Source organism: Alligator mississippiensis, chromosome 1, assembly GCF_030867095.1.
Source record: "Alligator mississippiensis isolate rAllMis1 chromosome 1, rAllMis1, whole genome shotgun sequence".
Lineage (NCBI taxonomy): Eukaryota > Metazoa > Chordata > Crocodylia > Alligatoridae > Alligator > Alligator mississippiensis.
Window position 1 is genome coordinate 320,444,836 of NC_081824.1, and position 129,765 is coordinate 320,574,600.

Consider the following 129,765-nt stretch of genomic DNA (forward strand, 5'->3'; position numbering starts at 1 on the left):
TGTGTGTGTGTGTGTGTGTATCGAGTTTATGTATGTGGAGCTGGTACGTGTGTGGTGGTACGCATGTGTATGGCGGCGGTGTTCACGTGTATGTATTAAGGGTGGTGCATGTGTTACTGTGGAGCTGGGTACTCCCTGTGTATGTGTGACTAGAGAGCGGTACGTGTGGGGGGGGGGGGTTTCATGTGCCTATGTATGTGGAGCTGGTACTCGCGTGTGTGTGTGTGTGTGTGTGTGTGTGTGTGTGTGTGTGGCCCGCGTGTGTATGGCGGCGGTGCTCACGTGTATGTCTGGAGGGTGGTGTGCGTGGGTTTATGTGGGGCTGGTACCCATATATGTGTGCGTATGTGTGACTAGATAGCGGTACGCGTGTGTTTGGCAGTGGTGCTCACGTGCGTACGGAGGGCGATGCGTGTGTGCATGTGGAGCTGTTCCCCGAGTGCGTGTGTCCGTGTCCCCGCGCGGGACTCAGGCAGGCTCGGGGCCGGGCCGGGCCGGGCCGGGCCGGGCGGGGAAGGGAGGCGGCGGGCGAGCGGGCGGGCGCCCCCAGGGCCGCTGCCGGGCATGCGCGGCGCCCCGGGAACATGGCGGCGGCGGCGGCGGCGCGCAGCTTGACAGACCCCCGCCCGCTCCGGTGAGTGGCGCCTGCTCCGGCTCCAGCTCGCTCTCCGCCCGGGCCCGGTGCCGTCGCTGGTGCCCCCTGGGCGCGCCGGGCGCTGCGGGCAGCGCGGGGAAGCTCCGGGGGGGCAGCCGCGGCGCTGGGGGTGCGGCCGCCCGGGGCCGCCGGAGGTGTGTCCGTGTGCACGGCTGTTCCCGCTGCGTGTGTGCGACTGTGTGACCAGGTGTTTGCCTGTGCGTGACTGTGCCTGTGTTGTGTGCGAGACCCTGTGTCTGTCACCGTCCGATCTCGTGTGTCTGTGTTGAGCGTGTGTGCGCGTATCTGCATGTGCATGTGTTTGTGACTGACCATATGCTTGCCTGTGTGTGACTGCCTGTGTTGTGTGTGAGACTGTCTGTCACTGTCCAACCTTGTGTGTTTGTGTCTTCATGTGCGTGCGTCTGTTCTATGTGCATGTGTGTGTTGCGTGTCTGGTGCGTGTGAGTGTTTGGGACTATCTGACCATATGTTTGCCTGTGTGTGACTGTGCCTGTGTTGTGTGCAAGACCTTGTGTCTGTCACTGTCTGACCTTGTGTGTGACTGTGCGCGTGTGCGTGCATGAGACTGTTCATCTGTTGTGTGTGTTAGGGTGTTTGTTGCATGTGTGTGTAACAGTCTGTGACTGTATGACTCTGTCAGCATGTCTGTGTTGTGCCTGTGTGTATGACTGCGTCTGTGTGTTGGTGGCTGTTGTTACCTGTGTGTTTATGACCGTTACTCTGTGCCCATGTGTTGGTCTGTGTGTGACTGTGCCTGTTATGTGTGAGACCCTGTGACTTGTGACTGTGTGTGTGTGTAGCCTTCCCCCCTGGCAGGGTCCCAGCCAGCTCAGGGCTCCCTGCTCTGTCTAGGCAGGAGCTGAGGTGGAGGTCAGTTATGGCTGGGGAAAGCCCTCCCCATCCCCCTGCCTCCCCCACCCCAAGTTTGGGGTCACTTTGGTGCATATTTGATGCTGCAGGACACTGCACTGGGGCAACCCCAGGGGGTGCTGGGCTATGCACTGCCTGTTGCCTGGGCACCCACCTCTTCCCCCACAGCCCCTGCCCTCCCTCAGGGCTGTCTCTGTGCCTGCCTGGGCACAACTCCAGCCACGAGCTTTCGGTGGTGGTTGTGGCTGGGAGGGAGGGAGGAAGGGAGAGAGAGTGGGTTTCTCTCGGCAGGCAGCTCAAGCTCGGTGGATTCCCTCTTCAGCTTGGCCAGAGGAGCAGGGAATAAGGTTTCCTTGTTGCTTCCGATGTGTTTGCATAGCCAGGGGTGAGTCAATGCCCCTCTGTTCAAGAGAGGCCTTGGCCACGCCATGCTTTCTGTGGTGCTGCTCCCGAGTTTGTTGTGCAGGCAGGCAGTCGCAAGCACTTGTAGTAAAAAGCATGAGCTGTAGGAGAGCCAGTCACTCAGAAGTGCGTGAGCTGTACAAGAGTTTAGGATTGAAAGCTGCCCCTGATCAGCCCCTGGCTTGGAAGTGCCACCTGCTTTCCACTGTTGCTTTTCAGTGCCACTGAAAACCTGCCTGATTTTACTCTGGACCATAACACAAAATGAATTAATACTTGTAAATATCCCTGTCAATGTATAGGTATAGATATCTCTATTGATCTATAGAGATATTGATGATCAAGAGATTTACAAGAATTAATTTCATTTTATGATTTGGAGTAAAATGAGGTTTTTAGTGGTGCTGAACAGCAGTAGTGGAAACCAGCTGGCACTTCAAAGTCACTGGCTGATATAAATGTTATATCTGTAGTTATAATGTAATCTGGAGTGCTGTGTCTAGTTTTGGGCCCCCCACTACAAAAGGATGTGGACAAATTGGAGGGAGTCCAGCAGAGGGCAACAAAAATGGTTTGAGGGCTGCGGAACCTATCTTGTGAGGAGAGGCTCAGGAAACGTCCGTCTGGAGAAGAGAAGATGGAGAGGGGATTTAATAGCAGCCTTCAGTTACCTGAAGTGGGGTTCAAAAGAGGATGGAGCTAAAATGTTCTCTGTGGTGGCAGATGACAGACAAGGAGCAATGGTCTCAACTTGCAGCAAGGGAAGTTTAGGTTGCATATTAGGGAAAACTTTCTAACTAGGAGGGTAGTGAAGCACTGGAACCAGTTACCAAAGAGGTGGTGGAACCTCCATCCTTGGAGGTTTTTAAGATTCAAATAGACAAAGCTTTGGCTGGGATAACCTACTTGGGGATGGTCCTTTTTTGGGATGGTCCTGCTTTGAGCAGTGGGGTGAACTAGATGACCTCCTGAGGTCCCTTCCAACCCTAATTTTCTATGATTGTATGATTAATTTTCACATGCATTTATGCAATACATAAGTATGCCTCTTTACCAAACATTGAGATAAACATAAGATTACTAATGCAGCAATTTGCTTTAAGAAAATGATCACGTTGTCATACTTAGAGTTGGTCAATCGATCACTTTTCATACTGTAGTAGGAAGAGTAAAGAATAAATCACCTTTGGGACTAAAGGGAACATTTTCTATGTCTAAAAAGAATGTTATGGTAAAACACACATAAAGATGGGCTTTAAAATAATTTAAGGCATACACAAATGATTGCTGAGTGAGAGTGGATTATGGTGGATTATTCTTTAGAGCTATGTTATTTAATACCCCTTTGGATTGCTTTGTTCAAATTTGACAAAGTATGAAAAAAGCAACTGCAGCCTTCATAAAAATAATTCTCTTCACATTACTCATCAGTACTGTCTTTAGTCGTTAGGGCAAATTGCAGAACAGATTGCAGCATTGTAGTAATTAAGTGGAACCTTATTTTATTAAAGTTAAATTTCATGCTCAGTTAAACTTTAGGAATAGAAAGGCACTTCCATGTGTGTTTCTTTCCTAAGTACTTGCTTATTGCAGTTTAAAATATGTTAATACCTTTCTTCTCCCTACAGTCACTTTCTACTCATTCTGATTAATCAACTGTAAAAGGCTACAACAATAATTAAACAGCCTTAGAGCCAAAGATTATATTTTATAGGCAAGAAGTGCTTTTGTCCAGGTATGTCAGTATTTTGGTGGGATATTTCAGGTTAAAAAATCATCTTCATTTCAAAATATGCAGAGTGAATCATAACAGGTGAATCCTTCAAGTGATTCCTAACAAGTCTAGTCAGCAAAAGAATTAAAAATCCCATACATTTTTAAAATTGGATGATGGCTTTCAAAATATACTTACTTCAGATATAAACTGCTTCTCCATACAAACTTGATGTATAATCTTAACTGAATATGGGTTCTTTAATTTTTTTTTTCCTGCCAAAACATTGCAGCTTTAAATTAATTGAAGGCTTTTTAAGATTGGTCATGGTGTGGACCAAATCTTAATAGCTTGCAAATGTCAGGGGAAGCTTTCTGTGAGCCAATTGCTTCATATCACTGTAGCAACTACAGAAATTGCTTACATGGGAATGTAATGGTGAGAGAGCATTTACTGAATTTCTATTTGTGTTTTCAAGCAGTTGAGCAGCAGGAAATAAGTAGAAGAGCCAACACCATGTGGGCAGCTAGCTCTCTGTTTTACCAGCCAGTGCTCCACAGACCACCAGTAGTTTACAGATCACTGAACCCTGTGGCAGTTCATTCAGAAAACTTATTTGTACAGTCAAACTGCTTGTTTATTTTTGGAGGGGGAAAGGTAATTTTTTAAAAAAGAGTACTTAATATTTACTGTACCCTGTGGAGTTGGTATAAAGAAAAAAGATGTTAAGAGAGTAGAGCAAGTTTCTGATCTTTGTTTTCAGTATTTTATTGATTGGAAGCTTTACAGCAGTGGTAAATAATACATAATAGAACATGTCTTCTGTTTCAGAGAGTTCAGACCACAACAGGTTAGAATGTTTTTGACACTATGGGTATCTGCTTTAAATCTCTGGGCTTATCTTTTGAATCATGTGTAGGTGTTTGCACCACTAACAGTATTAAAATTGCATCGGACCCTTAGAAGGATCTCATGGCACCCTGGTTGAGAATTGCCGCTTTACAGTAATAAAAGCAAGGTGCAAAGAAGAGTATGATGTAAAACCAAGGTTAATTTTTCCGTTTCAGATTATCACTAAACTGAAGGTCTTTTAACTAATGTCTGATGAGCATTTTGAATGTTAAAATCAGCAACATTACGTCAGCTAATTCTTTGCTGCAAATCTGAAGATTTTTTGGCTGTTTTTTTATACATCTATATCAGTGTATTTGGGAATGAATACCCTGCAGTAGTTCAGTTTTTCAAAATATGCTTCTTTTCTAGTTATTTGGGGGGCAGGGGGAAGATAACTTGCTGGTACAAGAAGGAACTGTGTAAATGACCAAAGCTTGGCTCTGGCTTTGATGTCTGGAGAGATCGTCTACCTTTTAAAAACATGTTTATATGATAAATTTTCTTCTTCACTTAAAAAGATTCAGTGGAAAAAACAGCCTCAGTGTTTTAAGTTGGGTCTCTTCTGACGTGGCTCATTACAGTGAGCATGTAGATGTTTCCTGTCCTGGACTTACTGGATATAAATGCAGTGTTCAGAGTACAGTTAATGGCAAACTGCTTTTTGCTGTTGCTTAATATCAAAGGAGATGTTGGTGGTATTTTAAGTGCAAGACTGAGCATATCAACTCACCAGCATGATGTTAAATGATTCAGAGGAACCTGTTCTTTCATTTTAAAAGATGATGACCTAGTCTTCCTCCAGACAAGAGGATAAGAAAGATGGTAAAACAAAGCCATAAACATCCTGCTGTCTGCATGAGGGTCCTTGGATCCCTTGTATGCAGTTAAATCATGTCTCGTATACTGTGATGACTGCTTGTGTAACACCTCTTTTGTTTCTTACAAAGCCTGTGGAAAAGTAAAAAAAATAAGTAAATTCCAATTGATTTTTCAAGTAGGTTCCAGCATGGCTCCTACCAGAGATGCACATGCACCTTCTTCATACACGATATTTATTTTGAATAGCAGTGTCTACCATGGTCTCACATCACATTCTGTTCTGTCTCTTGCTCCCAGGGGAATGGGTATTTGGTTGGAGCGTCTGCAACACTTTATTCGCTCCCTCCATGGTTGCAAGACTGCACTTGGACTAAATTTGGGGCAAAAAAACCAATACTTCCAAATCTGAGTTTATATTAAAAAACAAAAGCTACTCCACTAATCTTCTGTCCATCTCCTTCTACAATGTTATGTACCCATCACACTGAAGACCCTAAGCTTTCAGGGTTTAAATTCTGCTCAAATTGTGACAGACTCCAATACCTCATCTATCTGGGGGAGTGCCACAACCTTCATAAAAGTCCAGTATACAGTCCTTCTTTTTGGAAATTTGTAGGTCAGGGATCATGTGGCTCCATTGTACTTGCTTGAGCAAGTGATGTGCTTCACTTGAAAGCACTTCTAAAGCATCAACTGATTGTCTTCAAGGAGTGTCTTTTTGAGCAGATACCATACACCAGTGATGAGTCATAAAACACACTCTGAGGTTTCAAATAGCTTTCAATAGCTTTTGACTTGGCTATACTTCCATATAGTTACCCAGTCCTCAAGGATTTGTTATAGATCAATAGTGTCAAAAACAGTTTGACCTGTTGTGGTCTTTCTGAGTTCTTGCAATAGAAGAATTGCTTTTGTATTTTTTCATAGTCAACAAATGAAAGTGAAGAACTAACTTTTGTGAGGATGCCTTGATTCTGATGTGCTTGGAGTAGAAAAAAGGTTGAGAATTACTGCCATGCACAGAAAGGCAGGTGAGAAAAATGCTGTTGAATGTGAGACCAGGCAACTCAGATTTTGCCCTGAAGTTTGGACTGCTATATCCCCACACTGCCAGCTCCTTCAGCACCCAGTACTGACTAATTCAGTCTGTGTGCCTTGGGCACATATAGTGTCATTAGGACTGGTCCAATGGCAGGACTAGTTGGAGTCTAAACACTGTTAAGAGCAGCAAGAAGAGAACAGTCATCAGTTCTCCAAGAATGAATCACTTAAGTCTTCCACTTAGGTGGCTCAGTGAACCAGCACTGGGCTATTTGTGGCTCTGATTATGGAATGATTGAGATTTCCTCTTGGGATGTCTGTCATTGGAGTGAGTGAGACAGAGGCACAGGATTCAGAGTTGAGACATTAACTTGCAGTACTGCAGTTTGAAGACTTTGTTAGTGCTGCTTCCATTCCGTGCTGCTCCTGAGCATTGGCAGGGATGCCTCTCCCTTATTTTTTGAGAGCTGTCCTAGACCTTACATATAGACTGTCACCTTGAAAGACATGAGGATTTGGTCCATCCCAGTGCAAATGGATAATATCCACATACCGGGCTGTGCTAGATCCTATTCTGAGAGGTCTTAAAGAGGATGCAAGTAGGAATCCTACTTTCTCATTTCTTAAATCATGAACATGGAGCCATATCAGCGCTGAAAACCTGGGAGTAATGCAAAAATAAAATCATCTCCTGCTTGCATTGAAAGAGTTGGCATCATTGTCTGACAAAGCCATAGCTGCCATTTCTGTGGCAGCTGATTTTAATTTGAAGACTCTCTGACAGCTTATTTTTTTTGGCAGTTTGACCTCAATTTGAGCAATCCTGATTGTCTCTCCAGGAATGAGGGCATACTAGATCCAACCAACGACTGACAAACTGTAGCTCACTTGTAAATGAGTGAAGTGCTATTGAGTACCCCTTGAAAACTTCAAGCATGACTGTTCTTAACCAAATTCAGGATTCTGGGTAGTCGTAGTGGTGTAGGACATCTCAAAAGTAAGAGATCTTGAAAGGCTGGATCTTTAGAGATGGAATCTTACTCATCTGTATTTTTGCAACCACATGTGGCAAACTACCAGACATTGCTTGTCAAATATAATTACCTAATATGGACATATTTCCCATTTGGGAGAATAGATATCTTCAGGACCAGGGTAGGGTCAAGTGTTCTATCTGGAGGTTGCTGCAGACTTTGACCTCTTACAGGAAGTCTTACAAATATTAGCCTCAACATTGATAGGCTCATCCTTATTCTCAGGACAGATGGCCAGAATACCTGTGCTTGAAATTAAGGCATTTCATCTGCTGCTGTCCCCACACCCCATCTTCTGCTGTCTCCTCTTAACTACCATGCTCACGTACCATAGCTGATGGGAATGTGAGGAGCCAGAAACCTTATCTTTGGGAGACCTTGTCCCACTGGGCTGTGTTTGGTATCAATGCATACAAATGGGAATTGGACATAGTTGCACATGTTTATCCCATTAACCTCCATGATTATCCCATTAACCTATTCATAGTTTCATAGTTTGTAGGGTCGGAAGGGACCTGAGTACATCATCAAGTCTGACCCCCTGCCATGGCAGGAAAGAGTACTGGGGTCAAACGACCCCGGCAAGGTGTGCATCTAGCCTCCTCTTAAAGACCCCCAGGGTAGGAGCCAGCACCACTTCTCTCGGAAGTTGGTTTCAGATCCTAGCTGCCCTGACAGTGAAGTAGTGCCTCCTGATGTCTAGTCTGAATCTACCCTCTGCTAGCTTGTGACCATTATTTCTTGTCACTCCTGGGAGTGCTTGGGGGAACAGGGACTCCCCCAATGCCTGCTGGTCCCCTCTGACTAGTTTGTAACAGGCCACTAGATCCCCCCTCAGCCTTCTCTTGTGGAGGCTTAACAGGTTCAGGTCTCTTAACTTCCATGCCCTTTCCCTCAATCCTTTCTCTCACTCCCAAAATTTACCCTCTGGGGGTCCCTTCTAGCAAGAGTCTCACAGAAAGAAATACTGTATTTGCTTGCATACCACATGCGCCTTTCTTCCCAAAAATCAGCCCTCCAAAACGGGTGTGTGTCTGTTACAGAGAAGCTAGTTTTCCTTTGTTGGAATTGAAGCAGGGTAGAATAGAGCAAGCAGACACTGACTCATTGCTCTCAAGATGGCTACAGCTTCTCTCTGGGGCTGCAAATAGGAGGGTGGAATCCAAAGTTAACTTCTCAGCTGTTGGTGAGGCAGTAGCTTTTTGTTGAAGAGCCACTGACCTGGCTGAGGGTGAGTGAGCTGCTGCGTGCAGTCTGTAGTATCTTGATGAGAGTTGTGGTGTGGAAGCAACACTTTATTATTTTCAGGAATTTATATCAAAAGATAATTACTGTAAAGAAGTAACAGTCTTGGTCCTGCCCTCACAAGGGTCTGGGGTCTAGCCTTATTGCTGTTCTGCCATACCAGGAAGTTCCTGCAGCTTCATCCAGACTGTCTCCTGAGATGTCACACTTCCTGGGCACTCTCCTGAGTCCTCAGTCACACAGTTGGCCATGGCTCTGGAAAAAATCTTTTTTTCCCGCCTATAATCTGTCTTCCAAAAATAAGGTGCATGGTTTTTTTGGGGAGTGTGTGATGTGTGAGCAGATATGGTAGTTCTGTTGCCTCATCAAGAAGAAGTTTCTCAGGAGCACAAAAGAAGAGGCTTTACTTTGAGTATTTCATTATCTGAAAGGAGATTTTCATCCCATCTTAGACCCAAACAGACTGAACAAATGCATATGTCCTGAGATTCAAGTTGGTAACTTTTTGCCTCCCATTCTGTTTTTGTAGGCTCAAGACTGTCCCATAGCTTTTGGCTTCAGAGAAGCATACCTTCACATAAATTTCCACCCCAGTCCTCAAGGTGTACTTGAAATTTGTTATGCATCAAATCATTACGATACACAGTACTTACCCTATTGTATTTCTTTGAGATATTGTAATGACTATGGCTTCCATAGCCTACCCTCGATCCCTTCTTTTAAGAATTCTTAGCTGTCATGGGCTTCAGGGGCTAAGTACAGACATTCAGAAAGCTGGAGCCTGAATTGATTCAAACTTTGCAGGTTAATCTAACCCGCATAGGTTGAACTGCCAAGCGAGTGAACTGACATTTACTTTTGATTCTAGAAATGCAGCCACATGCCTGCAGTGGCTCAGGCCAGAAGCCAGGGGCTGTGAGAGCAAGCCCTCCCTTCTCTTCCACAGTGACTGGGCTGGAGGCAAGCAGAACTGAGGGAGGGGATGCGGCCAGGCAGGCCTGAGTATGATTGGGGAGGGTTTTGAACCCCCCACCCTGTGGGGACTCCAGCCTTTTGGTGACCAGCCTGGCATGACCCATGAAGGCAAAGGGGGTGGGGGGGGTCCCTCCCCCTCCCCTTTCCTGGGACCCCAGCTGGGGTCTGCCTGGCTGGGGTACAGGAGCCCCAGTCAGGGTTCCTTGCTGCTCCAGGGGTGGGGGTGTGGCCAGATGCCTGCCTGGCATGACCCCCTGAGGTGAAGGGGGCAGGGAGGAAGTTTATTTCCCCCATCCAGTCCCTCTCCCACTGCGGGACTGCAGCTGAGGTCTGCCAGCCCTGGCCACCTCCTCCGCTGCTTGCCCCTGGCCAAGCAGACCCTGGCTGGGGTCTCTATGGGGGGGTGAGGGGAATAAAGTAGGGGTTGGGGGGCCTATGGTCACCTAAAAATTCAGCTTAGCCCCAGTAGACACCCCTCCTAGTCCCACTGCTACCACTTGTGCAGGCTGCTGGAGCTCTGCCTGCCCTGTTCCCACCTGCAGTGTAGCTCCCCTACCAGGAAGAGGCTTGTGCTGCCTGGGACACCATGACAGGTGCTGCTGCCCCTGTCAGGGTCCCTCCCCCCTTGCTGTTGCAGTGGCAGGGGCATGACCAGATGCTGGCTGGCATGGCCCCTTGAGGCAAAGGTGGGGGTTTATTCCCACCTCCCTCCCTTCTCTCTTTAGGAAAGCACAGCTGGGACCCTGACAGGGGTTGCTGTGCCTCAGCTGGGGTCCCGGGGGGGGGCGGGGAGAGAGGGAATAAACTTCTTCCTTGTTCCCTTCCCCTCAGGGGGCCATATCCCCCACCCCTGCTTTGGCTAGAGAGCAGAGGGGCAGGGCCAGCCCTGCTCTCTGGAGAAGACAGCACAGCACAGCCCAGGGCTGCAAAGCATGCTGGAGTGCTGGGGGACTCTGCTAAAACTTGAATGAGGAAGGGGTCTGGGACAAGTTCCCAGTTTGACCTCAGTTAGTTAAGTCTGATACTACATTCAACCAGGTTTATCTTAAACCAGTTTCAGCCATTTTGAAACTCGTTTACGTGCACTGAACTTTTGTTCTGTTACAGGTGTAAACCAGTTTCTTATCATTTACATTGGTTTATGTGTAACTTCTGTCCCTAGCCAGGTTGTTAGGAAAGGGAGGGTGGGATGCAGTTGCTCCACCCTTTATACACTGGCATGAGAGCACATGAAGATAAAGGACCTGATGGATACTGTTGTTCAAAAATTCCAGTCTTGGATGTACAAGTCAGTGGTACACCTATACTACATCATCTTGGGGAACTGTAGTTACTGTTGAATAGGTAACCCTGCTTTCCTAGCAAGTATAGATGAGATGAGTAGTGCTTAATGTTACTCATCTGATTCTGTCCATATTTGCTTACTCCTTCCATGTACACACAGTATCATCTTTATCTCATCACAGCTCTTTGGGGCTGTGATCTTGTGCATCTGTTCTGTGAGGTTTTGAGGTGGGATAAAAGATCTCTGTTCTTACTGAACTTGCTATTGCTAAAAAAACAAAACAAAACCTACTCTGGGATATGCAGTCCACAATTAATCACCTGGGACTTCTTAATTTTAATGTTCCATGAACAGCAGATGCTGGCACTAGAAAAGGGACACTGAATTTTTTTAATGGACTAAGATTTTTAAAGAGCTTGCTCTTTAAAATTACACTTTTTTAATGCCTAAAAACCCTCCCTTACAGTTAAATTTTGTTAGAAGGTATTTTTCTTCCCCCATATTGATGTGAGAGGCTTACTTTTCATCAAAGAAACATCTTATGACCTAAAAGGGATAAGCTTGTTTTGACACAAGATGAGGCCAGATGCACAAAGTAAACAGCCAAAGCAATAGTTCCTTTTGAATTCCTTGAAGTTAAAGTAATCTTAGGGGCCAGGTGTATCAGACACAGGCTTCTCAGAAGATTTTTCAAGTTGATGGTGTCACCATAACATACAGGCAACACTAAACCAGTTTATACAGCTCTCCACTTGTCTAATAGTGTCTTAAATAAATAAGGCAGTAGGATACAAGGCAGACTGCATAATTTTGTCCTTTCAGCTTTGAAAATTACACAGTTTTAATTACATTGAATTGATTAAAGCTGTGAAATGATAGGGAAAAGGATTTTGTGGAAAATACGAGTTATTTATTTGACTGGTTTCTTTAAATTGCTGTTTTCTTAAAGTAATGTGATATCCCTTTTAGTTTAGGCAAAGAGTGAGTAGATTGAGCTTTTGATCATTTTTAGTGTATATTAGCTCAAGGAGCATCTGACACTTGTAAAGCTCACCTAAGAGTATCACTATTTTGTGTAGGTGAGTAGATGAATTGAAGTATGTATTTTTATTTAAGCACCTTGTAGAATCTATCATGGTTAGATTGAGGGAAGCTCAATGGACTCTTGTAATCCTTGTGTAATTGTTAAAATCCATTTAGAAAAGTTTACTATATAAGTAAAGCCCATGTGTTAGAGATGAGTGGACATTTCACTGCTGTGTAGCTGAGCCAGATTTAATAATGGCAAATGTATAGATATGACTAAAAAGCAAAAACAACTGTTAGCATGTGTATTAATCTTCAGTATTTATCACTTGCCTGTGTGCCTCCTATGCACTCAAGCACTCTGAGGAGCCTTTTGGGCTGTGCTGGATCCTGCTGGCATTGGCAAGTTATCTCTTGTTCATGCTTTTTAGGTTGACTATGTACTTATAGCTCTCAGGACTGTAATTTTCCCCATACTCCCTGAAAAAAGAATGAATTAATCTGGTCTTTCTAGGCTTCTGCTAAAATCTAAATTGCACCACACTATCTATTGTTTCAGTAGTTACTTTGCATGTTAAATTTCCACTAAGTTGTTTGAATACAAAAAATGATTTTCCAGTGAAATAAGTGTTCTATTCAGCTCTACAACTTTATTAAAAATCAACTTATGGCTGATGAATTTGGACAATACTGCTATTTACTATGCTTGATATTGTGTTCAAAGGGTATTGGAGATAAACACTGTGTCTGAAGTACTGTGCTAAAATGGTAGACCTAACAATGATATTGTCTTGTTCATTTCAGAGTTAACAGTGAGATAAAAGAGGCAGTCAGCACCCGTCAGAGCCGTCATCAGTGTTACTCTGTTTATTGGAAGTCTTTCTGAGTAGCCATGAGGGTTAAAAACCTATTTTTAAATGACTTTCAATTCTGAATCACTCTACGGTGGCAAGGGGTCGATTTCATAGCTAAATAATATACAGAGTTCATGTGTTAAACCATTGCTGATTCTAGCTGCAGTCTTTCTAGGTTAGACTTTCTGGTAGCCCCAAATCCTCCACACTGTCATAGGATTTCACTGCACATTCTCTAACTGCCCCTTGTATACTACCAGTTGCTTGTCTGGCCAAATGTAGACAGCTCCATGGGGATCTCTAGTGTCTGGTTCCGTGCTAGCCTCTGGGCATTTCTTAACGTACTTCTAACAGCAATTCCTTCCTCTTCCCCTTTACCTGTTTTCTTTGCAGTTTCCTCAAAGGTATGCTGTGTGCCTCTAAGAACAAATAGAGAGCTCCTTGCTGTGGCAAATAAGGGTAAGTTAAGGAAAGAAAGGTTAAGATTGAACAGGGCGCAACAATTATGTGATGTGGAGATTCAGTACATGTAAAAAATTAGAAAATGGAGTTATTTTTAAGTTCAAGATTTTGTTTACTTCTCGGAAGAAATTGGTGATAATAATTTGAACAGGGTCAGGGTTGTTGCCTGATGAGTATAGTGGGGCTTGTTTGGGGACATGGAAAATGACATAGACGTATGAGAAAATAAATTTACCAAGTTCATGGTTTGCCCAACTTTTGTGTTATGTAACTAAGCTGTAGTAAAAATAAAATTTTGCCTAATTATTGTACTTTGACCTTTTTTAAGGATTAGAGAGAATACCTAATTTCATTTTAAACAAACATTTACCTACAATCTTAAATATTACAGAAATATTATTAGCTCTTCTAACAAATTACTGTCTACTAAGAAATCTCAGCTATGTTCATATAATTTAAAAATGGTTCAAGACATACCTTTGAGTTATTAGAATATGGAACAACTCCCCTCAAAATATCTCCTTTGGCCTCTTGTACAGCCAGATGCTAACATGAAGATTTTGGTTTTAATTGTATTTAGAGCTCTTAATGGGGCTGAGTTCCAGCTCTCTCTCTGAGCTGCTGGCACCTTACATCCCACTTCATTTTTAAGGTCTGATGATTTAGGGTTGTTAAAACCTGACAGTGGGATGGGAAAGCTTTTTTGCATCTGTAGTGCTAGGGAAGCAGTATGGCCTCCCTCCTATCCTTAAAAGTATTGTTGAACAGCTGATTTTGAATCAAGTTTCATACTTTTATATCAGAGTGGTATTAGTATAAGGATTATGTTTATTTTTTATCTGTATAACACCACCTCATGTTTCTAGAAATGAATTAATTTTGAAATCTAATTTACATTGAAATATTTATGCTTTTGGTTATTTTGAATTTTGCAGCTACATCAGCAAGCTTAATTTTTTGTAATAATGAAATCTTTATATAATAATATGTGGCTTGTTTTATATTCACAATAGAAAATTTGAAGAGTAGTGAAGAAAAGTTAATTCAAATAAAGTGTTCAGTGAAAACTGATTTTTCATTTGGTTTTGTGATATCTTCAGTCTAAATGATGTTTGAAGTGCCTTTATAACATATTCTTTTAGTTGAAAATGTATCACTATTTATGCCAATTATCTGTTGCATATTGTACAGTAAACCTTTTTATAGTCTTTTTTACAATATGCAAGTAAAGAAAACTATTTTTATTGATCTTCAAAACAACTATTAACACGGGATATTTTTGTTAAGTAATACATATAACTAATGCTTTGAATTCGGCAATTTAAGAAATACTTTGCTACATCTAATTTGTTTTTACTAACTAGCTGATCTATTATATTTACTATTTTAATAATACAATTCTCTGAAAAAGCCAATACATGCAAGAAAAATTGGCTCAGCATTTTTATCAAATAGTAAAGAAGGCTTCTGGAGCTGTTTATCAGCCTTGCATAAACCTGTGAAAACTGAATTTCTGCTTGAACTTGTCCTTCTCCTTTTAAAAAAGTATGGAATAAAAGGAATTCTCCTTTAGACCCAATTTTGTATAAAAACAGAAATAAATGCTTCTACTTATAAAGGAAGGAAAAACTATTTAACTGATGTCAGTAAGATGTTTGCCATCTTTGTGCATAGTTACTTGTGTGACAGTCTCCTTTGGAATAGTAGTAAATGGTTCTGGGACCCAGAATGTCAGATATATTGTCTCAGAGTACATAGCAAAAGTTATTTTAAAATACTTAACATTATATACATTTGTAAATCACCTGTCTTTTCTCATTCCCTTCTGGCCCCCAAGGCTTATCAACATTTTATTGAAGTTTTTCTTCTCTTAAAAATAAGAAATGGGTTTGTACTGATTGAATTCAGACGATACTTTTTCATATATTTTGAAAATCAGCTGAAAGAGGCACCATTCACTTAAAATTTACACATTTTGGAACCTTTGTACGTGGGTCTGTATTGCTGTTGTGCCTGGAATCCTGAGTCCGAATAATTACTATTGTAGTATACACTCGACAGTATTAAACTAAAATAGTTTCTGCTGTAAAAAGCTTTAAACCAGGATGCAGCCCTGGGTATAACAACCTGGAAAGAGAAGGCAAAGGGCAGATGAGGGAAAAGATTGAGAGTCAGATGATAAGGCAGATAAGGGAAAAGATTGAGAGTCAGATGATATAGACTAGCTACCTGCATCACTGAATAACCTGCACTTACGTATAATGTTATAAAGCTGCAGTGTAAAACGCTGTATGACAATGTTACAAGCAAAGTGAAGATATGTATAAATGAAGGTCAGAGAGAGAAATATTTGGGTTCTTGTCAGCTTGCCTGTGTATAGGCAAGTTTCAATGTTCAGCCTGCTAGCAGAGGTCCTATGCTGTTTGTATAGTGTTCACAGAGAATCCAAGGTAAGAGTAAATGTTAAGAAAATGTAAAGAACAGTTTTGAGGGGCAGGGAGGGGAGTAAAATTTTAGGGGAGGTATAGTATTTGAAACTACTTTTAATTAGATTTCAAGTTGACTGTCACTTTAAACACGTTAAAGTGTGAGATTGATTAAATATTCTTACATATCTGACCTGGTATTTTGTAGTTGTGTTTTATGAAAAAAAATGAAAGTGGACTGACCTGGCTGTGTGTCCCACCCAGCCAAAATTCCCCATTGACTCTCCTCTTTGTGATTGAGAACTAGAAAATTGGGTCTTTGAATTACACCATCAGCATTGATAGGACTAAAACATAACTGACATCAGGAAAGTCTCCTCTCCTTCCTCACAGTTTACCTGAGCTGAGAACAGCTGACTGGCTGGCATGAAAGGCTGCAATAAAAACAAAACAAAACAAAAAACCCTCTTACCTTCTCTGCTGGTTGTCAAACCAAGAACCAGTAGGAGCTTACTTTTCTTTGAACCTCATTGTGTTTCTCTATGTGACATGTATTTTGCTGTATTCCTGTGAGCAAGCAGAATGTTGGAATAAATAATTTGTTCCTCATAGCACAAGATTTGGTTTGGAACATTTACCTGGTGTGCTTGTTTGTGTGAGTGGCATGGATAAAGTAGAAAAGACAGTTGTGATCACTTTAAAAAATACCAGTGCTTGCCTTTCAAGTGTATTTTTTAGAATTGGAAGAGCAGTATTAAAGTAGATGGAAAATAGTTTCCAGTCTCTGACATTTTAGTGTTGCATTATAGTAATGTTGGAGGTTATGAAGCTTTAGGCTTGTCCATAGATACATTGTTAACCAAGCGTTCTCACAGTGGGAGGTGACTAGTAAGGGTGAATGAGGCCTGACAACAAAAGCCTTATCAGGAAGTTAAAGGCAGACCCAGGCTCTTCATCTGATTTAAAATTAACTGCAGTTGGGGAAGCTGAAGAGGCAAGGGACAACACTGAATTTAGTGGAGTTTGAAATCCCAGATGTAAGTAGTGTTGGTAGCGAGGATGTGGACTCCTCCATAGTTTTATTTTATTGGGTTCCATTTGTGAATATTTAACATTGAAACTAATGTTGTACTTTCTGTGTCTAGTCTTTTTGCCTTTTAATTTCCAGTTTGCCTAGCTTACTTAGTTCCAGTGATTTATTGTTGAATTGCCTTATTGATGGTAATTTTTCCAAAGCCTAACTTGACTCTTCTTGAGACATTTCTTGTCTGTGGCTGACGTGCACTGATCCTAGTTTTTATTTATTTCTTTTTCTTTGCTTTTAGCTTTTATGCCATTTCTCTTCATTCACTTTCTCTGTTGATGTCTTATCTCTGTTCCTGTACTTCTTTTGTTGCATCTGTATTTCCTTCTCTGTATCATAATCCCACTCTGCTCATTTCCTCCTTTATTTCTGTCTCTCAGCTCCTAAATTTATATTAGTCTTCTCTCTTACTTCAACACATTTCTTTTTATCATCTGCTCTGCTTGCTTTCTAAACTCACCCATTCAGAGATGTTGTAAACTTCTCCACATTCTTGCCCAGGGAACTGTGCAGGCTTTACTTTCTGTATTTGTCCTCTTTTTATTCCTTAATTTTGGGGGGGAGGGGAGTGTGCTACATTTTGTTGATCAGAAGCCCAGACATATAAATTTCATGAGAAGAGTTTGTCTGGGCTAGGGAGTTTGCAGTGGATGATGCCAATGACAAACCATCAGGAAGGCAGGTAATTAAGTGGGGCGAACTAAAGTAAGCCCTACCTCTATTCCAGAAAGTGTTTATACCCCAGCTTTGACTAACTCATGCTCTCTTGGGTGAAACTTAGTTTCCATAATGCTCTTTTGAAGCAGCCTGGTAGTTTCTAGCTGGAGGCTTAGAAGTGTAGTTTTCAAGTACAGCTTCATATATGGCTAAAAAGAATTTCTAAAAGCTCACCTAATAAGAACACTGAATAGAATAAATTAGGCTTTTAAGTAACACCTTTTCTAAATAGCAGCGTACTTTATGCCTGCTTGTTGGGTTTGCACTTTAGAACTTCCAATTGTCTTACATTTTTAACAGGCTGGTAGGCATGCTGTAAAATAGTCTATCTGGTGCTACATGAGCTAATGAAATGCTGGAATCCTTTTTATGTTTCTGACAGACACTCCAGTTGTGTTAAACTTGATGACTATCACTGCAGGGTTGGAATCTTTATTACTGCACCAAGTGCAATCTGGTGATTGGAACAAAAAAGATAAAAACCATGCACTGTTTTAAAGTAATCCACCCATAAAAGGAGTTACTTTGACTCTGCATCACCTTCCATACTTTATTACCGAAGAGGACAAGTTTTGGATTACGTTTTGTGGAATTCTGCAATAGTTTCAAACTTATTTGGATGTTTAAACGGATTGCCACCCCTAATAGTGATGGCTATTTATGCATATTAGTACGGAGCAAAAATTGTTTTACTTTTCTGTTAATATTTAATTTTAGTTAATGTAATAATTATATTTAAATGTTTTGGTGTATTGGTAGTGCTTCTGTAGCATGTCTAGCTTTGCAAATATATCTAACATGTAGAAATGTGCTTCTTGAGTCAAATTTTATTTTGGGGACCCTGTGTAAATTACAAAAATCTTAAAACATGGTTTTATTAACCATAACATAATTGGAACTGAAATAGTCTTGAAGGTAAATTGTTGAAATTGAATTGGTAATCAAAATTTGTTTAATATTTTTTTCCTGAATAAATTTGCACAGAGAACAGAAAAACAGAAAGATTTGCCAGCATTGTTGCTGCCAGACTTGCACATATGTTACTTTTGATTTCACCGGAAAGCAGGTGAAATTCAGCAGCAAAGGTACAGCTAGCAGCAAAAAATGTATATTGTTTTTGATAGCGGTGTAGTGGCTCAGCTCTTTTTTAAAATTCACAACAATACAGACTTGAGCTGTATTTGAGACTAGTGTTGCTCTAATGGGTATCTATATTCGGATATCACTTACAACATATATTAGTAGGCAGTTGTATCACACTTTATTGTGATGTGGTCCCCAACTTCAGATTATTCCTCCCTACCTTTTAAAGTGCACATTTCCCCACAAGGGTTTTTTTCAAATAGTTCATTGTTAGAGAGAGAGAGAAACTTAAAACCTATTTTTTCATGCTGAATCCATTGGTTTAGGCAACTCACTACCTGATCTTTTTCCCCCACTTTTTATGGTTTATTTTAATACAAACATTGAAGCTTCTCATTTCCCTCTTCTTTTTCTAATATTGCTTTGATCTGACTCTTGTTTACACAGCATTTCTCAACCAATAACTTATTAAACTTTTGCTTGTTTAAATTTGAGGCATAGTAGTTTTTGTATTGGGCCTATAACTAACTTGCTATATCACTGCTCTGCAGGAACCTGTTGTGCTGAAAGGAAAAATTAACTGGTCTTTCAACTTCAGCCTTTTTATTGTGAAAGGGAAGATCACAGAATTATCATGGGGAGAACAGCAGCTAAAGGTAAGGTTGGTGGCTTTCATCTAAAAGGAAAGAATATAGGGGGGGAAATAAAAACTACTTTGGAGTATTTGAGGTATGGCTTTAGCTATAAGAGAGAATTATTGTATGTTGTTAGACTGAAGAAGTAGGATACCAGTATGCATAGAACTTGGAACTAAAGCAAGAAAGAAAGACATGCTAAATTCACTCTTTAGTACTTCTGAAATTAACTGCTGTTCTCTGATAGTCTTGAAAAACAGTGTCCCATTAGAAAACTTAAATACTTATCTACATATATTGTTAAGTAAAATATCCTTTGCTGGCTTCTATAACTACTCTATGCTTTAGAAGAAGGATACTGTATAATATCAGGAATTTAAATTTTATGGCAGTGACCTGTATCAGCAGCTATCTTTGCAAGCCTTTGTAGATAAAATAAATTATTTGTTTGAAGCAGTTCAGTTATCCACAACTTGTGGCATTCCCCTAAGGCATATCTTTTCATGTTCTATATCCGCAAAAGTTAATCATGAATTAAATAATGGACCAATTTCAGGGGAGAGGCTTCAGCAGAAGAGAATACACTGCTGAACTAAAATGTGAATGAAATGAAAATACTGCTTCTTGAGGGGACCCTGGCTGCTGGAACTGAATTTCTCCTGCTTTTCAGCTTTAAAGCAAGCATATCTAATCTTATAGAAGATTGCTAAGACTTTTTTCACTTAGTTTAAGCTCTTCATCTCTCCAGAGCAATTTTTTTCTCTGCAGCTATTACCTTGAAAAAGATTGCTGGCTTTGCTGCATTAGATTTTCTGTGATGAAACAATGATGCATGCAGTAGTTGCGCTAGCTGATGTAGAGCCAGTTGAGGAAACCTATAACTTCCCTGGGTAACTTCTTGCATGTCTGTTGCCTGATACCATACAAGACTGTGACCGACTCCTTCCAGACAGGCATGAGCTCCTTCTGGTAGCATAAACCTAAAGAACAGGAAACACAGGTAGAATATGATATTCCAGATTCTGTATGCTTTAGTTTCTTGAAACTGAGTTTTTATTCTGGGGTGGCTAGAAGGGCATATACAGAGTATTTGCTATATTCATTAGCAAACCATTGCTTCTTCACACCAGCTGTCATCACAGGTCTTCAGAGAGACTGAATCATCTATGTAAGGAAATGCTGACATGTCTCAATCCTCTATTTGTTCAGATGAAATCTTGTGTGATTGAAAGAGTAATTTCTCCCCATCTGGTACCCCAGGAATGTTCAGGGGTTATGAGGATGAGAGCAAAGACTTCTTAGAGGGGGGAACTTCCTCCCATACTGTAAGACTTAGCTTGGGTTGAGGATTCCAGGTGATATCTCGGCTCTTTAGAATAAGTCCCCAACAAGTAGGTATGCAAATCTTGAGAGTGACCTTTTGTCAGCTTTCTGTCCCACAAGGACATTAAGTAAATAGTCTTGAGTCTTGAGAGAAGACAGGTGCATACTTTTCAAGTTACTATACCACATTTATTGTCTCTCCCCAAATGCTAATCCTACCCTGGGGTACATGGTCACAGTAATCATCTCATTGTTTTAAAGACCAGCTGTGCCAAAAATGGAGTGGTCTTTCTGAAGCCAGGAAACTTGAGTTCTGTATTAGCAGGAACCATAAAATAGTTAACTAAATCATTTTATTGCTTTCACAAATCTGAGCCAGTGGTTCTCAATAGGGCTGTCCTGTCCAAAGCTTTGGTAGCTGATAGGATTCAGAGGAGATTTGGCTCGATTCGGGGACCAAATCTCTGAATCGAATTCATTTGAAGCATCCAAATAGATTCAGAAAAGCTTTGGGAAAAATATTCGGCCATAGACTAAACAGGCAGCTGACACCTGCCTCCAGCTGGTAAATCTGTTGGGGTTGGGGGAGGGAGGGATTGGGGTGAGGGCTGGGACAAGCTGCCCAGCCAGGGCAGCAGGGTGCGTTACTTGGGGAGGGGCAGCGGGGCCCGGGATGCGGGCATGGTAATGCTGGGAGCGAGGGCTTTGCCTGCTGCTGCTTTCCCAGTCGGGGTCAGGGTGGGCTGGACGCGGGCATGGCTCGCTCTAGGCAGAAGCAGAAGTGGGCAGGTGGGAGCAGGGCATAGTCCCCACTCCCAGCACTGTCATGCCTGCATCCATGCCTGCCACATGAGCTGGCAAACAGCAGTGCGGCAGAGCCCCCGCTCTCAGTGTTGATGCAGGCGTGGCAGCGCTGGGAGCGGGGGCTATACCATATTGCCGCCCAGAACAAGTTGCACTTGCATCGCGCCCCCTGTGCGCTGGCTGGGTAAGCGACAGCAAGGCAGAGCGCTCGCAGCTCTCCCCGCCGGGGCAGAGGTAGGCGCAGCTGGAGGAGCTGCAGGAACAACCCCAATGGCTGTGCTGCCTGGCCCCATCCCCCATCTGGTCCCAGCCTCCTGGGAAAAAAAAAATGCCCCACACTCACCGGCTGCAGGAGCAGCGCTTGGGGCCTCTGGGTGCTCATGGCAGACCCCCCCACACACAGCGGGGGGGCAGCGGGATTCGCCCCCTGCCCCATGGCGCAGATGCAGGGTGGCTTGGTAGGGCACCGCATGCTGTCTGGGAGCTGGGGCAGCTCCACCTGTCAGCCAGTGCTTCTGGTTCCATTCTCCAGCTCTCTGATCATTCTCTTAGCAATTCCTGGAGGGGCACGGCCCCCAGATCTGCACACCGGGTTTCAGCAGGCTGCTGCTGCTGCTTGGGGAAATAGCTCAGAGCCGCTGCCATCCCGCATCATCTGGGGGCCCGCTCCCCCTGGGAAGAGCTGGAGAAAAGATCAGGGAACTGGAGGAATGTTCAGGGAACTGAACATTCCCATAGCCCCCGGTTCGATTTCCCAACTCCTGGTTTGATTCGCCTGGGAGGTGGGGCAGCTTCACGTGTCAGCCGGAGCCCAGTGGCACCCAGCCCCAGCTTGCAGACCGTGCACGGCACCCTGCTGAGCCATGCTGCACCCATGCCATGGGGCAGCTGCTGAGTGGATGGTGTTCTCCGCTGCCCTCCACTGGTCTGCACTGTGCAGGGGGGCTCTGCCATGAGTGCCCAGAGGCCCCAATCGCTGCTCCTGCATCTGGTGAGTGTGGAGCTTTTTTTTTTTTTTAAAGTGCTGGGACTAGGCTGGCGCCGGGCGGGGAATGGGGCCAGGTAGGGCAGCCATGGGGGCTTTTCCTGTGGCTCCTCCTGCTGTTCCTGCCTCTCCCCGGACGGGGGGAGCTGCAGGAGAACCTGCAGCCACCTAACTGTGTCTGCCTTTCCCCGGCCGGTCCTAACCTTCCAAAGCTGATTTGGCCAAATCGATTCAGGACAGTGATCTGAATCTCTGAATCGAATCACTGTCATCTGAACTGGCTGAATCCAAATCTGAATCAAATACTTCCCTATTCGTGCAGGCCTCTTTCTCAACCGTTTTAGGCTCAAGGTACCCATGGATAGGGTCAAGGCACCCTTCCCAGCTCTTAGTTTTCACTCATTTTTTGACTATAGAAAAACAATAGAGAGATTCTTCTGTTGCAGGGAACTCAGAGAGACCACAACAGGTCAGAAAGTTTTTGACCCAGGAATTCCTACTTGAAATCTCTGGGTTTATCTTGTGAATCATATTTACACACCTAACAATGCTAACAATGTGTGGCACCCCATGGCACCTTTGAAAGGATCTCATGGCATCCCAGGATGCCCTGGAACCCTGGTTGAGGATCGTTGCTCTAAGCTCTCAGTTCTGAGCCCCTGGTGGATCACAAGGCAATAAAAATGCTTAGGTTGGTCTCTGTTTAGTCTTTGATTTCTTGCATGATGGATGTGGTTGCTCTAGCCTCTTTTTAACTAGTAATTTTGTCAGCAGAAGCTTGTGACTAGAGGTAGGACAGATCAAATTAAAGCAGCAAACAGAAAATCTTGTTTAAAAGATTTTCCTTTTTAATATTGTATTGCATTTGTAGTATTTATTTTTCTGTAAAAATGTTGATCCACATTAGTTGGCAATGGTTAAAACATTGATTTGTATTTAAATATAGTATTTACTGTAAATTCGACACTACTTTTTTGCTAATTAGGAGGAAACTATATCTGTAAACATTTATTAATTCATATGGTTTAACATACATCTGTTCAGATTCTTAATTTACTTTTATAATGGTGAATGAAACATTCTTTTGCTCAGGTGATTATTAGTTTTTAAAATTATGGTTGTTCCAATTTCTGCTTGGAGGAGAACTGAAGTATTAAAAATGCACCAAAACATCGTTTTAATTAAAAAAAAAAAAAAAAATTTAAACAGAGTTACTTTAAATTTAGTGGATACATAGGATTTCCTATGAAGAATTTCCAAAGAAGAAGTTCAGCAAAACATTTTTGCATGATATTGTTAGACAAAAGTATGTTCTGTGGTTAATACTTTAAATGATTTATTTTGGGTCACTTCAGAGTTTTAAAATCGATAGGACTTCTCTGAGTGTGCCTAGCTTTCATTCATAAATTGGAAGTGGGAGCCAAGCTCTTCTGCTTTTTTTTTAAACTTCTAGTTAGCTTCTCAACTTTGAAGGTATAAGTAACTGAATAAACTGAATTCATTGAAATGAAGAAAACCTTTTTTTTTCACATGTGCAGAAGAAACTATTGCTATGAAAAGCTGATTTAAAATGTCAGCAAAGTATGGGCACCTATACACGTACCAGACATCTGCTCCAATGTGTGGTAATTAGGATTATTAATTAACATGGCAGTTTCCATGTCATGTGTATTGAGTGTTCCCATAGCATTTTGAAGCAGGGGAGGCTGAATACAGGCAACGATCTCAGAGCTGCTGTAATTAAAGTGCCTGCCCCAACACGCACGCACGCACGCACGCACGCACGCACACACACACACACACACACACACACACACACACACACGAACTGGTTTATCTTTCTGAAAACTTTGGCAACTACCATACAGTGCTTAACATTTTTATTGAAATAATTTCAAGTTACAGTGAGTTTACAGTTGCGTAGACTGTCATAATTTTAAATTTAATTTTAAATAGGCTTATTTTTAAAACAGAAAAAAGTGTGATTGATGTAAATCAAAACAATCTGATTTTGATTTAAAATCAGATTTTTAAAATTTTTTTTAAATCATCAATTTTTATCTACCCTGGCTGCAGACATGGGGAGAGGCACTCCAGACCAAGACACCATAGCATCTGTAAAGTGTAGACAGGGGGAAACTTTTCTGAGTGGTGGGAAGTATGGTGGATGCAGACTGTCTCACTTGAAGACAGTCAGGTAAGTAATTCTTCCTGTTAATGGTTTGCATCTACTTGGGTAAAATAGTTCAATTCTGTAGCAGTCTCCCTGACACTGATGGTTGGAGTGAGAAGAGTTAAAGGGCCCTCTTTTTCCTGAGTTCAGTCATACATAGTGATAGATATTCTGAATATTTTGGGTAATTATCAGCCATGTTCAAGAATAACTGGTCAATCAAAAATAAGTAGAGATGCTTTGAGTATATTGTTTGCTGGGGAGGCTGCTTAACCTTCTGAAACAAGTGATTTGCTTAGACTCCTGTTCAGGAAGCAGTCTCTCTTTATGACAATTCTTACCTGCTCTTGCTTCCTTACACTGAGAGTGTTGAATTGAACCAACCTCAGTGACGCCTACATTTTTCTCATTTCTGGGATTATTGTTCATTTTGGCTTTAGACATAACAACTAAATGGATTTCCCTCTTCCTCTTCTGAAATGGAGACAGATCTTGTGTTCAGACTGATTTTTTTGTCATTTGTCCTTGATCTGGTCAACAAAGAAGATCTGGCTTGACTTGGTGACCAGCAAATGATAGGTGGAGTTGTTCACCATAAGTTAATTTTTTTCAAAACATTGTTTCTTCTTAGGAAGCAGTGGTCAAATTTTAAGAAGTAGGTAAGCTCAGTATTGTAATTGGGAGTGGGTGACTGGGGCAGCAGTGCTGAATATTTGTGGGATTGCACAAAAGCAGCTGCCATGGGAGTGGCAGTTTACTGCACTGCATCAATCTGCACAGTAAATGCTATGTGTTGGCAACTGTCTCGGGCCTGTACCTGCCCTGGTGTGCCTCTGGTTAAGCTGCTTGGGAAGTTTTATTTATTTCAAGATTTCACAAAAGGACCCAGCACTTAAAGAACTGGATTAAAAAAAACAACCCAAAGATACCTGCATACATGTTCCTGTACTTAAGCTCACCTTCTCTGCCTGTAGTGCAGGAGGGTCCACATTACTCCCCATTTCTGATTTGAGGGGGATGGGATGTGCTATCACAGCCTGTCATTTTCTATACAACAGTATCCTTTTCTAACTTAACTTGTCCAAAGTCTCTCTCCTTTTTCTAGGTCTGTGAATGCCTATGCCTTCTTTATTTCAAGGTTAATCTAAGGAAAAACGAAATACCCTAGCCTAGATGGAACCAGCTATATAGCTTTAAATTGGAGCAGTCTAATTCCAAAGTAGTTGGTGGCCATGCACCCTATGGGCTCCACCACACTGTTTCACCATGTTAACACATGGGCAGACACTCCTTGGCATGTTGTGGCACCCTGCCTTACCTTCAACTCCCTGTGGGCTCCCCCATGGCATTGTACTGTATGAGTGCTTCGGGCTGCTCCACGCCCCCAGAGTGGGAGCATGCAGCACAAGCCAGAGGAGGGAGAGGGAGTCCTGAGACCAACTGCTGCTGCAGCTGGATAGGGGCAAGTGATTGCCAAGTGGTAGCCTGGGGACTGAAAGTTAACCCTTCATGGGCCACCAGTTAAACAGCTATTCTATAAACCTGCTATTCTATAAAAACAGCTATTCTATAAAAGTGGCTTAGCTTTGGAGCTGAACACTTGCTGTCTTATTTGTCACTGTGTTACCTTGCCAGCTGGTTTTGTAACCATCTCTTCTAGAGCTGCCTTTAACTTAATAGGGCTTTTGGGCAGAATGATGCTGTTAAATGAGAAAGCAGAGCTAGCAAATGTACAGCCTTCGTAGAAGTTAATTCAGGTCACAGAACTTAGTCACGGATGCATCACTTCAAGTTTACCATCTTGAGATCTTAGTGAAATCTACAGCGGTCATCTTCCTTGGAGTTGGTATTGTATGCATATGCCTTGCCATTCTTGTTTAGACATCTGTTACTTATAATTGATAAGACAATAGAAAAATGACTGAAAAGGGGAAAGATGCAGGAACAGCAGAGGCACAGTCATGTTCTAGAGTTCTTTTCCTGATTAATTTTATAATTGGAGTGGTAAGATTTTTATATAGGCCTCCATTCCATGAATTAATGACACAGTAGGAACCTTAATTAAAAAATACGTTGGTAATGTGTCCTCCCCAACCCCACCAAATTTATAGGGACCAGGGCCAAGATTCTCAACTACTATCTCAACTATCCACTTAACTAGAGATCTGGGTATCCTTAATTTTTGTGTGGCCAATGTTAGAAACCTGAAAGGAGCTTGATTGTTGGGCAGTCAGTATGCAGCAATGTGTGAGCAGAACCTTTTCAGGTGTTTCAAATTGAACATTGTGTTTGCAAATCTTGGCTCAGAGGTCCAAGATCCTTTGACTGATAATCCTATTTATTTAGCAAAAATAAAGAGTGTTGAAAATAAAGGTAGGGAAGTTTTTTGTGCAGCCAAGAGAAGTTATTTTTAGTGGGGTTTTGTGGCTTTATTAATAATGTAGTAAAGTAATGAGCATTGCATGATTTTCTATAGTATACCTTTATTTTAACACTACTTCTATTATAAACTATAAGTATAATAAAATTTAATCTTTGATTGCAGACTGAAATGTACAGCCAGATATGCATACTTAAGTCTCAAGAACATCATATTTTGCTGTGTTTGAATGTGTTTCATATCAAGTCTTATTGTTACCCTGGATTGTTTTTGTAATGTAAATGTTAAATTTGTTATGTGACATCTTATTTTTCTCTTTAGATTCAAAGAATTCTAAGAAGGATAAACATGGGAAAAGTCAACAGTCAAACCACCCATCTTTAAAAAATGGTATGTCTTAAAATAGTCCGGTTATTAGTCAAAGTAACTTTTAAGTAATGTAAATATTTGAATTGAGCTGTCTTTTGTGTTATATTTTATCACTTCTGTAGCTGTTACTTATGAATGTCTGCAAAATAAATGAATATGATTATCTTGGTTAATTTCATTAGGCTTTATTTTGGTATAGTATGTAATGCAGTGCTTGGAAAAGTAAAAGCCACCTTAAGCGTTGTAGCTCTGCTGGATCATCCAGGGTGAGAGAGCAATTTGTTTTGGACTATTATTTTATGTTGCATCCTTTAACCTAATCTATCCTTTTTCTCTGCCTCTTTTTAACAGTCACTGTTTTTTTTCTTCTCTTTATCATGATGATAAAGAGGAGAGGATTTTCAGTATATTGGTCTGAATCTTCACTGGTAGGTGAAACAGTTGTATCCACTTGCTCATTTGTTGTAAAAACTTAAAAAAGTGGATTGTCTTTGTTTTCTGAAAATTGTTTCCCATAATTTATAATAAATAGTTTATTCTTGTTAGAAATACCAGAATTTTTTAATCAGGTGCTACCAATCTGTCATTTGGAAGTGCTGACTAGGGAGATCACCTGCCATTGTGATATGCTGATGTTTTTTGGAGCGTTGCCTGTTCAGGGCCACATTAAACAGAGTACACCATCAAATTCTTAGGATGTGGCATGGAAAGAAATTAGTATGGATGATTTTGCGGGGAGTATTTTACCCAAAGAAATGTCAGTTTTCTCATGGACTGAGGTAGGAAGGTTCTACAGGATTCTTCTGTTGAAAATCTGATAATGCATGACCAAAGTTATGTAAAATTTCACTATAATAATTAATTCCACTTCTGGTGTCATACTTGAAAAGTTTTGTGCCCTGGGCACCTGACTGGAGCTCTTGGCCTGGCACAAACATGTCTTGACCACTGCTCTTGACAGTATGTTTGAAATTAGAGATGGATCATTTCACAGGCGCTCATAACTTGTTGGGAAGAACTTTTATTATAAAAGGAGTCCATAATATAGACTTTGGAACAACTCTGGACATGTTAGATGTCTGTGCTATAACAGTACTTGAGATATAAGCAGCAGCTCTGCAGAAAAGGACCTGGGGGTTACAAGGAACAATAAGCTGAATAGGAGTCAATAGCGTGTCCTTATTGCCAAGAAGGCTAACAGCATACTGGGCTGCATTGGTAGGATTTTTGCCAGCAGAAATGGGGAAGTGATTATTCCCCTCTACTCTGCACTGGTGAGGCCACATCTGGAGTACTGTGTCCAGTTTTGGGCCCCCTACTATAGGATGTGGACATGGTAGAGAGAGTCCAGTGGAGGGCAGTGAACATGGTTAGAGGACTGAGGCACATGACTTATGAGGAGGCTGAGGGAACTGGGTTTACTTAGTCTGGAGAAGATAAGACTGAGAGGGGATTCGATAGCAGCCTTTAACTACCTGAAGTGTGGTTCCAAAGAGGGTGCAGCTAGACTGTTCTCAGCGGTGGCAGATGACAGAACGAGGAGCAATGTTCTCAAGTTGCAGCAAGGGAAGATTAGATTTAGATTAGATATTACGAAAAATTTTCTCTCTAGGAAGTGGTAAAGCACTGGAATGGGTTACCTAGAAAGTGGTGGAATCTCCATCCTTGGAGGTTTTTAAGGCCTGGCTCAACAAAGCCCTGGCTGGAATGATCTGGTTGGGAATGGGCCTGCAGGGGGTTGGACTAGATGACCTCCTGAGGTCCCTTCCAACCTTAGTTTTCTATGATTCTATATCATCACCCTTTACAAATGAAATACTACAGTGCTGTCAGGGCATTATTCTACAGCCACTCTGCTCTCTACAACTTCATAGGAACTTAACAATTGCCATATTGGATCAGACCAAAGGGCCGTCTAGCCCATTATACTGTCTCCGAGAGAATCTGGGTGACTGTGGGGCTGTCTTCCTCTTGCTCATAAATGCAAGTCTTCAGACAGAGAGCTTCACTGGACAGCATCCATAAGCTCCTTGGATAGGTGAAGGGACAGTGGGCATTAGCCAGTGTTTTTGATCGGTGTTCCCCCTTGGAACTGTAGTTATTAGCCTATGACTTGCACTCCTCTTGCTGCTTTTTTAATCTTCTGTTCCAAGTGTTTGGTTGCTATGCATTTAGTGGTCTCCTTCTATTTGAGAGAGGCTTATAGTTTCCTGGCAGGCCTAGGCCCACCATCTCTATATAACAAATAGGCAGTCTCAGACAGCAGCAATTCGCAGATGCTGTAGGAAAGTATAAAGGACAAGATGTGTGGACATATCCTTTTTTATATCCTCCCAGTAACTGGCCTTCAGAGTTTTAGGGATGTCCTGAGCCTGAGGGCACCTCCTTGGCTGTTGTTTTAATATCCCCTAATAAACCTGCCATCCATAAAATTGTATAACTTCTTTTTCAATCTGGTTATACTATTGGCCTCCAGGAAGTCCTCTGCAACAAGTTCCACAACTCCATTTCTTATGCACTTCCAATCTTTCCCTATCTCTGAGCTGCTGGGGGTGGGGGGTTCTTCCTCTATTTCTGACTGTTGGTAGGGATCTCTGCATTTCTTGTCTGTTGCTTTTTCTTTTCATTATATGCCTAGCAGCAGAGGAAATGCTTCTGCAATTAGTGTTCCAGTTGCTTTCCTATCTTAGGCAGAGATACTCTAGTCATGCTTAGGAACTCAAATACCATGTCTATACTTGAAAATATTGCTCTGACATCTGGTATCAGATGCAGCTGCACCCTAGCTTTCTCTCAAGCATTTACAAGAAAACAGCTGACTTACATATGAGAGCAGAAGCAACAGTTCGACACCCATTGTAAAATTTGCCTGTCTTTGGACCAAGAAACAGCTGTAGCGGAATTCATTGTGCTTCAGAAACCTTCAATTCAGCTTCTCCAGAGTGCTAGATGAGTGAAGATTTACTGTAAGGCCTGTGGTTATACTTTAGCTAGCCCACTCACTACTTGAGTAACCAACATGAGATCAAAGGCTACTTGACTGAGGTCAGAGTGCTGGAGAGAGGCTGAAACACAGAGGTGCAGGTAGGAAAAATGGAGAGTAGAAGAGCTGAAGGAGAGATGAGAGAGAGGTGGTAAAGCCTGTGATAAAGAGAAGAACTACAACTAAATGATGGGGAGGATATTTGGGAAGCAGAAGAGTACGCATAAGAAATAAAGGCAGGGAGATATTTGTTGGGGGGGGGGGCGGTAAATAGTTGATATTTTAACTACCCCAAGTGCAAGTGTAGGTGAAGCAATCGCCGCACCAAGCAAAATTGAAATTAAATCCAGATAACGCTTAAAAGCACAAGTGTCCCAGCAGTTTGCAAAGAAAGGAGGGACAATTTACAGGTTGAAGAGATTTAGCAAACCACAGATGTTGCCTCAGGAGAATAGGGAGTACCTTTTCAACGATGAGTCAGGCTCTGTTGAGGCTGCCTACTTAACTGCACCAGTATTCCAAAGCAACTTTGAACCTGAAGAGAAGTTGTTGGTTTGGACACAAGTCTCAGTTTAATTCAGTCCGTTGTTTTCTTTAGGAGCAACCAGGGGATGGTTTGGGTATGTATGGGTTACCAAAGTAGGCAGTTAAGTCTGTCAGTGATACAGATTGTTGCTAAAACTTGAGGACATCTTGTTTTCAATCTTAGTGGGAGAGTGGTCCTTTCTTTTAAGAGAGGGATTTGGGAAGAGACAGACTCTTCCTGCAGTGTTAAAGGTAAGAGATGTAGATTCCAGTATGTTATGAGAAGCCTGTCTTCCAGAGTCATGGCAGCCCCCAAAAGAAAGTGGAGCTTTTACCTTCTACAGAAGAAATGAGAGAGGACCTTAGAGAAATAATGGTAACCTAGAACAAAAAACTTGGCTTTCAGATCAAAGACAGTCATGGGCCAAGGGAAATTTAAAACTGTAGGGAAATAGACCTAGGGCAGTGATTTGTAACTAAAGTGCTAGGGCACTGTGGGGTGCTTGGAGATTTTTTGAAGGGTGCCATGAGACGTGAGGAGATAAGTGCAGGCTTAGGTTTCTCCCTTGCTGGCCACTGTTCTTCCCTCACTTCTGGCTCCTCTTCAAGGTGATAAGCACTGTAATATATGAGCTAGTGTTTTAAACAGGGTGCTGCACAGTTCACAGGAGTCATGGAGAGGTGTTTCAGGTCAAATGAAGGGGTGCTTTGTGTCTAAAAAGGTTGAGAACCACTGACCTAGATTTCCATGGTGCCCTGATGGAAAAATTGTAAAGTAGGATTATTGTTCCTGTACAGTGGTAGAGAAGAACTTTTGTACTGCAGATAAACATCTTATTGGAAACTTTATTCAAAATTATTTCCTAGATAATTAGTCTTTTTTTGTAAAGGATTAAGTATTGCAGCATATGATGCATAGTTGCATCTAAGGGGGTGCGTATACGACATGGAGGTTTACTTTGCCCTAAATGGAAGCCGTGGGTTTTTAAAACCACCGCTTGAATTTAGGGTGAAGTAAACCTCCGTGTCATGTACACCCGTGTATTACCTGCCTCTCCAGCAGAGGGGAGGGCAAGCTGATGGCAGGCGGAATGATCTTTGGACTGTGGGGGGTTTGCTTCCCTCCACAGCAGCAGCTCACCCCACCCCCCAGGTGGCACCCACCCGCTGGCACCTGGCTTGGGCAGTCTCAGGGTACACCGCAGCTGTGGAGTCAAAGACTGGGTTCCTACGCAGCTCATGCAGGCAAGCAGGTTCCAGGAGGGGTGTGGGGGGAAATCAGGCTCACCACTGCTTTTTTTTTTTTTTTTTCTTTCGTGGAACCTGCCTTCCCAGGCTGCTGCCAGCCTGCCTGTACAGGCTGCCTGCAGAACCCCTGAGCCACACGAAGCCCGGTGCTTCACTCCGTGGCTGTGGGGCAGCAAACTAAAACTCCTTGGAGGTGTTTTAGTTTCCTGTGCCCCAAAGTCATTTAAGGCTCAGTACACTGCCGAATGTGCTACAGTGGCTGGAATTAATGCATGATATGCTGCCGATGCATGCAAACACCAACTCCATTAAAACAGTGCAAAAGCATTTAACCCGCTTTAAACTGTTGTGCACACATGCACCTTGTTTCATCTACACACACCCAAGGGCATCACTCTCCTCAGAAGGTGTTCTAAAACATTGCTTCTATGATAGAAACCTCCTTCTAATTTTCAGTTTAAATTATGTTCATGGCCAGTTTATATTAATTTATTCTTGTGCCCTCATAGTCCTTTTAGTTGCTCATTTATCTGTGTAATGATTACTTCTCTGGAGGGACAGTGTATGTATGGGGAGCAATTATATATTGCATAACATTAATTTATGTTTTCTTGTAATTTAGACGAACATTCTGTTCCTTGAATTGAGGGCAATATAAAATGAAACAAATATTTCATATTGAGTCATTTACTGTGAGCTGATTTTTCCATTAGTTTTGTAGTCTATCCAAGCCTCTTTTTCAAAGTCTCTCAAATTCCAGACACTTTGAAAACTACAGGTTGGTTGATCCACTAGGTGGCATCATAACACCATTTTAGTTTTCTCATTTAGAATATCATTTTTGAGGTGGCTGTAGGAAACATAGCAGTTATAAAACCAGGAAAAATGAATAGATTTGCTAAAAATTTTGAGACCGTTCCATTGTAGAAGCACTATGTGGGTTGTATAATTATAGTTCTTGGCTTTTTAATGCGTTATATCTGTACATTGCTTATTTATATCTTTGGCTATGTAGCATCTTGTATTGATCCATCCGTTAGCTTCAGGTTTTTCTAGGCCTTTAGGTAAACCAAATGTAAAAAGAAATAATCAATTTTAACCTTGCAAAGAATTTGAAATGACTGGTGCTACATAAGCAGTTACTTGATTCTGTCAAGGCAAAATGCTTACTTTTTTTCCCCTGAGAGGCAATTTCATTTATAGCAAACATAGAACTTATTTTTCTGGCTTGGATTCAGGGTAAGTCCACATTGCCTCTATGCTGTGCCTGAGACTGTGGGTGTAAAGCACATACTGCCAACATATTCCTGCTCGGCTCATTATGCCCTGGAAATGAGGCAGTGGAGCTGCCTTAGAATGGCCTCAAGCACATAACACGAAGCAGTCCTGAGATTGTAACAGCCTGACAGTAGTACTGGGGTGCATTAAAATTGCAAGTGAGGGTGTGGATGTGCTGCTTAAGGCAATCCCAGGTGCAGCTATAAGGCAATGACAAGTCCTCGGGATCATGTTCACAGATTCCATTTGCACTCCTGATTCTTAGTAGGCTGGAGATATTTGCTGGTTATTCTGAAGACAATGTTAGGAACCTTACCTGGACCCATAACTGTAATATGTGAGTATCTTATGGTTCCTAACATATTTACCCTCATAACACTCCTCTGAGGTAGAGTGTGCTGCTATTCTTATATTACAGGCTCAAAACTGAAGCACAGAGAGACTAAAGTGACTTGTAAAAGACCACCGAGAGGTTTGTGGTGGAGCAGGGAACTGAATCCAGGTCTCTAGTGTCCCCTAACTACTGAATCATCTTTCCTCACTAAGGAGGAAATATGTGTGAGCTTTGTTTTGAATCTGCCTGTAGGGTGTCTTTCCTGTGGATTACCAGAATTTCAAAATCATCTGAAGGTCTGTCAAACTCATCTCTTTCACAAATGAGGAATTTCCTTTTTTTACAATTTAAAAAGCAAAGATTAGCATTTAAAAAATCATTGCTTTTCCCAAAAAGTTTGCTAAACTATTCCCTTAAAAGCTGTCTGTTTTTTTTTTTTCTTTTTCAGAACAGTTTAATTGGGATGATTACTTGAAAGAGACTGGATCAGTAGCTGCTCCTCCACATTGTTTCAGACAGGTACACTAAATTCTTTTATGTAAATGTGGTTGTATGTTCTGTTTATATTTGGAGAGTGTGCATAGTAGGGGACCAATAATTGCCCTTCTCTTAAGGTTTCTGGTGACTTTCCATTATAATGCCCTGTTCTTATGTCTCATATAGTTTTGGTAGGTTGTAAACATTCAGGATGAATCTTCGCATTTTTGGTCTCTGCCTCAAATCAGCTTTCACAAAAATATTTAATTTGTTTTTGAAGGATGAGGCTATCTAAAAAATAAGACGTTTACTAAAATTTAGAAAAGTTTCACTTTGTTTTTAACAGCCTCTGTGGTTTTGAACAAGAATTTAAAATGTTGCCAAGGAGAAGAAAATTGCCTTTTGCTATCCCTATGAAAGTCGTTTGAGTTCTGACTAATAAGAACTTCTTCACAGTTCGAGTGGCCAAGGTCTGGAACGGGCTCCCAAGGGAGGTGGTGCTCTCCCCTACCCTGGGGGTCTTCAAGAGGAGGTTGGATAAGCATCTAGCTGGGGTCATCTAGACCCAGCACTCTTTCCTGCTTATGCAGGGGGTCGGACTCGATGATCTATTGAGGTCTCTTCCGACCCTAACATTTATGAATCTATGAATATATGAAGCTCGGAGTTTTCCTGCTTTCACGTTTGTAATAAAACTTATTCATCTAATTTTTCCCCTCATTTTTCTGTACCTCTTAGTTGCTTTGTAGGGCTGTGTGAAGCTTCAGGTGATGATTTGATTCGGAGGAGATTCGGCCCTATTTGGTGGCCAGATCTCTGAATCCGAATTGAATCAGGGGACCAATTAAAGGTCTGAATCAATTCAAAACTCTCCAAATGGTCAGAAAAGATTCGGAGAGCTTTGATTTAGACAGTCTCCAGGGCTGCAGCAGGGAGCTGCAGCTGGACTCCGAGCTGGTAAGTACTAGGGGCAGGGGAGAGAGGAGGGAGGGGACCATGGGGGGACCCTTGCCAGCTCCCCCCGCCCCCCCCATGGCTGCCCTGCCTGCTCCAGCTCGGTACTTTAAAAAAAAGCCCTGGTGCTTACCAGGTGCTGCCGGGCTGGGGGGGGGGGGGTGATATCCCTGCTGCCCCCCAGTGTCCCATGCTGCATGGGTGCTTTGCCCAGGCCAGCTCTGTTCCTTTAAGAACCCCCCCCCCCAAAGCCCTGGGACTCGCTGCTCCTGCAGTGGCCTTGGGGCTTCAGGGGGCTCGTTCAGAGCCCCCCACATGGCGCAGGGCAGCAGGGACCACCCCCTGCCAGCAGGAGCGGTTAGTTCTGGGGTGTTAATCAGTTGGGTTTTTTTTCTTAAAGGGCTGGAGTTGGCCCAGGTGGGGCACCCATGGCGGGGCTGGGAGAGCAAGCGGGGGATCCCCATGCAGTGGGGGACAAGAGCCCCCCATGCAGTGGGGGGGGGCAGCAAGGATTGCCCCCCCACCCAGCAGCACCCACTGAGCCAGGGCTTTTTTTTTCCAAAGAGCCGGGAGTTGGGGCGGGCGGGGCAGCCATTGCCGGGCTGGGAGAGCAGGTGGGGGTTGGCCCGGCTGATTCTGAGATTTGGAGTTTCTATCTAACAGGACTAGAGGACAAGTGGGGCTAAAAAAAAACCTCAACCTAATTTCAGTTCGGAGCTTGATAAGTTCATGAATAGGATTGTGACATGGTTGCCTGTCTTTAAAAGGGGACTGTACTTTATAACCTAGGAGGTTTCTTTTAGCCCAGTCCTGCATTCCTTTTTAATCATTTCTGCTCTCCTGATGCAACAGTTTCATAAAGGAACTTTTTCTCCCCTCATTTATGATGCACTAAATATTGAATCTACATCAAAGTTCTGTGATCAGCACAGGAAATGGGATTGTAATCTTGCAGATACCTGTTTTTAGATGCAGATGTCTTTTTTTTAAGAGGAAGGCACCAGACTGTCTATTTTGAATTCCCAGCTCTGCCAGAATCTTGTGTAAATCATTTAAACTCTATATTTATTTCCCATTTGTAAAATGGAGGTAATACATCCTGTCTTTCACACTTTGGCCATCCAGGACAACTCTCCCAGGTTTGTTTTCCTGAGAGAAAAACTGACTTGTACAGACGTTCAAATAGAGAAGCAAAGAGCCTGCAGTATGGATGCTGGGCTGCCAGGGGTCTCTAGATCATGCAGCCCAGAGAGCTTTGCAGAGGTTTTTTTGTTTGTTTGTTTGTTTGGGGTTTTTTTTAAGTGAATGCAGGTAGGGATTGTGCAGGGGTAGGGTCTGTGCTGTGCACAGAGTCCTTCAGCCTTCTCCTCCCCTTGCTGTGTTCCAGCCTTGGCACCCAAGTGCTGCAGTGTGATTCAGGCAGGGAACAAGCCAGAAGTGCTGGGCTTCTCCAGCTTGAATGGTGTGTTCTGCTCCTGCTTTGCTGTGGCTGACACATACTCTCCCTTCTCCTATGGAAAGGGGAGGGGGAGGGAGAAGCAGCAAAGCACAGTGTCCACTTATACAGAAGTTCTGTCTCCTGAGAGAGATTCTCTGGGGATCCACTTCACTTGGGTTGTTCCCAAATTATGTCTCTCCCCGAGTGGTTGCTTTTACTATGGGAGAAAAATTACAAACTTCTGTATATTCATGGTTTTTCCTGAGAGCACAGAACTCTCCCTGGTTAAACTGAACATCTGCCTAAGCCCTTTGTTTAATGTGACTGTTTGGATCTAACTGGACTATGGGGCCACATCCAGACAAGCATGGATGTCTGTGGCACCACACGTACAGGTGTTTCCCGTGCTGCTACCTTGCAGCATGCAGGGTGTTTTTTGACCCCGGGATCTCCAAAAAAAAAAAAAAAAAAAAAATAAAAGCAGGGTGGCACACACAGCAGCAGCACATGCCATCCAAAACTGGAGCCTGGCTTGCTGGCTGGAGCCACACTGGCTGCCAGCCAGGCTCCCTGCTGCAGGAATGCCACAGCTACAGCTCCTTGGGGCTTCCAGCACCCCAGGTAAGGCTACTGAAGCCAGCATAATTGCTGGCCCCAGCCTCCCCTACCCTATCCAGGGTAAGCTGCCACACACCAGAGTGCATGTGGCACAAATATTCCCCGGGGACAACTAGCAGTCACACAAGATGTGCTGCTGCTACTTGTTCTTGGGGAAACAAACATCTGCTCTCAAGATGCAGCCTGGTTGTAAACTATGAGGCTCTATGCTGGAGAGAGAAGCGGTGGAAAAAACCCTGGTCATACTCAGTTCACTCTTCCTTTCAGCATCCACTCTCTGCCACTGTGGGACACGGAATACTGGGCAAGATGAACCTACGGTTTGACCCAGTAAATGGTAGTCCTTATGTTCTTACAAGATCCTTTTAAGGATGCCACAGTGTCACTGCCACCACAGTCAAATGAAACTGTCCTGTGAGAGTCTGTGCCCAGGAAGCACCTGTGATAGGAGTGGGTACAGATGAACCTAATCATTAGTTTGGGGCAGGCAGGATGGAGCAGGCAAGAGCACCTACTCCTGCCTCAGCCACTTTCTGGTCAGCCCTTCACATATTTCCTGAAAACAGAAGCATGTGGCAGTTCTATAGCTTGCTTGAAAGGAGAGAGTGCTCCTGTTTGCATTAGATTTAGCAGATAAACCTCCTACCATATGTGCTTTCTGGGGTGGCTATATAGGGTGCTGCTAAATTTAGAGACATTATGAAAGGACTTCATGAGCCTAAAAAGGCGGAGAATCACTGGTTTAAATTGTAACACCTTTGACCCAGGGAATGTTGTATGTTCCTAAAATGAGCTTATACATTGCCTAGAACAATAGGGTCCAGATCTTCGTTAAATTCTCTAACACAGTGGTCACCAATCGGTCTGTCTCGGTCAACTGGTCAACCGTGGAGTCTGTGACAGTTGATCTCAGTTTATCAGGGGCTCCATGATTGGGAGCAGCAGGACGCATGTGGCTGGGCTGAGCCACGTCCCCTGTCGTTCAGGCCAGGCTGGGTGAGTGGGGTCAGAGCCTGAGAGGTGGGGTGGGGGCCGGCAGGGGCCAGGGGAGGTGGGGCAGGGGGCAGGGCGGGCGGGGTGGAGGCGGTAGATCCTGGGATGCCCTTTACTTACAAAAAGTGATCTTCACCATAAAAAGGTTGGAGATCACTGCTCTAACATAACTGTAATAAAACAACACATGATTCTGTGTTACTTTAATGTTTTTAGTTTAGTAAATGAAACTTACTTTGTTAAAGAGAGTCTCATGCTATGTACCCTAGCATGTCCAATTATATGTCACCTTAGATAGTGTTCGTTGCTCTTTTATTTTCCTCTTGTGTTCTTGTTTTCTCCAGATGATATGTTGTCTCCCCTCATTGATACTTATTTTTCTGTCAAGAAGGAATTAATCCTGTTAATACAAAAACAGATACCCAGTTTTGCTAGGAGACACTCCAAGCCATTCTATTCCTAATTTGATGTTTATTTTTTCATTGGTTTAAATTCCCAAATTGATGAGATTTCCCACTCTTCAAAATGCTGTTACTGCTTTTATTTAAACCCAGTAAACTCAAGAATACTCTTCTGTTTAACTTAAACAGTACTGCAACACAACTAAAAAAAGTCTTTTCTCCCCTTCTGCAGTCTAGGATCCCACCAACCAATGATTTTAAAGTTGGTATGAAACTGGAAGCCCATGATCCTCGAAATGTTACCTCAGTGTGTATAGCTACAATAATTGGAATTACTGGTGCCAGACTACGGCTGCGGCTTGATGGAAGTGACAACAAAAATGACTTTTGGAGGCTAGTGGATTCCTCTGACATACAGCCAATTGGGACCTGTGAAAAGAAAGGTGGTATGCTTCAACCTCCACTTGGTAAGAACACTGTTTCAGAAGTAATAACATGGTGTTATTGTTTTTTCTACAAGTTGCTGCTCTCCTATGGTCAGTTTTATTGCATCATCTTGGTTATTCCTTAAATAACATCCAAGCATCATGTTACTAGCCCAAAGGCTAAGGCTGAGTAAACAAGCAGGACTCAAATATAATATGAACCTGAGATCTTTCAGCCAAAACTTTTATTTTTCTCTTCCCAGTATCCTTTTCTCAGTATACTGATTTATTATCCTCAGTAATAACTGGAATGGGCTTTTTGTGGCCAGTTGAAAAGGATTGCACCTAAATAATTTTCTCAGTATGTTGTCATAGGGGCTGCTTGCTCTTAAATTTACTTTTCATGTGAATAAGATGCACAAGTGCACTGCTGCCTTTTGATAGAAACAGGCATTGTCTGAAGTCACATTTGTGCCACCAGAATTTTTATGGTGGGACAAATGGTGAGCGCACAGACGTTTGGAGCCTTTGTCACACTACATCAGTGGGATGATAAAAGGTACTAATACATTGTCCCAGTTTATTGCAGTAGCTGTCTATTTGCTTTGTGGCAGTAGGGTTTGGACAGCCCAAAGCTGCTTGCACACTCTCACCACCACAGGCAGGTGCTCTTGGGGCTTGAAGGGCCAGTCCTGCACACCACAGGTAGGATCAGATCCCTCAAACACCTACAGCACCTGCTTAACTTGCCATACTTACAGAGATGCCTGGGGCACATTTCTGTGAATTGGAAAACTCAAGGTTCCCAGATTTGCAGACCTGCCCCTGTATCTCCAGGATTGCATCTCTGCAAATGGGGAAAGCCTATGTAGGTCCTGGCATGGGGCCCTGGGATTTCTTTGGCTTCTGTACTGCCCTATGTCTCCTTGTTGGGACCTGTGCTGACCTGTGCATCAAGTGGAGGCATGGGTCAGTGTGAGTCCTGGCATGGGATCTGGGAAATCCCTGGCACCCCATTTCTCCTTACCAGGACCTGCCCATGCTTCACACGGAGGCATGGGTCCCCATGTGGAAGCATAGGGTACCAGGAATTTTCCAGCTCCTGTGTCTCTGCACTATCTTGGCCCATGATGGGGCCCATGCCTCCATGTGAGTCAGGGGTCAGTGCGGAGCCCAAGGGACACGGATAACTCTCGGGCAAGAGGAACACATCACCCAGAAGCTGATGCGAGACAATGAGCAATGTATGTATTGCCTAATAAAGTTTATCAGCTGTAGTGGAATATATTCCTTCACAGCTGGTCCACTTTGGTTTGGCAGCATCTTTCTACCCTTTGTTGTGGGTAGACTAGACTAGAGTGACCATCTGTCCCAGTTTTGCCAGGAAAAGTCCCGGATTTCGAGGACATGCATTATAATTCTCAGCCGTCTGTTGAGAATTATAATGCGTGTCCTTGAATGCAAGGACACAGTCTGGTTGGAACTTGGAGCAACGTGGAATGCCTTGCAGGCTGGCACAGTTGCCTGCCCGGCATGCATCCCTGTCCCTGCTGACTTGTGAGAGCACAATTGTCCCGGATTTCCATGTGGTCAGCCTACATTCTGACCTTCCTTCCTGTGAGTTTAAGTTTGTATAAAGAAAAGCAAAATAATGGTTCCAGATCTCCTGCCAGGGATAACTATTAATGCTCACAGAACTTGAGTTGTCTATCTTAAAGTTAGCTTTGGGTATGTCTGTACTATGCAGTAGTCAGTACTGTGTTTTTTATTTTAATGGAATTGTGTCATATGACATAATCACTTGGGGAACAATTAAATAACTGAAAAATGGTTTTCTTTTGTTAACTAAAAAATACAAAATAGTCATTTTCAGATGACACTTGCTAATTTAACCAATATTAATTACAAGTAATTTTTTAAAAGACAAACTCAACTTTGATTCTGAAAGCAAAGGTCTGTTTGTTTGTTTGTTTGTTTGTTTTGTAATGGATTGCACAGTATAATCAGTAATTCTATATATAGCGCTGAACAATTATGATGATGACAATGAAGCATGTATCAAAACGGAATTTGGGTTGTGTTCTGCATTGGTTTTGCAGTGCTAACAGAAACCATGTATTTTTTGTCCCTAGTTGTGACTTTGAAATACAAACAAGGAGCACATCAGATAAGTGAGGAAGAGTCAGTTTTATAGGATCACCCTTTTTAAAACCATAACCACACATCAGAGTAAACATTTTCTGCGCTGTAGCATTTCCTATACTTATAATATATGGTACGTGGTAGCATTGCACTGTGGCATTTCTTATAATATATGGTATGATGGTTTGTAAGATTGCTGGTTGAATATAGAGACTACTAGAATTTGTGCCAGAAGTGCATTGCATGGTGGCTCCTTTAATCTTGTAGTTTCCCCCACACCCTCCCTCCCCCTACTAGTTGGCAGAGGGGCCCTGTCAACCTCCTTGCTCACTCCTGATCAGCGGGGAGGTGAAAACTGTGGTTTTAAATGTGTCTCAGTTTTTGCCTCTCACTACTGATTGGCAGAGGTGCCCCAGTTCCCCATCCCCATCTGCTGACCAGACAGGAGGCAAAAATGGTGGCATATTTAAAACTGTTTTTTACTTCCTGGCCATCAGGAGTGAGCGAAGAGCAGCAGGGCTCATGGGGGACCCCTCCACCAATCAGCAGCGGGGGAAGGTGGGGGTTGGAAACTGCAAGATTAAGGGAGCCACTGCACAGCAAACTTCCAATGCAAATTCCTGTGGTCCCTAAATATAATTGTATATCATATTTTATTTAACTTTCCAAACCAACAAGCAAATTCAAACAACTGCCATTTTATAGAGAGATGGAAACTGGGTTTTTTGGTACCTTTTCCTCCACCAATTTGAATGCAAAATTTTCGCTTAAAAAGTACTTCACCTAACACTTGCATCCATAACCAGTGACTGCTTTTCTATATGTCACAGGTTTGAGATCCTTTATTTCTCTAAGACTAGAAATGTATCTGTAGTGTTGAGATTGGAAGATGGGTCCAAGCAGTTAGGATATATATCGTATCTTAAATGATTCAGTATTGGGCAAAGTTAACTGAACAAGAGGACTGGAGGATTGCCAAAGTAACTCCAATCTTTAAAAAGGACTCTAGGGGGGATATAGGGAACTACAGGCCAGTAAGTCTAACTTTTCTTGGCAAACTGGTAGAAACAGTAATTAAAAAAATGTTTGCTAAGCAGATGGATGAACAAGACTTCCTGGGCTTTTCTATTATAGTTCTTCAAGAGCATCAACAAGAATGTGGATCAGGGCAGTCCAATTGATATAGCTTATCTGGACTGCCAAAAGCCTTCGGAAAGGTTCTGTGCCAGCAACCCTTAATTAAATTAGGTTGCCATGGAATTAGAGCAGATGTGAATTAGAAATTAGTTTAAAGCTAGAAAACGGAGGAAATTAAAAGTGCGGTTTTCAGAACAGAAAGAAGTAAACTGTAGGGTTCCCCAAGGGATCTCTATTGGTACTGGTTTTAATAATTAATATAGTCATACATGACCTGGAAAGGGGAGGGGGGAAATAACGAGGTAGCCAAGTTCACTGACAACACAAAATTATTCAGATAAAGACCTAGCCGTGGTCAATAAAATGGTAGATGAAGTTCATTGTTGGTAATTGCAAAGGGATGCCCATGGACAGGACAAAGGAAATAACCCAAATCTACATAAACTATGATGTGTTCTACATTAGCTGTTGTCACATAAGAAAGAGATCTCAGAGTCATTGTGGATAGTCAGTGGAGGTCAAAATGTAAATAAAATGTATAGAATTATCAAGAAAGAGGTTGGTAAACAAAACAAAGTATCAGCTGAGTGGGTAGAAAGTGGCTGGGAGCTGCAGCTGGATCCAGAGCCCCATGCACTGGGGCAGGAGCCGCCCAGCTGAAGCTTCCAGCCCAGAGTGACACAGCAGGAGCAGGAGGAGGACCTGCCGCTGGAGGCGAGGGGAGCAGAGCAGCACCCAGACAGGTGTAGGCCCCCCCAGAATATGTTCATGCTGACCGAGGCCAGACTAGTGGGCATGGGGTGGAGCCTGGTGTGGTCTGCCCTGGGTGGGAGCGGCTGGGGCTTGGCCCCATGTAGAGCACTGCAGGAGCAGCCATGGACAAGACCGCCCGGGTGAGCTCTACTGCGCCCATCCTCTTCTCCTCCCCACAACCCCAGCTGGCTCCCAGGACCTAGTACCCGGGCAGCCCCCCCTGTGCACACACGCATGCACATGCCCCCTCCACACCTCCACCACTCCCCCACGGGGCAGGGGCTGTCACATGACCTCAGCCTGTGATCCCAGCCTTGCATGCCCTCTTGGGTCCTCAACACCACTCCCCTCTTACCCGCGGCCCCATGCCACATAGGGAGTTTTGATGAGTTGTGGTGGCAGGGGTAGAGGGGGTGCTGACCCAAGCCATGACAGTTTGACAAAACTCCCTATGTGGCCCCGGGCATAAATAATTGCCCACCCCTGACATCGAAGAACTGGAAAAAGTATAGAAAAAGGCAACATGTATGATTGGAGGTATGGAAGGACTTCCATATGAGAGGCTAGATGGTCTGTGACTTTTAGTTTAGAAATGAGATGCTTGGAGACAGGGGACAGTACATGACAGAGGCCTACAAAATATTAAATGATGCAGAGAAAGTAAGTAGGGATTTACTAGGCTCATCTACACGAGACACTTAAGTGCACAGTAGTGTAGTTTACTGTGCTGTAAGCACACATGTCTACATGTGTGCATTCTTACTGTGCAGTAAAAACCCCTAGTAACAAGTACATTTGGAAATGCAGGTATTAATATAAAGTTAATGCACAGGAAAGCACGTGTAGATGCGACCTGGGAGCAAGGTTGCTCCCGGGTCAGCCCTGCCACTAGGGGGTCAGCCTGACGCTAGCCCCAGGGCTCTGGGCTAAGAGCCTCTGCTGCCCCAGGGCTGGGCTGCCTCTATGGCAGCCCCTGCCTCAGGCCTTTAAAAGCCTGCTGACATTTTGAGCCCTGGGGCACACCAGTAGGGAGCCTGAGGCCACTCCACGCCCCTGGGTCTTCCTAGGCAGGCAACAGACCAGTTGCCTCAGCCTGCCTGTACCACAGCATCGCTGTCTGGCACTGTAGTGTCATGTGGCTGCCGGGCCTACCCTGTTCAGGCCAGCAAGGCCGCTGCAGGCACCAACTGGGCCTACCAGCTCCCAGGCCCAGCTGCAGGCAGCTTCTGGCTGCTGGGGCTAGCTCTGCCTGCTCACATCCCATCCCCAGCAGCCTGCCTTGAGCTTGCAGGTGCTGTGTGGCATTGCTTCTGCCATGCAGCTGCCAGTCCCACACCAGGCCTTTGCGCCGGGTGGTGCAGGCAGCTGCCCTGGTCCAGCAGCACAGGGACACCTGTGTGGAGGCCCAGAGATTTGGCATGGAACCCACGATGGAGACATCCTCCCCAACTCTGATGCAAACGCCCGTGCCTGCCACCTGGGGCCCCAACTAGCTACAGGAGGAGACTGGTGACCTCATGGTGCTGTGGGGAGAGGTAGAGGTACAGTGCAAGTTCGAGTGGGGTATGCGCTGCGACGCCTACATCTACAAGGAGCTGTCAGGCCGGGTGTGGGAGCACAGGCCCAGCCAGTCAGTGCGGGAGTGCTGCATAAAAGTCAAGGCCTTGCGGAAACAGTGAGTCACCATCACTGACTACAGTTGTTGTTTGGGGAATGCTTGTAAGTGCATGCTCTTTATGCAGCAACTGACAAATATCCTTGTGCCCTGGGACCCAGGCTGGAGCCATGCTGTCTGCAGCAGCACGAGCAGCCTTCCTGAGCCCATACGCTGGCTCAGTGGTGAACAGATTTAGGGAGATACACTTAACTTGACCTGGGATAAGTTATCAGCCTACGCAACATCTTGCAGCAATGAGTTCCACAAGTTTAATTACACTTTGTGTACAAGAGTCTTTCCCCTTTTGTTAGTTTTAAACATTTATCTAATGGTTTCATTTTATGACCCCTAGTTCTAATATTCAGAGGCATAGTGGGCGCGCCTACACGTGCATTTACTGTGGCACCAATTTACTCACGAGTAAATTACTTGCAAGTGTTTACATGTGCTGCCAATCTGCTCGCACTTCCCAGGGCCCTGCAGTGGACCTGTGGCACCTGTGGTGTCTGGCATCTGTGGTGACACGTCACTGGGGGAGGGCCCCTTGTGTGTCCAGTAGCCTGTCCCACCAACCTCTCTGGCTGCACTCTCCCACCAGCAACTTGGGGAGTCTGGGCCAGCACCCACTCAGCCAGTTTTGCAGCCGCAGTCCTGCCACAAGTGGTGGCCAGCCATGAAACCGCTGGCTATCAGCAGCGCCAGCTCCTCCCTGGGGAAAGCCCCTGACTGGGCACCCACCCGCTGCACCCCGCTGCCCAAGGGCACCGCCAAGAGCTGCACGCCATTGCTGACAGCCATGACAATGCAGAGCTGCCAGCCATGTCAGCCCTGGCCACATGGTAAGGCCCTCACTGGGGTGAGCGCCCTTCTGGCCCCTGCCCCAACCCTTCTCCCCCCCAGCCTGTTCCGCCTGCACTCCTCTGGTCCCAGGTTCTCCCCCATAGCACGCAGGGAGGTGGGAGACACTGCAAGACTTTGAGCATCTCGTGTCCCTGGAGCTAGGCAGGCACAGGCCTCACATGCTGAGAAATGCATCAGTGCTGGCAGGAATGTCCTCCTCGGCTGCAGGGTGCAGGGACGTGTAGTGTAGCCACAGGTAGTCCTCCAGTTGGCGGTGGAGGTTGCAGGGCAGCCCAGGCTTGCCCCTAGCACGTTGAACCTCAGGGTCCCATGCCAGGTGTGCATGTGTGCCCAGGGCACCAGTGCCATCAGCAGCAGGGTGTAGTGGCTCAGGCACCACTTGGTCCATGCAACCAGTTCCTTGCGCGCTACCTGCTACTCGCACAACAGGGATGTGCTCAGGGAACAGTGGCAGTGCAGGGGGGGCACTAGCCCTGGGATGCCTCCCTGGAGAGGCCCCCCGCAGGGAGGGCAGGGGTGCAGGCAGCTCCTCATCCCAGTTGTCTGGAAGCCCTGCACCCCCTGAGCCTGGGTGCCGTGGGCTTGGTGGCAGCACAGGAGACAAGCTGGCCTGTAAGGGGTGGGGGCAGCAAGGTCTGGAGTTGTGGCAGCAGATGCTGCTGGGAGCCTGACCTGTCCCACCCTGAGAATGGAAGCCCCTGCCTCAGGCCTCCTCTGGTCTTCCAGCCCCAGGGGAGCAAGCGAGGATGGGGGTGTTCAGCTATTCGCCGTCTGGGCCCTGGCCTGCCCACCCAACTTACCATGGTCCCTAGGCACCTGTGCATACGTGTCCTCTGATCTGATGCCGGGCAGTACACAGCCCCTGGTACAGAGCATTTGAATTCTGAAATATTGCAAACACGCAACAGATTCTTTCTCATGGCTCTACAGGAACTGTAGCTGTGTGTGGCAGGGGCAAGGCTACGTTTGGCAGCTGAGATGCGGCCTCAGGGTCACTGCTGCCCATGCTGGGGCCCTGAGGATGCTCTTTCTCTGCCAGAGGAGGACCCTGGACAGGACCCTCCTCCTGGACCACCTGGTCATGTCGTCGGACTGGCTGGCAGATGTTCGGTCCTGGCAGGTGAAAGATGTGACTTGCCAGGACAGGTGGTGGGTGGAGGATGTTGCCTGCAAGGAGGCATGGGACCAGAGCAAGGAGGCGTGGGACTGGGTGGACAGGGAGTTCTGGGTGTAGCTTCTGGCTCGAGTGTGAACGAGAGGCGGCGCTGCGGGAGCAGGATGCCATCCTGGCCTGGGCAAGGCAGGCCATGAGCAATGACTGCCAAGTGCTGGATACCGTTCTCACCCTGGTGGTCACCCTCATGCTGCCTGCTGCCTGTCCCCCGACCCTAGTCCCCCTTCCTCCATGGCAGCCACCCAGCATCAGGCCCCTATGTGGGTCTGGGAAGATGTCCTGTGCCGCCTCCAACAGCCAGGAGCTCCTGGCCCAGCCCCCACCCTGGGTTCAGTGCCACCCAGGCCCATCACTTGCTCTAGTTCCAAGTAGGTGCGGAGCCAGAGCTGCCTGTAGCAGAGCCAGGACTGCATTGTAGCCCTGCTGCCCTGGACACCACCTGCTAGAAGAGGAGCTGCCTGCACTGGGGGAGCACTGGCTGCTGTTTTCCCTGGGTGAGCCCCCCACCCGCACTTACTGTGGCATGCATACCTGCAGGGGTACGGCCAGGGGCCACCTGTCCCCCGTGCTCTGCCGCCTAGGTGCCCCAACCCTACAGCCTCCCAACCCGGGGTGGCCCACAAAGGATATTGTACATAGTTTACATGGGAAAGGAGGTTTTTACTGGTGGTGAGTGGGGTGGGTGGTGGAAGGGCTCTGTTTGTTGGGGAGGGATTGGGGGGGGCTCTGGTTTACGTGAAGGAAATAAAAATTTGTTCTTGTGAGATGTGTCTGCATTGAGTGTGATGCTGGGGGTGGGCAGGGGGGTGGGTGGGGGTCTGTGGGTGACAGTGCAGGCGGGCTAGAGTGGCAGCTTGACAGGTGGTCACTGCGGGGGGGGAAACAAGGAGGGCCCAGACAACTGTGGACCAGGCAGCAATCAACATGATAGGCCAGCATGGCATCCAGTGGGAGACCAGAGCACTGGTTGTTCCTGCCAGGAGCAGGAGCTGCAGCAGCCATAGTGTGGGGAGGCACGGATGGCAAGGAGAACACTGCTGCATGCTGTTTCTGCACTGGGCACGCTGTTCCTGGCCAGGGAAGTGGCTGGCCAGACAGCAGCGAGTGGTGCTGCCTTTTGAAAAAGGCTGCTGGCAGCTGCAGCTGGAGCCTGGAGCTCCTCCCAGTGATGGCAGTGGCCTCTTGCAGGGCCCTGGGAAGTGGGAGCAGATTGGCAACATGTGTAGATGCTTACTCGGCAAGTAATTTACTCTTGAGTAAACCAGTGCCGCAGCAAATGCACGTGTAGATGCGCCCACTATGCCTCCGAATATTAGAACTAGGGGTCATAAAATGAAACCATTAGGTAAATGTTTAAAACTAACAAAAGGGGAAAGTCTTTTCTACAGAAAGTGTAATTAAACGTGTGGAACTCATTGCTGCAAGATGTTGTGTAGGCTGATAACTTAACCCAGGTCAAAAGGGGATTTTATAAATTCTTTAGAGGAAAGGCCCATCAGAGAGTACTGAACATGATAGAAAAGGGGTACAACCTCAAAATCTGACCCAGTAAATGGCATTTTTTTAAGTTCTTATGTTAACTAAGCTTACCTATTGTTGGTTTTATTTTTCTGATTCTCTTCTGATTGTCACTTGTACTCTTTGATCATAAATTTAAATTTAAGCAATTGTTTTGGTGGTAATCAGCATTCATTCATTGTTAGGAATATGTGTTGTTATCTTGTGCAGCATTTTTTTTTTTAGCACTTTTTCTGAATAATTAAAAAAAATGACTAGTAACTGCACCCCTTTCTCCACAATTCAAGGTGAATTCAACCGTGGCTCACAAAGCTTTGTACTTTCCAGTATTCTCAAATAAATATTTGGTAAAAGCTAGTGCAGGCTTTTTTCCCCCCTAACAGCTGCAAGCTGGATATTGAGAGAGAGCTTTTTGTTCTGTTACTGTGTAACAGGCAAAATTGAATTGTATAGTCCCTGAGATCCTTGAAGTAAGTGAATCCAAGACAGACAGAGACTCAATTTTCTGCCTGTTGCATTCCACTTCAGCCACTATGGGGAGCTCACACTTTATCTACTAGTGAAATGCTCTATGACTGCTTAGCGACCTGGAAAAAAAACCCCCAAAACAGTGCTTTGAGTGCTCCCTCACCAAGAAAAGCACTTGCCCAAAAGAGGCATCACATTAGTTTGACCCAGCTCTTCCAACATCTGTATAGATCAGTTGCTTCAGCAGGACTTTTTGGTGCTTTTATCTCATAGCCGATTCAATCAGTTTTAGATAAAAATACCAGAAAGACCTGCTGAAGCAGCCAATTTATACAGATGCTGGGGAGCCAGGTCAAACTGATGCGCTGCTTCTTCTGGTAAAGCACTGTGGGTTGTCTTGGTTTTTTTCATGTCTGTTAGTGCCCCATGAGTTGATCACTTGATATCTGAGTATTTGCCTTAAAAGTATGCCGACTGCTGAGGCAATTGGTTGCAGTCATTGGAAAAGGAAAGATAACATAAGAGAATGTTACTGTAGTGATATAGGACCGATGAAGGGACACATGTATGTTGGGGCCTGTTGAACTTTGTAGGACATTACACTGCAGGACATCTGCTGATCAGCTGGTTGCAACTGCTATGTGAGAAATACAGAAGCAGACAAAAAAAAATTGTAGCCTGTCTGTATTGGGAAATTAAAGAAAAAAAAGTCTGAAAAAGAAATCTTAAGCCTCTGTGTAATGTAGAAATTAGAATACCAATCTGTGAAGGAGGACACTTCTCTGCAGGCATAGAAACAGGAAATCCAGTTTATTCATAAAGATTAAAAAAGAAATGTATTTGGGCAAGGAAGGAACTGTACAAACAAAGAGACTTATGGTATAAATACTGTATATTGGGAAGACTTAGATAAATTAAGTACAGCCATATTGGAAATACTGTATTTACTTGAGTAGAAGATGAGGTTTTCCCCCCCTAATTGGCATGGGAGAAAGCCCCTTATCTTATAATCGCATATAAGGAAACTTCATTAAATACATAGTCTTGTTGTTAGACTAGTGCTATAAGTAAGGGAACCCAACTGTCAAGTTGATGAAATACAGCCAATGATGAGCTGATAGGAACCTTTTTTGTTGTTGTTGAGGCCCTTAAAAAAAAAAACAACACATGGGTTTTTCCTCTGCAAGGAACAGGTACCAGGTCTGGAGGTACCAAGGATAGGTTAGTGCAGCCCATATATCTGAATAAGATATATGGTAGTGCCCATTAAGCACAGTCCCCCTCACTGCCAGTTCTTTTTGAAGTCATGGTGAGCCCATACATAGCTTACATTTTGACTTCCTCTTCACTCCCACAGCTGAGTTGGGCCTTTTCTTCCCATTTCCAATGATTCCTATTCCTTCACCAGCCTTAAATGGGGCCTGAAGCAGTTCACCTAGAATCCCACTGTCACACCCCTCTCTCACCATGGCACATGTGATTAGTATGGGCCTGTCCTCTATGAGGTGAAGCTGCACCAGGTTGCCCTGTATCTCATCTGCATTTAAATTTTTGGAACATTGTAGGACTCGTGACAAGGACACTCAGTTCCAGTCATGAGTAGGAGCTAATTAGCACGTAGATCCTTTGTGGGGGGTATCTGGAGTACATACATATGGGGGGGGAGGGAGGGGGTCATCATGGCTTGGAATGCTGTTGACTCTGCTGGGGCCCAGTCAAATGAACTACGGTCAATCACAAGCCATTGGCTTTGGGCTAATATCATGCATAGTGTGTACTGTGAGTCTGTGGTGCAGGATACTTGCCAGTTGTAGCACCACATATGGTGTTTGAATGATTGAGTGTTGCTCAATCAAAAGGATTCAGAACTCATTTGGCTAATTTGACCTGGAATATGAAACACTTAAGAAAAAAAAGTGTGTACTATAGATAAGTAAGGGCCAAAGTGTTGCTCAAAAGTGTGTTTATGGAGTACCTGTGTTAAAACTTGCCACAGTTTCAAAAAAAGGTAACATGCATCAATTCTGGATGAGCTAAGTGTATGGGTATTATATGCAAATTGCTACAGCCATTGTGGCGGGCCAGTAGTGGGCGCTCCTGTGTTGAGCCGCCCACCTCCCTGCGCCCGACCACCTTCCGGGCTCTGAGTGCCTCCCTTAGGGTGCCTCACGTCTGGCCGACCCCTTCCCTGGAGCACACCCGCTAGCCTGGGGTTCCCGCTGCCACCATCCAAGGCTCTGGACTCACTTCTGGCTCTGCATGCCTTGGAAAACACAGGCCTGATCGTCCAATGGGTACTAGACCCAATACAAGCACTTGGGGCACTTCCCCAAGTCAGGGGTTTATTAGGAAAGTCTCCCTTAGTCCACAGACCTAAGGGGCCTCCTTGGCATAATTTAGACCCACCCCTCAATAAGTCTCCCACACCGGTCAGAAAGGAGAACTTTATTGATTACAGGGGGTAGGGCGGAAACAGGGAAAAAGGTAGAGCAGTATCATAGAAATCTTACAGGAATATCAAAGGAATCCCATAGAGCAAACCAGGGTGGCTGAGGTAGCCGTTTAAACATGCATCTGAGTTACTGAAGCTAAATATCTAATCGGATCTCTAGTATCTTACTCACTCACATCACCTAGAGGTAGTTGTTGTTTCCCCTGGAGGCAGGGCACTCTTGGAGCATGCGGTGATGATGAGAGAGCCAGGCTCAGATTCACCTGGATGACCGCATGGCTAATGGCTGCCTTCTTCTTGGACCGGGCCCTTAAATAACCTCTCTGACCTCAGCAGCCTGGTCCAATCGAAGCTGCCAATACTGGCCACAAGCCGACCAATCTACAAAGCATCCCTGGCTACCTGGGCCCGCGCAGGGCCGGGTCTTTCCCCCCCCTGCCCAGGTGACCAGAGCATCCGCCTCCCAGGCACCAGGCTTTTGTCATGCAGACAAGGTGGGAGATCCCCGCCCTGAGGGATTCAACACCAGCCTCCCAGGCTGGTGGAGACAGATCTCTGGAGAGGGGCACCGACAGTGGCATTTCTGCCACAGCCATGTTTAATTTCAAAGTTATTGTTTTCAAATTTGCTTCTCACTTCTATGTATTCAGGGAGAGCAAGGTCTGATAGTAAGCAGAGAGGGAAAGGGCTTCCAGGAGAAAAAGTTTGGGGGAAGTAGGGAGCAAAGGGGGCTACCTGATACCCCAGATTTATTTTTCCTGCTATAGCAGTGGGAGACAAATTCAAGACAAACTCCCAATAAATAGATTCTATACCTGGAAAATTACAACAAATTTATAAATTTTCCATATATAAAATCTGTTATTGAAGAGTTGTCTTATAATCAGGGTTGTCTTGTATTTAAGTAAATACCTTAATGCTTCTTAATCTGTTCTGTCATAATTTATCTAGCTAGCTAACATTATGCTGGCTTTCACAAGTGAAATAACCAGTACATATAATTAAAAGTAGTAAAGTCCTTAGGGAATACATTTTTCTCATCTTGGGATAAAAAGTAAGGATGTAAGTCTCACATTAATCTTCCTATCCCAACCATTTGAAGCATTCAGAAAGGTCAGGCCATAACTTAATGTATGAAATGAGCTCTCCGCGCAAAAGATAGGAGAGCTACTCTGACCTTCCCTTATACTAACTATAAAACATACTGCCTACTTTGGTCATAAATACCTGTGAGTTATGAGTTATGATAATCTGAAGACGCCTCACCAGATTGTTATGGTTGCTAATACTTGCTTTGCGATTGTCTGAAGGAAGTCCTAGATACTGTTTTAATATTATTTCTCTGTAGTATGATGCTGATCCTTCTCAGTTTTGCCTGCATGGTGGGCAGACAAAATGGGGCCTCAGTTTACTCTACACAGGTTTATTTGGAAGTTGTTTCAAAGCTCAGGTTTGTTGCACTGCAAAAAAAGTTTAGTGACGTATTTAATTCAAGTAATGTAAATAGGCTTACTGGCCAAAGCAAAAACACACTTAAAAAAATAATTTTGAGTGGGTGGAAAAAATTAGTTTGATCTGAAGAGAAATGTGTGTGTTTCATTTTCAAGTTTTCTTATGTCTTTTTTAAATGTAGGCAAATTTCTAAACAAAACATTTCAAAATAAACATCATTTTTTTAAATCTATTTTTTTTTAAACTGAAATGGCTTTTTTGGGAACTGAACTATTTGTCTTAAAGTTACCTAACTTTACATAGTGTTCCATAGAGTAGAAATAGTGTTATAAAGGATATTTAGGGAAAAGAATTAAGCTATAGCAATAAAAACAACTGATACGGATAGAGCTGAATCGGATTTGCTGATACAGATTTGCTATGGTTTTTGCCATAGATTATATCATTTAAACTGTAGCTATTCCTAAACTGATAGAGATTTAGCGAAGAAAATTTGCATGTTTGTAGGCCAGCCCATAGCCATGTCTGCGTCTGTGAAGGCAAGTCAGTCAACTGAGGTGATAAAATTCCTGCATACTAAAGAAAGGGGTGGTGTCATCTTGTTCTGCTTGCCATTCCTATTCAATCAAGCTACTTGAAATGTTGTACATATTAAGCACATGGTTTCAAACCATGGAGGGATCCAAGTTTAGTCTCTTTCACGGGGACTGCCAGCCATTCAACAAGGGATTTATTTGCCCTGTTTTGTCCCACCTGTCCTAGAGTTTCTAGAGAGAGGCTAGGTTCCAGCAATTGCATGTCCTGGCATAGACAAAGCTTTTTGAAAAAGCTTTATTGTACAGCATCTGGTTCCTGAGCAAATCAGGGAGCTAATATGGTGTATAGTTGCTTCCTGCTAAATACTTGGAGAGCTGACTATCCCAAGTGTTATGGAACCTTTTGGTCCCACCATTTTCTTTGTCACAGGAACATATGATTAAAATAATCCCTCCCACATGAAGTTTAAACATTTTTGTATCATTATATCATGTGTTTGAAAGCACTCATTTTAGTAGTTAAGGTTTCAATTTTCATTTGAAATTAACAATACTTTTGGAAGTACATAATGTTTTCAAAAAATTCTTTCCATGCTTTTGATTACCAGTGGTGTTTTAAGAAAATTTAAGTAAAATAATTTAAACTGCTGTTTAATTGGTTTAGTGTCACTTTCTCTTTTATCAGCATGTGCACTCTGATTATTTTTGAGCCAGAAATATAGTTTTCATATAATTCAAAAGGTTAATCTAGAAACTTCAAAAATGACATGTTCTCTAGATAATTTGAGAAACCATCTCTAGAAAGTTTGAAAGTCACCTCAGTAGCTTTCAGGTTAATTAATATGACAGTGTTTACCATGCATGATGTTTAGTGCTGTTTTAAAATGTGTTTTAAGTAGTCTGTTACTTTATATAACTTTTAAAACAATTTGTTCAGCCTAAGACAACTTAAAATCACTGAGCCAGGGAGTCTAACTCAGGAAAGCAATTAATGTTACATTATGCATTAAATAGTAAGTCAAAATTGTGTAAGTTATCCCACATCTATTCGTTTTCTTAAAAAAATTATACCTAAATTATCAAATCTTCAGTCCCTGGAAAGGATTTCACACTGTTTTCTTTCTCAGAGATGTTTCCTTTTAAGCCCCTATTATTGTGTTAGAGTTTTTTTTTTAAAACAGTTATGACACACTTATACCTACTTAGGCTAGGGACAAAAGTTATACATAAACTGGTTTAAGTCAGGGGTTTTCAACCTTTTTTAACACGTGTATCCCCAGTGGCCCCCTTTTTAGTAAGTTTACCCCCTGGTAGGGGGGAGGGGGTGGTGAGCGGCCAAACGCGGAGCGGGGGTGTGGCGCAGCTTCTGTACAGCCCTGCTCTCACCCTGCCCTGGCCCTGCTCCTGTGAGGCAGTGACACGGGGTGGCTGTGCTCTGTCCCTGACCACCGCCGCTTATCCTCTGGGACCTTTCAAAGTACCCTTGGGGGTACACATCCCCCCAGTTGACAACTCCTAGGTTTAAGTGATCAGAAAACAGTTCAAATCTGTAACACAACAGAAGTTCAGTGCACTTAAACTGCTTCCAAAATGGCTGAAACTGGTTTAAGATAAACCTGGTTGGATATAGTCGAGGCCTGCCTGGTGTATCAGACTGAACTGATTTAGGTCAAACTGGTTTTGGAACTTCTGTCCCAGACTCCTTCCTGGTTCAAGTTAGCTCACAGTCCCCCAGCATCCCAAGATGTACATAAATGGCATCCCTTCCCCCTCCCGCCTCCCCCTCCTGCACATTGGTGCCAGCCCTGAGCCAGACAGGCATCCTGCTCAAGTGGGAGGGGCAAAAGCCTGGCAGGGATTGCCTCCCCTCCCTCCCCCCCCCATGCCCTAAGAAGGGGGCAGAAGCCTGGTAGTGGCTGCCCCCTCCTTCCCCCCCCCCCAGGCAGGCCTCGACTGGGGTCCTATGTGGACCAGGGAGGGGTTTTAAAACCCCTTCCCCCTGCCTTGGCCAGGAGCAGGGAGCTTGAATAAGCCTGGCAGGGGCCCCCCGTGCCTCCTAGGCAGACCCAGGCTGGGGTCCCATGTAGCCCAGGGAGGAGGTTTAAAGCCCCCTGCCCTGCCTCAGTGGGCTAGCCATAGGTTGGAGCCTGGCCACACCCTCCCTCCCTCTTTGAGCAGGGACTGGAGGGAAAAGCCTTGGAGGGCTTTTCTCCCAGCTTCCCTCCCTTCCCTTTGGCAGTGGCTGGCTGGCTGGCTGCGAGCTGTGCTCTAGCACCCCCCAGCTTCTCACCTCAGCCACTGTAGGTATGTGGCTGCATTTCCAGAATCAAAAGTGAATGTTTGTTCCCTTGCTTCTTGGTTCAATCTACGCAGTTTAGACTAACCTGTAAAGACTGAATCAATTCAGCCACGGGCTTTTTAACTGTCTGTATTTAACCTTAAAGCTCTGGCTGGAAACATCCACAGCTCATTGCTTTCAAATAGAGCCCTTGAAGTGTTTGGAAAGGACAAGAAGATATAATTGTATCTCTCTTGTTACTTGGAGCTTCTTGGTTTTGAGAGAGAATTGCCTGAAACGAAAAAGATTCCAGTGAAAAATTGTTTTGCTTGAATAAAGTTCTTAAAACAGATTTAGGTTATGTTAATTCTTTGTGCATTATATTTTTAAGAACATTAAGTTGGAAACACATTCTATTTTATGTAGTTGCAATATGATACATATGTTTACCAAAAAGTTTAATTTTTGCCACTCCTTGTTTTTTGTTCTCTTTGTGGTTAAAGGATGTATTGTGTCACTGAAAAAATGTAGTTTTTTGTTTCTGTTTGTGGTAGTCAAAGAATCCCAACAGCATGGAGGAAAAAAAGGGAGCCTAATAAAAGAAAAGGGGTTGGGGGGGGAATTACAGAGAAGCTAGAACTGAGTATGTCATTTGAGAATGAGAGAGAAGACTGGCTGAGTAAATTAAACTGGGCACTATGTAAAAGAAGTTCTATAGGACTGGGGAATATGGGAATGACTTAATCTGTACTGCAGCTTGCTTGTCTCTAGTCACACTTATATATAAACCATGATGAACGGTTTTGCAGGCAGATCACTCTAAAAGGAAATAAATTATACAACATACTGCACTGAACAGCTGTCCTATGTATTCACATTTCTTGGCCGCACTTTATTTTTAGTCAAGCCCAAAACAAGAAAAAATTAGACATTAGGAAAGTCAACTTTTTATTCTTCTCCTTCCTGTTTATTTGTATGTATAAGGATGAAACAGATCTTATATACAAGTAATCTGTTTGCTACTTAGGGTTCCAGATGAATGCATCTTCTTGGCCAATGTTTCTCTTAAGAACACTAAATGGAGCTGAAATGGCACCTGCAACATTCTTTAAGAAGGTAAGAAGAAAGGGGCTCCTAGTAAGCAAGCTTCCGTCAACTGGTCCATGATTACAGTTTTTATTGAGGATGCCAGGATATTGTACTGTTCTCCCAAGCATGGAAAGGCAAGAATGTTATTTAAAATTTCTTTGAATGGATTGGCAAGCCACAAAACTGGACAGGAAATGATCATCTTCTAGTACAAATGGATGGGCATCTCTTTTCCTGTGTTTGGACCTTTAAGGTATGCTGTATTATTTAGAAAAAGTTGACTTAGTTTAGTATTTATTTAATGGATTTAAGACGTTGTGCATCTCATTTCTTGTATTCATAGTGTACCTGTATATGTGTTACAGTAAGTTTGTAATAGAGAATGAGAAGCTTTAGAACACATATAAGAGTGGTTGGAAAGTCCATAATGAAAGTTTTTAGTTGATGCATGATAGACAGTTTAACTCTAGTGGGAAAGCAGGTGAAAGCAATAAACAGGAACACCATCAATTTTAGAAGTAGGACTTTAGCTTGAGTAAAATGGTATGAACTATGCAAAAACATGCTCTAATGATAACAATACAGTTCAGTTGATCTATTGTTTAATTTGTCTTCATCATTCTAATTAACTTACTTTAAAATCATCATGATAAGTCAAGTGCCTTCATTCTTACTTTTGACAAGAGCTATGCAGTTGAGTCAGCAAAACTAACATTGGGTGTGATACTGGAAGCCCTTTTCTAGTGGAATGCCTATTGTTGTAAGAAATGTCTTGATTTGAATGCATTCATAATGTGCCTATACCACGAGCAGTGACAATTTAAACTTTACTATATTAGCCTATCAGTTTGTCTCCATGCTGTACTGGAGGGTCTGCACTGTAAGGATTGAAACAGTATTTGGTTTCTATTCAGTCCTTTCGCTTCTGCTGAGACTAACAATGAAGACACTTTTTAGATTTTTGTGTTGGTGACTTCTCTTTTGTCTCCTTGGAATTGACCCAAGATACAGGTCACACAGGCATGTATAAAGTCTTCAAATGATAATGATTTTTATGTGGATCTGTGCTAATAACCAAGAAGAAAATATTCATTAATCCCTTATCAATTTCCAGAAACTCCCAGCCTGTGGCAGAAATGCATGCTGTCCTCTTATCCTTTTGTGTTAGACTATGTAAAGCTTGATTGCATATTTTTAGAGTCTTCACTCTCCTGCAGAATGCAGCAGAATTTTTCTGCTCGTTGCTTAAGTAGATACTTTAAACATAACCTTGCTCATAGTCAAAGTCAATGGCAAAGCACTTAGTCACGTCAGTGGGAGCAGAATCAAGCCTCAAAGATATAAGGAATCATTACAAGTGTTTGTTTTTCTATGTATATTGTGTGATATTTTGAGGTTAGTTGGTAGAAAAAGAAATATTACGAGTAGGTTTCTTTCAAGAGTTCAGATAAACATGAATGTTCTGTTACTCTTATTTTGATAGGAACCACCAAAACCTGCTCCAAACTCTTTTAAAGTTGGAATGAAACTGGAAGCAGTAGATAGAAAGAACCCTTACTTAATTTGCCCAGCAACCATTGGAGATGTTAAAGGAGATGAAGTTTTTATTACATTTGATGGCTGGAGAGGAGCATTTGACTATTGGTGCAAATATGATTCTCGAGATATTTTTCCAGTTGGATGGTGTAGCTTGACAGAAGATGCACTACAGCCACCAGGGAACAATGGTAAGACCACTCGTAATAGTGCGCAGTCTGTCTTCCCAAACTTGCAGCTGGCCTTATACAGAGTTTAAGATTTGATGTATAAGCTGTTCATGCAGATAAAATAATTATCACCCTATCCTACCTCTTAATTTTTTTCTTTTGAAAATCTGTTGCTCCTTTACAGTGGTTCTAAATTATCTGTGTACAGAGTGGTTCTGGAAGCATATATATATTTTTTATACATATGGGCAGTTTCCCTCCCAATACTTTTTCTTTTTTTTTTCTTTGTTACTAATTATGAAAAGATTCTATATTTTAAACAAATCAATATTTTAAACATTCATTAAAACCAATGGATTTTTTTGCAGTATTCTCAGTTTCTACTGTGACAAGAGATCAGATTATATTCTGTTTTCAGTGTACTTTGTGAGGAATCTTTGATATCAACTAGACCAGGGGTGTCCAACCTTTTTGAATGTGGGGCTGGATCACGAGCTTTTTATCACCCAGTGGGGCTGGCAAGCCATATTCAAAGACCTCACAGGAAGTGACATCACATCAGGAAGTGATGTCACGTGACCTTTGACATGGCTCCTCCTTGAACAGTCCCAATCAGCTCCTCTGTGCAGGAGCTGGAGAAATGGGCAAGCAATCAACAAAAGTGATTTCCCTTGCTAAAATCTGTTAGAGGGCTGTAGCTTCTCACTGGTTTCAGCTCCAGCCAAAATTTTTCCACCACTGTCATGAGAATTGGCAACTCTGAGTATCTGAACCAAAAGAGATGGTGGCATTAAAAGGTAGGAATGTACCTAATGAAAAAGGAGAAAATGAAAAAGAAAGGAGAAAGAACTGAAAATGCCTGAGTCTCTTGTCCCTGGGCCCGCCCAAGGTACTTTCCTGAAATTCAATAGGAATTAGTGTATCATTAAAAAAAAAAAAAAAATCAACAAAAATAATCTAGACTATTTATACGTAGGGTGACCATATATCCTGGATTGGTTGAGACAGTCCCAGATTTTATAGGCTGTCTCAGTGTCCCAGCCACTGGAGAAAATTTAAGCAAAAGTACCAGATTGGTGGGAATCTGGGAGCTGGGGGGTTGGGGCTGTGTGTGCGCGCGCACATGTGTGCATGCATGTGCATGTGTGTGTGCTTCCAAGCACACGTGTGTTGCAGCAGACAGAGCCAAAGCAGCTATTGGGACATGCTATTGGGAAGCACACGCACATGCATGCACACACAGCCCCAACCCGGCCCTGAGGCGCCCCCAGCTCCACATGGGAACTTACCCCATGTCTCTGTCCGCCGTGGCCTGGCCCTGAGGCGCCAGTTCTGCGCGGGAACTTACCTCGTGCCTCCGTCCACCACGCATGTGGGCAAGGCGCGGACCACGCTGCAGCTCCCCCGGCCATGTGCCGGGGGCAAGGGGCAGAGCCAGTCCCCAGCTTGTCCAATCAGGCGCGGCTGGGGCAGCCCCACTCTGCACAGCCCTCAGGGCAGCTGCGGCAGGACCTGGCTCACTGATGAGCCGGGCCCCACTGGGGTAAGCAGCTCCCCTCCCCTTGCTGCTGGCTGGGGCCCACGGGCTGACCCTGCCTGCCTTGCTGCTCTCCCGCCGCCGTGGCTCCACCGCCGCGACTCTGCGCTCCGCTGCGGTGGCTCCGTACGCCACTGCTGCGGTGCTCTGTTGCTGCAGCTCTGCGCTCTGCGGTGGCCCTGCTGCCGCCGCCGCCACAGCTCCACGCTCCGCCGCCTCAGCGCTGCGCTTCGCACACCATAGCAGCTCTGCCGCCGCCACAGCTCTGCACTCCACCACCGTCGCAGCCGCGGCTCCGCCGCCACTGCCGCTGCGGGCCAGATAAAATGGCTTGGCGAGCCGCATGTTGGACAAGCCTGAACTAGACTTTTTACTTATATTGTTGGTACTCCTAATAATATTGGAAACTGTATTAATAGAATTTAACAAGAATTAATTTATTTTTCTTCAAATTTGTAGCCATCCAGCACATCAAAGTTGGTGTTTATACAAAGGAACTCTTGACACAAGTAAAAAAAACTTTAATATACTTTCGTCCTTAAAAAAAAGTGTTCTATGATGTTTGAGGTCTTTTAAACTCTACTTATCCTTAGCATTTGTTTTGAACTTGATACTTTCTGTTTTCAAAGTGTGTATGTTTAGGACCTTCTGGGTATTCTGTCTACTACATGCTTATTTAGACACATGACAGTATAAATACAGAGCCCTCTTGGGACTTATAACCAGTTATATTCTGTTATGTGCTCATTGTTCTTCTTGCCAAGATGAGTGAAATGGAAGAAAAACAGCACTGAGTTTGGCCTGTGTTTTCCTAGAGATCTCTTGTCAAGTATTGGAAATCTGAGGTTTTGCTGTCAAACAGTTTGGATTACATCAGCTCCTCCCTTCAGATTTTTTTGAAGGATAATATGCCATATTAACTCAAATCCAAGACAAGCCCCTCATGTTGGATTTGAGTAAAAGCTTGGGGTGTGGGGAGGGGGGACAGGCAACTGCTGTGCAGAGGTGGATTAAGACTTATGGGAGCCTTGGGCAAACACAAAATAGGAGGCCCCCTCCCCCCAGGGGAACTAGACTCCAGTGTGGGAAGGAACCCCTTCCCTTCCTGGTGCTGCCCCTGTCCAGGGTGGGGCAGACCTCCATGCCCCCCCCCGGGGGGAGGTGCTGAGTGGACCTGGCTGGGCTGGGGGAGGGTAGAACATGTCTGCCTCTCGTTCCTGCTCCATATCCCCCATGTAGCTGTAGGCTTGGGGTTCTCCCTCCCTACCTTTCCCCCTGCGCCCCCTTGACAAGACACCTGTAGCTCTGTCCCACTCCCCACCCTGGCCCCAGGTCCCATGCACCACCCTGGCTGGGCAGTGCCCCCAACCCCGTCCCTGCCCCACTCTTATCTCTTGCTGTGGGGACTTTAATCTGCCCCTTCCCCCCCCCCTACCTCTTTCCCCCCATTAGACTTACCTGTAGGGAGCTGGCTGCCTGGCTGTGTTCATGGCCATACACATGTGCAGGGGTGGCTCTAGAGGTGACCTGGGGGGTTGTAGCCACCTCAAAATTCGCTTTATCCCCCCTGTAGCCCCCCCTCCCAGCGCTGCTGCCACCAGCTGAGTTCCACACTCTCTCTCTCAGCCTCCTGGCCCAGCTCCCACGCCAGGAAGATGTTCAGCGCTCCTGGCCCAGCCCCTGCATGAGGAAGAGGCTGGCACCGCCCCTGCATCTCCTGGCAGCCCCAAGCAAAGCCCCTTGCGGCCTGGAATACTGCCTGCCTACAAGGGGAAACCCGTCATTTCCCAAGGGAACCCAGGCATCCAGGTGCTCCTGATTGGCTGGGGCCCCTGGGCCTGGGCCCCGCTGGCCCATGCGTTAGTCCGCCTATGCTGCTGTATCTCTGATTCCAGTCCTTACATCGGGTCAGAGCTACAGTTGCTGCCTACCTCTCTCCCGCCATCACTTCCGCCCTTTCTGTTGTTTGCCGCCTGTAAGTAGTTGGGGAGGTTTGGGGGCAAGGTGTGGGGAGAAGGGGCAAACGACAGTGATAAGGCCACTTTACCCACCCTTGCCACTGCTTGTCCCCTTGCTGCTTGACTCACTGCAGCGGTGAGATTATGTACGTGGAAAATAATAACTAATTTATATATTTTTCCATGTATAGAATCTAATTGTTGTGGGGGTCGGTCATCTTAAACTCAAAGTTGTCTTGGATTTGGGTAAATATGATGACATTATTTTTAATATTGCTAATAATAATTTGTTCTAATCATAAACATTTTCACTATTAGCATTAAGTGAATTAATGAAAAATAGGATTGGTTACACAAAGCATACTTCTCTAGAAAGGCTGGTAGAACAAGAGGGCAAGAGAATTTATTTTTCCCCTCCAAGATTATGTTTAAATCAGTGTAAATATTAAACAGCTGGGCAAAGTTTTTAAAGATTAGTATGAGAGAGAGAATAGAAAATGTTAGTACAGTTATACGTACTGTACAGAGACAGGTGGGGGAAAGAAAGATGGTCTAGTAAAGGACCTTGCCTAAGAACATGGCATCACGAACATTTTGCCTAAAGTGAGGTAAGCTAGGCTATTCACTTACAGCATAGTAGATGTTTTGTGATAACTTTCATTGAGTAAGTGACCCCATAAGTACTATGGAGCGGTAATCTGCTTTAGGATACACCCTGGCTTTCCATATGGCAATTTGTTCTTATAGCCATACCTGAGACTCCTGCTCTTCCACAAACTTTGGGTAACTTGGACAAGTTACTTGAGGCTGTATTTTAAAGGCATTGATGCTGCTGTTGATTTTTAGTAGCTTTTAAAAATCTAGGCTAGCTCAGTGCTTCAGTTCCCTATGTGTAAAAGTAAGAGCACTTCCCCTCTTTACAGGAAGGAGTACTTCAAGAGCAAAGGTGACAAACACAAATTAGGAATTGGCTTTTTGTATGAAAATTCATGTACTTTAATTATGATAAAGTTTAATTTTATATACTCTACAGAAACAAATGCCACAAAAGCAATTTATAGAAACTTTCTTCAGAAGTTATTTAAAAGCCATCTAGGTATTGTGCTCAGATCAGTTACATTTCCTGTAGAAGCAACATTATTTGATGGCTTATGCTGCCCAAGAGCTGTAATATTGCAAACTGTAATACCAGTTGATGCTTTGAGACAATATATAACAAACTTTTCTTTGTGAGGGGCGGGTTTTTTGTGATACCTTCTACTAGGCCAACAGTGTAGTCAGGAGAGAAGTTTGACAAGCTTTTGGGGAAAGACTGCCCAAAATGAGGAAGGTCATAAAAACAATTGCCTCTTGTATATTTTATGGACAGTCACAGCTGTAACACACCAATCCTTCTACAAAATTTTCTTTCAGATTTGTTCAAAGAAGTCAGACTTGAGACTTATGTAGGCATATAGTATCATTGTTCATATACTCCCCTTGTTAATTATATTATTCAGGAAATAAAAACAAAAAATCCTATCTCTTTTTCAAAAATTTTGACAGCAGATTAGAAAACTCGTATTTGCCAGAGTTGGTAACATTCGTGAAGCCTCCTGTAGGTTTTTTTTTTTTTTTTCAAGCTCACCAAATGTGGCAGTTTAAGTATTCCTAAAACTTTTACCACATTTCTGAGATAAAGTGTTGCATTCTTTGATATTTCTGGTTACAAATGAAAATTCCACGTATATGTTAAGTGTTGCTTTGGGAAAATCTGGTAAATGACTTCTTTTAATGTATTTGAGAAGTGAGCCCAAGCATAGTTGTAGCTGCGCATGAGCATGAACATTTTGTTTGCTCATACTCATTTTCCATTCTGAAGAGGAACAAGTTTTGAAAAAGCAGGTCTGTGTCTTCGTTGTTTGCCTTTGGATTTGCTAGTTTGTAATTATTCTGGTTATTTCGTTATTAGCATATCACTTCAAGGACTACTGAAAAAAGAAAAGAAGCAATTCATGTTTTATTTTTAAAGCTAAGATAGTAAAGATACTTTGTAGTCAATGTATTTCAGTTCTGAAATATTATAAATAATTTCATGATCCCTAATTGACATAGCAGTCCTTCTGGCTCTTGATGCCAGGAATCGCATACCTTTTCATCTGTTAAAGCAGTAATTTATGACAGATTTAATACAATCCTTCACATGAGGAGGGATTAGAATCTGAGGAAGAGGACCATGCCTGTGCTGTAGAGAAAGGAAAAACTAAGACAAAGCTAATCTAACCTAGAAGAAAAAAATCCTTCCTGATCCCAAATTCAGTCATGCATATATGACCCTCAACAGAAGAGCAAGATGTTCTTGTCAAGGAATCTTTAGAATTTTCTTGGTACCAGACAAGATCCTCAGCATGTACCAGACACTTACAGTTGAACAATACTCTTAGGTTCCTCATTTCCTCAGCATCTGCTTGTCTCTTTGCCTCCATCATAATTGCTTTATTCTCAGACTGTACAGCTCCTACTTTCTTTTCTATCCAGTGGGTGAGCTTCAAAAGTAAAGTAAGAGATAAGGATACAGATCTTCTCAGGATTTATACTCCAGGTCTTCCACTACCTAAGGAAGTACTCTAATCACCAGGCTGTTGAGCAAAAGGTGGGTTGGTTATTGTTCACTGAGCAACATTCATGATCTTGGCTTCAGGTAGTTGCTCTGTGGTTTTTGTCTGAAATCTAGACATTTAGAGATGTTTTCAGGGCAAAATGGATGCAGCAGAGGTAATCTAAACATTTGTTTGTTAAAATCATATTTACTGATTTAGATGTTTATGCTTACTTATGTATCTTAAAGATGGAATAGGATCTGGGCCAAAGTCTCTAGGCCAAAAAATGTCTGTTCTAAAGGCCTAATCCAGTGCTATGGGGGCATCTGTATGGCAAGACTTCCACAGACCTCGTTCTGGATAAAGACCTAAAAAAAAAAAGAGTGAGTATTTTTTCTCAATATAAAATCGAGAAAGAGCTGAAGATTGAGAATAGTCAAAATATTTTTTTCTTAATTTAGGGACGTAGGTGCTCTTGCTGATCTCTCTTGTCTGTAGTTCTTTCAGAGCAGTGGAATAAGTGGAAGAAGTTGTCAGGATTTGTGCATGAGTGTGTGATTTTTGAGGAATGTAGGCACCCTGTTTCCCCCATCATATAAAGTGTTCATGGCTGCTACAGTTATCAGTTTCTTTATAAATACATTTAATGCCAGTAATTATACATAACAGATTTTGCCGCATGGCTAGGAGTCTGCTTGACCCCTCAGCATTAGCTAAGTCTGAGGTTCATTGCCTGAGGGTAAATATTTATATGAGCCTGGCAGATTTACTATTCAGCGTATTTTGTGCATTTTACTTTGCCACATTGCACTTTTTTAGAGGCGACTTGCTCAAACTAATGACTTTCTACCCTGTAACCCTCATAACACTCAATTGACTGTAGCTGGTAAAAGGAATTTCTTTCACCTTTAAGAATGTATTGTAACTAGTTGACTTGAGGTTTAAGATTTGAGTAGATCATAAGCTCAGACCTCAAATGGCAGTAAAATTCATTAGAGGCAAGTTTCTTTGAAGCATTCTGTACTTAGCATGTTCACTGTTTAGTCATCACACATCAGTTCTTATTGTTTAGGCAGCATAATACATCTTGTATGTATAATATGAGGCAGTAACCTTTTCTTGCACGAAAGAACACCAACTAATGTAACAAAGGAAATGCATTTTTAAGCAAAATGTTTAGTTAGAACATTCTAAAATTCAGTTGCGAATAAACCTTTTTGGAAACTGATGACAATACCATTCAGAAGCTTCATTTACAAAGGTTGGGTAGCATACTTCATATAGCTAATAACAAAAAACAATTAGTTTCTCTGTCTCAGATCTTCCCAAACTTTCAATATGCAATTGAAAGTGTGAGAAAATGAGATGAAAAGAAAAGGGATGTCACAATCAGAATCTTCTAGCTGAAGTACTGCTGAGATGTATTTTAGTGACTAAGGAGAAGATATTGCTCAATAATCTAAATATAAAAGTGATACGTTACGAGGTACTGTAGGTTTTATCCTTAGCTCCCTCTTTGCATGCATCGCCTCATTGCTTTTCTCGTAATTCAGTCCAGTGTTTGTGGGCAAGAGTAGTCTCCTTTCATTTTGCTAATCAACTGTGATAGCAAAGCCCTCTCCAGGAGCTTTGCATAGGCATGGGGCTCAAATGGAGAACGTGCACTACCCAGTGTTTGCTTTGTGTATATTTTTCCTTTTAAAATGTCTAACAGTGTGGGCAGGGACTCTGAGCTATGGAAAGGAACGCTTGGAAAAGAAGGGGTGGGAAAGTCTGTTTCAGTGGAATACTACTCCTGAACAAGTATTTGGAACATGATCTTGTCATCACAAGCTCCTTATTCCACTAAAGCAACAAATGGAAGTCATAGACATCTTGCATAACAGATGCAACCCTGCTCAAAACACTGGTAACTGTCTGACTATGTCATAGTGTGTATCTGGGATCGTTGTGATGTCTATATCACCAGGGCTATGACCCACACAGCCGACTGCTGGATGGATAATCATTTGATATATTGTCATGTCTGTTCATATCATCCCAAAATGACTTAAAAGAAGCAACTGAGGAAGAGGTTCAATATTGAGTGCTTGAAAAACCCTGCTAAAAGTAATAATCTTTAACAGTGCCTCAGTGAGAACCTCTCTATCCTCCCTGATGATCATGATACCATAGAGCTCTAGAAGAGCCTCAAGAAAGACATCTATGAGGCATGTGAAAAATTTCTAGGCTTTTCCAGAAAGAAACATCAAGACTGGTTCAATGTGAAAGGTAGGGAAATGTTAAGCTCCTCATTGACAGGAAAAGAACAACATTGAAAGCTTGGCTGATGTCAACTCCAAACAGAAGCAAGATGTCTATCACAGCATTAAAGCCAAGACCCAGAGGAAAAACTGAGTGAAAGAACAAGTGGTGGGAAGACAAAGAAAAAGAGATTCAAAAGCTTGCTGATAGCTGTGACACACACAGTTTCAGCAGTGCAATCAAAGCTATCTATGGGCCAGACACGCAAGGATCTGTCCCTCTGAGGTCCAAAGATGGAACAACACTATTTCAAGATAGCTCCACCATTAATACAATGAAAGGAGCACTTTCAACAGATCTGAAGATTCTAGTGTTGAAGAAAAGACTAGTAAAGCCATTTCACAACTCCCTGTTAAGGACTATCTATCTTGCAGATCCATCAACTTATCAAGAGGCCTTGAAAGCCATTAAGCAAGTTTGTTCTGATGGGATACCAGGTGAAATTTATAAGAAAGGTAGAAAAAAGTTCTCTCACCAACTACATGTTATCAAAATGTGGAAATATGAACAGCTCCCCAGTGAATTGAGAGATTACCAGAATTGTTAACATATTCAAGGAAGGAGATAAATCAGATTGCAGCAATTATTATGATATCGCAGTCCTATATACAGTGGCTTAGAAACAGACCCATTTGCTATTAGAACTGGAGTCGAGCAAGGATGCGTGGTTGCACCAACACTTTTCCATCTATAATGCAGTTCTACATTTTATTGCTGACAGGCTTCTGTCTAGAGGCAGCATCCAGTATCGTTTGGACGGGACTATCTGTAACACCAACTGGTTATGTTCCAAATCCAACACGTCCATTATTGATTTTCAACATGCTGATGATTGTGTTGTGTGTCTCCGTTCAACTGAAGGAGATCCAGTTCACTCGTTATAGCTTCTGTGAAGCATATAAAACTTTGGATTACTTTTTTTTAACCCAAAAATTGGTGATTTTTTTTTTTTTTAATCAGAGAAAACCAGGATTCATAGATTCATAGATGTTAGGGTCGGAAGGGACCTCAATAGATCATCAAGTCCGACCCCCTGCATAGGCAGGAAAGAGTGCTGGGTCTAGATGACCCCAGCTAGATGCATATCCAACCTCCTCTTGAAGACCCCCAGGGCAGGGGAGAGCACCACCTCCCTTGGGAGCCCGTTCCAGACCTTGGCCACTCTAACTGTGAAGAAGTTCTTCCTAACGTCCAATCTAAATCTGCTCTCTGCTAGCTTGTGGCCGTTATTTCTTGTAACCCCCGGGGGTGCCTTGGTGAATAAAACCTCACCAATTCCCTTCTGTGCCCCCGTGATGAACTTATAGGCAGCCACAAGGTCGCCTCTCAACCTTCTCTTGCGGAGGCTGAAAAGGTCCAGGTTCTCTAGTCTCTCCTCGCAGGGCTTGGTCTGCAAGCCCTTAACCATACAAGTGGCCCTTCTCTGGACCCTCTCCAGGTTATCCGCATCCCTCTTGAAGTGCGGCGCCCAGAACTGCATGCAATACTCCAACTGCGGTCTGACCAGCGCCCAATAGAGGGGAAGTATCACCTCTTTGGATGTATTCGTCATGCATCTGCTGATGCACGATAAAGTGCCATTGGCTTTTCTGATGGCTTCGTCACACTGCCGACTCATGTTCATCTTGGAGTCCGCTAGGACTCCAAGATCCCTTTCCACTTCCGTGCCACCCAGCTGGTCATTTCCTAGGCAGTAGGTGTGCTGGGCATTTTTCCTCCCTATGTGCAGCACTTTGCATTTCTCCTTGTTGAACTGCATTCTGTTGTTTTCTGCCCACTTGTCCAACCTGTCCAGGTCTGCTTGCAGCTGTTCCCTGCCCTCCGGCGTGTCCACTTCTCCCCATAGCTTTGTGTCATCTGCAAACTTGGGCAGAGTACATTTCACTCCCTCGTCCAAGTGGCTGATGAAGACATTAAAGAGTATTGGTCCAAGGATCATCCCTGCTATCATCCCTGCTGATGATGATAGCATCAGGATCCAAATCAAACTTCTCATCCAACAGACTGTTGCCGTTGTTCTTCCATCCTAACCTGCTGTATGGGTGTGAAACTTGGACAATATATTGAAAGCTGTGAAATATTGCCCTCCGCTATTCCTTTGGAAAATCTTCCATATCAGTTTGGGAGGATAGCAGAACGAATCTCAGCATTCTCAAGCAATCTCCAGCAATATTAAAGCTACGTGTATGTGGCAACAGCTCCACTGTTATCTGACAGCTAGCTCCCCAAAAAGTCCTATACTTCCAATGTGGTTTAATGTCAAGACTTGGGAGTCGCAAGGATTGATTGTTTTGAGTAAACTTGTGGAGTTCTACCACTTATGGCGGCAGGTAGATGAGAGAGATGAATGCCATGACTCAACATCACTAGGATCTACTCTTTTCTTCCAAACTGTTTGCCAGGTCTGCACTCAAACATGCAGATCTTGGATTGGCCTCCTCCTGTGGACTCAGTGACAACTTCTGTATTTCCTGGAAGACTGTCATTTTCATATTAAGGCCCATGATGAGTAAAACAGGCCTTAAGAGGGTCATTTAAGTATTACTGTAATAAAGATGATTATAAAAGTAGGACACAATGCACTGCTCTACTTGGAGAAGGTCCATTGAGCCGCAGCCCTTACTACAGCCTGTGAGGCTGGCTATGCCACATCCTCAACTCATGCACAACTCCAGGTTCACTATGGTGCCCATCACTGTAGTAATGAAACACTTTCTATATAACTTAATTTTGCACAGCAGGGGGTATAAACACACAAAGCATGTGGAACTGTTTAAACCTGAAGCAGACAGACATACAAGCTTGTTAAACAAAATTAAATTTGTCTGAAATAGTCCAAAAGTGTACCTGGATAATCAAGTACTATTTTAGATTCATAGATAAATTCATAGATTCATAAAGTTGGAAGGGACCTCAGTGGGCCATCTAGTCCGACCCCCTGCCACTGGCAGGCAAGAAGAAAGTCACCAACCCTGGTCTAGCCTGTCCAGCCAGGTGCCTGTCCAGTCTCATCTTGAAGACCCCCAAGGATGGGGCGAGCACCCCCTCCCTTGGGAGCCCATTCCAGATTCTGGCAACCCTGACTGTGAAGAACTTTCTCCTAATGTCCAGCCTAAACCTTCTCTCTAGTACCTTATGGCCATTGTTCCTTGTCATACCAGGGGGTGCCCTGGTGAACAGATCATCACCTACTTCATGTTGCTCTCCCCTTATGAATTTGTACGCCATCACAAGGTCCCCTCTCAGCCTTCTCTTGGAGAGGCTGAAGAGGTTTAAGGTCCCTTAGCCTTTCCTCATAGGGCCTTCCCTGAAGGCCTCTAATCAGGCGAGTGGCCCTTTGAACCCTCTCCAGGTTGTCTGCATCCTGCTTGAACTGCGGCATCCAGAACTGGACACAGTACTCCAGGTGCAGTCTGACCCGTGCTGCATAGAGGGGGAGAATCACTTCCCTGGACCTCTTTGTGAAGCACCTACGGATGCATGACAAGGTGTGATTGGCTCTGTCAGCTGCTTCATCACATTGGTGACTCATGTTCATCCTGGAGTCAGCAGTGACTCCAAGATCTTTTTCTGCCTCGTTGGAGCTGTGAAGGTTGCCCCCCAGCCTGTAGGTATGATGGCAGTTCTTCCTCCCTAGAAGCAGCACCTTGCACTTGTCCATATTGAATTGCATCCTGTTGCTCTCTGCCCACTTCCCCAGCCTGTCTTGGTCGGCCTGGATCTGGTTCCTCCTCTTCAGGGTGTTAGCTGCATCCCATAATTTTGTGTTGTCTGTGAATTTGGACAGGGTGCTTCCCACCCCCTCGTCCAGATCACTGATGAAGATGTTGAACAGTACTGGTCCCAGAACTGAGCCCTGAGAGACTCCACTGCTCACATCTTGCCAGGTTGACACCAACCCATCCGCTACCACCCTCTGAGTGCAACCCTTGAGCCAATTTGCTAGTCACTGTACCATGTAATCATACAAGGCAAATCCCCTCAGTTTATTTATAAGGAAGGTATAGGATACCTTGTCAAAGGCCTTCTTGAAGTCCAGATTGATAACATCCACCATAACTCCTGCACCTAAACAATTGGTGGCCTTGTAAAAGGAAACTAGATTAGTCAGGCAGGACCTGCCTGCTAAAAACCCATGTTGGTTACCCCTACGCATCACATTAGCCAGCAGACTCCCACAGATGTGCTCCTTGATAATTTTTTCTAGGATTCTCCCAGGGATAGAGGTAAGGCTGACTGGTCTATAGTTCCCCAGGTCCTCCTTCCTCCCCTTCTTAAAGATTGGGACGACATTAGCCCTCTTCCAATCCTCTAGCACCTGACCTGAGTGCCGTGAGCGCTCATATATCCTTGCCAGTGGATCAGCTATGATCCCTGCTAATTCCTTCATTATCCGTGGGTGGAGTCCCTCCGGCCCTGGTGATTTTGTTGAGCCCCAGCTCAAGTCTGGGATCGTGCCCGGTATGCAAAGGCCAATAAAGATACCAGGGGTGAAAGTATAAAGAAGGTTTATTGCTAGCAATAAAAGGTGCGAGCGGAATAATTTCACGTAACAAGCACACCAGATCGCTACCACTAAGCATCTTTTATACAGGAGTTTTCAAGTTCTCACCAGCGTATTTGTTTGCTGATTGGTTGTAAGGAGTGACGCAAGAAGTTCTTTACTGAGCATGTCTCTATACCTGTGTTTTAGCTATGTATCTCATTTACATACATGTATGTTTCATTAGCATACTTTTTCCCCACCTAGGGGCGTGATTTTTAGTATTTTAATGAGCCCTTTTAACCCAGTTCCCTGTTTTTTCCTTTTAGTTTTCAAGCCCCCTTTATCTCAGACTGTCTCCTCCTTATCATTGCAGATGGGCATTTGTCACATAACATTCTGTTTGCTTTGTCTTGGGTAGTGTTTTCTAGGTCACTCCTTACAATTTGAATATGTCCACTCCCTCCAAGTGTCTTTTTACCATGTCGGCACTGACCGTTGGTTGGTTGATGTTCCCTTGGTTGGTGTCCGTGATGTATGTTGAGGGTTTGCCTAGATTCCCATTTAAGAAGACAGAGGCAAAAAACTCATTGAAGAGCTCTGCCTTGTCCCTGCTATCCATCACTAAGTCCCCCTGCCCATCCTGTATGGGTCCTATGCTATCCCACACCCTCTTTTTGCTCCCAATGTACCGAAAGAAGGACTTTTTATTGTCCTTAGTCCCTGACATTAGCCTGAGTTCTAGAGTTGCCTTGGCATTCCTGACCAACTCCCTGCAGGTGCAGGCCAAAGAAGTATACTTCTCTTTGCTAGCTACCCCCTGCTTCCATTTCCTGTATGCCTCTTTTTTTCCCCTTAAGGTATCTTGGATGCCCCTGGTTAGCCAAAGGGGCTTCCTGGCCCCCTTTCCTCTGCCATGGGATTGACTCACTCTGAGCCCAAAGAATGGTTTCCTTGAGGAATGTTCACCTACCCTGGACCCTCAATGCATCCAAGTTCTTAGCTCCTAGCACCCTGCTAACTAATCCCCTGAGTCTATTAAAGTTCAGCACCCTATCCCTGCTGGGTATAATGCTCGTCGTTCACTGGATAGTGAATTGAATCATTTGGTGATCACTGTCCCCTAAGTTGCCTTGAATCCGCAGGTCCCCCACCAGGTCAACCCCTGTTGCCAACACCAAGTTGAGCAAGGCGTTGCCCCTGGTGGGACACCTTACCTCCTGTGTTAGGTGGAGGTCCTGAATACAGGTTAAGAACCTATGAGAGCGGTTAGATCTAGCTGACTGTTCTTCCCAGCATATGTCTGGGTAGTTAAGGTCCCCCATGACTACCATATCTCTAGACCTCACAGCCTCCTTGAGCTGCTTGGAAAATTCCTGGTCTAGTTCGTCATCCTGGTGTGGCGGCCTGTAGTAGACCTCCACCACCAGATCCCTTTCACCCCGAGCCCCTTCGATCCTAACCTACAGAGTCTCTGCTTGACCACCCTCTGACCTTAATTTGATTAGGGAACATGTGTACTGTTCTTTGACAGAGAGAGCAACTCCCCCACCTTTTTTCCCTACTCTGTCTCTCCTATACAACCTATAGCCCTCTATTCCCACCATCCAGTCGTGAGAAGAGTCCCACCAGGTTTCAGTTAGTCCCACTAGGTCAAAGTTGTTGCTTGCTAGCAAGAGCTCTAGATCCTCCTGCTTGTTTCCAATGCTTCTGGCATTTGTGTATATACACCTAATTCCCCTGGTGGCTGTCCCTGGTCCCCCCTTAAACTGCTGTCTGATAGGATCTTCGCTATATACCTGGGATGATCTTGTGGGTGTCTCTTGGTTCGGTGTTCCATGGCTCCCTCCGTTCTCGTCCTCCCCTTCCCCCAACAAACCTAGTTTAAAGCCCGCCGGAGGAGATCAGCCAACCTGATCTGGTGTGCCCATACATATGGAAAAATGTTGAGTTCTGGAATCCCAATGGCTTGAAAGGCTATTGACCCTGCTGGGGCCCAGCCTAATGAACTGTGTGGTAAATGACAAGCTTATCTGGCAGGGAAAATACCGTGACCACTAACACAGTTTTCGCAGGGACAGGAGATAACTGCTTTTCTGGCATGGGGTAGTACCCGTGGAGATAATGTTAGCTTCCCACTTTCATTTCCAGTGGGAAGATCTTGGCTTTATGCCCACTTTATGGAAATGGGAGACTCCTCCCTAACTTGCTCCTGAGGCCATACAGCAGAGGGCAGGTGAAACTCGGGGGCGTCCAATCCCCAAGCCTCTGGGCTTGGGCCTGCATGTAGGATGCCTGCCAAATGATTAGGAAGCATCTGAAGCCACGGGTGGGAGTGGAGAATGTTTGCTGGTAATAGGGTCACATATGATTCTTGAATGACTCATGAATTTAGGGTTGATTTGACTGATTTGGCTTGGAACATGGAAAATTTTCCTTAAAAAAAAAAAGAAAAAAAAAATCGCAAGTTTTTGGCTTTGAGCTATTATCGTTGTGCCCTCCTCTGCTCCAGAAGGTGCTCTCGGGCAACTCTTGCGCGGGTGGCTAACCGGGCCTGCCCCGCTCTCGCTGGGGAATCCCCGGGACTCGCCGACCGCGGTCACGGCTGGGCCCGCAGCAGGGGGGTCCCCCTCACTGCGGCCTCCAGCGCTGAAGCGCCCCTGGGCGGGCTTACACAGGGCTCCGACCTCCCCTACACCCCGGCCAACGCCACCTTTGGTCGTGGACCTTCGGTTCCTTGTCCCCGAACGAGGACTGGGCATCGAGGGGCCTCTGCCCCTTGCGGCCCTCTTCCCCAATGCCCCGCCGGCGTCTCTGCCTGGTCTTCCCTGGTTCCCTCACCGGGATTCCCACCGGCTCTATCCCGGTTCCGTCACCAGAGTTTCCGCCGGCTCCAGTCCGGTTCCCTCACCGGAGTTTCTGCCGGCTCCAGTCCGGTTCCCTCACCGGAGTTTCTGCCAGCTCCAGTCTGGTTCCCTCACTGGAGTTCCCGCCGGCTCCAGTCCGGTTCCCTCACCGGAGTTCCCGCCGGCTCCCGCTCTGGGCTCCTCCCCGGAGCCTCTGCCCGCTCGTCCCCGGTTACCTCACCGGTGGTTCCAGCTGGCCGTCTCTCTGGGCTCCTCCTCGGAGCTTCTGCCGGCCCCCTCGTCAATTTCGCCGCTCTTCCATGGCGGCGCGGCTCTCCCAGCCTCCGTCGCTCCCGGCGTGGTTGCAGCCTGTTCGGCCCACGGCAAAGGCCCCTTGCAGGGGCCTGGTTCCACTCCTGGGCTTCCTCCCGGGTTCCACATCCTCCCGCCGCGCGCTCCCTCTGTCTTCGGGGCCGCGTTTTATTTCCCCTGAGCGACGCCTCTCTCTGACGTCGCTCCGCCCCAGCCGTATGAAAGCGCGGCTAATGAGCTGCGCGGGTGGTTCCCCGGCCTGCACGCTGCCGCTGCTCCCCCCTCCGGAGCATAAGTGAGTGTTTCCCCTGGCCCTGGGCTGGGGGCTCCCTCTAGTCCCGTTGTCCCTGGGACAATCATGTATAAGTTTGTATGATACAACGATCCAGAAGAGGGGAGGGCAAAATATGGCCCATGGGTCAGATCCCCTGCCCGCACACCCTACCTACAGAACCAGGGCTCTGCCCTAGCCCTGGCCCCATGCTGTCATAGCCCTGTGATCCTGGGCAGGGCACATGGTCAGGTGGGGAGCTGTGTCTGTGGCTGGGATCATGGGGTGGTGACAGCATGGATTCGGGGCGGTGACAGCATGGATTCAGGGCTGGGGCAGAGCCACCATCTACTTCCTGCATGCCCTTGCTTGTGGAACTTGTGCCTGTCACAGGGACGTGCAGGCAGCAGATCCCAGCTCTGCCCTGGCCCCTGTCCTGCGCTGTCACTGCCCCAAGATCCCAGAATGCTGCTCCTTACTGGCCTGCAGCCCCATCCCCCAGCTGCCTAGCCACATGCCCTGCCTACGTGGGTCCTGCCCCAGCTGGTGGTGTGGGGCAGACAGGCCTGGGTGTCTGGGCAGTGGCAACTGGAAGGAGCCACTGCTGCCAGGGCTGCTGGGAAATGGAGCACAGCCGTGGCCAGGATCTGGCTTGAGGGCTATATTTTGCACACCCCTGATCTAGAAAGTGACTTGGTGTAGTTAGAAGGTGAAGGCCTGTACCTTGCACTCCAGAATGACTCTTACAAGAGTCTACAAATGCCTCCAAATGTGAGGATCTCAGCTACTCGGTATATGGTGATGGGGAATTGCTCTTGGGCTTTCCTTCTAGCTTGCTCTTTCAGTCTTTTGGCTAGGGGCAAGGAAGACTAGGGGGGCATCTGAACTCCAAGGCCTCCAGTCTTGGGCCTTGCCTGTAGGATGCCTGGCATGGATTCAGGAGTATCTGAAGCGCCGAGCTGAAGAGTCTGGGAGGTAGGATACTTACCAGCGGTATTTCATAGATTTCATAGACCTTAGGGCTGGAAGGGACCTCGGAAGTTTATCGAGTCCAGCCCCCTGCCCAAAGGGCAGGAAGTCAGCTGGGGTCATGGGATCCCAGCAAGATAAGCATCCCGTTTGCTCTTGAAGGTGTTCAGTGTAGGTGCTTGAACCACCTCCAGTGGCAGGCTGTTCCAGACCTTGGGGGCTCGGACAGTAAAGAAATTCTTCCTTATGTCCAGCCTGAAACGGTCTTGTAGTAGTTTATGACCGTTCGACCTAGTCGTCATCCCTAGGGGCGCTCTGGTGAACAAACGTTCCCCCAGATACTGGTGGTCACCCCTAATAAACTTATAGGTGGCCGTCAGATCACCCCTGAGCCTGCACTTTTCCAGGCTAAAGAGCCCCAGGGCTCTCAGCCTGTCATCGTAGGGTCTGCTTCCCTGACCTCTGATCATGCACGTGGCACTTCTCTGGACTCTCTCAAGCTTCTCCACATCCTTTTTGAATTGTGGAGCCCAAAACTGGATGCAGTAGTCCAGCTGCGGCCTCACCAAGGCCGAGTACAAGGGGAGAATGACGTCCCGGGATTTGCTTGAGAAGCATCTATGGATGCAAGCCAGTGTTTTGGTCGCTTTACTAGCCGCAGCATCGCACTGCAGGCTCATGTTCATCTTGTGGTCAATGATGACCCCCAAGTCTCTTTCTTCCATAGTGCTAGCCAACATAGGACTGCCGAGCCTGTAAGGATGCTGCGGGTTTTTCTTCCCAAGTTGCAGAATTGAACAGGCACACAAACTTGAACAGTTGAGCTCTGCTCAGCTGATAGTATTTGGAACTGATTTGGCCAGACACACAAAATTTTGGGGGGAAAAACATAGTTTGTAGTTTGTACTATATATAGGTAGGTGGCAAAGTGCTGTGCAGATGTGTGGTTATGGAGTACCTGTGCTAAAATGTGCAGCAGTTTCAAAAAAAGGTAATGCATCAATGCTGAATGAACTAAGAGTATGGGTACTAGATGCATATTTCTATAGCCATGTTTAATTTCTAAGTTATTGTTTTCAAATTTGCTCCTTGTTTCCATGTGCTCAGGGAGAGCAAGGTCTAACTGTAAGGAGAGGAGAAAGGAGCTGCCAGGGGAAAATGTTTCATATATTTCATAGACATTAGGGTTGGAAGGGACCTCGGAAGGTCATCAAGTCCAGCCCCCTGCCCCAGGGGCAGGAAGTCAGCAGGGATCATAGGATCCCAGCAATGTTGGGGGAAAGCAAAGATTAAAGGGTCTATCTTATCCCTTCAGATTTATTATGCCTGCTGTAGCAGTAGAAGGCAAATTCAAGGCAAAATTCCAATATTTAGATTTTATACCTGGAAAATTATAACAGATTTATGAACTTTCCATATATAGAATCTAATTATTGGGGAGTTGTCTTCTAAACAGTGTCATCTTCTATTTGAGAAAATATGGTATATTTAGGTACTTCATATGGTTATAGTAGAAATATTTTATTGAAAAGGAGTGTCTTAGAGTTTTGCCTACCTAATTCTGTTCTTGGAGCTTGATTATGATTTTGTTCATTTGGCTTAGGCCTGGAGATAGAACTCTAGTTGGAAGTTTTCTACACTGAGTGCCTTTTTTTAGGATTATGAGGACTGCAGGGTGTGCTTTTTTGTTTTTAAGAGTGGTTTTCTCTTTAGAAAGTGTTGCTTATTTTGAATATTATTAGGCAGGGTATCGTTACTGGTTTTCAGGCAGCCAGTAGGATTACAGATCCATTTTACAGATGGTGGTTTCGAGCATCTCTTGGATTTTCCTCTGTTTTAATGTGTGAGGCAAAACTGTGATTAGGGGAGTCAGATTTTTTCAGTCTGGCAGAGTGGCTGGGGAAAGAGGGGGAGGTCACTCACCTCCAAATATCCAGATGGTTTTGAATGAAATAGCTGTTCTCTTCCATTTTATTATAAGGTCCAGGTTTCACCTTCGTGAAAAAGAAAGAAAAGGAGACTGAAAGTCTCCTTCAAGATTTTAACCTGCTTTGATAGAATAATGAAAGTAAAAGAAGGCAGTGAATTAAATCATGCTGTCCCTCTCCTTGCCAAATAATATTCTCTTAAGTACAGTTTTGGTTTTAAAGCAGCAATAGAATTAAGAATTTTTGGGTGTATTTGTGTATATCCTTTTAACCTTACAGCTTCCAAATACCATATTAAATAGCTATTGCATATTAAAGGTCCTTTTTATTGATCTTGTGTCTTCAAAATACTTTAATACATTTCATACACTTGGCAGCTGTTTTTTTATTCCAAAACTTTCTCTTCCTCCTAGCTCAACATCACAATAATTTTGACCTGTCTCATCGAAGTCTGGTGTTGTAAGTAAAGGACTGGCGTGGAACTTACGAGGCTCTTCCATGGACTTTTTTTAGGAACTTGGACTTAATCTCTTTGTCTTAGTTTTCTCATCTGTAAAGGAGAGAGAGATTTCCTTTCTCTCACTCTTTCTGCCTTGTCTGTTTTGTTTGTTAAGCTCTATAGATGCAGAAGAGATCTGTCCATGAATACATGGGTAAATTTAGGTTCCCTAATTTGAGGTGGAAAGATGCTGTCAGAATACAAATAACAATAAGCAATGCAAAAGAGAAAACAACAGTATATACTAATACTATATTAATAATATAACATCTTTCAAATGGAATTATTCTTCTGCCCAGATTAATGCATTGGACTTCATTCAGAAAGTACTCTGCAATGCATGCCCAGAACTCTGAGGGAGCAGATGTATAATTGGCAAGTGCTGCTTCCTGGGCAGTCCCTCATCTTCCCTCCCTCTGCATACGGCGCTTTCCTACAGCAGCTGCTTCAGCTCCTGCTTCAGAAGTCGAGGAGGTGCCTGGTGCTGGAACAGCAGCCTGAGGTTTGCAGATGTGGGGGGAGATGTCCTCTCCTTTTTTTTTTTTGCCACTGACATGTATGTCAAGCAGCCAAAAAATCACCAGTGTGCATTGGCAAAAAAAGAGGTGATGTTTCCCTCTGCAACTGCAAACCTCTGCTGCTGCTACAGTGTCACATGCAGCCAGAGTTATGCCTCCATTTTCAGAGTCCACCTTATACAACTCTAAAGCTATTTCTTAGAGTTTAGAATTACATTTCCCAGGATGCTCTTCACTGAAGCCTACTTGTGCACCCACTCCTAAGCCACAGCTACTGCTGCATTGCTCTTCCCACTGCTGAGCTGTTACAGAGAAGATGAAGGAGGGAGGGAGGAGGAGACAGCAGGAGGGTGAGAAGACCCTCCAGCTCCATTTTGGCACCCCACCTTAGGCAGCATCCAGGACTCATGCCCTGTAGTTCTCACCCACCCATCATTATGCCACTGCGAGGGAGTCATACACACAGAACTATCATTGGAGCTGTTTTCTTGTAATTTTATTTCAGTGCTTCAAACAACTTTCGGTCATTATCTTTCTCCAAGTCTGTCTGGATTAAGTCATTCTTCATATTATGAATTCTTCAGTTTTATGCCTTATTCTGCTTTACTCAGGGTGAACAGCATAAAGTGAAAGAGAATTTTTTAAGGCAAATTTTATATTTGAAGGAGAATGTCTAGTCTTCTGAATAGGTTTCCCACATCTTGAATGAGTTTTTTTCAGCTTTACGTTTACCAATTACTCAACTCTCTGAAGAAGCCTAATAGAAAAATCTCCTGTATAATAATGTATGGTCAAATCCCCTGGTTCCCTGCACACACTTAGCCCAGGAGCTCAGGTATTTTGTTTGCTTGAGTAAGCCAAACTGAATTTGGCTTATTCATATAGAGTATTTTCAACGAATCTACTTTTGTGAATGAGGACTTTAGTACCGATTGCAGAAGTTGTATTACAGGACATTTAAATCTTTTCTCCTTCATGTGTTAATCATAAAGTTATAGAGATGGTATTATCAGGGCAGTAATTTGACTTTGGAGCATTTGAAAATATTTTCACGGTAGTAATAACTGATATCCTGGAAGATCTTGCATATTTTTCTAACTTAAACTGTCACATGTCACCTTTAATACAACAGTAGTGAAATTAAATAGCTCTGCAAACTTTAAAAACTGAATATTTTGTTAATATTTAAAATTGTATAGGCTTTCATTAAGGTTGATAATGCACATCTGTAGTTTTAGTTCAACATGACTATCTTTTCTGAGGAGTTTTAATAACTTTTTTATATAGGTTAAGAGACATCAGAAGGAATGCTATGTACTTAAATTATATGCATCAAACCCATGGAACTTGAACGGTTGATATTTTTTTCCAGAGGAACAGAATGAAACAAATGCTTTATTTTGTTTGTGCAAATGAGAAGACCATTGTGATGCAAAGCAGTATACTGAAAAAGCAAACGTGCTGTTTCTGTTGTAAATATTCTATCTAAATACTGCAGTAATTGCAAGCAGAGCCTGGTATTTTTTCTCTCTTTTCTTTTCATTGATATATTTTAACAAGTTCTCTTGAGACAATTAAAATGTCTTAGTTTTTGGAACATGTGGTCCAGTGGGGATAACTTTGTCCACAGATGCAGTGGGTTGGCAGCTAGATTTTGCATGTCTTTTCATTTCTTTCCAGATTCTGTGACCCAGTGTAACCTTTGGTCTCCCACTGAAGGCAGGGGTGAAGGAAGTATGAGCAGGTGACTGATGATCACTGTCAATACAGCCTGCAGACAATATGCGAATTACTTTTGCAGTCTCTCACTCTCCTCTACCCCCCCCCCCCGCCTTAAATCAACAAATGCAAATAGCTCCATCCCCATTTGCTACTATTTCAGTTCTGCTGCATAGGCAGCATGGGCTTTGTTGTAGTCTTGCTTATTCAAAAAATCAGTTTCAGTCCTAGTAAGAAGAAAAATGAACAAATGGGAGCCAAACCCCCTTAATGGTCAATGCAGCTAATATATGGTTCTCTGGAATATCAAGGTAGGAAGACAGCACAATAAAAATGCTTTTATATTGTATTTCAAAAGTGCATCATGGAATGGTTTGTACTGCTTGTATTGTTAGTCTTTGTTTATAGATATCCATCCTTTCTACAAAGGACTAAATATTTGCTCTGTATGAAGAAACATGTACCTGTGCTCTTTAGAACTTGTTAGTACCAAAACTTGTTTTATCATGACTTTAAAATTATTCATCTATTTAATATTTCATTTCCAGTAGGAAAAAAATATGTGAATGTGTTTGCTTCTTTTCAGTATACATGGGCACACAACAAATTTATATAGCAAACATTTATTTGCAACTTTGATATATATTAAACACAAAATTGTGAGATAAGAATAAATGAATAAAAATAGCTGTATTTTATATTGGAATAAACATAAAGCAATATTATAATCTTCTCCAGCTTTCACTGTTGTCACTTGGAAGAGTCAGAAGTGTATAATGAATGATGTTATCTGCACTGGTTTAAAATTTCATTTAAACTTAATTTAAGATGCTATACATGAGATCTTATAAATCTTCAAATACGTAAGTGAAAGGAAAGTGATTACTTTCCAGATTCAGAAGTTTTTTCCTTCTAGATGCGTAGAGACAGTTTGTGACAGACAAATGGATTCAATATATATTTAGCATTAAAAATATTTGTAAGGACATTTGATCTATAAGGGGCATAAAGCAAACATGCATAATTCAATTATCCTGAAGTTTTCTAGACTTGTATTTATAGAACTTTTGTTTATTATCATTTTAGACATTATTTTGGGGTTCACAGTTAATTTTGCTTTTCTGTTAAATTATTTTTCTTTTAAAGTTAACTTATGTAATTGATAGAAGGAAAAGCATTAGTTATAATGCTGAATGCTAGGTTGTTATGGTACATATCACACACATGGCTCAGCACTAAGTACTATATTTTACAGCCTGGCAGTAATGGCCTGTCTAGATGTCCATGCTAATGTAGCTTCCAGTTTTATTTATGTTTAAAGTGAATCATGTTTTTACAGTATAGAAGCATCACAACATTGTCCACGAAACTGGAGAAAGTATAAATACTTTAAGTTCACCCTGACCTACTTTTAGTTTGTAGTAGTGTTCCAGATCAGACACTATAGGTTTCTCCATTCTGCCTTAACCGTAATGTAAAGTCCCTCACGTTTTCATTTGTAGTTTTTTTTTAAGGCCAGGAAAAACAATTGTGATCATCTGGTCCAGTCTCCTGTACAGCACAGGCAATAGTGATTCTTGCATCTGGAAACCTCCAAGCCTCTGACTGAGGGAAAGTATATCTTTTAGGAAAGACATCCAGTCTCGATTTAAAGACCTCCAGTGACAGAGAATCCATCAAAGCAGATCTTTTACATTTTGTATGTGAATGGTTAGGCTGCGGAGGGGGGGTTGGGGGGGAATTATTTTGTTTGTTAATTTTAGGTGATTTTTTTTTTTAAAGGGAACTTTCTTTTTTCCCCTTGTGGTACAAGGGTTGACTAATGCCTCTACTGGCTTACCTCTTCCTCAAAGGCTTCTATGTCTCTCTCTCTCATTCATCTTGCTAAAGAAGAATACGTACAGTTTTTTTTTGGAACCAGGTATTGCTTTTTGACTTGGCCACAGGTAGTGCTGGGGAGTAACAAGATATACATTCTCATCAATGCTATCTATGTAAAACAACTCCCATCTATTTGTCATCTTACATTGTCCTTTATTGTCAGTCTGTTACCAAAGAAATTGTTATAATAAATTCATCCTTAGTGCTTTAGAGAAAAATCAAATGGGTGAAAATATATTGCTAGCTTGGAAGCCTTTACTTAACAGAACTTTGATATGGTTTTCAGTTTGTTGTTTTTAAACTGTGAGATGGTCATACCTGATTAATTACATAGGGTTAGGCAAGATTTTTATTTGGATGAAAGAACCTGCAAAGGACATTTGGACACACCAAGAAACTATTTCATAGCTGTTGTTCTTTACTTTTCTTTTTTTTTCAAGCAGGGTTAAGATTAAAATGGTGAGCATGATGCTGCCAATTCCTTCTTGCAAGGAATTTTAAAGCTGAAGAAATGATCATTTAATATAAGTCATCTTTTTGCATTTTTTGCATTTTTCACAAGGACTTTGGTTTTTATCCTAGTATCTTTGACAAATTCTAGTTATTTTTTATTTTGCTTATAAAAAATTACATCTTTGTACTTGGATGTTTTTCTTTATCTTCTGCTCACAATTCTTTTGTAACATTGTACACTGTTAAATAGTTGCATTGTATTACTTTGGCAGCAACTGCCTTTAGAGATGGGTGGATTGATTTCTTACACTAAGACCCTTTGAGATTCTTTTGGATGAGAAAGCATAATGAAAATGTAGGTTTATTAGTAGTAATAGTGAGAACTATAAGGAACATCTGCAGGGTGAGTGGATTCAAATAGTCTTTGAATTTTATCTGAAAATAATTCCTTGTAGAATAATTGCTCTTAAATACATTTTGGATGGAACAGATTCTGTTACTTTCAGGTTTAGATAAATTAAGTAGTGACACTAGATGCCTGTTTGATATTTTTAAATGTAATTTTATAAATACATATGCAGCAATTTAAAAAAAAATAGTTCTTAAAATAGTTGCTTTTCTAACACAAATTAACCCCAGCATAATGATATAAAATGTCTTCAAATTCTGAAATTCATTTTGAGCGGGTTTTTTCTCCTCCTTTGCTTTGTATTTCCTCAGTTTCCACTACGAAGACTAGTGCAAAAACCCAGTCTTCCCCTTCCAAAGTGACCCGGCGTGCAATGCAGTCACCACAGAAATCTGCTTCAGGATCAGCTCAGCGGGGCAGAAAACAAAGTCGGGCTAAACCTACCGGGCAATCTGTAGTTCCTACGAAGGGCAAGTCTCCTAAAAATAGTCCTTTGACAAAAAACGCCACTCATACCGAAAATCTCAAAACAAGGGAAAAAACCTTGAAACCTGGAAGAAAGGTTTGTTCCATTTACCAGTTCAATGGGTATTGCAGTTCTTTACAATGTTGTATTTATTTATTTATTTATTTATGTATTTGAACAAACGCACATAATTTCATGTAAAGCCTGGTGCTATTTTCCCTTCAGTCACTTAGAGTTACTCTGTATTTGGAAATTTCCTGAAATAACTAGAATGGAATGCTGGGGTTTTTTACTTTCAGTATAAACCTCTGTGAGGCCACTTGTTTTGGAATAAGGATTTTTTTTCCCAATTTAGCTTAATCCACTGGATTTATTATTATGAATAATTCTTCTGAAAAAAATCTATTTCAGTAAATTTCCAAGTGCAGGGAAGATCTAGCTTACTTAAATTTAGTTGTTTTCTTACTGAAATAAACGCATTTACTGAAATACATGTTAAGTTTGTGCTATTTAACTTAACCCTTTGTTTTTAATGTAGGTCAAATCAAATAAGGGATGTAAATACATTTAAAAAAAAAGAACATAAACACCTAAATTCCACCCAAATCCAAAACCAATTTAGATGGGGTAGTGGCGTCTAAACTCAATAGACCTTTTCCTGTTTCAATCTAAAAGTGCATAAATGCATGGAATTCTGCTTCTGTGGCATGCTTAGAACCGTCCTGATCTGAACAACTTGCCATGAAGCAGTGTAACTGAGGGGGACAACCAGTGGTTCCTCTAAGCTGTGCAGCATGCGCGGCTGCGCAGGCATGCTCATGTCACACTGCCAGGTGCATCTGCACAACTGCATATGCCACTCAGCTTAGAGGGAACGCTGGGGACAACCAAGGCAGCAGCCCCTAGTCCCACCTTTGTGGGTGGCGCAAAGGCTGCCACTACTGCAATTAACATGGTGGCAGCCAGTGCTGCCCTAGACATCACAGCTGCCCCTAGTGCAAAGCTGCCTCGCTAAGCTTTTGTAAGTGTCTCTTCCCCCATCTAAGCCTGATTGTGATTGGGGCTTGGTAGGGGCTTGGTAAACAAATGTGTAGGTCCCCTGAGGTGTCTGATGTAGGCATTTTCAGAAAACACCTCATGCGTGCCTACTCTGACAGCATTAGACTCTTCACAAAATGAACTAGTACTTTTCTTTTAAAAAAATATGGCTGCTACACAAGAGTGAGTCTTGGGCCCCCAGTACAAGTTAATTTAATGACACAGTGGGAACTCATCCCAGATCAGAATAATCACATAGCCTGCCATGCCACATGTGCAGGATGTGTAGTTTGAGGAAATCAAGGATCAGATCCCAATCATGCTCTTTCAACTTGTCAGCACATATGGCACCCAGATCCTGTGTTTCACATACACTGGCAAGTTGAAAGCTGCACAAGGTACAGTCCTGCATGGGGCTGCTGGGCACACAGCTTTAAATCTGCCAAATGGAGGGAGCTAATTCACTCTCCCCACCTGGCACTTGCAGACCCCTAGGCAGCCCCAGCCTACAGACACTGGACTGTGCAAGGGCATGGGGCACAGGGACCGGGAGCGGCCTGTGGTATCCAACTGGGACCAGGTGGGCCCCACCCTGATGCCAACAGATATGTCAGTATGGAGATGGGGCATGCCACACATTCAATTTTAAGGCACCATAAAAAACAGCTACAAAGATATTCTATGTTATATGTGTAGATGAGTTCTCTCTCCCTATCTGATCCCCCCACCCTAGTGTTCCCCACCAGCTTGGGAGCAGGTTCAAGGAGGGAGAACCCACTTGCTGCCGGTACCCCTGGCTGAGCCTGTCTCCCTGTGCAGCCTAGCTGCAGCAGGGCAGGATTGCTCTGGAGGTCCCCCTGCCCCCAGGTCAGCCAGGGACAGTGGCACTGGCAGGTGGGGAAGGGAGTAAATGGGAGAGGACATGCCAGGTATGAGTGGGGAAGCAGGATTTTTTCCTGCTTTGGGGACCTAAAGGCTAGGGAGAGAAGTTACACATAAATTGGTATAAGTGATTGGAAACCGGTTCAAATTTGTAACACAACAGAAGTTCAGTTCTGCTTTCAAAATGGCCAAAACTGGTTTAAGATAAACCTGGATGGTTATAGTATTAGACAAAACTAATTTAGGTTAAACCAGTTTATTAAACTTGGTTGAGATCCTCTCTAGGTTCACGTTAACTCACAGCCCTCCTGCATCCCAGTATGCTTTGCATCTCCCCTGCACATCCCTCCCATGCTGTCTGCTTCAGCTGAGCGGGGAGGTGTGCTTTAGCGTTCCTCAGCTTCTGGCCTGGGCCACTACAGGCATGTGGCTGCATTTCCAGAATAAAAAGTGACTGTCTGTCTTATTGGTTCAGTCTACACGAGTTTAGACTAACCTGCAGAGACTGAAACAATTCTGCTTTGGACTTTTAGACTGTCTGTACTTAGCCAAAAAGTCACTGGCTTCTGGTCTCTCAGTAAAGTCTTCCCACCCAGTTATTGTGGGGAGGTTGAACGAGAGCGTGCAGCCATCCTGCAAGGGCTGGTCACTGCTCCCACACTCTCCTTTTCAAATTCCTGTATCCAATCATGAATACAGTGTTTGTTGCTGTACAAGTGGTTTCAAATTCACCCTCTCAATCAAATGGTAAAATATAAGCCCATGTTGATTTTGTAAACTGACCACTTCTAGTTAACTATTCTGTCCCGATTGAACTGCTTGAAGTAGTGTTCTCTTTTATATGATGATGTTTAGATGTTTTATTAATGGTTTTTGTTTTACTACACTTGAGAAGCACAAGAATGTTATATAATTCAAGAAAAGTTGCATACATGCTCATTTTTTTTTTTTTGAGTATCTCAGCTATTACCCTTTTCAGTGAAAAAATGAGAAAACCATCCTTTTGATTTCAGGGGGGCTTCATGCTCAAAGGACATGTGAGATTACATGGCAGGCATCATGAAGCCTGCACTATACCAGAGACTTAAATATGGCAAAATTTAAATCTTCCTTTTATGTATTTTGACTCCTTACCATTCTTCTTCAGCTTGCACTACATGGTGTTTGCCAGTTTGTCATGTGACAGGAAAACACTGTTTTTCCCTTTTATTCTTTTCTTTTTTTATATATAAACAACATTTTATACCATGTCAATAAAGACAAAGGGTTATTTTAATCTATTTAGCTTTGTTCATACCAAAAACAAGATTTGAAAAAGGGAGGCCCCTACTTTTACTTCATCCTTCCATTCAGTGTTTTGATTTATGCTCCTTTCTGTCCAGTCCACTGCTTTCTGACTTCTCTTTTCCTTTCTGCCCTTAGCAAGTAATTGGTTGCCTGTTTTAGTAAGAGGAAACTAACAATGAACCATTACTGAGCCAAAAATCAGAACACAATTCTTGAAAATTTTTAATATTTCATTCTAGTGTTGTTAATCTCTTTTCAGCTGCTGTAAAATGAAATGTTTACATCTGCGTTTTAAATTACTACTTTGTACAGGTATTAGAGTTTGCCTTCAAGAGACTTACTTAAGCAGGCAAAATTCACTCTCTATATGTTGTTTATTAATTGACAAATCATAATTATAATCATAGATTCTGTCTGACTCAAAGTTTTAACTAGCTGAGTAGCTAGTTAATGCATTTTTTTTACCATAATCTACCTTTATTGGTCTACAATTTGACAGAGATTGTCATAGGGGCCCTTTCTCAGTTTTCCAGTTCTTTCCACAGTTGCACAGATAATCTCATGTTTAATTCATGATATCAATATCTCCATGTGAAAAATAATATTAAAAGTCATTTAGTTGTAATTTTTTTAAAGGAATTTGAGGGAAATACATTCCTAAATTTCACTGAAGATTGTGAGAGTTGATCAGCCTGCTCCATTTGCCCTGGTTGAAAACAGCAATTTTAGGTTTCCTTTTAATGTCATTCAGTTTAATTATAGAATCACAGAGAAGCAGAGCTGGAAGGGACCTGCATAGGTCATCTAGTCCACCCCCCTGCAGAGGCAGGACCATCCCTATCCAAACCACCCTATACAGGTTCATAATCTAACCTCTTAGTAAAATTGCCACCAGTACTGACACAACACAACACATAACTCCCTAACTGCCACAGATGAAACGGGGAGCATGGCAGCCAATGTCCTGCTTCTGTTAAAGTTAGTTAATATACACTCGAGAGCTTAAGCAGAGGCCCACACTCCCCACTACAGGAAGGCAGAAACCTCCACATTCCATTCCAGTCTGACCATGGGGTAAAAATCCTTCTTGACCCCAAATCTGGCAATCTGTCAGACCCTGAACAGAGAGGGGCAAGACCCTCTACCCAGGAACCTCTGGTTTTAAGTCCTAGAAGGAACCACTGGCACACCCCAGTCATAATCCCTAGCCTTGGCTGCAGCCTGCATCTAATGTAGAAGGTAGGAAAAAGGAGAAACCTCACCACATCATCAGTCAGCTTTCTGTTGTTTTGCAGTAGTATGGAAGCCTCCATGAGGTAGTCTGTACATTGGTATAAATCCCAATATTCTTAAATTTGTGCGAAGCAACATGGGACTGGCCATTTTTGAAAGTAAAGCATCTGATCTGATGGAGAGAAATGGAAATGGGTTAAAACTACTCTAAAATTCCCTTTATTTTCAGACATACTCATAATTAATAGCCTATCCGATTTAAAAATAAATATTTTCCTGGTTTAACAAAATTATACAGAATTATTATCCAAGGATAGAGATAGACTTTTCTCTTTGGCTGTGAGGACAGATTAGGAATAATGGCCTCAAACTGCAGCAGAGGAAATTCAGTTTGGAGACAAGGAAGAACTTTCTGACTATGAGATTGGTCAAGCATTGGAATAAGCTACATAGAGAGGCTGTAGAATCTTCATCCCTGGTAATTTAAAAAAGCTGGTTAACCAAACACTTAGCTAGGATGGTTTAGTTAGGGGTGGCTGGACTACATGACTTTAAGAGGTCCCTTCCAGCCTTACTTTCCTATAATCTGAATGTACCCTAAACACTCCATAACCAAAAGGCAAATAATTATAGTTTAACATATTTTAAACGATCTCATGACATTTGGGTATTTGAAACTTTTTGAACATTTTAGTTTAGTATTTTATTGTACATGTTCTGCACTACTACGGGCTTGCCTTGAGGAAGCACAGTCATAGAGGAAGACAGTCTACATTTATGAAATAAGTAGCTACTGACAATGAGCTTGTTTTTCACCATCCACTCAGTACCTGTGAAGATGTATGCCTTCTCTGACCTTTGCAGGCTCAGAGCCCCCAGCTACTTCCATGGGAGCAGTATATCTCCCCTCACCATCCCTTACCTTTTCCAAACTGCTTGCCTAACACTGCCTCGTAGGGTAGGTACAAACATTCAAAAAGCCTGAGGAGGAATTGATCTGAGTTGCATAGTTTTCTGTAAGCAACGTAGTTTAGTTTGGTAGCAAACAGAACACACATTTTCCATTTGGTGGGGTGGGGAGGAGCAAATCAGAGACTCGGTTCCACCATTTTTAAACCAATCTGTGTGCTGGACTTCAGTTATGGCTATAAACCAATTTTGTGTGCCAGACTTCTGTTCTGTTACAGGTATAGACCAGTTTCTGATCCCTTACACTGGTAAAAGTACAACGTCTGTACCTGGCCTTAAATCCCATATATGAATGATGATATGGTGGTATCAAAGACAGTTGCTGGTGCAAAGGAAGTTTTAAACAGAGCTGAGAGCAGAAGATAAGATGTATTTTATGTGTGTTTTTTCTCATAAAGGGGAAACAGGGTCATTAGTAACATGTTTGTATTGGATTTACTGTTTTGCCATTTTAGATGCCTTATGCCATTCTGGGTTTTACTAGACACACAACAGCTGGATGAATTAAGTGGTTATGATACTGAAACAAATCTTAGTAGAGGCTACACATTTTCAAAAGCGATTTGCCTGGAGTTTAATATCAGGGCCTGTCTAGTAGTCTTATACAGCTTTTTGCAGCTTCTTGCCCAGGTTGCATACAGGAGCTGCTCAACAATTCAAGCAGCTTATTTACAGACCTGATTAGCTTAAAACGGCTCAGCCTGCAGGCCTGATGTGGCCCATGGAGACAGAACTTGGCTCATAGGGCTCCCCCTGAATTGGGAAATTTGGCAGTGGAGGACCAGTGGCTGTTAATATTGCCTTTGTTTCCTGCTGCCAAATTCCCATGCCCCTCCCCCCCGCAAAGCCAAATCAGAGCCAGGCAGTACTCCCCAGTCCTCACATGGCTGAATTGGGTCCAGCCCATTCCCTCCGCCTGTGCATGGCTGAGCTGCTGCCCCCCCCCCCCCCCCCTTTGCAGCTGAATTGGGGCTAGGGTGCCCCCGCCCCTCCTCTCCTGCAGTCACATGGGTCTCTGCTGTGCCTGCCTCAGGCACCACATCAGGATCCCTGGCTGGATCTGGCCCATAGACAGACAACAATGGGTAAAAAGGCAGAGCAGCACTGGCTTAAAATGTGTATGGCAAGGGAAGTAAATAAAAATCATTGGCTTGATTTGTAAGGGTTAAAAGGATGAGGAGTTAATGTGTTGGAGCTCCCTGCTTCTCAGTACCTTTATTTCCTATTCTCAGTTGGTCCCTCCTTTGTTAGATAAGGGGTTCCCTCATTAGCTGCCTCGCTGATTTAGTTGAATAGTTATCAAAGGTATACAGATGGGTTAATTTATATAGTACAGGCTCTTCATTTTGGATGGAATGAGCTTCATTGCAGTAGATGGTACTTTGAAGGCATGTTCTCGTCACTGTAGTAGTGTGTGATAATATCCAGTTTTCTTCTGATTGTATGTTCTTTAAGAAAACATCTTTTACTGATTTTGTTTGTTTGTTTGTTGGGTCTTTTGTTTAAACAGAAAAAAACCTCACCAGTTCAGTCTCCTCCTGCACCTTCATCTCCACTTACTTCTCCTGATGGGGACAGTGGCAGTACACAGGTACTTAAAGATGGCATTGGCATTGCTGGTACAACAGCAGCTGTTATATCCACAGGTAAAATGGAAATGCTGAATATGAAATCACCTCGCCCTTTAAAGAGAAATAATCACATCATTTTATGCCACCATTATTCATAATTGTAAACATTACTGTAAACCACTATCCTGCTAACATATATTTAAATTGCAGGTCTCCAGATGTACTTAGGTAAGATTGGTATTTAATGCATGCATTGTAAGAAGACAGCACCAAGACATCAGCAATTTGATGCCTAAATAGCATAACGCTTGGTGTGTGAATCAGAAAGTCCATTGCTTTCAGTTTTCTGCAATAGCCTAGCATCTGCTGGTGATGAGAAGAAAAAAGGCATAATAAAAGTGTGTCCTTATTTCCATCTCAGTCATGAGCAAACTTTACTGGAAATAGCTGTCCTCAAAAGACTACCTAATACCCCATTACACTCCAGAGAACATAGAACTAGGTCTTAAAGGTGTGGTTTTCTGCATACATTTTTATTGAAAGAAGCCATCTAGGAGAAGTGGGCTAAGTTAAGGTAAGCAGGAGAAGTAGACCTCATTAAAAAAAAAAAAAAGACTTTGAACCATATTATCAAATGGGTGATAGAAAAGAAAAAAACTTGTTAGCTAAATAGGCCTCAAATGTGTATATTGTTGGTCAAATTCTGAACATCTGCTGAGTATCCAAAATAGGAGTAGGTAAAGTACTACCATTTTAAGTTGCATTTACAAAAGAAACTGTTTCCTTTTTTGCCTTTCCCTTTCCTTAACTCCTGCTTCACAGTGGCCACATCTACACGTGCATTAATGTGCAGTGGTTACTGCACATTTAGTTAGTACCTGTTATTGCCAGGTAATAACAGGTACTACTAACTAAATGTGCAGTAACTGGTGCTACTGTGCAGTAGTGCCGGCGCACACATTTTAGGTGATGCTATTGCGTAGTAGACTAATTCTGTGCATTAGCACATTAGCATGGGTTTTGCCTGTCACACTAATGCACAGTAGAATTAGTCTCCCCTTGAAACGTCTTTTGCAGACATTCCCAGTTAGCATCAAGGCAGAGGTAAGCATGTAACAGTCAAATGATCTGTCATATTTACAAACATTCTTCAGCCCGAGTGAGAGGATTTTTTTTTTAAAAACGAAATATTTTATAGATTGCTATATTTCTCTGCACCACCATGGCTGTGCTTCCTGCAACTTCTGATGTCAAAAAGCGAATAGATAGGAATGTAGAATTTGGGATCATTAAAATTGTTTTTACATATTTCAATCACTTTAAAAATCCAAATTTCATTTAAACCCCCCAAAAATGCCATAGTTCAACAAGGCAGATTTCTTTCATATTAACTCTTATGCCTGCTCTGAACAATAGAACAGTGTGTTATTAAGTCATGATAAATACAAAAAGAAAAATCCTGGTCTCCTTGTAGTCAGTGGCAAAACTCCTATTGACTTCAGCATCATCAGCATTCCACCACTTTTTTTGTCTTGTTGGTTAACCTACGTATCCTAATGGCTGTGATAGCTCTATCTCCCTTGAGTGAACAGTTGCTTTTTGTTGTGGCTTCTGTTGTGCTTGTTCATTTTGCAGAATATGTCTTCATAAAAATGTATTTGACTGCTGTTTTGGTAGATTTTAACTCTAAAGTTCCATATGTTATTTACAGAGTAATGCGGTTTAGTTTAGGTCTTCCTTTTCTACTGTGTGCTTCTATAGTTCAGAGCATCTATCAGTTGACTTTAGTGTTATGAAGTCTTCCTCTGGGCAAGGTTCAGTGGCAAATACAAATACAGGCTGGGAATATTTTGTGGTGGTGAGGTAGGAGGGTTTTAAACACAGGGCAGGTTGAAAAAGAAAGGAATTTGGACTTACGTGGCTGGCAGCTAGGTTGGGTGGTGATTGTCTTGGGGTTTGGCACCACCATTCACTTAGTCTTATAGGAAGCTATATTTGCTATTTTAAATGTAAAAGCATTAAAGGGACAAGCTGCATGGTGCTTCCTGTGGAAGTGAATACTTTATGTACAACACACACTGGGGGTATTTTTCACACTGTGGAGCACTGCACTGATGCTTTGTCAGGCATCACTGTGCACACAGTTCAACAAATTCTAGGGGTTGGCAAAGAACATTGACCATAGAGTTAAACTAAGTTATGCAGAAGAGGATCAAAAGGGGTACTTGGTGATAACTGCAGAAGAAAGCATATTAATTGAATGCAAATGTTCAAGTGTGGGGCAAGGAAGGCTTGCGCAGTTGACAGTTTTGATAGCTGGTCAAAATTCTGGTCTCCTTGCAATGTCAGGCTTGGCTGATCTATTACTGCATTACAACTTCCATTTTTAACTATTGGCAAATCCTGATGTTAGGGAAAGGTTAGGTATTTATTGTATCAGTTAAACTGAACAATATGCTTTTCAGTAAAAGCCAAACTTGTGAAAATATTTAGTTCTTGAGTATATTGACTGTGCCTGAAGCAGGCAGATTCCATGGTAAAATATGGCTTGTAATTTTTCAGTTTGCGTGTATGTTAACAAGCATGGAAACGCTGGACCTCACCTGGATAAGAAGAAAGTTCAGCAACTTCCAGATCACTTTGGACCAGGTCCTGTAAATGTGGTACTTCAGCAGGCTGTGCAGGCCTGTGTAGACTGTGCCTGTCAATCCAAAACAGTCTTTGGATTCCTGAAGTCAGGGCATCATGGAGGGGAGATGATAAACGGTATGCAGCTAACATTTTTATATTGTTTTTGTAAATCTTTAAGCACAGCTAAGACTACTCAATTGTGGCTGCCTTTAATGCCCGAGAATCTAAAGTCAGCACTTAATTTGCATCTTAATGCAGGGTTCAAAATGATTCAACTAGTTTTCTTAATTTGAATTTAGCAATAAGAATGTTAAATTACATATACCATACAGCACAGTTAAATTCTTATTACAAAGTAGAACTTGTTTGCACCTCATTAAACAGCCATAGCCAAACATTTGTCAAGGAAGTTCAGTGCAAGTTAAATTTCAGCATTATTAATTCAAGTGATTCACATAATCTTATCCATACGCACTGTTTGTGTTCTTGATGCTTTAACCAAGTGGGTGAAAAGTTTCAAACTAATCTGTTTAGGTTCCAGATAACTGGTTCCATATGTGTTAAGCAAAGCTACCAGTGCCACTTTTATTTTCCATACATATATTCTAGCAATGTCTTATGGTCAGTATTCAAACACCTATGTCCTGTTTTAAGGAATAGGTTTATTTCCGCTACACACTGATGGCAGCTCTGCAGATAAATTATTCCTATAGCTTAAGCTCCATAGCTGCTGCTTGACAGAGTTTTTCTTATGGGTTAGGCAATTTTCTGTACAGTAGTTAACATATCAATTCATAATTCCATCACAGGCAGTAAAAACGGTTTGCCTTACTTTAATTTTTCTACATTAACACCAGATGTGAAAGATGATTAGTGGGATACCAGTTTAATTAAACCCTCATAAAAGATTGTTCTGCCCTACCGTATTAAAATATCCTTACCCACATGTAGCAGAACTTTGCTAATTTTTGTGCTCAGCTTGAACACAAGTATGCGCACGAAAATGGAGGCTCTTGTTACTTCTCAGTAAAAATATGAATAGCTGTCTGCAAGTGAGGTTCTGAAACTATGACGTCTTTATTTGTACAAATTATAAGCAGAAATTACTAGCATAGTGTCATAAATAAAGCAAGCAACTGTCAGATTACATGAACAAAGTATATTTTGCAATGTGCATTATTTTATATTTTTATTATTATTATAAGGGCTAAATCATGTCCCAATTGGTATGTAGGATTAATGGGTATGAATAATGCTGGGCGGAGAACAGTAATTTTGTTTCACAGAGGATTAAAAGATTTTCAGTTTGGTTTTATTCAGACTTGGAACAAAACTCAAAAACACAGATGTGTGGTTTGAAAGCGTATCTATCATTAGTTTCCATCCAGCTCTACTGGATAGAATCATTAGTGTTTCCATCCGGCTCTCCCTAGTGTTGTGGCAGTATTTTAGATTGGATAGGCTTGAATCTGCAAACCTGTACTGCTGGTGATCTGGGGTTCCTGAAAGTCCTGGCTAATCAGGAGCCCGCAAGTCTGAAAGTTTGGGAAGTTGGGTTCCAGCTAACTATGTGGGATACTGAGGGGTCAGGTGAGTAAGATGTCATATTTTAAACCCTACCTAATTTCCAGGGGCTTTTCTACAACATTGTTGTTTGTGAAGCATAGACACTTTCTTCTTTATGCAGAATTTGCCTATCAAAGTTGCGCTAAAATGCTTATGACCATCTCCAAATGGAAACACTAAAAAGCAGAACTTGTGTAGTAAAATGAAATCTCGAAAGGGGCACGTGTAGTCTGAATATTAAGAGAAACTTCTTGGTAAAGGAAAGTTCTCCCAAGGGAAATGAGGCAAGCTCCAGTATTTTGGTACTGGTTTGGTTAACTAGAATGAACAAAATACTGGTCAATATAAAAACAGGTTGGACAGCTTTGCAAAATTTGGGCTGAGCAGAGTGAGATATCAGTCCAAAAAAATGAGTAAAAATAATGTGTTTCATTAACTTTATCATAGTACAGATAAAAAAAACTATTCAGACTTATGAATTTTTGAGACACAAAACTACATCTCCGGTAGAAAACAGTTTTGTGCTAGCAGGGAGATGGGCAATATCCTTGTTAGAAATGTGCAAATAATGGATTTTTTTGGTTCTTCTGCCAAACCACAAAGACAAAGGGGGGAAAAATCACTCAGATTAAACTAAATTTAAACAAAACAAAACACAAAACCCTTTGTTTTTCTTGCCAGAAAAAAGAAACACCATAGAAAATTGTGTTTGCTCATTGCTAAATGTTCCAGTCATCCTGAAAAGAAATGTTTAATTTTAGGCATGTGTAAGAAAGAAAAGGAAATGAAGGTTTAGATTAAAAAAGCTGTTAATGGTGAAAGGTTTCTGTTACCCCTCTTTTACCCAATAACTCAGGTTAAAACACTCAACCAGAATAAGGGCTATCACAGCTCTCAGTAGGAGATGTTGCTTCAGGTCCCTCAGACAGAGGAGGGAATTGAACCTGAGTCTCCTACCTTCTAGGTAAGTGCTTTAACCCATGAAGTAATGGCTCAGTGCAGACATTCAAAAACCCCGAGGCAAAATCGATCTTAGGCAGTTTTCTGTAAGCGGTGTAGTTTAGATTGGTAGCAAACAGAACACACATTTGCCCTTTGATTAGGGGTGCAAATCTTAGACCGAGTTCTGCCATTCTTAAACCAGTTTGTGTGCCCCAACCTTTTGTTCTGATATGGACACAGACCAGGTTTGTGTGCTGAACATCTGTTTTGTTATGAGTATAGACTGGTTTCTGATCACTTATACCAGTAAAAGTATGTCTGTACCTGGCCCATGGGTTAAAAGGGCACAGTTCTGATGCCACTGACATAGTTTTGTAACTCTAGCCTGTTTTTTTATTTTTTTCATCTGAAACTATTTGGCAAATACAACCTATATTTGCAGATAGTTTGGGTATGACTAAAACCATGTTTTTCAATTAATTTCTTGTTCATTGATAAAACTTCATCCAAAGTTTTGACAAGTTTCTCCAATATCCAGATTCTATGACAATAGCCAGGGATTTATGGAAACCACCAGAAAACTGTCACAATAAGAACAGGAAAGTTATTGAATATTTTTAAATAATAGTATTTTATGAGAGGCACAATGGCTGCCACTGATTCCACAGTCCTCTCATCCCATGATTGCTGTGACACATTGCAGGGTATAGGGAAGGTTTCTTTTGCCCAGATTATTTATAGATTCCTTAATTGTGGGATTTTACATAGTATCTGTGTTTCTCACACGTTTTCTAGATTTATCTTCAGAAAATGTTGAGAGGTAAAAAAGTATTATTTGTATTTAAAGTGGGAAGCTGGGGCAAGAAAAGTAGTGAATTCATTCAAAAAGAGAGCATATGAATAGACCACAAGACTATCCTGAGAGGCTTTTAATTTTTGTTGGGGTGACTGTGATTTTTGTAGTATGTCTGTCAGTAGATCTCTGTAACTGATGGAGTGCCCAGTAGAAGCCAACTCCTTGGGATATCCCAAAACAGGAACTAGAGGACTTCATGGGCACGTCCACACATGCAAGCATGTGTGCTTGCAGCAGCTCAAATAGAAGCGGTGCAAATTTGAGCTGGGGATTTTTGCTTCAGCGCACATGCCCAGACATGCACTTTGACTTGGGGCAAGTTGTGCCACTTGGGGCAAAATAACCCTGCCTGGCTCCTCCTGGTTCTGCAGCCAGGGGGAGCTAGAGCCCAGGGCCAGCACCTGTGCTGGCCCCAGCAGTATAAAAAGCTGCCCTGGCAAGTCACTTAAGGCTGCTTGCTCTCAGGAACTTCTGGGGCCCAGCAAATGGGTACCTGGGGACACTACCCCTTGTGCTGTAGCAGCCCTGAGAGTTCCCTGCCCTTTGCCCACTGCAGCAGTTTGGCAGTGGGGGCTGCTGCCTGGCTGTGACCTGCTGCCACCTGTGACAGCATATGGCCCCAAGGCTGTGTACCTGCCAGACCCGGATGGGGACTACACTGCCAGTAGAGGCATCTTCCTCTTTGGGTCAGCTACCAGTGGGCTGTGGCTGCAGAGTTGGCCTTTGTGCATTACTGCTGCCATGTGTGCATCTGTCTGGCCATCGGGGCAGCTATCACCAGGAAGATGTTCCCAGTGTGATGGCCTGCTTTGAACTGTCAGAAAACTGTCAGGGGAAAAAAAAGGCCCCGCATTCACCAACTGTAGCAATGGTCATCAGGGCCTTTGGGGCCTTATGGCAGAGCCTGCCCCACCCCCAAGCTGTCAGACAGCATGGGGCACCACGTGGCACCCTGCCTACACATGCAGCGGCGTGGGTGCCAGGTGGATGGGGCAATCCCTGCTGCCCCCTGTGCAGCGCAGTGGGGCTCTACCACGAGGCCCTGATGGCCACTGCTACAGCTGGTGAGTATGGGGCTGCTTCTTTTTTTTTTTTTTTTTTTTTAAGTGCTGGAAGGCTGGGGGGCCAGGTGGGGCAGCCATCAGGGGGCCTGGGGGAGCGGGCTGGGGCTGGGTAGGGCAGCAATTCGGAGGGGCTGGGGGGAATGGACAGGGGATGGGACCAGGTGGGGCAGTGATTTGGGGGGCTGGGAGAGTGGCCAGGGGATGGTACTGGGTGGGCAGTGATCTGGGGGGCTCTCTGCCAGAGGGGCTCTGTGGAGGACCCGAGCCTCCATTTCCTCAGGTCATGGCCAGGGACCATGCCCTACCCCGCTTTCTTCTACCGGGGTATTTTTTGACCCGTGGATATCCAGGGGTCTAATTTTTTCCTTGCACTGAAAATTTGCAGTGCGAGGAACCTTTTTTTGTTCCTGCATGTGCCTCTTGTAGCATCTCAAATGGCTTTGAGGCACTGCAAGGGGCACATGTGCCCTTGTCTGTACATGCCCTTTGTAGCTAACCCTAAGGTGTTACAGTGAATCCTTATGATTTTGTTGGGATTTCAAAGTCTAATTAACTCAAGTATGCCTAGTGATTCCTTTGCCATAGAAAACTAGAGCCAGAGTTTCTCTTTAATATAATTATTCTCAAAACTCATAATTTCCCATCATTAAAGCAAATTAGCAAGTTTCTATTTCATTATTTATATTTAACTATACTGATTTCAGTTACACAATACCTTTACAAACTTGCTTCAGATTAGAAATATTAGCTGTGTTTTAAAGTTGACTGTTGTCCCTTTTTGGTAATCTAGTGCTTTAGATTAGCTCATTCACATTCAGATTTTTGTGAATAATGGCTTATTTAGTGTTTTTTTTCCTTTGAAAGTACCTCTGTTCTTCAGGCAGGGGAAGTAATCTCCTGCAGTTCTCCTTAATTTTTGTAGGGACTTTTAAAAAGTAAATTTTTGATCTCACCTAAAAATAGCTGGTTAACTGGAAAAGCAAGAAAGCATGTAGAGTTCAAGACCATATTTTTAGTCATAAGTTTAACTTTAATTTTGTTACCTCTTAGATTTGTGATCTTTGACATTAAACATATTTCTGGATCTAGAGTGCATAGGTAATCTCATATAAATTGTTCACCTAGGATATGTCTACGTTCTTTGTGAGCCATGCTAGCTAGCCCTGTTGTGAAACACAACACACATGCTCTGTACGTACTGTAGCAGAAAAAAACACCTGCTATTACAGCAGCCCTGGGTGTTCACCAAACAACTGTTGCACTATAACCTGAAAAAAATATGAACTGTATATGGAATACATATGTCCTGCTTAGCTGCCACTTTTCCTAGCACAGGTGGAAGCATTGTAGGCATGCTTCTAGTGGCCATGCATAAATTGCCCTAAATAATTTCTAATCTCAATAATTGCCAAAAGAAGAAAAGGTATTGTTAAGTGTATAATTTTTGTTGATTCTTTTAGGAAAGCAAAGATAATATATAAGCACAACAGACTGTGTTGTCTAAGCAGTATGTAATAGACTGTTGACATTTAAAACAATGTAATGTACCATTGTGTATTTTCTTATGATTCTTAGGCTTGCTAAATTCCTTTTGAAGTAAATGGGAGTTTCATCTGCACAAGGGCAGCAGGATTGTATTCCCTGACATTAAATAACACAAAGGGTTAGCCACCCAGTTGTTCCTGTTGTAATTCTAGTTCTACTGGGTAACAGTATGCAAGAAATAGTGTCATTGGTTCATTTTAAAATTAACAAATAGGTTTGTCTAGAACTCCTGGTTTAAAACTACTACCATATGAGATCTGTTTTATTCTCTGAAAATATTTGTTTAGCAAGCAAATAACAAAAATGAAACATTAGAATTTTACTTTGTGGGACTGATTCTCATTTCTGTTAATTTGGTATAATTCAGTACCAGAAGAGATAATCTACATTTACAAGAGGTGTAAATAGTGATTAGAGCCTGGCCCTTTGAAGACTCTTTGTTAAATAGACTCGTAAAATAGTAGAATGATTGTTTACCTATTTTTTGTCTTTGCACAGTTTAAATCAAAGCCGGTTGTGTTCTCTTGTTGCTAATGGAGGGTGTTTTACTATACTTCATGGTGTTTGGGTGGCATTTGATATCTTCTTCTTACTCATAGCCTCCTTTGATGGGGAAAAACACGCCATCAATCTTCCTTCTGTAAACAGTGCATCGTTTGTCCTTCGGTTCTTGGAGAAACTCTGTCACAGCCTGCAGTGCGATAATCTTTTTAGTAGCCAGCCCTTCAGCCCTTACATGGGGAGTGCACACAGTCCTACAGAATATGACAAGAGTAAACCAGGTAATGCTAAATTACACCAGCTTTTTTCCCCCAAGTTCAAGCTGTTTTGGGATCTATGATGATTTTGCATTATTTTGGTTTTCACTGTGCCTCCTTATAACTGGAATCGATTAAAACTATTGCTTTATGGTTCTTAGTGAAATGACTTCTAGTGTGTTACTGCTTTGGAGGGGTGTCACAGGGTGGGGTCCCTAGGGAAGGCCATGTTGCCTCTAGGGCCCTGTGACCGTGCCAGCTTCGCCCTACAGGCACCTTCTATTCTTTTCTGCCACATCTCCTGCCACGTCTTGATGGTTAAGATAATAGATGCTAGATAGGGAGGCTGCCCTCAAGTTGCTATTCAGTCATGGTCCTGGTGGACCCCACTAAACTGTGTGGTTCTTAGACCCCTTGCTGGGTCCCTTTCTAAGTAAGTGCCTCGCAGGACACCCCAGCCCTTATGGGCTAGATGCATGGCTCCAAAACGGTCCCTTTACTATGCCCCATGCCTCGCAGGTGATATTCATACATCCCTCTGAGGCCTTGATGTAGCTTGGCCTCCTGTCATCCCTGCGCCCTTGGCCCCTGTCTGCGCTCCCTCACTGGTGCTAGGCTTTCTGCAGCCCCTGTCACTGTGCCCTCACTGGTGCTGGGGCTCTGCATGGTAGTGTGCCCCAATAGCCTCTGTCCAGTTTACCGGATTAAAAGCAACAACATTAATATGAACCCCTGGGCTATAACATATCAGCAACCATAACCCTGGAGGTCACACTCTGTCCCTTTAAGAGGGTCAGTTTCTCCCTCAACAATGCATGCCTCCTAGCCCCGGATACTTTAGGAGCTCCTAAACCTCATTAGTCTCACCAGGAGCAGCACAGGCACCCAGGTATCTTCGTGGAGCTTTTCTGCATGAACTCCACTCCCCTTGGCAGCTGCTAGGGCTGTAACTGCCTTCAGTCCCCAGCCCTAGGGCTTATATGGGCTCAGGCCCCTGCCTTCCTCCCGTCAGCTGACAAGGTGCAGGTGCAGGCTAATTCCCTCATTAGCCTGCTGCCACAGCAGCCTGCATCTGTGGGGTTTCTGCCTGGCTCCTAGGGCCCTCTCTATGAAATTTCTGCCCTTAAAGGAGCAGGCACCTTAGTGCCCTATGACAAGGGGATGGGGCACTTACATGTGCAGAAATCAGTTTGTTCAGCAAGCTGAAACTTCACATTCTGTTAGCTTGGTTTATGCTCACAAGGAAAATTAAACTTATAAAAATACTTTTTGTTGCTTGCTCAAAGAGGGGAGAGAGGGGCAGTACTTCCCTATACAACGAACTCAAGACGATAATTTCCTTTACAGTGAAAAGTACTCCCTCCTGCTCAAGAGAGCTAATGCCCTCTTTTCCTCCTTTAACAGCACCAGAGAATTTACACTGTAGTGTATAATCTTATAAGCTGGGAGAGCAACCATTTTTTTCAAAGTGCTGCTGAAAGTACTCTATGCTAGTATGGATCAATCTTTTCAGCAGGTGTGCCACAAATTATCCCCCACCCTCCTCAAGTACCACTCTGATCCCCTTATCCTGCCTGATCTGCTGCCCCCCCTTTCTGCTTCCTGATCTGTTGCTCTGCTTTTTGCTCTCTATCCTATCTGCCAATGTGGTGCCTGTCCCCTTCACAATCTGCCCCTTCACACACATGCATGCACACACACATGCTGCATATGCCACTGACAGCATGTGTGCTAAAGGTTGGCTAGTCCTGGTACATGGAATGAGTAGCCCACTAAGGCAGAATAGCTCCATATGTCTTAATTGCAGGGAAGGAAATGGAGTCCTTTCAATGCACATATAATGAAGGTCATTAGAATTACAAGTATTAGTCTTTTGGACTTCCATACATTGCTAGCCAAAATAGAAAACAGAAATAGAGTAAGTCTAGGAGGCCAAATTGACGTTTCCCAATACTGTAGCTTTTGATTTTCAGTTAAACATTTTTAGTGGAAATGTAACTACTATCTATAGGGTATATTATATTTGGTTTGTATATAACACTTCTCAGTTATAGCTGTCAAAGCACTTTATAAAGCAGGTCACTGTCATTGTTTCAATTTTACAAATGGAAATTGTGACAGTGAGAGTAAAGCAGGCCAGTGGATATTAAAATTGTGCTATGACAGGCCCAGTCCAGTATTTTAAGGATTAAGCCATAACTACAAATATTTGACATTAGTGCAGCTTCAGATTCTAAAGTGAGAAGCTTCTGATGATTATATGAAAACTAATATGTTCCTTCTTCCCTTACTCCCTCCCAATTATGCACCCCTCCCCCTTGCTTATAGAGCTAATGTTTTAAACTGGCTATGATCTGGCTGTAATTTCAAAATTTCTCTAGATAAGGTGAAAAAATAAAATACATATTCCATTAAGCATCCTTTATATTGTTTGTAATCAAGGACGGTTTTCTGAGCTCTTCTCAGGGTGAACATAAATCAAGGTAATTTGGGTGATAACTTTCTAAACCAAATATATATTTTAGTCCTGAAAGTTTGTGCGGAAACAATTAACTATACAGGTTAATAAATCATTATTGAAAGCTTATGGGTGATGCTTCAACATGGTGTAAACTACAACTTTCTGTGAATTGTGCTGCAAGAAGATGAGAAAAGGCAATATGGAAAACAATCTTAAGATCCAATGAATGAATATAAGACACTTTCACCTCATTTCTGTGTCTTTCTCCTCTTTCTTTTCCTCTCCCCCCATTTTTATTAGTTCTAACATGAAATGAAATTTTCTGTTTCCAGCAAAAGAGGAAATATCAGAAAACAGAATTACGAAACGTTTTTCTCAGGATTCTCCACCATACAGTGCCCCTCTTTCTCCTAAACTGCCCAGAACTGAAGTTCACCCATCTGAAGGTAACTCTCCATCACTTTGCATGAGGGTTATTTGTAATGTTTCTAACAAGAGAAGCAACTACATCCAATTTGTTTAACCTTAGCCATAACCTTTGATAGCATATGCATGTTCACTGTATGATGTAATATGTGTAGGTGGCAATTACTGGTGAGGGGGCACAAATATTGAGCTAGTGTACATTTTTAGTTCCTTTGTTGGGCTCTTGCCTAGTGTTTTTCAGGATTTAAGGGCCCTTTGCAGCCAGTTGATGGATGAAGTTGTTTGTATGCAGCAACTTATTAAAATCCATTGGATACTAACTTGTATTAAAATAAGATAGAAAATAAACCAAAATACTTTAATAACTAATGTAAAAAATAGTCTCTGTCCAACTGATGTATAACAGTAGTTGTAGGCTGCCTAATTTGCAAGAGTTTCAAAAACAATTAATATTTCAAGATATTTGCAAAGGCCTAGGTGCAATATTAGATTAGATATTTGTAGCCAAAGTTTTCAGAGGTTCTAAGATTTTGGAAAATCCGATTGTCATTGGTGAGAGTTGTGATCTCTGTGGATTGAGTCACATGGCTATATTTAGAGAGAAGAGGACACAATTAAAACACTTCAAATTACAATAGATTTGTTTAAGATTGAGTAAGGATTCTTATTCATCTAGTCTTATAATACTAGAAGTAGGGGGCACAAAAATTCATAGTAAATTTAGAAACTGCTTTGGAAAGAAGGCATTGTTTTATTCATAAAATGCACCTGGTAGAATTGAGTTGGGCATCTGTTGGGTGTGCCCATGAATAGGGATAGCTCACTTGAATATAAGAAAATATAGGCACCCAAATGGGAGCAAAATAAAACTGACAATGTAAACATAGACTGGTTAATTATAGTGTCCAGTATGGTTATAGTACTGGAACTGCAGTATCCAGGAAGGGATATTCCACTCTCAAAACAAGCTTTTCCATAAGTGTCACTTTCCAATTTCTGTTCAGTGTACTGATTTAAATAACTACATAATAAAAGTAAGATGCATTAATGTATTCTTATACAGTAGTGTGGCTTCCTGGTTTTAAACTAAAATCTATAGGGGAAATAAATGTTTTTACCCTATCTGAAAGTTTAGACTTTTTGCTAAGAAATTTGAATAAAGTGTGTTATGCATTTGAAGAGGCCTTTTATATTTCCCAGTCAACCCCATTAGCCACTGTCCTCCACTGAAAATCCAGAGGTAATTTTATAATAGTCAGTCATGGGATAGTTAACAAGAAAAATCAGCTAAAAAAAAAGTTCTGGCTCTGTTGAAACTGTTCTCATGAATTGTTGTTTTGAAATATCTTTTTAAGACAAAATGGAATGTTTGCAGGAAGTCTTCCTTTGGATCTGCTCAGGGATATATTTTGCAGGCTTTTGCTGCCCATTGTGCTTTGGGCAATTTTCTCTTTTAAGTCATGAAGGATAAAGAAACAAAACTGCAACTGATGTGTCCTGCTGCTGCAGGCATGTATCTCTCTCCAGTTTTGTATTAAATAGAACCTTTGACTACCATTTCTAAGTCCGAGAAGAGCTTTTAAAAACAACCTCCCTGCCTGTGGAATTCATACAAACATCGTTAGGCCTTTGTATAATCCAGGTCTGTTTATTACTCTGACTAAAACATCGGAGATTCTGAAATGGAGCTTTCAGCAATATATAAGAAAACTTTTTATCTCACCCTCCTCTCCATAGCTGCTATTACCTCAGACTGTTCAGACCATCAATACAGGGAAAGTTGGACATAATACCAAACTAGTGAAGAAAGATGTAATTGTCAGACTCCAGTTCTGAGTCAGCCCTCTGACCCAGTGACTGTTTGTTAGAGAGATCAGGAGTGGCCTTTGGGCATTCTAGAGTCGCTAAAAGAAAAGCTGTCCGATGCCCAGCCTAGTTGCTGACTGGAGGTGCTTAACTAAAGGTGATGACTCTTAAGGGGTGGCTGTGTCAGCCTTGCTACCTACCTAGCACGTGTTAATTCAGGATAGGTTCAAACATTAATGAAAAGAAAAAAAAATGGGCATAAAATTCCACAGATTGCAATTGCATGGACATTTTGACATCTGTCAGAGGCCAGGCATCCCTCCTTCTCCAAAAGAGTAATGATTACATCATGGGTATAAATGGTTTTCCTATCTGTCAAAGAGATTTTCAGGGTGGCAGTATTGATTTAGAATTTACATGAGTGAGTATGAAACAGACTTTCTAGCTCTTATAGATGCTGCTTTGGCTAGAGGATCATCTGTGGTGCTATTTCACCTTAATTTTCTTTGGAGTGGAAAGTTTTTCCTAACTTTATTCATCATCCTTCTCCTTCTGACTTCTTTTCCAGTGCTGGGTTTGTTTGGCTTTTTACCTACTAATTTTTTCCCTCAAATAGCATCACAATCTATACTTGAGTCAGAATATATTAACTTAACAATTTTCAATAGTTGTAATTTTTTAAATGAAAAAACCCAACATTCAGACCCTTGAGACAAAAGGCCATTTTTTGTCGTATAGCCGCTCCATTCATCAGATTAAGAAGTAGTATTGACAAGTTATAGGTCTAATTATTGAAACAAGAGTACTTTTCAACCATAGGTTTGGATATTTTAGTGTAGATATAATTCTAGTTTACGACATTCAGAAGTCTGTGTCTACCAGAACTACATATTTGGGGAAGAAGGTTACCCATGTTTGAAAACACTGATCAATATTTATTATTTTAGAAATCACTGTTTCCTCTATGTGGGAATTGTGGCAATTACATATATTCTACTAACTTTAATGATGGCTGCAGATTCTGAAAATAGTATGATTTATAAATATATAATTGCTCATTTGTTTCTGTTTAGAAGTTAAGTTCTTTGTATTACTTACTATTCAGTGAGGGATCTTTTACTTAACTGAGTAATTTCATACAGAACAAACATAACACAGACTTAATGGTTATACTTACTTCTGAGAAAATGTTTAAACTAAGGATGTGCTTCCCAGATCATGATGTCTATGACTGGGATAGCATATTTATCATTATTATCTTTAGAAAATTCTTATAGGTAAGAAATTAGCTCTCTACTCCTGCTCTTCTTCTTTTAAAGAACATAGAATAAATATTTTTATTTGATCCATTGAACTGTATGGCACCCATTCGTGTTGTTAATAATATAACTTGACATGTATTTTAGGAACTTTTTACTGACTACTGAAGAAAAGGAAAATGTTAATTGTAGTAGTACTTGCTTGTTAGAAAACTTTGTGACAGCCTTAAAACTTGTTTTAAAGAATTAAATTGGACATAATTAAATAACAGGTTTACAACGTCCAGCATGCTAAACCAGTCTATGTTTGTGTTACTCATAATGTGTAGCAGAAACACTACCTAATGAAGAAAACTGCATCCCCAAAGAACACAGATTTTCTGAGGACCCTCTGGATTCTGTACTCAATTCAGTAAGTCCTTCAAGTCCAACTTGTCGAAATTCTACTGAGTATCGTAGCTCAGGAAGCGTAGCATATTACAGGACTTCCCTTCAGCCGGTGACTGCTACCTCAAAGTCAGCCCCAATCCTACGTAGGCTGTCATCGAGTTCTGCTGGGAACACCAGTTACTATGAAGTCAACAGGAATCGAATACAGAGGAGGATTGAAGGTATGATATACGCTTAATCTTTCAAAAATAGTTGCTAACTGTTTTTTAGCAGTATGCAAAGTCATCGGGTTATGGATGATGAGCTAAAGTGCTCTGACGTCCAAAACTTTGCATGCGAGAGGGGTCCATTCATAGCATCTGACAAAGTAGGCAGTAGCCCACAGAAGCTCATGCCTCTCTGAATCAGTTTATAAAATGCCACACTGCCCTGGCTTTTTCATGATGCTGTTGCCAAATGGAATTTAAGCATGTTAAATTTAATGCAGCTGTACAAGCCAGAAACATGTTGCCTGCTCTCTGGTCTTCTCTCAGTTGTCAAAGACTAAGGTGGAGAGTGCTGGTTACAGTTTCTTTCTGGAGCTCCTCGGGTGCTAAAGGTTCACTTCCCCTAGAGAGCATGCCTTACTTCCACAGTATTTCTAGGCACTAGTGTCTTGGGAATCTCAAACTGGTATCTCACAATAGCATGTGGTACTAATACCACCCTGTGTACCTACAGTTCTGCAAGTTTTCTGAAGAACCTTTTGGAGAAACTTTCGAAGGGAAATCAACTGTTTTTCATTTTAACAAATGAGTGCTATGGGCCAGGATGATCCACTGGGAAAATAGAAGCTGCTACTAAGACAGGTCACCAAGAACATCTGATTTCTCATTAAATGTATTCTTCCTGTAGTGACTTTCAGTGTTTCTTCCTTTTTTCAATAATTCCCTTTAAGCTGCAAGTTCCACAACTGGACCTGATCTCCATGCACTAAAGCGGGAACCCTCCCGAGTACTGAATAAGGATCCTTCCACCTGGTCAATAGATGAAGTAATGCGGTTTGTGAAAGAAGCTGATCCTCAGGCATTAGCCCCACATGCAGAACTCTTCAGGAGACATGTATGATGCCTTTCTGTTTCTTCCTATTTACTAGACTTGAATACATTAGTACTCTGTGTAGGGATTAGTAGTGACTTTCCCTTCTATTACTGTATTTACAAAATGGGAGCAAGGTCCTATGAACACATTTTGAGAGAGACAGTGAATGATTTGTCTTTCTCAAGAAAGCACCTTCTAGCTGCACAAAGCCTGGGAGCTGCTATCTCAATTTGTTCTCTCCATGCAGTGACCTTGTTCAACTGACCTAAATAGCTGTTACTTACTCAGTTATATGGTCAGTATTTGTTCCCTAGCACTCCATGTTCTCGCAGCAAGCAAGGAGCACCATCCATAGTAGTTTTTAAGGTAGAACCTGTAGCCCACTGAGATGTATCCACTTGTGACTTCGGAAACTTGTGAACCCTAGCCCCCACCTGAGAACGTTTCTGGTCAGTTCTGATAGTCAGTTTGCAGAATGGTCGTTGTATCCCTTTATTTTAACAGTCAGATACACATCTTAGTTATAGTTAAATCCAATTTACTTAGAAGAAAAATCTAAAACAAAAATGAAAAAGCATTTCCATGATTTTAGGCAAAACTGCAAAGTTCCACCAAAACTAGCCGGATGATATATTCAGGAAAACCTCCGTTCAGCAGCTGTAACTGTGCCCGGTTTACTCTGCTCTTTGTTTGCTGTGCTAGTTCGTGCCAGGCTGCTTAGTAGAGAGCTGCTCTGTTACCTCAAAAAGTCTCTCTCTAGCTGGAAGTGGCTGGCACTTTTTTTAGTAGATCTATAAGCGAATCACTCGCCCAGCTTCCTTATCAGTGGCAGTCAGCTCTATATTCAGGGTATCCAGCCAGTTTATTTCACATGGGGCAACCTTGTGCCCACAGTAGACGAAATGAGCAAGCACGCAAACAGCAAACAAGCAAGCAAACATAACCACAATTGCCATCTTACTTCAGACCTTGAGAGGAGCAACCCAAGTTGTGTGCGTCGTCCTGAACTTCCTCTCACCTCTTACACTCTGTCTCTGGGTCTCTTAGGTCTCTTTATAGCTCTGCCATTATTCCTGAGTCACTAGCAAGAATCCTTTTTTTCTCCGATTAAAGAAAAAATCCCCAATTTTTGGATTTAAAAAGTACCCCCAAATCCACTTTTTTCTGTGATTAGAATGAAATGCCTCATATATAAAAAAAAAAAAAAATCCCCAATTTTTGGATTAAAAAGAGTACCCCAAAATCCACATTTTTTTCTGTGACCAGAATGAAATGCCTTATATATATAAAGGCATTTCATTCTAGTCATGGAAAAAATGTGGATTTTGGGGTAATCTTTTTAATCCAAAAATTGGGGATTTTTTTTTTTTCCAGAGAAAATGAAGATCCCTAGTCATCAATTGCATCTGGTTCCCAACCTCCCAGGTAGACTAGTGACTGCTAACCACCTGCTGGTGGGCTTCAGCCCCTGAAGGCTAAGCACCAACTTCCAAGACCCAATAGGCCAAATTCTGTGCTGTTTTGAGTTGCATTTATTCCTTTACATCAGGTTACTCTGGCTGTAAAATCGTGCCAAATATTATTTGATGGTAGTTTGCACTTCCTTTTCACTGGTTGTTAATCACAACGGCTAAATTAACAATTAAACAATTAAAAACGTGATTGGACCTAGGAGTAAACTAGGTTAGAGGGAATTTCAAAGCATTGTTTCCTTTATCAAATTTCCCTTTTATTTTTCTTTACAGTTTTGTATTATATTTCATGTGTTTTTTATCAGCCTACTGTATTTAAAAATGAGCACAGATTTCATTATGTAGTTGTAAGGAAACACTTGCTGAATTATCAGTATTATGTAAAGCTCTTAATAGTCTACATCTGTCACATTTCAGCAGTTTCTCTTCAAGGCAGTTGAAATTTGTCTGGTTGTCCTTGTTCTTGATCCTAACGTTCCATCTGGTTTCAACCAGACATAGATCTGTCTTATTTCACAGACCTGGGTGATGTGCTATTCTCTTCCTCTCTGTGTGTTGTCTGTGTCCCTGTACAGCTGTTTTCAAGGTTCAGTGCAAGGCCTCAGTGTGTGGGTCATTGTATCTTTAACCAGATTGGCCTTCATCTTTAGATTTTCCTCTTGTCCCAGTTCCTTTTGTTTTGATTAGAGGAGCTGGCTTTCTGGGCCATTTGCTCAATTTCAGATGTAAATATGTGCAGCATCTCAAATACATAGAAAAAGGTACATTAGAAAACACTAAAAAAAATTAAACAAAATTTTAGTTTAATAGTTTACTGATGTATTAAACTATAGTTAATTACTGATTTATATACAAATAAATGCATTGTTCATTTCAGTTTTATTGTGCATCATGTTAAAGCATTTATGCATTATTGTATTTATTCTCTTCCTTTTACAGGAAATTGATGGGAAAGCACTACTGTTGCTGAGGAGTGATATGATAATGAAATATATGGGACTGAAGTTGGGGCCGGCATTAAAGCTATGCTACCACATTGACAGACTTAAACAAGGAAAGTACTAGCCAGTGGGAACACAATAATCTGTGTGTTCATACCAGACTTACCTCTCAGGTTCACAGACATGGTCTTTATTTAAAAAGTATTTTGTTGTTGCAAACATTTGCGGTTTGCAGAAGTTTCCTCTCAAAATGTGATAAAATATTTACTAACAAGAAAAAAGGACTATATTACATTTTAGGAACTGATTTGGAAAGGTACACAGGAAAAGGCAGTTAGGACTGTGTTTTGGGGGTTTGTGGGGTTTTCTTTAAGTGATACTTTCATGGACACTATACACAGAAAACTGAGAAATGCATTCTCTTTTACAGACTTCAACTGATACATTCACATTCAAAACCAAAACAGCTGAATCCCAAAGGAAAAACAGCATCAGGTGTTGATAATTTTTACAGGGATGGCTGTAAAATTTTACATTATGAGAAAATTTTAAAGATGCAGCAGTAAACTTCATCTCTTTTAGTGAATACTCTGTGACTGGTTCTCCAGGAGAGTAATGTTCATTTAGATTATGCTATACAGATTTCCATAAAGGGAATAGACATATGAATGGTTTCATTTGTGTGTGCTTTTAATACAAATATAAGCTTTTATAAAGTGTGGTTATCAGTTCTCTGGTAAATTAGGAGGACAAAAAGTACAGTATGTTGTCAGTTTATACAGGCAACATGTCTGTTTCATGGAAAGGGCATTTTCTCAGCCGTTTTGAACAGCTGATTGTTCTGGGTTGAACAGACGTTTCTCTGGAACAGAACACCAACATTTTAAACATTCCATTTTTTCTGAGCTTGGCGTGGATATATTGATGCTTGTGTGTGCGTGTGCGCGTGTGGTACAAACATATATATACTGTACATATGTATTCAGTTTTTTTAAAGTATTCAAAAGGTACTTTGCACTGCAGCAGAGGAAACAAGAAACTGTATAGTTCAGTTTTTTACTGGTAAATTTTGTTATGTACTATTTTCATATTCATTAACAACTGTCTGTTTCGCTTTTCATTCCTGTGGGGTAAGAAACAATCAGTGAATGGATGGATTCACACAGGAGGGTTCCTTGTACTATGCAACACTCCCTTTCACACATTGATTAGCTCTGAGCCATTTATTCTGGTATAGTATCTGGAAAAATACATTTTAGTTCTCATGTTCATTCTTTTTTGGCTCTTTTTAACTTCCACATTTTGTGCAAGTGGTACTACATACCAGTATACTTTTTTTTTGTATAAACTTGGTGCTGTTTATATAAGCTACAGAATGAGTGCTGATAGTAAAACAATTTGCTGTCACTGCCAATCAAATAAACATCAGGGACAAGAATGTACATTTTCTGTGTAGGAAACTGAATGTACTGTATGTAATAGTGCAAGTGATAAAGAACTACTTACTAGGAAAGGTGTAGTCCTAAAAGGGTAGGTTTTATTATATTTCTTATTGCCTTTTTATATGAAAGCATCTAGTAAAAAAAAAAGTATTTTTTACAAATTGCTTTTTGAAAATGCCTTTCTTATTGCTAGTTAAATATTCCTCAGGTTTTTGCAGAACTACTGCAAAATCACACCTTTTGTAGTTCACAAATTGTCAAGTATTTTGTTAAATAACTACAACACACATTCAATATAGCAGTTCATCTGTTTTTTTCAGGATTGTTTTAGTATACTACCATAAAGCATTTGACATTAAGGGTTTTGTATTTTGATTTATTTTTGCATATTTTTGTGTGCATGTATATTAAATGAACAATACACTTTATAGCTAGTAAGAGGCAGAACAATGATTGGAAAAATATAGTATATTTTTTTCTTTGAGTTATGAGATGCCAACTCAAGTTATTGCTTATATATGAAAGAAAATATTGTACTCCAGATATGTTAGGTATATTGTGTATATCAGTGGTGCCCCACCATGCAGGCCAACATTTTCCAGGCCTGCAGGCCAAATGAGTGGCGGGTCAATCTGTCGGATGGACCCTGTGTGGGGTTTGTTCATGGGTCTGGAAATGTGGAAGCAGTTAATGTTGCCATTACTTTTCTGCTGTCAAATTTCCAGACCCTTGGGGAGCCCTGCAAGCCTGATGACTAAGCTCTGTGTACCAGATTTGGCCCATGGGCCGGGGGTTGAACACCCCTGTTTTATATGATATTTAATCACTGTTGAGAATTATGTTGAATGAAGAAGAAAAGTACCACTTTCTTAAAATTGTATTGAAAGTACTGTATTCACTCAAAGCTAAGATGAGGCTTTTCTCCTCAATCACTGCCCTGGGGGGGGGACCTCTTGTCTTAGATCTCAGTACCAGCCTGGGCCAGATGACAGTTCAGCTCTGGCTTTGGCCCCAGACCTAGAGACAAAGCTGGAGCACTGCTGCCACCTGCCCAAGGCTGGGTGGGGGAGGCAGCACACAGCAGGGGTAGTGGGTAAGAAACCCAAGGGGTAGGGCTTGGGCAGAAGTGCCGGGGGTAGGGTGGCAGGCACAGGTGTAGGGGGGGTAAGTAGGGGCAGGCACTGGAGGGGATGAAGTAATGGGGGGGCACAAGCACACAGAAGGCAAGGGATAGGTGGTAAGGGAGCCACATGGCAGGGGAGCAGATGTGGGGGTTAAGTGGCAAAGGGGGCAGGCAGTGGTGGGGGAAGGGGCAGAGGTGACAAGCGGCAGATGGGTTAGGCAGCAGAGGATAAGCACATGTAATGGGCAGGCTAGGGATAAGAGGGCAGGTCAGGAAGGTAAGGGGGGTGGGGGCAAGGTGCTCTGGCTCATTGCCCCTTGCTGCTGGCTTTGCAGGGACAAATTGAAGATATCCTTCCAATAATTCGATTCTATATAATATGGAAAATTATAACAGATATATAAGTTTTCCATGTATAGAATTTCATTATTGGGACATTGTCTAAAGTTCAAAGTAATCTTGGATTTGGGTAAATACTGTAATTCAGACAGAAATTACATTCTTGCATTCACCAAATAATGTGTATAAACAAAGATGTTTAAATTTTCTATTTTATACAAGGCTTTTATGGAACAATGGAGTTTCAGCCTTTTTTCATACATTCCACCATTTGGTATAAATATTTGTAAAGAGTTTTGCCTGCATACATGCACATGAAATCCTAGAATGTCACCAGGCAAGAATTTCACATTGTATTATAGCATGAGATTCAAGCATGAGCTTCAAGATTCATGTGTTGTAACAGATTATATTTTTAATTCTTTATTTTCAACTGGATGTTCTTAACTATAAGCAAAAAAAATAAAATAATTTTTGTGCAGTGTTGCAATTGTTCATTTTATTTGACATACATATGTTTATACTTGAACCAAAATTTGCCCAGACAGTTTGCTATAATATCTTTCAGTTTGCAGAGTTTGGCAGTTCATGTAAACTTGTGATACAAAAATGTTTTAATTAAAGAATACACTCTTCAACATTTGTTTATCAAGTTCAGTTAATATCTGTGCTGGGACTGGTCTGTGTTTTTAGGAGAACAGTTTGTAAATATTTTTACAGCATATAGTTATATAGAGTATTTCACCACTCATGGTTCACAGTTTCCATACAAATATCCATTAGTGAGTAAAGGAAGAAGATCCCTTAAAGCTTCTATATGATCTGGAACTGTTTTATATTGCTTTTCCCCCCAGAACTTTAATGGTGATACCTTTTAGATTTTTTTAAAAATAAATTGAATATCCATCTTGATTAAATGTGGATCAGAATGGGTATATTAGCTGCACTGTAGAAGAACCCCTTGAATCTATATTTGTGCTTCATTATATATAGAGATATATCTATCTATTCTAAAATCTAGAACATAAATGCCATACTGGGATACCAGGTCAGGCCAATAATCCATGTAGCTTAGTGTTTTATGTCTGATAGTGGCAAGAATGTCGCTTTAGAGCGATTGAACTGGGTTTATCTAAAATGATCTATCCCCTATTCATTATTCTCCCTTGCATCTGCTATTGGTTTAGAGATGCCAGAGGAAGCATCCCCAACTGTTCTGCCCAACAGCTATTAATGGATCTATTGTCCATGAACTTGTCTGGTCCTTTTTTGAACTTCATTAAGCTATCTGTCTCTTAATGCCTGTGTCAATGAGTTCCACAGGTTACCTACATGTTGTGTAAACCTGTCCCCTACTACTTTCAGTGGAGGTCCCCTAGTTCTAGTATTGTGGTGAAAAATGGTTACTATTCACTCCCTTCATGATTTTATAGACTTCTGTCATACCCACCTCAGCCTTCTCCTTTCCAAACTGAAGAGTCCTATCTTGTTTAGTCTCTTCTGGTATGGAAACTGGTCCATATCCCTGACCATTTTGGTTGCCCTTCTCTGTATCTTTTCTAAGTCTACCATATCCTTTTTGAGATGTGAAGGCCAGAACTGCACACAGGATTCAAGATATGGATGAAACATGTATTTGTATGATGGCATGATGATGTTCTGTTTTGTTTTCTAGTCTCCTCTTAATGGCTTGTTTGGTTGCCACTGCACATTGAGCTGAAATTTTTAGAGAACTGTTGTCTCCAATGACTCCAAGGTCTCTCTTTCCTGAGTCATAACAGCCAGTGAAAACCAGGCATTGTGTATGTATAATTGGAGTTATTTTCCCCAAGGGCATTACCTTGCACTTACTGACATTGAAGTTTATCTGCCTTTTTTTCCCCCTCAGTCTGGTGAGATTTTTCTGAAGCTCCTCTCTGTCATCTTGGGATTTGACTACCTGGAATAAGTTTGTATCATGTGCAAATTTGGAGATTTTACTGTTCAGCCTTATTTCTAGGTCATTGAAAAGGTTGAACAAAACCTGACCCAGCACAGCTTCCTGTAGGACCCCAATTTTGACCTTCCTCCATCCTGAAAGGTGACCATTTAGCCCTATCTTCTGCTTCCTGTTTTTTAACCAACTCTTGGTCTACAAAAGAACCTCCCCTACAAACCTGCAATAACATTTTTTTAAAAATCCTTTGGTGAGGGGCCTTATAGTTTCATAGTTGTTAGGCGCTGGAAGGGACCTTACAGATCATTGGATCCAGCCCCCTGCACTTGGGCAGGAAAGACTGCTGGGGGCAGATGACCCCAGCAAGATGGGCATCACGTCGCTTGCTGAAGATTGCCAGGGTGGGTGACTGTACCACCACCAGGGGGAGCCTGTTCCAAACCCATGATACTTGACTTGTAAGGAAGTTTTTCTTTATGTCAAGCCTGAAGCAATCTTCAATCAGTTTGTGTCCTCCCCTGGGTGGCCTTGGTGAGCAGATGCTCCCCCAGGCCCTGATGTACTCCCCTGATATAGGCTGCCTCCAAGTCCCCTTGTTTCAAAAATCCAAATATACTGGATCCCCCTTGTCCATGTACTTGTTACTCTCAGCAGATTGGTAAGGCAGGATTTACCCTTTTTGTCATGGTTGAAAAATTAAGTTAAAATGTATACAAACAGAAGACTACATAGAGCAATTAAACAATGATGGATCTTGAATTTCATGTGCCTGCAGATGTGAACTTTTTGGTTGCATCTAATACATAGTTTGGTTGCATCTGTTGGAGGTGGATTTGAGCACCCGTAGCTCTCATTAGCTTCTCTTGAAATTTTGATTGCTGGTAGTTGGCCTTTCTGACTGACTAGTTTTTCAAACGGTGGACAACACCCAAAGCCTCTGTCCTGCATTAAGCAGAGACCTAAATATTTAAGACAAAGGTTTTAATGCCAAAAAAGTAGACTTCAAAATACTTCAGATTTTATTACTCTTACACAGCAGTCTATTGTTCTGATGCCAGTTCTGAACAATCAGCTTGAAATGTAGAAGTAACTTGATCAGGTAAATAGTAATTTCAAAGCAAAAAATGGGGAAAATACAGAACTTGGGATCCAGCTAAAACAATTGGGGTGTTTTGAATCCCATTGCTCTCAAAATATATTGACTACATACAGAAAGGAGGATTATACATAGAATGTTCTGTCTACCGGGGAGTTATTTTCCTCCCAGCATGGTTATGCTGTTGATCCATTTCCATGGTGTTATTTCTCTTGTTCTTATATGACAACGCATTTAATAGAGGTGACATAAAATTAAAATTTAACTTCTTGGCATTATGATTAGGGACTATGATACACTTCTACAATATCCTCTCTCGGTAGTCCTGTAACTCTTATTAGCAGAAGGTTGACTGGGAATAACAGAAATGAGTGTTTCATGATACAGCTTTTCAATCATTGCAAATGACATGGTTACAACTACAACATATTCATTATAGATAATTGTATAAATATTAAAATGCTCCTTAGGATTTAGGCCAGAACTCAGCAGCATCACATTGTAAATTCATTTGGTTTTCTAAATGCCATTTTTTGTTTATTTTATTAAAGGTGTTGCATTATTTACTTATGAGGATGCGGGTGGGTGGAAGAGATGTTTATTCAGGCTTGTCACTTTAAATGCTTGCAGTATTAATGTAAACACGGCTGTCTTTTTCTCCATTAATAAACAAGATCTGCCTGGAAGCCATACTAGTCTCTCTGGAGTTTTAATTGTTACGCAGGGAATACAAAATGCATGTTACAAGGCTCCTTAATATGGTACCTAATGCTAATGTTTATTTTGTCTTGGATGTTTTTGTATGGTAGAGGATAGAGACTTAACTCAGGGTATCAAAGTCTTGGCCCATTGGGGGGGGGGGGGTGTTCTTTAGTTAGTGGTAGAAGGCTTTTGTTGGATGTTTTAAAGTGGGGATACTCAAAGTTTTATTTGATGGAGTAGACTCTATTAATAGTTTTGGGGGTGAGTGAGTGGGGAAAAACAATCACTCAGCTGCCATTTCCTAATCTCATAAGGTCCTTGTGTGCTACCCACAGAATTTTTTAGGAGAACTTATAAAATAATTGGGAAATCATTGGGTGTTTTTAACTTCTTTTACTATAACTTAGCAGCCAGAAACTAGTAGAGATCACACCAAATGTCCAGCCACTTCTCTTGGGATTGCCAGCAAGTGCTCTGTTTGAGATACTTGCTCTGACACAGATGCACCGTGTGAGAAGCATTTTCCACCATCTCTGTGTTACCAGGTATATTATTATTTTTTTAATTTTGTTTCTGAATTTGCATTTTGTCTCTCCTAACCATTGCAAACATCTCGTATCTATCTGGTGGTTATGTCCACGTTCTCTGCAATGTGTTTAGGAAACTAAAAGGATCACTCTGCTATTCTTCATACATTTTGATATATTACAATATTTCACTTGCTATTTTAAATCCACTGCTGAAAGCTTCATTTTGTTTATTTAAAAAGTGATGCTGGCAACCAAATGAAAAGAAATGAGTGCTTGGTATAATAGTCCTTAGCATAGATCCTTGAAAAGGGCCTTACATGGAAGGATTACATATACAAAGAATTATTGGATTTGTAACAGTACCTTCAATAAACTGCCATGTCTGGGAGATTGCTGTACCCCTACACTTATCTGAAGGAGGATTGTGGAGAGAGTGGCCTATTTTCATCAGTCTTTAAAAAGAATGGATGGGAGGTGTTTTTATTGCCCTTTGATCTTGATTGCCCTACAGCAGGGGTGGGCAAAATGCAGCCTGCCAGGTCATTCTATCTGGCCCATGGGGCCCCGTTAAAAAATTTAGAAAATTAATATTTATCTGCCCCTGGCTGCCTATCATGTGGCCTTCAATGGCTGGCCAAAACTCAGTAAGCAGCCCTCCGCACAAAATCGCCTGCCCTGCCCTACAGGCCATATGACTTATACAGTAAGACATTCTAGTGTAGGACATGTGAATCCATCCTAATAAAACATAGATACTTCCGATACAAGGCATCAAATGATGCTGAAAATATAGAATTCTCCTTACAATTGCAGCACTTCAGTTTGAAATCCTCTTCAACATAGGTAGAGCTGTGGGCAATTAGAGTATGGCTAAAAGAAAAGAAAATGGTCTCTGAAGGTAGATCTAGGGTCACCTCTTTCTACTTTGGCATTGTTACTGTAGGGAAAATAAACCAGCTCGTGAATGAAAATAAGTGTTTGAATTGCCCATGAACTCCGACACTAGCAATAACTGAATTGGATTTTGCCTGAAGTTCTGTGTAAAATGCTTTCCTCTTCCTCCTCAAGTTGGATGGTGGTCTTCCATTACTGAAAAGTTGGTTCTTACCCAAACAAGCGCATCCCAGGATCCGTTTCTGTAACTGTGTGTGTTTCTGTTGTAGTAACCTTGCATGATTTTCTTTCCTTTAGAAACTGTAGAAAACCTTGATAAATATCACTTACTCCTCTACCCCCAAATAATCCATGCATAACCTCTGCAAAACATATGTCAGGCTTTAGGAGGCTCTGAGATCAAATTTTAAGAAATGCAAAGTCTTATTTACTGAGTTTATGTATTTTGCCTCTGAGGTGTTCCTAAATCATATATATGTCCACTCTTGATGTTTATGTAGTTGAAGAGAGTCCTAAAAATACTTTAGGTATTATTTCATACACAACCCACTTACCACTAGGTTTGTTTGCCAGTATTATCCCCATTTTGCCCATACTGAACCCACTACGCTTATTAATTGCAATCACTCCATCTTGTTCTGAAGTAGCATGTTCAAGCCACAGGATTCTCCTGGTCTCTGTGCCCCATCGGTACTAGTTAAGTAATCGTGCAGTGAGTTGAAGTTAACTTTATCCATGAAATATATTACAGGTTTCAATTCAGTCATGACTTACGATGCTGAAGTGTTTAATTCTGTGTTGTGTGACATGCATGGATTGATCTCAGCCTTCTGATCAACATTTCAAATAATTGCCCAGGAGGAAGAGTCTAAACAAAAATACTCGAGGACAAGAGGCAAGATAGATCGCATTCCTCATTGAGCTGAACATAAAAATGGTATGCTTTAGCTCAAAGCCTATTACATTATTTTATTTCTAGTTACAACAGCAAGAGAGAGACAGAGGATGCATTGCGTGACCACCTTGACAACTAATAAGCACCTGTGTGGACAGTCTCAGCAGTGAGGTCAGGGACAAAGAGGCATATGAGGGTAGTTAAGGTAGGAAATGTCCTCTAATGGTTATTGTGACACACAAGCCCTGGAGTATAGAGGCGAGTTAAGGACTGAAGTTCAGGTAAGTGCCCAGAAATGTCTGGTCAACATTTTCCAGCTTCTGCGTGTAGAAGGGTGGGCATCTAATTTTAAGTGGCAAGATTTTTCAAGAGCTGATTACCTGTAAAACTGTAAATATCCCATTCCCCTGAAAAATCACACTGCTGCAATTCAGGAGCCAAAACTTGCAATTTTCAGAAGCACTAAGGAATAACCAATTTTTATTCCAATTAACTTCAGTGACAGCAGGATTAAGCCAGTGCTCAATAGTTTTGAAAGTCCTACCTGTAATACAGATTTAGGCCTTCCAATTAAGCATCCAAGTTGGAAAAATTGGCCTAGGTATTTTTCTAAGCCTCTAATCATCTTCACCCTTCTAAAAGGTTGACTCTTAAAGTCTTTGACTAGCATTGCCCACAGCCCCTGCCTACCTTCCAGTTCTTTCTCTCTGGTGACAGTCTCTACCAGTGCCTTTTCCTTCCTCCCACATGTATTACACAGGTGGGAAGAGGGGCCATGCAGTTAGTTTGATATGGCTATCATCTCCTGAGGCAGTGATGTTCTCTCCTTGGTAGTTACAGTAGGACAACAGCACTACTCCCATAATGGATTCCCACAGTCTTGGGTTTCCCTGTTTGTTTTTTTTTCAAATTGAGCATCTCTGAGGTTTCTAAAGCTGGTGTGTGTGCATGGATGGATTATTAAATTATGTATCCTTGCTGAGATGCAAGCTGCCAACCAAGCATCAAAAGGACCCCCCTCCCAGAGAACATCATCTAAGGACCATGAGTAGTCCATAGGCTTGTTTGTATGACTGATTCTTAGGAACCTGAACCTGAATAATTCAGGTTGGCTTTTTAGAATTTGGTTTAGGATTTAGCCTTAGTAAAGGCCACAGTTGTATTGTGCTGGCACAAACAAAGCTGGGCAGTTTGTGCCCAAGGGTGTGTACAAAAGTTGCTTTTTTGCCATTTAAAGCATGTTATTGCCATAACAGAAGTGCATGAGTTTACAGCACGTTGGGTCCAAAAGGAGTGCAACTCTTGGGTCTAACTCATGGTACTTGGGAGAGTACGCCATGAGTTAGATTGATCCTCCTGATCCAACAGACATTAGCTGTTGGGTTGGGAGATAGCTGAACCAGAGGGAGAGGCTGTATCTGTATCCTCTTCTCCTAGCTCTGCACCCCACCTCCCTCCTGTTTTGTCTCAGGATGGAAGGGGAGAAGGCAGGGGAGGGAGGTCTGTTTTGGTGTTTCCCTAGCTGTGCTGGAGAGGGGGGAGGCCACCTTCAAGGGGGCTCCAATCCACCTGCCGCACCCTCTAGCACCACCTGGGCAACCCCCAGAATGAGCTTTCTCCGCTCCTTTCCTCATCCCCCCATTCTGAAGACAGCGCTGGGATCAGGGCTGGGCTGTCAGCTGAGATGCAAGTTAATGAAGGTGCTCTGCTCTGGACCACCTTCATCTGAACTCTCACATAATGAGGGTTTAGACTGTTGCAGGATTGGATCCTTTTAAAGTGCTCTGCAGCTGTGCACTTGTGTTTGGTCGCAGAAATGATTTCAGGGGCCACATTAGGCGGAAATTGTCACTTCTGTCTGCACCTTTCAAAACTGGGTACAGTGCTTTAAATTAACCCTTGTGAAATGAAGTATTTAATTTGAAATTCTGTATTTTACAGCACTTTAGCCACCTAAAGTGCTTTAAATAAGTTCTGTAGGCTGGTCAAATTTCTGACCAATGAAGAAATTCCAGGAGGCTGCAGAGTGCCCCCTGCCTCCTAGCCTGGAAAGTATAGGGAGGCTCAGAGGTCTCCCCCACTGACCAAACACGTTTGCTCAAGGGATTTCAGTGACTCTATTCCTTTTCCCAAATTATGCCTTAAATACAGCAGGGTATTCGGATCTCGCCGCTGCCACCACGTGTGGCGGGCCAGTAGGGGGTGCTCCTGCGTTGAGCCGCCCACCTCCCTGCGCCGCCCACCTTCCAGGCTCCAAGTGCCTCCCTTAGGGTGCCTCACGTCCGGCCGACCCCTTCCCTGGAGCACACCCCAGGCTAGCGGGGCACTTCTGTCATGTTTAAGAGCACTGTAACTTTATAGTGCTATAAAAGGTGCACTAAATTACAGCACTGTAAAATGTGCACAGGGCACATCTGTACACACCTGCTGTACCTAATGCAGCTATAGGAAGGGAAACTTGTTGTCTTGGGGGCAACAGTTCAACACCTTTCACAAGCTCCGACTAAGGGGCCCTTAGCCCTGCTGCATTCTGCACCTGCTTTACAGGCAGCAGTTTCCCTTCTGCTTGTGGACTGGTGTTCAGGTTGATCTCCCCTTCCCTTCTGCCTTCAGCTACTGTCAGACCAGCATTAGCTCAAAGATGAATTTGGCACACTTAATCTACCAGCTGAAGCATAGTATCTGCCCTGCCTGAGACCAGCCCTATAGCCTTCAATTATCAACCTCTCTGATGAAGCTGCCACTTTAATTAGATTTTTCCTGGAGTTTGCCTCCAGATATTAATTTGCTTACTGAGGGGCCAAGGCAGCATACTTTCAGTTTAGCCAAAAATAACACCCTAATCTTATATGCCCTTGTGCACTGGGTCATACTATGTTGTTAGTAAACCATCCTTGCATGTGTGACATTTGAGTACAGGAAGCAAACAGGTTGGGAAAGTTTTAATGTTACCAAAGAAAATAGAAATGGAAACCTGGGATGAGTGATACAGTCTGACTGCAGTAAACATAGGAAAGAAAATACATGAAGTGTAAATCTATGGTAAAATCAGGAAGGACAAAATTAGGTGGAGATATTAAAAATTGACATTAATCTCAGAGTGGGATTAACTAAACTAATTCAATAGTCAGGATGATAATTGCTGAGCTGCGATTATGTAAGAAAGGCAGAGGTTTTAGTGCTATTATCCATTTTAGGAATGTAAAAATAAATGTTCGTAGCTTTGTCTTCTTCAACATGAGCAGTTTTGCTGAATAGTTTTGTTGTCAGGTAGTCAATTATGGAAATTCCCCATTTCTGCGTACTAAAACTGGCCACTGTTACGTCCAAGTTGGAGCACATTTAAAAAAAAAAAAAAAGAAAAAGAAAAAACCATGTAAGGACTTTTTTCCATGTGGCTTATCATTGGTTTCTTATCTAAATCTCTAACCAAAGCATGTCTATGTGGTTCCATCTTGACTTTGAGGCTGAACCCTTGTCTTCGCTTTCCCAGCCCACTCAGTCCTCCTAACTCTACTTTTTAAAGGGGTGTCAAAAGATTCCCACCTCCAGCTCTGTCAGTGAATCATTGCTTCCTCCTCCTCTTGTGAAGTGCCTTTTTGGAGCTAAATCTGTCTTAACTAAGAAACAGAAATCAAGGGCAGATGCATAGGGGTGAGAATTAATTTGGCCAGGCCTAGTGGAATCATAGTTGCCTGAAACCTATACGCATAGACTAGTTGTCTTTCAAAAAGGTAGTTTGTAGTTCAATTGGAAGCTATAGGCTTGATGCAGAAAACACCCGGGGAGATTCTATACTCTGCATTATACAAACAGTCAGCCTACGTGGTCGAACAGTCCCTTGCAGCCTTAAAAAAAAATCTATGACTTATAAAGCGCTTTCTTTGGGGCCTGCTCCTAGATTCTGTTACTTAAGGATGCATTTGTGCTAGTCTCTCTCTGTTTTTAACTGGTGTAAGATCTAGAGGAAAAGCTTGCTGCTTTTTCTTCTTAAATGTAATCAAAGTTGGTATGTACAGACCTTTGTGTCATTTAATTAGTTTTATTTACTTGAAAGATGACACGAGGTGTGGTAAATGATTATCAGGATGAGTCTGGAATGACTGCATCTTGCCATGAATGACTTATGCAGATCTTCCCAAGCGAGTGCTCCTAAACCTTTATTCCAGAACACAACCTCAAGTATTCTTTATAGGCAAAAAAGAGTTTGGTATTTTACTTAGGAAAAGGTCTTTTTGATGCGTGCCTAATAATAAAGGATATAACAGCTTTTCCAGGCATAGTGCTGAGTTTTTAAGACTTGTCTTAGAGCATTTCAGGGCTTACAGGTCCTGTGCTGCTATCTGAGAAGGGTGTCCTCTCTCCTGGTACAAAGGCCCAGTTTCTAGCCCTGCCGCCTTCTAAGATATGAGCTGTCTTCTGTGAAATCGTGTCCATCTTCGGTTCTTTTGTTCTTTCATTTTTTCCTTTGTTCTTTAGTAATCAGCTGCTTGGAAGTGGCTGGGAGGTTTGGAATGTCACTAACCCCAGTGGTGAGGTAGGACATACTGCATTTGTCAGTTTACAGCAAAAGCTACAGTATGTTGTAATTAAATAATTGTCCTTTTACTTAAGCTCCATATCAGCTGGTGTTTTATTACATTGTTTTCTGTAGCCCAGTCTCTTCCTTCACCACCTATATAAGAGGTATCCTCCTAACATTTCCATTCCACTATGTGATGGCATCTGCATATAAACACTAAGGTCATATGATCCAAAGGCATTGTGCTGTATGTTTTGTTTTAAATTTAAATATCTGTTTTTCTCCCAAAATGGATAGAGTTTGTTCATATCTGTGCATGCTTCTGTGTCTGAAATCTGAAGAAAAGTTAATTAGTTATTGTTACCTGGATTTCAGCATCAGAGTAAGCATTCAGAGTGGATTAATTTGTTTTTGAAGCTGGATAGCTCAAAAACTCTGGGTTTAAAAGTTTGTCTTTAAATATGCACTGTAGCTCAAAGAGATACACAGGGTTACCAAGAGAAGAAAAAAATACTTATGGATTTAAGAAATTAATGACAACTGCTGTTTCTGTTCTCATGTACGTGAGCCAGGCTGTCTGGATTCAAGATGGCAGTAACTAATTCCATGTTTTTTGAGCACCAAGTAGAACTACACTATCTGGCACCAGGACATTACATGATGTGCTTTTTTTTAGACAATACTATGTTATTGGTGCTTTGTGACTTTGATTGCCGTGTAAATTGTTACCAAAAATGATTTATTGCAGCAGAGCCTATATGGGAGCAGACTATTGCAAACTTCTAAAATTTTTGGCAGGACTGAAATTCTATTCATGCCAGTTAGTGTGCAGTGTTAAAGGCTGAGCATGCCTGAATTTTACCTTGCCGCTTAGAACACACCAGTGGGCCAAATTTTACGGGAACTTCTAACAGGATATAATGTGAATCCATGAAATGGAGGCTGAGCCACAAATGGGAATGAATATTAAAAGAGCTATTCAGTGGGTACATTTTATCAGATATGGGGAGGCTAATCCATCAAAGAAAAGTAGCCAATGAAAATATGTATGATCTGTGGGCTCTGCCCTCCAGTCTTCCTGGTACTCATGTTATAGGGAGATGATGAACATTCAACACAAATCAAACTACTTCCACTCTGATGCATGTGTTCAACAGTTTCTGATCACTGCTTCCTTCTTTTCCCCAATGCTTTTCATGCTCTACTTCTCCATCAAACTGATTTTGCCCAGTCAACAGCTCTGATTTTTCTGCTGCTTTCAATCCCCAACTCTGTCCCTTTCCCTTCTGCCCCTATCTTCTCCATAATTACAACTCAGCTGTACCACTTCCCTCACGAATAGGTCACTTTTCTCACCCAATCTTATCATTTCCCAGATGTGGCTTTCTTCTCACCTTAGCAAGAGCAGGAGCTGAGATGGCAATCCTGAGCACCTCCAGAGGAAATTCAAAGCTGCCAATTTCCTCTGTTATATTTGTCTTTTTCTTTTGGCCAAGCAGTCTGGAATTGTTCCCTCTTCTCTCTGCCCTAAGGCTTGCTAACTTCTTTAAAGGCAATATATTGACAAGATCTGGCGGGAGTTCTTCAGCCCTTGAAGAAGCCCTTGCTCTTGACCACCATGTTTACCTCCTACGACTAAATCCTATTTCACTTCACATCCCTTGTCACTACAGTTTGGAGCACTTGCATGCAGTGTGGGAGTCTATTTGCCTACGTGGTGAAATACAATCAGCCTGTGCATGAACCTGCTGGAAGTAAAATAGAGTAGGAGGCCCTACCACTTGCCCAGGAAGCTGGAGAGCAGTGGAAGTTTGAACCTGCATTTCTTGCTTCCCAAAGTGCACTCAGGGATTTCCCAGACCCCTTGCCAGCCCTCCTGTAGCTGCCCCACTATGGTCAGAGGATAAAAATGGATAAAGAGCATTTGCTAAGTTCCTACTCTATTTGCAGAGAGGCTCAGGCTAGAATCCAGGGCCCATTATTTTCCAGGGCAGCAGCCATCTCACTAAGCTACACACATTCTAGCTTGCATGGTTCCTGCTGGCCTCACATCTCTGTTTCTATTAGAGGCCCTCCTCCTCTACCCCTTCTACTAGGTACCAGTTGGACAGCCCAGCTCTAAATGAAGATGAAGCTGACCATCACCAGGAAACAAATTAATGCAACAGCATACCTACTACCCAGCTCCTGTGAGGTGACCTGACTCAGCTATAGTGCTACGCTGAATCATAGAAAATTAGGGTTGGAAGGGACCTCAGGAGTTTGTCTAGTCGAACCCTCTGCTCAAAGCAGGACCATCCCCAACTAGATCATCCCAGCCAAAGCTTTGTCTAGCCAAGTCTTAAAAACCTCCAAACACGGAGATTCCACCTCCTCTCTTGATAACCTGTTTGTATTTTCTGCCCTCCTAGTGAGAACATTTTTCCTAATATCTAACTCGGGGGTGGGCAAAATGTGGCCCGCAGGCTGGATGCGGCCCATCCAGCCCGTAGGACCCCTAAAAATTTTAGAAGATGAATATTTGGGATATGGGAAGCTGGATGACAGCGACCACGAGCTGATCACCTTTACCATCCGCTGAAAAGCTGGCAAGTCAGTCAGCAACACGGAAGTCCTTGACTTCAGGAAAGCCGACTTTGACAAGCTCAGGAGGCTTGTCAGTGAGGCCCTAAGAGACCATGACCACGGGGAGAGGGGAGTTCAAGAAGAGTGGTTGCTCCTCAAGGGAGCAATCCTCAATGCACAAACTAAGTCTATTCCATCTCGGAGGAAAGGCAGCAAGAGGGCACAGCAGCCCCCCTGGCTCTCCAGGGACCTAGCAGACCTCCTGAGGCTAAAAAGAAAGGTCTACAAAGGATGGAGGATGGGAGTCACCTCCAAGGAAGATTATTCCGCACTGGTCCGGTCCTGTAGGGAGCAGACCAGGAAAGCCAAGGTTGCAACTAAACTCCAACTAGCTTTGAGCATCAAGGACAATAAAAAGTCCTTTTTCAGATATGTGGGGAGCCGGAGGAAAAGCAGGGGCAACGCTGGACCCCTGCTGAACCAGATGGGGCAACTGACAACTGACGCCCAGGAAAAAGCCAACCTATTAACTAGGTACTTTGCATCGGTCTTTCATCAGTCCCATGGGACACCCATGCCTGCTACGGGACAGGGAAGTCCGGGTGAGGGTGATCCCCTGCCCTCCATTGATACTGACTTTGTGAAGGAACATCTTGAGAAGCTGGATACCTTCAAGTCAGCCAGCCCTGACAATCTTCACCCCAGGGTACTCAAGGAGCTGGCGAGCATCATAGCCCAGCCTCTAGCACGGATCTTTGAAAACTCTTGGCGCTCTGGTGTAGTGCCTGAAGACTGGAAGAAGGCCAATGTGGTGCCTATCTTCAAGAAAGGGAGGAAAGTGGATCCGGCTAACTATAGGCCCATCAGCCTGACTTCTATCCCGGGGAAGATCTTAGAAAAGTTTATTAAAGAGGCCATCCTTAATGGACTGGCCGACGCCAACATCTTAAGGGATAGCCAGCATGGGTTTGTTGTGGGTAGGTCTTGCTTGGCCAATCTCATTTCGTTCTACGACCAGGTGACCTATCACCTGGACAAGGGAGAAGAGATTGATGTCATATATCTTGACTTCAAAAAAGCCTTCGATCTGGTGTCCCATGATCGTCTCTTGGAGAAACTGGCTAATTGTCGCCTTGGGTCCTCCACGATCCACTGGCTGGAAAATTGGCTCCGGGGTCGGACCCAGAGGGTAGTAATTGATGAAAGTCACTCATCATGGTGTCCTGTGACCAGTGGGGTCCCCCAAGGCTCTGTCCTTGGACCCATACTGTTCAACATCTTCATTAATGATGTGGACACTGGAGTCAGAAGCGGACTGGCCAAGTTCGCCGATGACACCAAACTTTGGGGCAAAGCATCCACACCAGAACATAGGCGGGTGATCCAGGCTGACCTGGACAGGCTCAGCAAGTGGGCGGACGAGAATCTGATGGTGTTCAACACCGATAAATGCAAGGTTCTCCACCTTGGGAAGAAAAACCCACAGCATCCTTATAGGCTAGGCAGTGCTATGTTGGCTAGCACTATGCAAGAAAGAGACTTGGGGGTCATCATTGACCACACGATGAACATGAGCCTGCAGTGCGATGCTGTGGCTAGTAAAGCGACCAAAACGCTGGCTTGCATCCATAGATGCTTCTCAAGCAAATCCCGGGACGTCATTCTCCCCTTGTACTTGGCCTTAGTGAGGCCGCAGCTGGAGTACTGTGTCCAGTTTTGGGCTCCACAATTCAAAAAAGATGTGGAGAAGCTTGAGAGAGTCCAGAGAAGAGCCACGCGCATGATCAGAGGTCAGGGAAGCAGACCCTACGATGACAGGCTGAGAGCCCTGGGGCTCTTTAGCCTGGAAAAGTGCAGGCTCAGGGGTGATCTGATGGCCACCTAAAAGTTTATCGGGGTGACCACCAGTATCTGGGGGAACGTTTGTTCACCAGAGCGCCCCAAGGGATGACAAGGTCGAATGGTCACAAACTACTTCAAGATCGTTTCAGGCTGGACATAAGGAAGAATTTCTTTACTGTCCAAGCCCCCAAGGTCTGGAACAGCCTGCCACTGGAGGTGGTTCAAGCGCCTTCATTGAACACCTTCAAGATGAAACTGGATGCTTATCTTGCTGGGATCCTATGACCCCAGCTGACTTCCTGCCCTTTGGGCAGGGGACTGGACTCGATGATCTTCCGAGGTCCCTTCCAGCCCTAATGTCTATGAAATCTATTAAATTTATCTGCCCCTGGCTGCCTGTCATGCAGCCCTCGATGGCTTGCCAAAGCTCAGTAAGTGGCCCTCTGCCCAAAATAATTGCCCACCCGTGCTCTAATCTAAGCTTACCTTCCTGCAAGTTGAGACTATTGCTCCTTGTTTTGTCATCTGCCACCATTGAGAACAGTTTAACTCCATCCTCTTTAGAACCTCCCTTCAGGTAGTTGAAGGCTGTTATTAAATCCCCTCTCAGTCATCTCTTCGCTAGACTAAGCCCAGTTCCCTCAGTCTTTCCTCATAAGTCATGTCCCCATAAGTCACTGCCTCCTGGCCTACTGTGCCATTCGCATCAGTCTCTTTGGGGAACTCCAGGGTTGTATGGCACAATTTGAAAACCACTACACTACACCATTAAACAAGTATGAGGTCCTAGTCTTTATTTATAATCCACTTAACTGCTTGGATGCAAGCTACCTTGAAGAGTCATGTATGTAATTCAGGAGTCTCCAAGGCCATTACATGCTTCCAAAACTGCTTCTGGAACACAGCTTCTGGCTAAGACAGAGGTGGGCCAAAGTATATGCATATCCCACCCTTAGCTCTAGAAAACTATACCTAGGATCTGCCAGATAGCCTTAGCACCTTATACTACAAGACTCACGTTTAGAGGTAACAGCACTGACAAGAGAATGTGGGAGAGAGGAAGTGAAGGACAAGTGGACAGAAGGAGAGGGCAGGAAAAAAGCTACAAACCCCCAAATCCAAACATGCATGAAGGTAATGAGCTTACTCTTCAGAGCACACTCTGCTACTACTTCAGTTCCAGAGAGAGCTTAGATAGTACACAGTAAAAACACCTAGGATAGAAAACATCTCCCTGCTGCCATTATGACTTTCCTTCCAATTTCACAGAGGTGCTAATGTCTCTATTAACATCTACCAGAGATGGAAATGCCATACATCAACAATACAGCTGTGCTTCCTGGTTCCTGAGCAGAAGTTTTAGAAGCATTACAAAATATAGCAAATGTAAAAAATTTGATGGGCCAACATAACAAGACTGACTAGAAAGAGCGATGATGGGAGGCAGATGTTCAATCTCTGAGAGTAATTAGGTGTCTTGTCCTGTGGCTGCATCTCCCACAGGCTGGCAGGATATATAATTTGCGTCCTTGTGATTTGGAATGCTAGCAGAGAAAAAATGAGTCAGGAACATGGCGAGCATAATTTGCTCAAATTACCACTGGGCAGAGAGACTCCTCTTCTTTTATCTTGAGATTTAAAAATGGACATCATGGCAGAAAGGATAAAAAAGCAAGTTGTGATAGACCTTGCCATTGGGTAAGAAAGTCTTCAGAACAGGTCTCCACCCAAGGCTGGGGCTTACAAGCTAAATCAAGGGCAAGGCAGTTTATAAAGAATGTTCTTCAACTGCTCTTTTCTGATTGTTCACATTAGACCACTCCTGTTGATTTGTAACATTGGGCATGTTAACATTTAATCAGCACTATGGTAGAACAGTAGAGGTGGGTGCTGTACATCTAAATATAGTAGTTATACTTAAATGCTTCAAAATTTTTTTTTTTTATCTTAATCTATTTCAGATGAAAACAGAATATAGTATTTTTATGAGGATCAGTGAACTGCTGCTTGCTGCTTCCTGTAGATCACTGTTCTTATTTGAGAACTAAATGCGACAGCAGCTGATGTTGTGACTTTATTCATTAAAATCTTTCAGTTGTGATAAATTACTATTTTTGGTTTGAAAACATCCCACTTGAAACAGAGTGGGTGGAAAAGACACTTGGGAGAGGCATGCCACATGGTTTCTAAATCCTATGTCTCTGTACAGCAAAAAATATCACAAGAACCACCTTTCACATCTAATCAGCACTTTTGAGGGCAAGGGAAAACATTTTTTTTACTGTGTCGCTGAAAACAAAAAGTCTTATGAATAAACATTAACGGAGTGGCTGACATGTCAGCCTATTTGTAACGTTTTCCATTCAGCCAGCTGTAGAGGAAGTATAAGGCTAGCTTAAAATGCCTATAACAAAG

The 129,765-nt window shown here is 42.8% G+C and overlaps 1 protein-coding gene across 8 annotated transcripts; it reads left to right on the forward strand.

Moving 5' to 3' along the window:
• The first annotated feature begins 536 nt into the window (after positions 1 to 536).
• Positions 537 to 112,854, forward strand: SCML2 (Scm polycomb group protein like 2). Of its 8 annotated transcripts, none has more exons than XM_059720887.1 (16): positions 537 to 634; positions 13,211 to 13,276; positions 19,141 to 19,245; positions 24,413 to 27,279; positions 34,075 to 34,145; positions 38,740 to 38,974; positions 56,388 to 56,476; positions 57,933 to 58,176; positions 83,133 to 83,383; positions 90,207 to 90,342; positions 92,830 to 93,033; positions 99,471 to 99,653; positions 102,423 to 102,536; positions 105,911 to 106,192; positions 106,909 to 107,072; positions 109,463 to 112,854. In XM_059720887.1, exons 4-16 carry the CDS (start codon positions 27,171 to 27,173, stop codon positions 109,586 to 109,588), a joined length of 2,208 nt encoding a protein of 735 aa, XP_059576870.1. In that variant the 5' UTR covers positions 537 to 634; positions 13,211 to 13,276; positions 19,141 to 19,245; positions 24,413 to 27,170; the 3' UTR covers positions 109,589 to 112,854. The 8 variants fall into 8 exon arrangements, with proteins under 8 accessions (XP_059576870.1, XP_059576873.1, XP_059576874.1 ...); XM_059720890.1 differs by having other exon boundaries at positions 105,914 to 106,192; XM_059720891.1 differs by having other exon boundaries at positions 27,211 to 27,279.
• Positions 112,855 to 129,765: the final 16,911 nt, after the last annotated feature.

What these genes read in the sequence shown, in the direction of transcription:
- SCML2 (XM_059720887.1), top strand. Translation starts at nt 27,171, where the DNA reads ATGTTAAATTTGTTATGTGACATCTTATTTTTCTCTTTAGATTCAAAG. An exon ending in CCTTGAAACCTGGAAGAAAG is followed by an intron (nt 83,384 to 90,206) that starts GTTTGTTCCATT and finishes TTGTTTAAACAG; the next exon opens with AAAAAAACCTCACCAGTTCA. An exon ending in TGAAGTTCACCCATCTGAAG is followed by an intron (nt 102,537 to 105,910) that starts GTAACTCTCCAT and finishes CATAATGTGTAG; the next exon opens with CAGAAACACTACCTAATGAA.